Source organism: Saccopteryx bilineata, chromosome 1 (genome assembly GCF_036850765.1).
Source record: "Saccopteryx bilineata isolate mSacBil1 chromosome 1, mSacBil1_pri_phased_curated, whole genome shotgun sequence".
NCBI classification, from domain to species: Eukaryota; Metazoa; Chordata; class Mammalia; order Chiroptera; family Emballonuridae; genus Saccopteryx; species Saccopteryx bilineata.
The window spans coordinates 157,352,271-157,460,881 of NC_089490.1; the positions used below are offsets into that span (position 1 = coordinate 157,352,271).

The window sequence follows — 108,611 nt, forward strand, 5'->3', positions numbered from 1 at the left end:
AGCCTGGTAGCAACAAGAACTGACACCCTTTATGAATTTGTATACAACAAACTCCAGCATATGTTAGGCAGAGTGGAGGCAAAATGTAGACTGTGCCACAGACTGTGTGACAAGTGTGTGTGTGTGTGTGTGTGTGTGTGTAGGGCAGGGCATTGTCTCACAGAAATTGCCCTGGAAGGGCACTCAAGGAACTAGTCATCGGGGCCAGGGCACTGTGGGGGAGATTTTAATCTGGGTAAAGGCCTTGGCCAACGGCTCAGTGGATAGAGCATCACCTGGTGTATAGATGTCTAGGATTCAATTCCCGGTCAAGGCACACAGGAGAAGTGACCATCTGTTTCTCTCTCCTTCCCTCTCCCCCTTTTTTCTCTCTTCTCCTCCCACAACCAGTGGCTCAATTGATTCAAGAGTTGACCTGGGGCCTGACCTGTGGTGGCGCAGTGGATAAAGCGTCGACCTGGAAATGCTGAGGTCACTGGTTCGAAACCCTGGGCTTGCCTGGTCAAGGCACATATGGGAGTTGATGCTTCCAGCTCCTCCCCACCTTCTCTCTCTGTCTCTCTCCCTCTCTATCTTTCTCTCCCTTTCTCTCTCCTCTCTAAAATGAATAAATAAATTAATTAATTAAAAAAAAAAAAAAGAGTTGACCTGGGCACTGAGGATAGGTTGGTTGGACCAAGCATTGGCTTCAGGTACTAAAAATAGCTTGGTTAATTTGAGCATCAGCCCCGGATGAGGTTGCCAGATGGATCCTGGTTGGGGCACATGTGGGAAACTGTCTCACTATCTCCTCTTTAACTAAATAAATAAATCTGGATACAGATTTTATTGTGGTAAAACACGGGTAACATGTCTGACTAGGTGGTGGCGCAGTGGATAGAATGTCAAACTGGGATGCGAAGTCCCAAGATCACTGGCTTGAGCATGGGTTCACCTGGTTTGAGCAAAGCTCACCAGCTTGAGCCCAAGGTCACTGGCTTGAGCAAGGGGTTACTTGGTCTGCTGTAGCCCCACGGTCAAGGCACATACGAGAAAGCAATCAATGAACAACTAAGGTGCCGCAACGAAAAATTGATGCTTCTCATATCTCTCCCTACCTATCTGTCCCTATCTATCCTTCTGTCTGACTCTCTCTCTCTCTGTCTCTGTCAAAAAACAAAAAAACACCACAGGTAACATAAAATTTATCATCTTAACTATTGTTAGGTGCATGGTACAGTGGCATCAAGTACATTCATTGTTGTGCAACCATCATGACCATCCATTAAACACTAACTCCCTATCCCCTACCCCAACCCCTGGCTCCCACTACTTTCTGAGGACTTCCTATGAATGGAATCACACAGTATTTGTCCTTTTATGTCTGGCTTATGTCACTCATCATGTACATTCACATAGTAGATGTCAGAATGTCCCTCCTTTTGAAAGTTGAATAATATTTGTGTGCGGATGGATCGTGTTTCGTTTGTTCATTAATTTGTCCATGGACACAGCTGTTGATTCCATCTTTGGCTGTTGTGAATTCGGCTGCTTGTGGATAGTCACATATAGGTAGGTATATATGTGATGCCTGTTTTCAATTTTCTGGATTTGAAAGGAGTGGGGCTGCTGGATCAAATGGTGATTCTATGTTTAACGTTTTGAGCAACTGCCAGACTTTTACCCAGTGCTATTCCCCATGCTTCCAATCCACTGGCTGACATCATGTGACCCCTCTCCACCTTAGCCAATCAGGGCTTTCCATTTCTTGGTTACAACAATTGATTGAACAAGGACATGTGACAAAGTTTGGATCAATCAAAACCTTTCCTTAAACTTAAAAAAAAATTTTTTTTAACTGATTGATTTAAGTGAGAGAGGAAAGGGGAGAGAGAGAGCAAATGAGCAAAAGACAGGAACATCCACCTGTCCGGGGATCGAACCTGCAACCTCTGCACTTCAGGATGATGCTCTGACCAACCGAACTATCTGGCCAGGGCATCCTTGAACTTTTGCTGCCTTTCTTGGGGAAGAGGTGCTGACTTGCTGGGGTTGTTAAGTTGTCCTGGAGCTGCTGGCACTATCTTTGTCCCCACAAGAAGTGAGACTGTTGAGGTAAAAAGCCAAAAGAGAAGATGACAGAGACAAGAAATAGAGATAAATGGATCTTTGTGGCACTGTTTGAAAGTCCTGGATCCAGTCCAGCATGAAACTAGCTGGAGTATGTGTCTCAAACGGGGCAGTTCTACTCCTAAAGAACACTTACTGGGTGATGTCTGGGGACATTTGTGGTTGTCACGACTGGAGGTTTTCCTGGCATTGAGTGAGTGGGGGCCAGGGATGCTGCTCAACACAAAGAAATATCTGATCCCAAATGTCAGTTGTGCTGAGAGGGAAAACTCTGAGTTACATCTCTCACGGGACCTTTCAGTTCCAGGAGCAAAAACCTCCCATTGGAAAAAAAAGGCCTGACCTGTGGTAGTGCAGTGGATAAAGCATCAACCTTGAACACTGACAAGGCTGGTTTGAAGCCTTGGGTTTGCCTGGTCAAGACACATATGGGAGTTGATGCTTCCTGCTCCTCCCCCCTTCTCTCTCTCTGTCTCTCTCTCTTTCCTCTCTCTAAAATGAATAAGTAAAATCTAAAAAGAAAAAAAGTTAAAAAAAATAAAACTAGCCCTGGCCGGTTGGCTCAGCGGTAGAGCGTCGGCCTAGCGTGCGGAGGACCCGGGTTCGATTCCCGGCCAGGGCACATAGGAGAAGCGCCCATTTGCTTCTCCACCCCTCCGCCGCGCTTTCCTCTCTGTCTCTCTCTTCCCCTCCCGCAGCCAAGGCTCCATTGGAGCAAAGATGGCCCGGGCGCTGGGCATGGCTCTGTGGCCTCTGCCTCAGGCGCTAGAGTGGCTCTGGTCGCAATATGGCGACGCCCAGGATGGGCAGAGCATCGCCCCCTGGGGGGCAGAGCGTCGCCCCTGGTGGGCGTGCCGGGTGGATCCCGGTCGGGCGCATGCGGGAGTCTGTCTGACTGTCTCTCCCTGTTTCCAGCTTCAGAAAAAATGAAAAAATAAAAAAATAAAATAAAAAAATAAATAAATAAATAAATAAATAAATAAATAAAACTAGTTTCAGTTTCTGTAAGTTGCAACCAAGACTCTAACCAATTTGGGAGGTAAGACATACATGGGGTTAGGGAGACAGGAGCTGCAGATGGCTGGCCTTGGGGGGCTCCTCCTTCATGAAGCAGAGCACCCTGGATTGAATCAATAACAGGGTGGGAGGACATGGGTCAGGCCCTATACTTTATTATTTATTTATTTATTGACAGAGACAGAGTCAGAAAGAGGGACAGATAGGGACAGATGGGAAGGGAGAGAGATGAGAAGCATCAGTTCTTTGTTGCAGCTCCTTAGTTATTCGTTGACTGCCTGCTCACATGTGCCTTGACTGGGGGCTCCAGCAGAGCAAATTATCCCTTGTTCAAGCCAGTGACCTTGAGTTTAAACCAGCGACCTTGGGCTTCAAGCCAGCGACCCCGAGCTTAAGCTGGTAACTTCAGGGTTTCGAACCTGGGTCCTCCGCTTCCTAGTCCTATGCTCTATCCACTGCGCCACTGCCTGGTCAGGCTGAATTTGTCTTTTTAAACATTTTATCATAAAGTCCACACCACATCCCAAGCCCTGCTCCAAACACTGAACACATGCTGATCCTCAACAAATTCTCACAAAAACCCTCCAAGGGAGTTATTATGATTGTTCACATTTGGTAGATGGGAAAACGAGGCACAGGGAGATTAAGTAACTTGCTTGGGGTCACATCACTACTGGGTGGTAGAGCTGGGATTCGAACCCTGCAAGTCTTAATTTCTGGTGCTCTGCTGCTAAAGTTCCACTCTGCCAGTCACACCCAGCCTGGGGGGTGCTCTGTCAGGTGTCCCAGTGGCTATAGAAGAAGCCGGATTCCCCAGCCCCAGTTAGGGCATCCCCATCACAATCTGCAGAGGAAAGGCCAGAATCTGAGTCACCCAGCCTGGCTGTCCTGGAATTTCCCTGTGGGGCTGGGCAGATCCAAGGTGAAGGTTCAGGAAGTCCCAGTGCAGGTGACATCAGTGCTGGGGGAGGGGGCTCTATTCAACTTCTCAGACCCTCACCTGGTAGTCATGTTACAGAAACTAGCTAACACATCAATGGAAGGACCAGGAAGGACTAATACATCAATGCCCTGTCCTGTAGGGATATCCCACTCCCTTGTGGCCAGGGAACATCATGGGGTAGGCTCTGTTTTCTATTGTGTGCCTGGCGCCTGACCCCAAAAGGCACCCAGTAAATGCTTCTCAGATGGATGTGTGGCCTCCCTCACCCTTTGGCCCACCTCCTCTTGTGATCACCTGCACCCCCCCCCCCCCCCACACACACACACACCTTAGCTGCAGCTCTTCTGGGCTTCAAATCCCCCATAACTCCTCATCATACAGGGACAAGGCCAAGCTGAGTCCCTTTGGTGTGGTGTTGAGGAGTGAGGGTGCATACTGAGGGTACTCACCCCTCCCCAACCTGAACTCTTCTTTAGCTCCAGCCTGGCTCATCATGGGCCCTTAATAGAAAGAAATCAAAAGTCTGACTCCTTTTCTTGGTTTCAGGCAGCAGATTAACCTCCACAGTCTTGGTCTTGCCACCAGATGAGTTTCAGAGATGTGGCCCCTCAGCCCTACCTTGTCAAGACCATGTGGGCAGAGCCAGTGATCTCCAGACTCACCCTGATCATACCACTCCATTGCTCCATAACCTTCCTGGCTCCCTACTGCCCCCAGGATAAAGGCCTCACCCTATCTCTGGGAGCCCCATGACCCCACTTCCTTTGCAGCCTCACTACCCTGCTCCCTGATGCTCACCCCCCACACCCCAGGCCTTTGCCCTCTTCCTAACACTCCTTCCCCTTTGGGTTTGACTGGTAGACAGCTGATCTTCCTTCTCTTTCCTGCCTGCACCCCACCCTCAGGACCCAGCCCTCACCCAGCCTGGGGGGTGCTCTGTCAGGTGTCACATTTAACCTCCTGCAGCCAGAGTGGCCCAGCCTCAGCCAGAGGCAGGAGGGCCTGTCAGGGGCGGATCTCAAACCTGTCAGACGGGTTCGCTGTTCCCTGAAGTTGTCCTGGCTTAGAGGCAGCCTTGGCCAGGCCTGGCAGGATCGTGCTCGGGGCTCAGACAAGGCCAGGACAGCGCCAAGGGAGCAGCAACCCGCCAGCCAGAGCCACCTGCGGACACCTCAGGGCAAGTGGCAGGTGGGCCAGGATACGGGGAGGGCGTGGTGGCTCAACCAGGTGGGACAGGCTCAGCTAGGGAAGGGGAGAGAGGGTAGCCAGAGACAGAGATAGAGGTTGCACAAACTGACAAGAGATGGATAAAAAGACAGAGAGGGAGAGGGAAAGAAGGAAAGAGAGGGGTGAAGACAAGAGCCACAGAATGGCTTGTGTGACCTGGGCAGTCCCTGCTGTTCTTGCCTCAGTCTCCTCTTCTGCACCATGAGAAGGGTGTGACTGATGCTAGAGAGGAAGAGAAAAGAGGGGCATGGGAGAAGGGATGGGAAAGAAGAAGAGGAGGAGGAGCGGGAACGGGTGGGCAGGAATGGAGATGCTGGCCGGGGTAAGGGGGACAGCGAAGGGAAGTGGGTGTGGAAAGGAGAAGTGGTGAGGTACCCAGGCCCGGGAGCAGCCAGGAGGGAGGTGCTCCCACTGACCAGGAACGCCCGGGACTTTCCAGAATGTGGAGAAACAGGAAGTAGCTTTGTCCCTGCCCCCAGCTCAGGCCCCGCCTTACCTGCCCAAGTCTAATAGTCCCGACTCCCTGGGCCTGTGCTATGCTGCCTCTGTCTCCTTGACTTAAAGATGGGCATATCCCTGGAGTCCATCCCAGGAGGGAAACTGAGGCTGATAATAGGGGGAGCTACAGGGCAGCACTTCTCAGAAGGGAAACTGAGGCTGGGGAATCTAATCAGTGGCAGCTCCCAGATGGGGAAATTGAGGGAATCTTGTGGGTTCACAGGGAAGCCCCCAGAGAGCCAACCTTCAGGTCTGTCTGAAGTTTTCTGGTGTTTGAAGTAATTAAAACAGCTGACCTGCAACACGAGCCCACTATACATCCTCTCCTGTCTGTGTGTTGGCTCTTCTGATCATATCTGTTTAGCACCGGGGACACTGAGACTCAGAGAGAAGCAGCTGCTTCCCCAGGTCTCTCCTGGCCTGGCTCTGGGACCCCATTTCTGTCTCTGGTCTCCCCATGTTGGGTCTCCCAATTTCACCAATAAAAAACAGCACTCCTGGGTTGTTGTGAATTTCAGATGGATGGAGGCTATTTAAGTATGTCCCAAATATTATCTGGGATGTACTTACACTAAAAAATTACTCTTCGTGTACCCGCAGTTTAAATATAACTGAGAATCTTGTGTTTTATCTGGCAACCTTACTTCCATGAACCTGGTCACGGTGCCTGGGGGGAGCTCTGGCCTTCTGTGAGCATTGTCCCCACTGGCAGATGGAGCCTTGAGCACGTGTAACTGTTGAGTGTTCACGTAGGTGACCCTGTGGTCTAGAAGCATCATCCGCAGACATGCTAATGGCTAAATACTAGGCATGCTTACTTAGCTGTTTGAACATCTTTTTTTTTTTTCCTTTTTTTTTTTTTATTTATTCATTTTAGAGAGGAGAGGGAAAGATGAGAGAGAGAGAGAGAGAGAGAGAGAGAGAGAAGGGGGGAGGAGCTGGAAGCATCAACTCCCATATGTACCTTGACCAGGCAAGCCCAGGGTTTCGAACCGGCGACCTCAGCATTTCCAGGTCAACGCTTTATCCACTGCGCCACCACAGGTCAGGCTCCTTTTTTTTTGTGACAGAGAGAGAGAGACAGACAGACAGACAGAAAGACAGGAAGGGAAAGAGATGAGAAACATCAATTCTTTGTTGTGGCACCTTAGTTGTTCATTAATTGCTTTCTCACATGTGCCTTGACTGGGGGGCTACAGAAGACCGAGGGACCACTTGCTCAATCCAGCAACCTTGGGCTCAAGCTGGTGAGCCTTGCTCAAACCAGATAAGTCTGCGCTCAAGCCAGAGACCTTGGTGTTTCGAACCTGGGTCCTCCGCGTCCCAGTCTGATGCTCTATCCACTGCGCCACCACCTTGTCAGGCTGTTTGAACATCTTTAAAGGCAGCTATTATTATCATCACCATTCCCATTTTACAGGTGGAGAACAGGCCCAGAGACATAAAATAACTTTCTAGGGTTTCAGAGCATGCAAACCCACTGCACCAGAGCTAGGTCTGAAATTCCAGAACCATGTCCCTTCTGCTCTCCTAGGCTGCCTCTTGTGATTCCCTGGAAATTCCCGAATCTGACTAATTCCCTAGACATCCCCAGACTTGGCAGATTCTTCTATGCTGAGATGGCTGGACCCACCCTCTGCTGCCCCCACTTCAGGCAAAATTACCCATAAACACCTTGTGGTTTTCCAAGGTGGACATGGCAGAGGTCAAGTCCATGCCTGCTCACCACTCATGGTAACTTCAGTCCTGCGCCTTGGTCTCCTCACCAGCAAAATGCAGGTAACACCAGTCCCTGCCTCCAAAGGCCATGGTGGGAGCATGGCTGGTCTTGTGCATTGTGACTTGGGCTTTGCCCAGGCTCTGTGTTCAGGGTTCAGGAGCCCCTACTTGATTTAATCTCTGCTGTTGCCACCTTGAAATTCTGAACTCTTTTTGAACAAGGGACCCTGTTTTGTCCTTTTTCATTGGTCCCTGAAAATTATATGGCTGGTGGTGTGTGGGAGGAACTGGGAAAATGCAATCAGATGCCCTCCCTATTCCAAACTGGCTTGTTCATCCCTTTGATTCTTTAACGTCTGTTTCTCAATTTGATATTTTTTTAATTTTTAAATTTAAAATTTTTTATTATTTTTTTATAATTTAAAAATATTATTTATTTATTTATTACAGAGACAGAGAGTGAGTCAGAGCAAGGGATAGACAGGGACAGACAGACAGGAACGGAGAGAGATGAGAAGCATCAATCATTAGTTTTTCATTGCGCTTGCAACACCTTAGTTGTTCATTGATTGCTTTCTCATATGTGCCTTGACCGCGGGCCTTCAGCAGACCGAGTAACCCCTTGTTGGACCCAGCGACCTTGGGCTCAAGCTGGTAGACTTTTGCTCAAACCAGATGAGCCCACGCTCAAGCTGGCGACCTCGGGGTCTCGAACCTGGGTCCTCTGCATCCCAGTCCGACGCTCTATCCACTGCGCCACCGCCTGGTCAGGCTAATTAAAAAAATTTTTTTAATTCATTTTAGAAAGGGGAGAAAGAGAGAGAGAAGGGGGGAGGAGCAGAGGAGCAGGAAGAATCAACTCCCATATGCCCCTTGACTAAGCAAGCCCAGGATTTCAAACCAGCGACCTCAGCATTCCAGGTCGATGCTTTATCCACTGCACCACTACAGATCAGGCTAAAAAAATATTTATTTTTAATTTTGAAAAATATTTTTATTTTAGTGAGAGGAAGGGAGACAGAGACAGACTGCCACGTGCGCCCCGACTGGGATCTAACCAGCAAGCCCACTAATGGGTGATGCTCTGCCCATCTGGGACCCTTGTTCCATTGCAACTGGAGCCATTTTAGCACCTGAGGCGAAGGCCATGAAGCCATCCTCAGCACCTGGGGCCAATTTGCTCTAATTGAGCCTTGGCTACAGGAGGGGGAAGAGAGAGAGAGAGAAAGAAAGAGAGAGAGAGTGCCACCTGGTCAGGCACTAGCAGATAGATTTTTTTTTTAAAAGAAGCCGTTGGAATTTATTTGTTTGTTTGTTTGTTTGTTTATTTTTTGTATTGAGGTTGGAAACAGGGCTGCGGGAGGGGAAGAGAGAGACAGAGAGGAAGGAGAGGGGGAGGGGTGGGGAGGCAGATGGGCGCTTCTCCTGTGTGCCCTGGCCGAGAATCGAACCCGGGACTCCTGCATGCCAGGCCTATGCTCTGATACTGAGCCAACCGGCCAGGGCAGCAGATAGATTTTAAACATGCTCTTTTCCCTATCAGACCAGTCCTTTGAACAGCTTTTATACTTTGCCTAGACTACTATTCTTTCTCTTGTCTGTCTGGCAAACTCCTAAACTTCAAAGCCCCAGTGTCAGCATGCCCTCCTTCCTGTAGCCCTCCATGATACCTTAGGCAGAAACATCACCCTTCCCTGGGCCCCAGGCCTGACGAGGCCTGGTACTGGCTGTCTTTCCTAGACTGGGAGCTTTCTGAGGGCAGGGCTGAGAACTGAGTTCTCTCTGGGACCCCAGCTTTGCTCAGCTCAACGCTCAGGCACAGAGCAGCATCCATAAGAGTTCACTGAATGGCCTGACCAGGTGGTGGTGCAGTGGATAGTGGCCTGACCAGGTGGTGGACACAGAGGACCTAGGTTTGAAACCCGGAGGTCGCTGGCTTGAGCCCAAGGTCACTGGCATGAGCAAGGGGTCACTCACTCTGCGGTAGCCCCCACCCCATCAAGGCACATATGAGAAAGCAATCAATGAACAACTAAGGTGCCACAATGAAGAATTGATGCTTCTTATCTCTCTCCCTTTCTGTCTGTCCCTATGTTTCTGTCACACACACACACACACACACACACACTCACACACACTTCACTGAATGAATAAACAAGCACATGGAGAGGTAACTTGTAATATCAGGGTGTTGGACTGGACTGGCTGGTGGTGAGGTACCGGGTTCAGGGAAAGGGAGGCAGCACCTTCATTGCTGATAACCCAGTGGGGGAGGGAGTTGTGCCTCCTGCACTAGATCTGCCTGAACTGGTCAGCCCACCTCATGATGGGTCCAGTGGACTCAAGACAGGAAAACTGCATTCCGTGCCAGGGCCTGGCTCCACCTTCTTCCTGGCAGTGCCAAAAATCCTGTCTGTGTCAGGCTTCTGGAAGCCCTAATGGGAAGGGAGCCAACAGGGAGCCATTCAGGTCCCCGTGGCCCAGCACTCCACACAAGAGAAATCGGCTATCTGGGAAGGCCCCGCCCGGAGGGCCCCTGGGACTTTCTAGCCCCCACCCCACCCCACCCCTCCACCGCCCCTGTCCAGCAAGTGCCAGGCTCCATGTTGGGGGTCCAGGGTCCTAGAACGCCTATTCGGGTAGGAAGACAGATTAATGAGCCAATTACTATTGGTGGGGAGACAATCAAGTGAGGAAGCATGACTGTGTGGCCAGGGGATGCTTCAGAAGGTTGTAAGGAAGTCTCTGAGGAGTGGGCTTTAGAGGCAAGATCTGGGTTGTACAAGAACCCCAGTGGTTTAAGGTCGGGGTGAGAGTGCATCAGGGGAGGGCACAGCCCGTGCAAACGCCTGGAGGTCAGAGTGGTTGGTTTTATACTCAGGTTGTAGAGAAGGAAACTGAGGCTCCCAAAGGTAAGCTACGCGCCAGGGTCTCGTCAGTAGGTGGCGGGGTTAGAATTCAAATCCAGAGCCCAGGAAGTCCCAGCCCCTCACCCGGCTCAAGAGCCAAGGTCGGCACCACGCCCACGGTCCGCCCACCAGAGGCCCCGCCCCGCGGCATGGCCGGAAGTGCGCGAGGTCCCCAAGATGGCGCCTGAAACCCGGAAGTGAGTGCGGCCGCGGCGTTCTCAGAGAAACGGAGGCGGCCGGACCCGGGTACGAGGTGAGGCGCGGCCGGCCAGACCCCCGCCCTGACTCCGCCACCCTAGCTCGGTCGAAGCCTCGCTCCCTAGCCCGCGTGGGCCCGGGCATGCCGGGCCGGGTTTCCGGGATTCCAGGGCCGCGGGCGGGGGGAGCGCGGCTGCTTGTCTCCGCCCTTCCCGGCGACCCCCGACCATGCGCTGCTCTGTGACCCCTGTCCGACGCGCCTCCGTAGCGAGCCCCTACCCAGCTCATCGGTGATTCCCTGATCTCTTCCTTTTGGGTGACCCCCTACCCCGCACTTCTTGCTGACCCTGAACTTGACTTCTTTGGCGACCCTTGACTTTGCATTTATCGGCGAACATTGTGATACCCCACCTTCTGACCGCTCCTCCTTGATTCCGTGACCCCTTCCTCCTTGTGACCCTCAACCTCCGTGACCTAGCCCCTCTCTTTCTGGGGGGCCCTTGAGCTCTCCCATCTTGGTGACTACTGACCCCAGACTCCTTGGGGTTTCCTTCACGTTTTTCCTCAGTGTCCCTCTCCCGAGGACCCCTCCTTTTCTGGCTCCTGTCCCCAGCGCTCCAAGAAGGGCAGACAACCTTGGCTTTGGGATAGGGCCTTCTTTGCTAGTATCAGTTGACCTGGCAGAGCTTGATGAGGTGGGAGTGTCACCCAGAACTGGCAGTGAAACCTGGCAGCCAAGGAGAGACAGGGGTGGGTGGGTGGGTGGGGGTGCAGAGATGTCCCCCACCCCAGAGATGAGCAGAGGAGCAGTTTGTGTGGGTGGATGGGGAAAGTAAGGCTGCCAGGCAGGTCCTGCCTATCAGAGCTTCTTTCCAGCAGCCCAGAACTCCAGAACAGGAGGCTGGTGGGGCCTGCAGAGACTGGGCGTGGACAGCCAGGCAGCAGCCAGGGAAGCGGTGGGTGGGTGTCTCTCTGCATAACATTATTAAGCTTCTACAAAGGGAAAAAGAACTGAGTAGAGGTGTGTCTGGGGCAATCCCTGCTTCTGTTTCCTGGAATATGCCTTAAACCCACCTGCTCTGATGTCCTGCTGGTCCACACTGCCCACCCCCCGCTAGGTTTAGTGCCCTCTGTTTGCACTTAGTACAGGAGAGTGCTGGAAGCTGGCTGTGATAAAGCTTGCTGGCACTTTGGTAGGGGGGAATTTCAGGGTGTGAAAAGAGAGCTGGTGTTGGACTGAGTTTAGTTGGGAACCTGCCTACCTGCTGCAGGGCAGGGTGAGTCTGTCTTGTAGGTGCTTTGGAAAGGTTCAAGGAAAAAAGGGCTAGGGCCCTGGGGTCTTCAGACGCTGGAGGAAAGAAAGGCTGCCTAACATAGGCATTGAAACACCAGAGATGGGTCAGAGGCTGGCCTCAGTCAATAGATGTGAAGCTGGCCCTTCCTTCCAACCTGGGTAGTCCAGGGCTGAAACTGACCCTGCAGTGATTTTTCTCTGCCTTGAGCACTGAGTGTCTGGTTGCTGGGAGGCAGTATGTCCTGTGGACCCCCTGAGCAGAGGAATGGTGCTTTCTTTGAGCCTGAGACTGACCTGGGGCCCCATTGGCCAGCCCATGTGTGTCCTTTTTTCCAAGCACCCTGGATTTTCCCAGGGGAGGTCCCAGAAGTGGGTGATGGCTGCTCAGGGCTATCTGCTTGGGGCCACTGTCACCATAGTGTCATCTACCTCAAGTCCTTGTGGAGAACACTGAGTGTGAAATCTGGGCTGCTGGGTGGGTTGGCTGGGGAAGGGCAGGAGAGGGGAGGGGCCCAGAGTCCCCTACGGTGGGAGAGACACAGGCAGGTGGCCTAAGGAGCTCCCTGAGTGCAAGACACTGTCTGCAAGGACAAAGCAGTGCCAGGACCTAGGGGAAGGTGCTCTGGGGTTTCAGAAGGCATGAGGGCGCTTTTGTTTAGTTCTTGAATTTCTGGGGAGATATCTGTTCACACCTCCTAGTGTGTGTGTGTAGACATCTGTGCTCTGGCAGAGGGGTGGGGGAGCCCTGGGGTCAGATGAGTGTCTGGCTTTCCAGGGGAGGGCAATTGGTTTTGAAGTTGATGCTAGTGAGGCTGGCCACAGGTGGGCAGGGGGAGGTTGGGGCAGCCCAGGGTTATAGTTCTCCAGCTGTGTGACCTTGGGCCAGTCACTGGCCCCACCTGGAGGGAACTGCAACCAGACCCCTAAAGTCCACACTCTTGTCCCCCACCAGGGTGTGACCAATCTGGGCAGGCCCAGCTCAGTTCTAGCAAAGTCTCAGATGCCTATCCTGTCCGGCTGGCCGGAAACGCTGACCCAGCACAGGGCTCTGGCCATGTGAGTGAACTTGCTCAGGAATAAAGAGGCAACTGTGTCCAGTCCCCAGAGGCTGCCTCCCCCCCACGATGGCCTCTGCTTGATGAAATCTTTTCTGCTAGCATGGTGGGGGTCACAATTTCAGAGTGTAAACAAAGCACAAAGCTGACACTGCTAAATGCAGAGGCAGCTTCCTATGGTGCCAACACAGTCCCAGGGTCTGCATGTGTGTCTGTGCATAAGTGTACAAGTGAAGGTTTTGTTTGAAGATGTGTGTGGTACATGCATGTACACACGAGTACATGTGAACCTATGTGCATATTGTGTGTGAGCATGTGTGTTGTGTTCACGAGTGCATGTATGTCTACGACCATGTCTATTGTGTTATATATATGTAAGTGGGCTTTCATGTGTGTGAGTGCATGTGAATTACATGTGTACATTTGAGAGGGTACATGACCATGTATGTCATGTGTGAGTGCACATGCATGCATGTGTTGTATGTGTGTGCAGTTTGTAGTAGACAGGCTTGGCACATCTCCAGCCTCTTTTTTCTCGGCACAGAGTAGTGTGGTCAAACTGCAAGGAGACTGGGCATGGCAGGCCACTGGGTGTAGCCAGAGAACGTGGTCATCCAGACCTAGTCTAGGCCTGGCATGGGTACTGCTTGACCCCATCTTCCCCTTCTGCCCGTGCTCAGGTGTGACTTCAAGTGTTGGTGTCCCTGGGGCTCCTCTCTCCTGAGTGGAATCCCCAGTGCCTGTCCTTTGGAACTACCCTTTTCCTCCTGCCACTGGCAAGTCAATCCCACATGAGTGGCCTGAGAAGGGCTGAGACAGAAAGCAAACTTCTTTTATTGTCCTGCTGATGGTGACAACTGCCCTGAGGTTTCCTGCTTCTCTTGCTGGGAGGTTTGGCTGCCCTGCTGGCAGGCAGGTAACTCAGGTGAAGGCTTGAACTGTCCTTCCTTCCTTCCTTCCTTCCTTCATTTTAGTGAAGAAAAGGAAAAGAGAGAGAGACAGAGAAACATTGACTTGTTGTTTTACTTATTTATGTGTTCATTGGTTGATTATTTTTATTTTTTTTAGAGAGAGAGACAGACAGCGACAGACAGGCAGGAAGGAAGAGATGGGAAACATCGAATCTTCATTGTGGCCCCTTAGTTGTTCAGTGATTGTTTTCTCATATGTGCCTTGACTGAGGGGCTTCAGCTAAGCCAGTGACCCCTTGCTCAAGCCAGTGACCATGAGGTCATGTCTATGACCCCACACTCAAGCCATTGACCCTGCACTCAAGCCAGCAACCTCGAGGTTTTGAGCTTGGGTCCTGTGCATCCCAGACTGACGCTCTATCCACTGTGCCACCACCTGGTCAGGCCATTGGTTGATTTTTTTACGTGCCCTGACTGGGAATCAAACCACAACCTTGGTGTATCAGGATGACACTCTAACCATCTGAGATACCTGCCATCTGAGGTACCAACTGAGTTACCTGGCAAGGGGTTGAACTGTGGTTTTTGCTGCTGGGGCTCCATCATTTGTCCTGGGACTACCAGAACCACTGGGGTAGCAGAGGCAAGACCTTTTACTAATGTTCTAAAATCTGGATGAACTTTCGGAATGATGCTCAGTGAGAAGCCAGACACAAAAGATCATACAATGAGTGATCTCATTTAAGTGACTCTTCAGAGTAGGCAAATCCACATAGACAGGAAGTGGGTTCATGGTTGTCAGGGACTAGGAAAGGGATGGGGTAATTGTGGATGGGGATGAGGCTTCTTTTTTGGGGTGATGGAATGTTCTGAAACTAGATAGTGATGCTGGCCTGACCTGTGGTGGTGCAGTGGATAAGGTGTCAACCTGGAAGGCTGAGGTTGCCAGTTCAAGACCCTGGGCTTGCCCAGTCAAGGCACATACGAGAAGCAACTGCCAGTTGGTGCTTCCTGTTCCTTCCTCTTCTCTGCCTTTCTCTCTCTAAAATCAATAAATAAAATCTTTAAAAAACACATAAAAAAAGATAATGATGTTGGTTGTACAACCCTGTGAATGTACTAGAAACCACTGAGGTATGCACTGTAATGGGTGAAGTGATGTGAATTGTGTCACAATTCCCGCATGTGAATTGTGTCTTCTTTAAGGGATGTTTGTTTGTTTGTTTATTTATTTATTTATTTATTTATTTTTCAGGGACAGAGAGAGAGTCAGAGAGAGGGATAGATAGGGAGAGACAGACAGGAACGGAGAGAGATGAGAAGCATCAATCATCAGCTTTTGTTGCGACACCTTAGCTTTTCACTGATTGCTTTCTCATATGTGCCTTGACCACGGGCCTTCAGCAGACCGAATAACACCTTGCTCAAGCCAGCGACCTTGGGTCCAAGCTGGTGAGCTTTTTGCTCAAGCTGGCAACCTCGGGGTCTCGAACCTGGGTCCTTGGCATCCCAGTCCAACGCTCTATCCACTGCGCCACTGCTTGGTCAGGCAAATTTGTGTCTTCTTTAAACAAAGTGTTAAAAAATGAAAAACAGGGCCTGTTATCACCCCTCCAATGCCCACATGCTGTGGCCACGGGGTGAGTGGGCTCTAGGAGTGGTCTGAGTGACTCCTCACTGCCAGCTCATATGCGGGCACTGGGTGGTTTGTCAGGCATCTTCCCTCGGCCCCACGGAGAGAGCAGAAGAGGTGTCATCTCCCATTTTGTAGAATGTTAGGGTTAGGGTTAAGCCCCTGCTCTGCCCCTGACCAGTGCATCCTATAAGAGGTGCTCCTAGCCTGACCTGTGGTGGTACAGTGGGATAAAGCGTCGGCCTGGAACACTGAGGTTGCCGGTTTGAAACCTTGGGCTTGCCTGGTCAAGGCACATATGGGAGTTGATGCTTCCTGCTCCTCCCCCTTCTCTCTCTCTCTTTCTCTCTCCTCTCTCTCTAAAAATCAAAAAAAAAAAAAAAATTCTTTAAAAAAAAAAAAAAAAAGAGGTGCTCCTAGGGGATCTGGTCTCCTGGTGCAGGGTCGCCTTGGGTGGAACATGAGTGGATGGAGATCTAGGGGTAGGGGGTCCTGAGAGCAGCTCCTTTTTGAAGCTGACTTGGTGTGAAGCGGTGGGCTGGGGGCTGGCACTTCCCTGGCCTCCTGTAGGTTTTCCTGGTTGACTGGGACTTCCCCTCCCCACTGAGGTCAGGTGATGGCAGGGAGGATAGTAAACTCAGAGTCATGCTGAGTGCTCACCCAAATTCACCCATTTATATGTAACTCTTCCTGGGTTAGTTTGTGGGGGGTTCCCTCCTCCTGTGCTGACCACAGTGCATAAAGAGTGTTCCCAGGATAGATGACAGGAGACACAGCCCAGAGAAGCCAAGGAGGCTGTTAAGAAAAGGCCCACTTGCGGCCCTGGCCGGTTGGCTCAGCGGTAGAGCGTCGGCCTAGCGTGCGGAGGACCCGGGTTCGATTCCCGGCCAGGGCACACAGGAGAAGCGCCCATTTGCTTCTCCACCCCTCTGCCGCGCTTTCCTCTCTGTCTCTCTCTTCCCCTCCCGCAGCCAAGGCTCCATTGGAGCAAAGATGGCCCGGGCGCTGGGGATGGCTCTGTGGCCTCTGCCTCAGGCGCTGGAGTGGCTCTGGTCGCGACATGGCGACGCCCAGGATGGGCAGAGCACCGCCCCCTGGTGGGCAGAGCGTCGCCCCCGGTGGGCGTGCCGGGTGGATCCCGGTCGGGCGCATGCGGGAGTCTGTCTGACTGTCTCTCCCCGTTTCCAGCTTCAGAAAAATGAAAAAAAAAAAAAAAAAAAAAAAAAAAAAAAAGAAAAGGCCCACTTGCAAAAAAAATAAATAAGAAAAGGCCCACTTGCAATCTCTGATGTTTCTGAAGTCTCTTCTGAGCCTGTCACCTGCAGCAGGAACCTCTCCAGGCTATGTACTAGACATAGGGTTCCCTTGACTTCCAGAACATGCTCAGGCAATAACCTCCAGCCATGTTGCACCCTTCCCAATTGTCATGTAGAGCAGGCCCCCAGAGTCCCGCCATATTGGTCTCCATCCCCTTAGGGTAAATCTCAAATGAAACTGAAAGAGGCCTCGATTCTTTTGCTCCCAGGTTCTGGAAGCAATGCGTCCAAGCCTAGAAAGCTGTCACCCATTTCCTGGGAGTCCACTCCAAGGTTGAAAGGTCGCTGGTACAGGAAGTTGGGATAGCGGGAAGAAGGAGGGGTCCAGCTGGGGTCCCAAGGGGCAGTAAATTTTTATGGCCCTGACTCACCTGCAGTCTCTGCAGCAGAGATAGCCCACAGGCGGCAGGAGTGTCCTCTCTCACTCGTGACCTGCAGCCCATGGCTCTGGGTCTGGGATAGTAAGAAGACTCCTTCTTCTGCACATGAGGTAAACCAAGGAAAGGGTCACATCTGGGGAGTGGGACAGTACAGGTGTCAGGAGGGGAAGTTGCGCTCAGACCCCCTCATGCCCTTGGTTTTTTTCTGTGGCCAGGTCTGTATGGCTAGACCTCTCAGCAGGGCTTGCTGCAGGGTCCAGAGTGGTCTTAGTGGTTTGGGGTTATAGTTCTACCCTAGAAGCTATGAAGTGGAGGTATAAGGTCCATTCTCACCCCCAACTGGCCCAGGGTGGGTCTGAGCTTGGTGCTAGTGACTCAGGGCATGGGAACCTCTCTTGGTGTCACCAGTGAATACGTGAGCTGGCCTGGCCAGTGGCATTTTGGGAGGTTTTTCATCAGATTCTGGCCCTTGGGAACTTGGCCCACTGCTTTAGGGGGACTCAGGGTGAATGAGACCCTAGGTGTATGTGGGAGCTGTCAGGGACAGCTGGGGGGTGCTGAATGGTAACGAGCTGAGCAGCTTTGCTCTCAGCACCATGAGAATCTGGAGGAAGGTGCCCCAGAGAGAGGGTTGGGCTTTGCTACTCCAGAGATCTATGGGGAGCATGGCTTGCATCCCCATAGCCTGTCACTGACTGGGGCTGGGGGCCTTGCTGCCTAGTAGTCCATTCACCAGCTGTTACTATCTCAGTAACAGCCCCAGAGCCATCCCTGCCCTGGTTCCAGGACCTGTGGACATGTCACCTCATGTGGTAGAGGGGTTTTGCAGATGGGATTAAATTGAGAATCCTGAGATGGTAGTGATCATGGATTCCCAGGAGGCCTAGTGTCATCACAGGGTCCTTGTAAGAACTTTTTCTACTTGAGGCTGAAGGGAAGTGAGATACTAGAAGTTTGAGGAGACATGCATGTTACTGCTAGCTGTGAAGATAGGCAGAACATGACGGGAACACGGGCAGGCGGCCTCCAGAAGTCAAGATCCAGTCCTGCCAGCAGTTGTATGAGCTCAGAAATAGCTTCTCCTGGCTGCCCAGGTGGCGGCGCAGTGGATAGAGCGTCGGACTGGGACGCAGAGGACCTAGCTTCAGAACCCTGAGGTTGGCCCTGGCCGGTTGGCTCAGTGGTAGAGCGTCGGCCTGGCGTGTAGGAGTCCCGGGTTTGATTTCCGACCAGGGCACACAGGAGAAGCACCCATCTGCTTCTCCACCCCTCCCCTTCTCCTTCCTTTCTGTGTCTCTCTTCCCCTCCCGCAGCCCAACCGAGGTTCCATTGGAACAAAGTTGGCCCGGGCACTGGGGATAGCTCTGTGGCCTCTGACTCAGATGCTAGAATGGCTCTGGTTGCAGCAGAGCATCGCCCCCTGGTGGGCGTGCCGGGTGGATCCCGGTCGGGCGCATGCGGGAGTCTGTCTGACTGCCTCCCCGTTTTCAACTTCAGAAAAATACAAAAAAACAAACAAACAAAACCCTGAGGTCACTGGCTTGAGCAAGGGGTCACTCAGTCTGTTGTAGCTTCCTGGTCAAGGCACATATGAGAAAGCAATCAATGAACAACTAAGGTGCTCCAACAAAGAATTGATGCTTCTCACCTCTCTCCCTTCTGTCTGTCCCTATCTGTCCCTCTCTCTCTGTCTCTGTCACACATACACACACACACAAAATAAAAAAAGAAAAAGAAATAGCTTCTCCCCAGAGGGCGCAGTGTATGGGTGGTTTGGAAGCTCCAAGGCCAAGGTGGTGGGCTGGCCTGGATTTTCAGCCCACAGAACTGTGGGAGGGCCCACTATGCCGTTTTAAGCTGCCAAGTTTGTGGTCACTTGTCACAGCAGGAGAAATGAGTCTAGGTTCTGTTGGCAGGTCTTGGTGTTCTTGCTACTATTTGGAGGTCTGCTTATTTCCCAGAGTGGGCACAGGGTCTAGCCCAGCCCAAAGCAAGGAAGGGCCTTCCCTTCCTGCAGGACATTGATGCCCTTCAGGCTGGGGCAAAGGGCCTGCATGATGTTCTTGGCACCATGCTGGATAGAAGGAGCCTGAGGAGGATGCTGACTGCTTAGGCCACTGACCTAGGACTGTGTGACCTGGTTGTGGGCAGCACCAGCTGCTTTCCTGCTCGGGGCTCTCTGAGGGGTTGGTTTGGGAGATCTGCCACACGTCAAATAGGGAGAGTAACAAGTACCAGGAGGGGCGATCGAGCCCTCACATGGAAACCAGAGAGATTGCACAAGTTGGTGTCAAAAGATCAGGAAATTATGAGGATTTGGCTCAACATTCGCTCAGGGAAAGAAGACCTAGGAGTCAGAGAAAAACATAAGCTTAGTGTATCTAAAGCTTTTTAAAGACCACAAATAAGCACAAGACCTGAGCAGGCACTTTCCAGAAGAGGACTCCCACATAGAAGATGCTCGGCCTTCTGAAGGCTGTATAACTTTGCATGTTATTATATTTTTTAAGATTTCATTTATTGATTTTAGAGAGAGGAGAGAGAGAGAAAAGGAGGGGGTGAGCAGGAAGCATCAACTCATAGTTCCTTCTTGTATACGGCTTGACTGGACAAGCCCAGGATTTTGAACTGGCTACATCAGTGTTCCAGGTCGACACTTTAGCCGCTGTGCCACCACAGGTGAGGCAGATCTGCATTTGTGTGATTTGGGTTTGTTGTTTTTTTTTTTTAGTTTTTATTTATTCATTTTTAGAGAGAGAGAGAAGGGGGTGAGGAACAGGAAACATTTAATCTCATATGTGCCCTGACCAGGCAAGCCCAGGGTTTTTTGTTTGTTTGTTTGTTTTTGGTTGTTGTTTTCTTTACAGAGACAGAGAGAGAGTCAGAGAAAGTGACAGACAGGAATGGAGAGAGATGAGAAGCATCAGTCATCAGTTTTTCGTTGCCACACCTTAGTTGTTCATTGATTGCTTTCTCATATGTGCCTTGACCGTGGGCCTTCAGCAGACCGAGTAACCCCTTGCTCAAGCCAGATACCTTGGGTCCAAGCTGGTGAGCTTTTGCTTGAACCAGATGAGCCTGCATTCAAGCTGGCGACCTCAGGGTCTCGAACCTGGTTCCTCTGCATCCCAGTCCGACACTCTATCCACTGCGTACCGCCTGGTCAGGCAAGCCCAGGGGTTTTTTGGGTTTTTGTTTTTGTTTTTGTTTGTATTTTTCTGAAGTTGGAAACGGGGAGGCAGTCAGACAGACTCTCGCATGCTTCCGACCGGGATCCACCCAGCATGCCCACCAGGGGGCGATGCTCTGCCCATCTGGGGCGTCCCTCTGTTGCAACCAGAGCCATTCTAGTGCCTGAGGCAGAGGCCACAGAGCCATCCTCAGTGCCCGGGCCAACTTTGCTCCAGTGGAGCCTCGGCTGCGGGAGGGGAAGAGAGAGACAGAAAGGAAGGAGAGGGGGAGGGGTGGAGAAGCAGATGGGCACCTCTCCTGTGTGCCCTGGCCGGGAATCGAACCGGGACTCCTGCACGCCAGGCTGACGCTCTACCACTGAGCCAACTGACCAGTGCCTGTTTTTCCATTTATTTATACAGTCATTGGTTGATTCTTGTATGTGCCCTGACCAGGGATTGAACCTGGAACCGTGGCATATCAGGTCAACACTCTAACCAACTGACCTGTCTGGCCACGGCCTGCAGACCATCTTTTACCACACTGAGTGCATCTTTTACCACATTGAGTGCAGAACTGGAAGTTTGACCCTTGGCCACCTACACTCTCAGATGGGGCTTCCAAGTGGCCTACCCTGTCCTTGTCTCAGATGATTGAGCTCCCAATTCATGCCCCACATGGGGCCCTGCCATATTTGGCATCTCTGGGCTGCTGATTTCCAGATACTTCTTGGGGGCTTTGTAGAAATTTGAGGTTACATGTTTGGTGCCAGCCTGGCCCTGGTCTCCAGGCATCACAGGGATTCAGGCTGAGGGTCAGGGTGGCTCCAGCTGGGGTTTGCCTCCTGCTCCTGTCCAAGTATCTTGGCACAGCTGTACTGACTATACACTAGAAGCTGAAACTGAGAGATTTGTGTTCTCCCAGTTCTGGAAACCAGAAGTCCAAGATCAAGGTGAAGCAGGGTCAGGCTCACACTGAAGGCCATAGTAGAGGGCCTTTCCTGCCTCTTCCAGCTTCTGAGTGCTCTAGACGTCCCTTGGCTTGTGGCCACATCACTCCAGTCTTCACCTCTGTCTTCACATGGCTTTTCTCCCATTTGTATGTGTCCAGATCTGGGGAGGAGGACAAGATAACAGTTTGTATTAGGCCCACTCTGATTCAGCATGACCCCATTCTAACTAATTTCATCTACAAAGACCCAATTTCCTAATGAGGACCCATTCACAGGTTCCCAGTGGATGTAAAGTTTGGGGGTCACTGGTCACTTTAGCATACCTTCTCTGTTCTCCTATATTCCCCTGAACCACTTTTCTTCCCAAATTCCCAGTTCTCCATTGTCCTCAGCTGGCATCCATCCCCCTGTTGGCACTTGGGCCTGGGGATCTCACCCTGGCCCTGTGTTCCCCCTTTGCTGTCTTGTCCCCATGCATCCCACCTGAGTACCCCCTGGCCTCATTGGTCAGTAGGAGAGCAATAGGTTCCCAAGGCTTTTGGAAAGAAGAGAGCCAGAGCTGCCATGTCCCCCAGGACCCTGCCCTCACAACTTTCTTTTATCCTTGGATCTAGTTCCACCCATGGAGGTGGCTATCCAGGGGCAAGTGCCCCCTTGGGTGCCCTTCAAGAACTGAGCTGTGCCCCTAAGCCCAGGCAGGACCTTAGTGTAGAGCTGGTGCCCCCAAGATAGGCTACTGGGTCTTACCCATACTGAACTCTGTTGGCTTGACTTCTCTGCCCGCAGCTGCCCGTCTCGGCCCAGCATTTTGTTTTAGGAACAGAGCAACCTCTCCAGGATATACGTACTCCTTTCCCTTCCTAAGTCCCTCACTGGAGACTAACTCTAGACTGGCCCTGACCTGTGAGGTGAGGAAGGGCTGCCCATATCCAGCTCTGTGGACTTTTCAGACAGCCCTCCTTCCCAGACCATCTTGGTCAGCCAAGTCAGGCCCAGCTAAGCCTCATGTCAGGGCTTCTGCCCTAATAGCTGAGCCTCATGAAGCCCTAGCCAGCCCCGCTCCACCCCTGTCTGGACCCCAGGGCCCTTCACCTGGAGACTGAGAGAGAGATGGCTAGAATAGCTGCTGTCCTGTACCCTGTGGGAGGCCAGCAGATCCCTGCTGCCCACTGATGCCACGCCAAGGTGACAGCTTTGTTCTAGCTTTGAAGGATGTGAAGAGGTAATGAGCCCGCAGGGTCCAGATGGGGGTCCAGGCAGCCAGCTCAGAGTGTGTTTAGGGGCCAACCTAGCAGAGAGCTCAGTGTGGGGTGAGACCTGTGACCTGTCCTGGGGGTAAAGCTGTACCAAACCTTTCACCTCCAATGGTCCTGTCCAGGCCATTAATTCCTTGATCTTTGTCTTCTGTGATGACTTATTTGAAAACCTGATCTCAAAAGGAAGTCCTGTGAACATAAACCATAATGGTGACTGTAGGCCCCTATTTGCTAGGAGCACCCACTCTTCTTTCGTCATGAGACTCACTCTAAAAATACTCACTGGACCCACTGCACACCCATCTGACTCTGACCTTTGTGCCCAAGATCCTGCACTATGCCTCGGGTATACCCCATCTGGCACATGACATGTTCACACTCTGGAGCTCAGGGGCTGGGGCAGGGTCCAGAGCTTAGGACTGAGGGGCAGTCAGCAGAGGCCAGAATGTGAGGGGACGGTACAGGTTGTGTTTGGGGGACAGAGAGCAGGAAGCCTGAGGCTGTGGAGGCACCAGGGCACCTGGCTGTTAGAGGAAGGGGGCATCATAAGGGTGGCCTCTGCAGGAGTGAGGATGGTAGTGAGCATAGTGTCCCTCCCTTCTTCCCAGCCTTCTGTCCCACACACCCTGGCACCCACTAACCCACTTCCTGTCTCTGTGGGTCTCCCTGTTCTAGACATTTCGCATAAATGGAATCACAGACTGTGTAGCCTTTTGTGTCTGGCTTCTCACTGAGCATCATGTGTTTAAGGTTCATCCATGTTGTTGTGAATAACAGTGTTTTACTTCTTTTCATGGCTGAGTAATATTCTAGTACAGCAAATTTTTTCATCTCATGGCACACATAAAACTAATTACTAAAATTCTGTGGCATACCAAAAAATAAATTTTTGTCAATCTGACAAAATGGGTATACTTTTGATTCATTCACACTGGACGGTTAGTGTTGTGTTGGCTGTTGTCATTTTTTTATTTGACAGTTTAAGAAAAAAGAGATCAATACCTTTGAATAAATAGTCAGGTTTTGCATGTTTTAAAAATTCTTGGCCCTGGCCAGTTAGCTCAGTCATTTAAGAGCATCTTACTAAACAACAAGGTAGGTTGCAGGTTCAGTCCCTGGTCAGGACACACACAGGAAGCCCCGAATGAGTGCACAACTGAGTGGAGCAATGGATGAGTGCTTCTCTGCCTTCCTCTCTCTGTCTCTGAAAATTAAAAAGATATTAAACCCTGGCTGGATAGCTCAGTTGGAGCATCGTCCCAGAGCGTGGAAGTGGCTGGTTTGATTCCCTGGTCAAGGCACATGCAAGAGCAGCTCCATGTTCCCATCTCTCTTTCCTGTCTTTCTCAAAAATAAATAGATAAATAAATAAATAAATGAAATTCTTGCGGCATACTAGTGTGCCATGAAAATTGCTGTTCTAGCCTGACCTGCGGTGGTGCAGTGGATAAAGTGTTGACCTGGAAATGCTGAAGTTGACGGTTCAAAACCCTGGGCTTGCCTGGTCAAGGCACATATGGGAGTTGATGCTTCCTGCTCCTCCCTCCCCCTTCTCTCTCTCTGTCTCTCCTCTCTAAAAATTAATAAAAAAAAAAAAGAAGGAAAATTGCTGTTCTAATGCTGTCCTTCCCAGGAGCACACCCGTGCCTTTTTCCTTCTCAGGCATGCATCTCCTAAACTCAAAGGGTCCCCATGAGACTTGCAACCAGGGAAGCAGCGGGCAGTGGCAGCTTGTCCCAGGTTCACCCCGCGAACCTGTCTTCAAGGCCCTCTTTCCTCTGATTTTTTCAGTGAGCCAAAGCAGCCCTGCCTAGGCTCAATTTTTCCTATAACATTTCTAGAGAGCCAAAGTAACCCTGCCTGTTCTTTCTCCTGTTGCTTCATATATCGTAAGTCCCTCCTTGTTTCACTGTCCTCAGCTTTAATAAACATACTCCCAAAATAAAATAAAAAAAGGAGAAAGAAAAAAAAATTGCTTTTTTTAGTGTGTGGATGGGCATATTTGTTCATTCATTAGCTGGTGGACCCTTTAGTTTTTTCTGCTTTTCGGCTGTTTTAATTATGCTGCTGTGGACATCAGGTACAGGTTGTTGTTTTTTTTTTTTTTCTTTTTTTTCTTTTCATTTTTCTGAAGCTGGAAACAGGGAGAGACAGTCAGACAGACTCCCGCATGCGCCCGACCGGGATCCACCCGGCACGCCCACCAGGGGCGACGCTCTGCCCACCAGGGGACGATGCTCTGCCCATCCTGGGCGTCGCCATGTTGCGACCAGAGCCACTCTAGCGCCTGGGGCAGAGGCCACAGAGCCATCCCCAGTGCCCGGGCCATCTTTGCTCCAATGGAGCCTTGGCTGCAGGAGGGGAAGAGAGAGACAGAGAGGAAAGCGCGGCGGAGGGGTGGAGAAGCAAATGGGCGCTTCTCCTGTGTGCCCTGGCCGGGAATCGAACCCGGGTCCTCCGCACGCTAAGCCGACGCTCTACTGCTGAGCCAACCGGCCAGGGCCAGGTACAGGTTTTATGTGGACATGAGTCTTCCTTTTTCCTAGGTGAGCACCTAGGAGCAGAATTACTAGATCTGTAGCAACTGTATTTAATGATTTGGGAAACTGTTGATGTCCGAGCAGACATACTACTTCATACTCCCATCTACTGTGATCGTGGGCCCTAACCCTGGCTTCCAAGGCACAGCCTCTCCTCCTCCCGCATGTCTTCACAGAGAGGATGCACATGCTCCACAGTCTTAGCTTCCTTAACCTCGGCCCTCTGGGTTTTAGCTTCCAGAGGAATCTTCAGCCCTCCCCGGTAGTAGACAAACCACTTTCTCTGAAGGAATGTGATGGCTGGCCTGCAGGTAAAGACAAAATACCTAACTGGGACTTCTGGTGCTGCCACTCAGAACATGCTCCATAGGGGGTTTGTGGACACGGCCAGGCCAACTGTGGTTCCTGGGACAGGGGCTTCTGGGGCGGGCAGGAAGAGCTGTGCAGGCCAGAGGGACATGGACGAGGGTTGAGTGTGGGGATGGACCTGCTGGTGGGGGTACTCTGGGCACAGTGTACCCCAAGGATAGCTCAGGATTCTGCCCCATGCCTGTTCACAGGCTCTGGATGGTGCTTTCCAAAAAAGCAGCCAGGCTCTATAGCCTCAGATCCTAGAAGTACCCTGTGTGGGACAGGATCAGCTTGCTTATTTCTTTATTTATTTTGTGACAGAGAGAGGGAGAGATAGGGACAGACAGTAAGGGAGAGAGATGAGAAGCATCAATTCTCTATTGAGGCACCTTAGTTGTTCATTGATTGCTTTCTCATATGTGCCTTGACTGGGGAGGGGGGGACTACAGCAGACTGAGTGACCCTTTGCTCAAGCCAGCAACCTTGTGCTCAAGCTGGTGAGCCTTGCTCAAACCAGATGAGCTTGTGCTCAAGCCAGCAACCTTGGGGTTTTGAACCTGTGTCCTCTGCATCCCAGTTCGATGCTCTATCCACTGAGCCACTGCCTGGTCAGGCAAGGTCGGCTTTATTTAGGATGTAGCTGCCGCAAGGGGGAGTTGTGGTGGGGAGGGTCTCAGGCAGGGGAACACATTCTGTTCTGAGCATTTGCTACAGAGAAGGGATGAGAGTGAACCTGCAGTCAGCTCCATGAGCTTTCCTCATTGCGTAGAGGTGGTTTGCATCTGCCTTCTGTCCCAGGTGCTGGGAGTAGACCTTCCTCAAGGGGTGTCCCTGAATCGAGGCACTTCCTGGGACCTCAGTGAAGGCAGCAGTCTGCTAAAGGCTTGAGGAGCCTTGTCCACAAAGCCCTGACCAAACTCATTCTTCAGATAAACAAATGGAGGCTCCAGGAGCTAAGGTGCCATGAGCTGTTTAATTATCTAACCATTCAAATCTTTGACCTGTCTGCCTGATCCCAAAATTTTTATAAGGACCAGCGAAGACCACAGTAGCTTTGTGCTCATCGCGGTTGACCCCAGGGTCTCCACTTGCAGCTTCTAGGCCTTCTCATCAGGTCTGTCCTGCTGGAACCTATAGGGTGCATTTAGGAGGTGTCCAGCATTTCTAAGAGTCCAGGCCTTTGTGGGGGCGTGGGAAGGGTTGTCTCATCATCAGGCATAAGCTTGAAGGCCTGAGCAGACAGGCGGAGGCTGGAGCTGGGCCATAGGATGAGGGGTGCACGGCCAGCAGGGCTCAGAGTGAAGGCCCCCCCCCCCACTACCCCGCAGGATTGCACAAGCAGCTCTTGCGACTGTGATTACTGGAAGTCCTGAGGATTTCTTCACTCAGGGCTTGGCTGGGAGTGGTGGCTGCCTCCCCTTCCTGCCTCCCTGGGTGATTAAAGTTCTGGCGTGGCCTCCTCCCGGAGGAGCGTGCTGGCAAACCTGGGGTCCCTGTTTAGTGAGGATGGGGCCCAGGATGAGGGTGCTCAGTCACAGGGCACAGGGTAGATTAAAATCATGGGGGGTTGGAGTCACCCTGTGGCTTTTCCTGGCCGGTTACGCCAGTCCTGGAGAATGAGGACATTCTCAGTGGGAACGCTGTGTGTCCTTACCCCAAACCAAGTCTAGGGACTCTTCCTGGCTCAGATTGGCCCTGACTCCCCCAGATACCTCTCCTGGCTGCAGAGGGCCAGGGCTGGCCTGTGGCCTGGGTGGGCGCCCTCAACACAGAGGTGTTGGACAATTGAACTCTGCCTCCTAGCCAGATGTACCCGTCACAAAGCCAGGTGCCCAGGGGACGCTCCTCACACCGAGGATCCCATAGCTCATGGCTCCTTTGGGGCCACATTATTTGTTATTCAGTGGACCAGGTGGCCTGAGACACTGCTCTAACCAGCAGGGAGAGAATGAGGCGGGGTCGGCAGCCCTCCTGAAGATCCAGAACCAATGTCCCCAGGAAGGGGCCCAGGGCAGTAGGGGGGGCCTCCTGTGGATTTGGAGCATGGAGGCCAAGTGAGGGTTGTATCCCCAGAATAGCTGCTGGGGAAAGGGTGTTTGGGAGCTTCAGCTCACATTCCCTCCTCCCCCATTGAAGTGGGGCAGTCAGGGTGTGTGGCTGGTATGGTGAATGGACCATGGGGTCTTATTGCTGAGGCAGAGCCTGAGAGGGAACCTTGACCCACTCCCTCTGTGTTCACCTGGCCTACCTGTCCCTTGCCTACTGTCCTTTGTCCTCAGGGATCCGGGGGAAATTTTTGCCTATTGGGGTCAGAGGGTGACCAGTCTTGTCTCTCCCTAGGTCATGATGCCTCCACCTCGGAGCAAGAAGCCCAGATAGACGCCCCTGTGGCCCCAGTCAAGGTGCTGCCTGATGCTGTCAGTGGGGCCCGCCATGGATGGGGAGTTCCCACAGCATGAGGCCCCACCAGCTGGCAGTGTCCTGTACAGCCCACGCCCCCTGCCGAGCCCACTGTGCGGGTCCAGTGTCCAGGTAAGTCTTCTCGCACCCCCCACCCCTGGGTCAGCCTTGGAATGGGATGCTGCCCTTGAGGGAATCCTAGCTGCCACCAATTTTTTTAACCACGAGCCACTAGGTTTACTTTTTTACAAAGGTCATGACTGGCACTTGGGGAGCCACTTGGGGCCTGGCTGCTGCCTTCACCTGCAGGACTGGGACCCCTGCAGTGGGTTATGGCTGTTTATTTTTCTTCAATATTTTTTCTTTATTTTTTTTTTTTTTTTTTTTTTTTTTTTTTGTATTTTTCTGAAGCTGGAAACAGGGAGGCAGTCAGACAGACTCCCGCATGCACCCGACCGGTATCCACCCAGCATGCCCACCAGGGGGCGATGCTCTGCCCATCTTGGGGCGTCGCTCTGCTGCAATCAGAGCCATTCTAGCGCCTGAGGCAGAGGCCACAGAGCCATCCCCAGCGCCCAGGCCAACTTTGCTCCAGTGGAGCCTTGGCTGCGGGAGGGGAAGAGAGAGACAGAGAGGAAGGAGAGGGGGAGGGGTGGAGAAGCAGATGGGCGCTTCTCCTGTGTGCCCTGGCTGGGAATCGAACCCGGGACTCCTGGATGCCAGGCCGACGCTCTACCACTGAGCCAACTGGCCAGGGCTTTTCTTTGTAATTTAACAGACTTTTTTTTTTTTAGAGAGAGGGAAAGAGAGAGAGAGGGGAAGGAAGATGAGAAGCATCAACTTATAGTTGCAGCACTGTAGTTTGTTGATTACTTCTCATAGGTGCCCTGACTAGGGGGGAGGGGGCTCCAGCCGAACCAGTGACCCCAGGCTCAAGCCAGTTGTCTTTGGGCTCAAGCCAGCGACCATGGGGTCATGTTGATGATTCCATGCTCAAGCCGGCAACCCCAAGCTCAAGCTGGTCACCTCAGGGTTTTAAACATAGGTCCTCTGCGTCCCAGGCCGACACTCTATCCACTGTGCCACCGCCTGGTCAGGCAAGAGACTCATTTCTTTTTCTTTTTCTTTTTCTTTTTACAGAAACAGAGAGAGAGTTAGAGAGAGGGATAGGGACAGACAGACAGGAACAGAGAGAGATGAGATGCATCAATCATCAGTTTTTTGTTGCAGCTCCTTAGTTGTTCATTGATTGCTTTCTCATATGTGCCTTGACCGTGGACCTTCAGCAGACCAACTAACCCCTTGCTCAAGCCAGTGACCTTGGGTCCAAGCTGGTGAGCTTCTTTTCGCTCAAACCAGATGAGCTCTCACTCAAGCTGGCGACCTCAGGGTCTCAAACCTGGGTCTTCCGCATCCCAGTCTGATGCTCTATCTACTGTGCCACTGCCTAGTCAGGCTAGACTTATTTCTTAAGTGGTTTTAGATTTATAGGAAAATTATACAGAAAGTTCCCACATTCCCTGTTTCAGTGTTGGTTAATGAGTGATCTATGTTGTTACAACAGAGGAGCCAATACTGATTGATGCATTATTATTCCACAGTGGACATCAGAATTCTCTTTTGGTATTGAACACCAAATGTACAATGACATGTATCTACTGTTACAGTGTCTGCAGAGTAGTGTCACTGTCCTGAAACTCTCTGTGCTCTGCCTGTATGTCCCTCTCCTACCCTGGCACCTTTTCCTTGTCTCCACAGTTTTGCCTTTTTCAGAATGTCCTAGAGTTGGGATCATACAGTATGCAGGCTTTTCAGATTGACTTCCTTCACTCAGTAATATGCATTTAAGGTTCCCCCATGCTTTTTCATGACACTATAGCTAATTCTTTTTTTTTTCTTTGTTTTTTTTTAATTTTGACAGAGAGAGTCAGAGAGGGACAGACTGACAGGAAGGGAGAGAGATGAGAAACATCAATTCTTCGTGCGACACCTTAGTTCATTGATTGCTTTCTCATATGTGTCTTGACGGGGGGGGGGGGGGGGGGGGGGGAGGCTACAGCAGAATGACCTCTTGCTCAAACCAGCGACCTTGGGCTTCAAGCCAGTGACCTTTGGGCTCCAGCCAGAAACTATGGGTTCATGTCTATGATCCCATGCTCAAGCTGGTAACCTCTGAATTTCAAACCTGGGTCCTCTGTGTCCCAGTCTGACACTATCCACTGCGCCACCGCCTGGTCAGGCTCAGTAGCTAATTCTTTTTTTGCGTGTGACAGAAAGACAAGTAGGGACAGACAGGAAGGAAGATAGATGAGAAACATCAATTCTTCTTTGTGGCACCATAGTTGTTCATCGATTGCATTCTCATATGTGCCTTGACAGGGGGGTGGGGGGCTACAGCAGACCGAGTGAACCCTTGCTTGAGCCAGCAACCTTGAGCTCAAGCTGGCAAGCCTTGCTTAAACCAGATGATCCCGCTCTCAAGCTGGCGACCTCGGGGTTTCGAACCACTGGGTCTCCCGTGTCCCAGTCTGATGCTCTATCCACTGTGCCACGGCCTGGTCAGGCAGTAGCTAATTCTTTTTAGTGCAGAGTGACATCCTGTAGTCTGGATGGACCACAGTTTATCCATCACCTTCTAAGGGCATTTTGGTTGCTCCCAGGTTGTTTTTTTGTTTTGTTTTGTTTTTTATATTTAATTAAAAATTTACCCTGGCCGGTTGGCTCAGCGGTAGAGCGTCGGCCTAGCGTGCGGAGGACCCGGGTTCGATTCCCGGCCAGGGCACACAGGAGAAGCGCCCATTTGCTTCTCCACCCCTCCGCCGCGCTTTCCTCTCTGTCTCTCTCGTCCCCTCCCGCAGCCAAGGCTCCATTGGAGCAAAGATGGCCCGGGCGCTGGGGATGGCTCTGTGGCCTCTGCCCCAGGCGCTAGAGTGGCTCTGGTTGCAACATGGCGACGCCCAGGATGGGCAGAGCATCGCCCCCTGGTGGGCAGAGCGTCGCCCCTGGTGGGCGTGCCGGGTGGATCCCGGTCGGGCGCATGCGGGAGTCTGTCTGACTGTCTCTCCCTGTTTCCAGCTTCAGAAAAATGGAAAAAAAAAAAAAAATTATTTATTTATTTATTTATTTATTTTTGTGTTTTTCTTAAGTTGGAAACAGGGAGGCAGTCAGACAGACCCCTGCATGTGCCCAACCAGGATCCACCCAGCATGCCCACCAGGGGGTGATGCTCTGCCCATCTGGGGCGTTGCTCTGTTGCAACCAGAGCCATTCTAGCGCCTGAGGCAGAGGCCATAGAGCCATCCTCAGCACCCGGGGCCAACTTTGCTCCAATGGAGCCTTGGCTGCGGGAGGGGAAGAGTGAGACAGAGAGGAAGGAGAGGGGGAGGGCTGGAGAAGCAGATGGGCGCTTCTCCTGTGTGCCCTGGCTGGGAATCGAACCCGGGACTCCTGCACGCCAGGCCAATGCTCTACCACTGAGCCAACCAGCCAGGGCCTGCTCCCAGGTTTTGACAACTGAAATAAGTATCCTAAGTAACAAAACTACCACAAGTGTAGGCCGGACTCTAATGTCACAGAGCCACAAGCAGTCCCAGGAAGAGAAGGGTCCAGAATTCTCCAGTGGGTCAGACATAGTACCTCCTTTCCTAGGTGAAAGTGGAGCTCTTCTTCCATTGTAGGAAGAAAAACTATGGTGGGGAGACTGGAGCTTCTGGGGTCTGGGAGAAGAACAAGTGAGATGCTTGATGCTGAGAACAGGCTAGGAATCAGCAGGAATGGGTAAAAGGCTGGGTGCTCAGGATTAAGAAGAGCTAGGAAATGGGCTACAGGTCAGGCAGATCTCAGGTTCCTGGGAACCATCAGGAGGCACTAGGCTCATAACTGGAGCATCAGAAAGAGCTGGGAGGACTTGGAACCCAAATTCCCTCCACGCCCATCTATGCCCATATGGTGTCTTAACACGGCAGAACATGGAATGTGAACTTAGAATTGGTCTTGAACACTGGGCAGGCAGTGAGTCAGCACTGATTTGAGATACCACCTGTAGCTCAAGCCTGGCTGAGATCCAGCAGGGCCTTCAGCAGGGTCCAGGCTCCACCATGAGCTGGCCCAGCCTCCTCTCTCCTTTCTTTTTTTCTTTTTTTGTTTTTTTTTTTTCTTTTTCATTTTTCTGAAGCTGGAAACAGGGAGAGACAGTCAGACTGACTCCCGCATGCGCCGGACCGGGATCCACCCGGCACGCCCACCAGGGGGCGACGCTCTGCCCACCAGGGGGCGATGCTCTGCCCATCCTGGACGTCGCCATGTTGCGACCAGAGCCACTCTAGCGCCTGGGGCAGAGGCCACAGAGCCATCCCCAGCGCCCGGGCTATCTTTGCTCCAATGGAGCCTTGGCTGCGGGAGGGGAAGAGAGAGACAGAGAGGAAAGCCCGGTGGAGGGGTGGAGAAGCAAATGGGCGCTTCTCCTGTGTGCCCTGGCCGGGAATCGAACCCAGGTCCTCCGCACGCTAGGCTGACACTCTACCGCTGAGCCAACCGGCCAGGGCTCTCCTTTCTTTTGAAGCTCTCCGACTTCCACTCAAGTTGTCACAGCTGATAACCTTCCTGTTGCACCTCTGTCCCCTTCACTGTCCCTCTGTGCCATCCCGTGAGTGGCAACGTGTTTGTTCCTGGGGTTCCATTGTACCTGTTTCTCAAGCTCAAAGCACGAACTTGCCATTGTTATAACACAGGATTCTTCTTTCTCAGCATCTCATAATTTGCTTAAATATTTCTATAGTGTTGGGCCTTTGGGGTGGTTCCAATTTTCTGCTGCTATAAATAGCACTTCATGTTTACTTGCCCCTATGGATTCCCCTACTCACCCCCCACCCCTTTCTGGAATACAATTCCTAGGTCAGAATGTGCACTGAGTGGGTAGCCTAGGACAGAAATGTGTGTTCCTGCTACCTCCCCTTTATGGTGACCCAGGAAGCCAGTGGAAGGCCAGGATGTAAGCTGTACCTGAACAGCTTGTGAGGACCTGACAGGCTCAGAAACTAGGATGTTGGGCAGTGATAAGGATCTTGGTGCAAAGAAAGTTCTGGTTGAGCCGCGGCTTTGGCTCTAGGCACTTCTCTGGGCAGTCAGAGCCTGGCTGACCAAGGCTTGGCCGCCCTTCCCCAGGCTGTGCACTCAGGCTGTTCCCCTTGGGCCACTGATTGTGGGAGTTGCCTCTCAGGCCATAGCAGGTCTGACCAGGGGCTACCAGCAGACTCTTTAACCCCTGCAGCCTGTGCAGACTGTGGCTTTGTGCGGGTCGATGTGGGCGACATGCTCCTTATTTTTGCCTCCTAGGTGGGCAGAACCAAGTTCAGGAAGAGGAACCAGAGTGGACCAGGTCGGAGATGGAGCTGGCCTTAGGAGTTTCAGTGTCGCTAAAGTGGCCAGATTTAGCAAATGAAAACATAGCCATCCAGTGAAATTTTAAGTTTCACATAAACACATAATTTTTTGCTTTGTGTGTCCCATTCAATACCAACACTAAAGATTACTTGTTGCTTATTAGAAATTCCAATTTTCCTGACCAGGTGGTAGCACAGTGGTTAGAGTGTCAACCTTGGATGTAGAGGACCTAGGTTCAAAACTCCGAGGTCGCCAGCTTGAGCACGGGCTCATCAGCTTGAGCATTGGCTCACCAGCTTGAGTGCGGGGTTGCCAGCTTGAGCATGGGATCATAGACATGACCCCATGGTCACTGGCTTGAGACCAAAGTCACTGGCTTGAAGCCCAAGGTCGCTGACTTGAGCAAGGGGTCACTGGCTCAGTTGGAGGCCCCCGCCCGCCCATCAAGGCACATATGAGAAAGCAACCAATGAACAACTAAAGTGCCACAACTATGAGTTGATGTTTTTCATTTCTTTTTCTTCTTGTCTGTTTGTGTCTGTCTCTCTCTTGCTTAAAAAAACAAACAGCCCTGGCCGGTTGGCTCAGCAGTAGAGCGTCGGCCTAGCGTGCGGAGGACCCGGGTTCGATTCCTGGCCAGGGCACACAGGGGAAGCGCCCATTTGCTTCTCCACCCCTCCGCCGTGCTTTCCTCTCTGTCTTTCTCTTCCCCTCCCGCAGCCAGGGCTCCATTGGAGCAAAGATGGCCCGGGCGCTGGGGATGGCTCTGTGGCCTCTGCCTCAGGCGCTAGAGTGGCTCTGGTCGCAATATGGCAACGCCCAGGATGGGCAGAGCATCGCCCCCTGGTGGGCAGAGCGTCGCCCCATGGTGGGCGTGCCGGGTGGATCCCGGTCGGGCGCATGCGGGAGTCTGTCTGACTGTCTCTCCCTGTTTCCAGCTTCAGAAAAATGAAAAAAAACAACAACAAACAAACAAACAAAAAAACTGATTTCACTAGATGTCCGGTATTTTATCTGCCTTTCTAGAAGGCGTTCATCTTTCTAATCAGCTTATAGGTGGCCTGGGCAACTGGGGCTGATGATGACCCAGGTCCTGTCCCTCCCCAGGAAAGGGCTAGCCTTTGTCTCCATGTGGAGAATCCCCAGGCAGGCTGTGAATGGCTGGCTGGAGTCAGGTACCTATTTCTGGACCAATCACATCCCAAGGGTCGGCCCTCTGAAGGTGAAGCTACCGCTCCTAGCTGCACTGGAAAATCCCTAGGAAGGCTCTGAGTGGCTGACTTTGTAGTGCCACTTCTGTGGGGCAGGACTGTGGTGTTCTTTTTTTTTTTTTTTTTTTTTGACAGAGAGAGGAACGAACAGCTAGGGACAGACAGGAAGGGAGAGAGATGAGAAGCATCAGTTGTGGCGCCTTAATTGTTCATTGATTGCTTTCTCATATGTGCCTTGACCGGGGGTGGGGGGGTCTACAGCAGCGCGAGTGACACCTTGCTCAAGGCAGCGACCTTGGGGTCAAGCTAGTGACCCCATGCTCAAGCTGGTGAGCCTATTCAGGCCGGATGAGCCCGTGCTCAAGCTGGTGAACTCAGAGTTTCAAACCTGGGCTTTCCACATACCAGTCCGATGCTCTATCCACTGTACCACCGCCTGGTCAGGCTGGGGAGTTCTTGGCTATCAGCCTTACTAGACCTGGGTCCTGGGGGAGGAGGTTGGGGTTACTGAGTAGACTAAGCCAGGAATGTTCCCTACCATCCTGCCTCCCCAGCTGAAGCCTGAGATCCTCAAGGACCTATGGGTTTCCTGGCCTAGGAGCTCTACCAGGGCTCCCCCAGCTCTGATATAGGTGTAGGTGGAGAAGGTCAGGCAAGTGAACAACTTCCTTGGTCCTCCCCATTCCAGACACCCACAGCTTGCAGGCCAGCTGTGTCCCTTGTGGGCCCACAGTGTAGGCACCCACATCCTGGACTGGCCTCGTCCAGGCACTATCCATATGTCCCAAGACCATTTATGCTAATTCACCTAAGGAAGCTAAGCACAATCTGAAATGGAATGTTCCAAAAGTGTCTGTGACCTTGGGAAGTTCACGTCCTTCTGGAGCTGTATTTCTCTTCTCAAATAGGGGCCACAGAGGGCATGTGACTCTTGTAAGAGTGTTTGCGCCATTGGCCTTCATGCTGGGGAGAGGCCCTGTGCTGCTTTTTCACCCAATTCTGGTTTTGTTTTGCTTTTTAATGAAGAAAAATTTTTTTCCATTGATTTGAGAGAGAGAAAAACAGAGAGAGTAGCGTCAATTCATTGTTTTACTTAGTTTTGTTTTACTTAGTTGTTCCATTTAGTTTTGTACTTATTAATTGCTTCTTTTTTGTGCCCTGACCAGAGGTTGAACCTGTGACCTCTCGCGCACTGGGTTGATGCTTTATTCACCTGACCAGGGCCTTCTCCAATTCTTTATTTTGTAGCCTTTGCAAAATCTGAGAATGGGCAGGACTCCCGGGGTCTCTTTCAGGTGATAATGTTTCGAGGTGTTTCTCTCCCCTTCTTTGTGTCGATTCTCTGGGATCCTCTGGACACTGTTAGACCTCTTTAGAGGTCAGGGGTAGAGTACAGTGATGGGAATTCACGGCTGGCTTCTCCTCTTGGCATAGAGGGGCACAGGAAAATAGCACCATGGTGGTTTCAGCCATCTGGGCTGGTTCTAGGCCAAATCTGGGTTAGGGTCTCAGAGAAAGAAGACATGGCAGCCTGAGGAGGTACATACAGCTGCGTTACTGAGGACCAGGACCTGGGTGGGCCAGTGAGTGGGAGTCTGCTAGCTGCTGGGCTCCTGACTCAGACTTGCCATCCATCTGGGTCAGCTGAAAGAAGCAGAGATCATGACCCCAGCCAGTAGTCCTTTCCGCAGAGGACAACGTCCCTGATGGGGCCCTATGTAGGCTTTATTGCTAGTGGGGCTGTTGCTTGTTTTAGGGAAAAGGACTTCCTGCCAAATTGACCCATGTGTAAAGGTGGGACATGTCAGTCCCATTGTACAGAGGGACTGGAGTGTTCACGGTCCCATAACCCCAAGCTGGTCCTGTCAGATCCCAGTGCAAGGCCCCTTATGTCCCCCACTGACCTCAGGCTTACCCTTCCAGCTACCCACTGGTATTCCTGAAGCAAGTTCCTTGGGATCCCTTGCTGTGTTCTTGGGCTTGAGTTAGCTGATGCTGGTAGCCCCCTTGGCCCATGGGGGTTCTGAGAAGGGTGACCTTCCAACCTGCCTAGGAAGGGTTGAGCAATGAGGGCCCTGCCAATTCATGGTGCTGGTTGGAGCCCCTTGCCCTGGCCTTGGACCCTACCCCTCTGAGAAGTCCCCTCTCTCTGGGAAGTTCGCACATCTCCCTAATGGGGCCTAGCCCTATAGGGACTTGCACCGTCTTGCTTGGCGTCTGGTCTTATATTAGAGTCCTGCACTACCAGCTCATGGGTCCTTGTGAAATGCAGGTTTCTGGACCCCAAGTCTGGGTGTCAGAACCTGAGGTAGCGGGCAGTCTTGGCTCCTCAGGCCTCTGGGATTCTGGGACAATACCCACCCATCCCCACCTGGTCCAGCACATTTATTGATACTTTCCTCTTTACTGCAACTCTCAGTGGGTTTTCCCATGCATGTGGAGTAACTAAGGCACATAGCAGTTAAGTGACTCTCAAGTGGCCCAGTTAGGAGCCAGGGTTGGGGCTTGTTACCATGACCTCAGAGCGCTTGGCTCTAGGTCAGCCTCGTAAGTAGAGCAGGGTCCCTCTTCTCTTATCCTCTTTGGTCCCTTTCTGACGTGCTCGCTCTGTTGCAGAGTGCTGTGTTGCATTACCCGTGGTGGAACACCTTCCCGCCTGCGCCATATCCAGCCTTCAGTGAAAGCCAGTAAGTTCCACAGCCCGGATTCAAGACAGCCCCACCATGTCCTATGGCCACACTGCCCATGGGGGTTTCATCTGCCTTCCTATTCTACAGTCACAAATTAAAACTAGAACTCACAGCCAGGGGGCTTTAACCTCCTGCCAAGTGGTTTGTGGGCCTGGCCTTGACTGTTAAGAGACATTTGAGATCAACCAGCTATGATCTGTTTTAGTGAGAACCCACCAGGAAAAAGGACAGAGGTAGTAGTGACAAAAGTCAGGGAGAGCTCTACTCTGTGGGGGAATGACAACAGATGGAGGGGGTGGAAGGAACCAGGAGGGCATCTTCCTACAGAGGGCAATAGGAGCTGGGTTTTATAGGGTAAATAGGAGTTTACAGGGGAGCTTACCTGGAACCAGGCCAAACAATGGCCTGTGCACAGGGCATGGAAGCATGTGCAGCTGGACCCGCTTTTTCTAGGGCACTGTGTCCTGGGACATGGGTGCATGGGCCCTCCTCTGAGCTGAGTTTCTGAGAGGCCAGAATTTTTCCTCTTGGCAGGTGGCTTCATTCCTGTCCTGCACTCAAAGTAGGGAGGACAGTGCCCTCACCACACTGACAGCTCACCTTATTTCCTTTCTCTCTTCAGCCAGTTTGTGAACTCTGCTTCTTTCCTTGTGGGCCAACCCTGCATGGACACCAGCTATGGCCCCGCCGCCACCACCCCTAGCTTCCTGCCAAAGAGCGACTTTCCTCAGGTAGGTGACTCAAGTTCCCATTGGCCCATTACTTGCCTTTGGGAAGCCAGCTGCTTTCTTGGTCGGCGCCAACAAACTTCTGCTGAGCCACGTGCCTTGTGGAAATATGGCTTATTCTGGGGAATGGCAGTACCCCTCGGCACTGCTGGCCTACACCGCAGCCCAGCTGTTCCAATCTGTCAGAGACAATTTCACAGCAGTGCAAAGCTGGGTCAGAAGTTATGTAATGAAGGATAGGGCTGTCCTGGTCACCCCTTTGCTCACGCTCCATATATGGTTGGTGGGACAGCCTCTCAGAATGCCTGATTTGCTTTCCCCAAGCCTTGGTGCCATCCTCCCCCTCCCAGTGGAGGCCATGTGCTTACCTTAGTGTCTAGAGGAGGGGCCACCACGATCCCTATGCCCTCAGGCCAAGGATGCCCATCAAGTGCAAACACCATGGTGTCTGTGTCCCCAAACCTAGTGGCCGTTTGAAAATGTGACACACTAGTTGAACATGATGTTTGATTTATTCTGTGGGGACATGGGACAGCTCAGCCCCCACCAGGAATCAGGTGGACCCTGCCCTCATGGTCTCACCCTCAGGGTTTTTGCATGGTGCCCTGCCTCCTTATGGCAGCTCTGGAACACCGAGCTCCATGGAGATGATTCACAGGAAGAAGCCCACGTGTGATCTAATGCTGACACCGTTGCTCTCAATCACCCTGGGCTGCCAGAGCGAGGGTGCTGCTGTTTAACCTCAGAAACTTCAAATACTCGGCCTGAGTCTGTTCTCTACAGAGGGAACCTATTCTCTGCAGTGGGGGACCTGAACATACAGTTAGGAAAGTGCCCACATGTGACAGTGCCAAGGTCAATCAGGGAGTGAGGTGGTGGCAGGCACTTAGCTCCTGGCCTCGGTTTCCCTCTGGAAAGTGGGGACATGTGAGGCTCATGAGGAGACAGGCTGTGGAGGGATGCAGCACAAGCCACACTGTTCAAACCCACTAGACTCGTTTGGATCCATTTGGCTGCTTCATAACCACCAGAACACACTGTTCTCTGCACTTGGGCCTTCAAGTAAAACCAGGCAGAGAGCTGGACAGAGGGATATATGCAAATCCACATCTGCTTGGATTCTCAGAATGGGTCCATCTTTGGAACTAGCATCTTTTTTTTTTTTTTTTTTTTTTTTTTTTTACAGAAACAGAGAGAGAGTCAGAGAGAGGGATAGATAGGGACAGACTGACAGGAACGGAGAGAGATGAGAAGCATCAGTCATCAGTTTTTCGTTGCGACACCTTAATTGTTCATTGATTGCTTTCTCATATGTACCTTGACCGTGTGTTCATTGATTGCTTTCTCATATGTGCCTTGACCGTGGGCCTTCAGCAGACTGAGTCACCCCTTGCTCCAAGCTGGTGAGCTTTGCTCAAACCAGATGAGCCCGTACTCAAGCTGGCGACTTCGGAGTCTCGAACCTGGGTCCTTCGCATCCCAGTCCAATGCTCTGTCCACTGTGCCACCACGTGGTCAGGTTGGAACTAGTATCTTTGCAGGAGCAATTAGGTTAATGTGGAGATGGGAGTAGAACTAGGGTCTTTGTAGGAGTAATTAGCTAAGCATGGAGGTGAGAGGGCTCTTGTTATCTGGCTGGCTCTAAACCTGGCACTTCCTTAGACAGAAGAGGGAACACAGACACAGGACAAAGCACACATGATCATGGAGGCAGAGACTGTGCCATGTGTCCATAGTCAAGGACACCAGGAACTGAGAGAGGCAGGGGAACTCTGTTGGGATGTTTACCCTCCAAGCCCAGCTAGGAAATGGTAAAGTTGGGCCTTATGGAGTTGGGAGCACAGGGCTTACCTGCCCCTTGGTTATGCAGGAGAAATTTGGGCCCCTAGTCTCCAGAATAAAGGCAGCAATATGACAGATGAGAGGCCCTGTGGACATGGCCTGCCAGCCTTTCCAGGCACATTTATAGTTTTTTCCCTGAGCTTCAGCGCATGTGGACACCCTGAACCTCTGTTGTTTGGCAGGTGCTATTGCCCAGCTTTGGGAGGTGCCAGTGTCCAGAAAGGAAGGTCCAGTGGGGATCAGCCTCTCAGGGCACCCTGACTGTAGGCTCAAGACCCTTTCCCATCTGCTGCATCTCTGGCCATTGGCTTGTCCCACAGGGTTGGTGGTCTTCTCAGAGCTCTGATTAAGTTCCTCTCCCCCTATCTTGGACACAACTTCACATCCAGACTTGTTATCTCCTGACGCTATTTTCCCAGCTGTGGCATCACCTGATGTGTGAATAAGGAAACTTAGGCATGGGGTGGGTGGAGTCCAGGGCCCTTGGAAGCCTCCCAACCCCTGTGGCCACCTATCCGGCCTTACTCCCCCATCAGTCTCTCTCTAATGCATTTGGTTCCCGCTGTCTCCCGTGCTCTGCCAAGAATCGACGTGGTTTCTCAGCTGAGAACCCCTTGGGGCGCCACAGCCGCCTCTTAGCACTCAGAGTTCATGTATCCATCCCACAGATGTTTATTGAGCGTCTGCTGAATGCATAGTGGCACATCCACCCCCCCTCCAGCCACCTTGCTAGGGTACCTTGGACCCACATCTTTTTTTTTTAACTTTTTTTTTTCATTTTTAGAGAGAAAGGAGGTAGAGAGGTGTGGGGGAAGTTCAGGAAGCATTAACTCCCATATGTGCTTTGACTGGGCAAGCCCAGGGTTTTGAACCAACAACCTCAGTGTTCTAGGTCGATGCTTTATGCACTGAGCCACCACAGGTCAGGCCAAATCTTTCTTTTAAAGCAACAGAACCTTTTTCCAGCAAATTCTCACCCCCGTGCTGAGTATGGGATTAGACAGACATGAGATCAAAGTTTGCTTAAAGTGAGGGTTCCCAAGGCCCTATCAATTAGCATCCTGTATCTTTCCTATGATCCCTGGGTCTGCAGGCCAAGCTAGGAAGGAGTCTAGACTGAGCCTGGTATTTGAGGCCCTACCCCAGCTTACTGGGCCCACCACAGGTACCGTCTGCTCCTGATTAAGACTAAGTGACATCACCCTGGTACTCACTTAGAAACAGCTCCTAGGACCTGTGGACACATTGCCTCATGATGGCAGAGGGAGTTTGTAGATGAGATTAAGTCAAGGATCCAGAGATCTGGATGAGCCTGAATTACTCAGGCAGCCCAGGACCCTCCCCTCTGAGGCATTTGGGCCACTGTCTGAGACCCTGGAGGAGGCTTAGGGCTGGAAAGTTTCTCTGTGTCTGTCCCTTGGCCAAATCAAGTGCTCCCCAGACACTTCTGACACACCCAGCTCTTTTTTTTTTTTTTTTTTTTTTTTTTTTTTTTTTTTTTTACAGAGTCAGAGTCAGAGAGAGGGATAGATAGGGACAGACAGACAGGAACGGAGAGAGATGAGAGCATCAATCATCAGTTTTTCGTTGTGACACCTTAGTTGTTCATTGATTGTTTTTTCATATGTGCCTTGACCACGGGCCTTTAGCAGACCGAGTAACCCCTTGCTCAAGCCAACAACCTTGGGTCCAAGCTGGTGAGCCTTGCTCAAACCAGATGCCTTTCACATCCCAGTTCAATGCTCTATCCACTGCACCACTTCCTGGTCAGGCAACACCCAGCTTTTAAAAACCTGTCTATACAAGTCTGTTTTAGAGCCCAGATATGGGAGATGGGGGAGCCCAAATAAAAGAAAGAATGCATTTCACTGAATGGCTATGTTAGAACATATCCCCAAAGATGTCCCCATTCTGGTCCTGGGATCTGTGGGTATCACTTCACATGGTAAAGGGACTTTTTAGATGGGATTAAGTCAACGACCCTGAGATGGAGGCAACCCTGGATTCCCTGGGCAGGAGTAGGATGTCATCACAGGGTCCTCATAGAGGGAGGCAAGAGGGTTAGAGTCAGAGATGGAAGAGTCTGTGCTGCTGGCTGTGAAGATGGAGGAAGGGGCCACAAGCTAGGGATGCATGCCCCTGAAAGGTACAAAAGGCCAGAAACCATTCTCCCCAGAGCCTCTGGAAGGACCAGCCCTGCCCACATCTGGGTTTAGTTCTGTGAGACATATGTTAACTCTTGACCTCCGCAGCCACAAGTTAATAAATGTGTGTTGTTTTAAGCCAGGAGGTTCAGGGTAATTCATTACAGCAATGAAAGGAAACTGGTAGACCATGCAAAGCCCTCATGTAGCCCATGATACACTCTAGAAATGTCCACCACTCTTCCATAAATCAGGAGGATTGGAATAGAAAATCTAGAGCCAGGCTGGGGGTGGGGAGTAAATATAAACTCAGAGGCCTTAATATACCTCCTGGTAACTAAACTTGATCCTCGACTCCCCTGGCAACCAAAGCAAAAAGAGCAACAATATGGGCTGTGTGACTCCTGTTACCTGCAAGGGAAAAGCTCCCAGTTTCCCTTTGTGGCACAGAGCGATTCCCCTGGGGTCAGCATTCTGCCCCCACCTCCACAGGGAATGCATCTGGATCTGTGGTTCTCTAGCCCGTGGTTAGCCTTGGCCCTGGCTTTGCTGTCTGAGGTCTTTGCTCTTCTCTTGTCTCCTGGGATGGATTATGGAACCCCAAGGGTATTGGATTCCTCCCTTGATTCCGTACATGAGCCAACCCAGGCCCAGGAACATAGGGGCATGTGGGACATGCCCTTTGTAAGCCCCTACTAGATCCCAGGGGGCCTTTGGCCTAGGGGATTCTGCAGTCCGGATGCCTCTCTGAGTCAGCTGTACTAGGTGTGGCCTCTCTCATCACCCTGCCCTGACCAGGGCCTAACACCCAGGTTCCAACGTGGTAAGGGTTCATGCACCCAGGACTCTGAAAATTTAAACTGATGCCTTTTTCTGTATGTAAATGTTTTCACAACAAAATGAATTTAAAATTTACAGAAAAGATGCAAAAACAGTTCTGAGAGTTCTTGACCACCCTCATTCATCCATCCATCTTCTGTGCATATCATCATCCTACATAACTGCAGCCCACATGTCACAGGGCAGAGATGAGCCTGCTGCAGTGCCAATGACATACCCTATGCCAGGTGGGCACTGAGACCTCTGAAGAGTGTTGGTCAGTCATGAGTTTGCCTGGGGGCCTCTTGCTGAGACTGGGGCTCTAAGTTCATGGCAGGAGCCTCACAGATGAGACCTGTGTCCTCCTCAGTGCATTGTCTCTAAGGTGCTGGTATTGATGTGTCTCATTGCCAATGGGATTGAACTTGACCCTGGTTGGGGTGGCCTCCATTGAGTCCCTCCACTGCCCACTGTCAGGCCGATAATTGTCCCTGTTATCCTGGGAGAGGCACACAAGGCCATACAGATGTCCTGGCTCCTTGTGGTGGGGGAGGGGACGGCCTTATCATTTGTTGGTGGTTGTTGGTTACAGCAGTTGTGACCAAAGCATCAATCTCTCAGAGATTGTTGTCCTCACTGCTGCTGATCAGCTTGTGTTCTGTAGGAACAACTCCCTTCTCCCCTTAGCTATTTAGTCATTAATTAAATCAATGTAGGCTATGATCAGGTGCCATCAGGAATGTCTGCTCAGGATTTTCTATGTTCCTCTGTGTCCTCAATGGAGCACTTCCTCCCTTGTAGCCACTTGAGCCATCCCAGGCTCACACTTCCTTTCCTGTCTTGACCCTTGCATCACCCACCAGTCTGAGGAAGGGACTCCTCTCCTCTCCTTTTTTCTTTTTCTTTTTCTTTTTTTGGTGACAGAGAGAGGGACAGATAGAGACAGACAGGCAGGAAGGGAGAGGGATGAGAAGCATCAGTTCTTCGTTGCGGCTCCTTAGTTGTTCATTGATTGCTTTCTTATATGTGTCTTGACTGGGGGGCTACAGCAAAGTGAGTGACCCTTTGCTTAAGCCAGTGACCTTGGGCTCAAGCCAGTAACCATGGGGTCATGTCTGTGATCCCACGTTCAAGCTAGTGACCCTGTGCTCAAGCCAGACGAGCCCATGCTCAAGCTGGCGACCTTGGGGTTTCAAACCTAGGTTCTTTGTGTCCCAGTCCAATGCTCTATACACTGCACCACCACCTGGTCAGGCTGGACTCCTCTCCTTCTAACTCTGGTTGGCATAGAACCACTCAGGCCCCAAGTCCCTGTTTGGTGATCTGAACAGCTCAAGGGGACCCACATGAGTTTTCACACCAGGGTGTGCTGAGCACTAGGGGGTGTGGACATGCGTCTTTTCTTTTGTTGTTTATTTTTTTATTGATTGATTGATTTTAGAGAAGAATGTAGAGAAAGAGAGAGAAACATTGATATGTTGTTTCACTTATTTATGCATTCATTGGTTGATTTTTGTACGTGCCCTAACCTGGGATTGAAATCGCAACCTTGGTGTATCAGGACGATGCTCTAACCAACAGAGCTACCTGGCCAGGACCCATTACCTCTGCCTTCTATCAGAACATTTTATCACTTCAAAAAGAAACCACATCCCCATCAGCAATCACCCTGTATCCTAGTTCCCTTCCCCAGCACCTGAGAACCATGAATCTACTTCCTGTCTCTGGATTTCCCTGTCCTGGATATTTCACATAAATGGAATCATATACTATGGCCTTTTGTGTTTTGTGTTTGGCTTCTCTCACTGAGCTTCATGATTTCAGGGTTCATTCACGTTGTATTGACTATCAGTGCTTTCCTTTTTATAACTGAGTAATATTCCACTGTATGAATAGACCACATGGTGTTTGTCCACCTATTGGTGGACACCTGGGCTGTATCTGCCTATTGGCTGTTGTGAATCCTGCTGCTGTGAATATAGTGTACAGGTCTTTGTGTGGGCATGTGTTCCAGACATGGCTGAATCTAATTTGGGGGTATATTTGGGGACATGCTTGGTCAGGGTTGGGGGGTGAAGGACTCGGCATTCCATCCCATTGGCTGCCCCACATGCTCATTCCCTGGAGCAGGTACTGCCCTGGCACCTCCTCCCAAGGCTCCCTAGACCCCCAACATCTAGACCAGGCTCTGGGGACAGTTCTTTTCTAGGTACTGTATGAGGTACACCTCATACAGGCAACATGGTATCTCGGGTGGGCCCTCTGTCTACCTGGTGAGGACATTTTCCATTTACCAGCTCAGGACTTCTGGAAAGCCAGGGTGAGGTCATGGCTCAAAAAAGTGCTTTGCAAACTCTCAGCAGCTCCCTGCTGGGTGTGCGGCAGGTGGCATCAACCTCTAGGTAAGTAGATTTAACAGGGTCAGGGAGTCTTGGCTTGCCAGCAAGTTCTTAGCAGTTCCAATATTAGAAAAAGAGAGTGTGAGGTTTCTTCTCTGAGGAACCTATTGGTTCACACCCGACCATGGCCAGGTAGCCCTCCAAGGTCGGTGCTGAGGACCACAGCCAGGAATCCCCCTGTAGTCTTTGTCAAGTGCCAGGATCCTGTGGGAGCAGGAGTGTGGGTATCTCTGGAGGGTCCCTGTGTAGGAGTCAGGCACCCAGGCACCAGGGAAGAAGGTGAGGAAGGTTTAGGAGGTCAGAGGCTATCCCAAAGATTCTTAGAAGGGACCTTGTAGAAGCCCTTTGCCAGGGTCCAGCCACTCCTGATTGCAGTGCTGGAAAGCGGTCAGGGTGTTGTGCTGCTGAGCACCCTGCGTCCCCATGAGGCAGTTGGCCCCATGATGGGGTGATAGAGCAGAGCTTTCTGGGTGATTGTAGGAATGTCCTGGAGCTACCCCACCAAAGTACCACAAACTGGGCAGTTTGAAATCATGGCGATTTTTACCCTCTCTGTTCTGGAGACAGCTGTCTGAGATCAAGGTGTTGGAGGGCTGCCCTCCCTCTGGAAGCTTCAGGAAGAGGGTCCTTTCAGCTTCTGAGCACTCGAGGCATCCTGAGCTTGTGGCCATATCACTGTAGTGTCTGTCTGCCTCTGTCTTCATGTTGCCTCTCCCTGTCAGTGTCCAAATTTCCCTCTTCTTATAAAGACATCAGTCATTGCCTGACCAGGCGGTGGCGCAGTGGATAGAGCGTTGGACTGGAACGCAGAGGAGCCGAGTTCGAGACCCCGAGGTCACCAGCTTGAGCGCAGGCTCATCTGGTTTGAGCAAGGCTCACCAACTTGAACCCAAGGTTGCTGGCTCGAGCAAGGGGTCACTCAGTCTGCTGTAGCCCCCTGGTCAAGGCACATATGAGAAACCAATCAATGGACAACTAAGGAACCACAACAAAGAATTGATGGTTCTCATCTCTCTCCCTTTCTGTTTGTCTCTATCTGTCCCTCTCTCCGACTCTATCTCTGCCACAAAAAAATTAAATAAGTAATAAATAAAGACATCAGTCATTGCACTAGGCCCACCCTACTCCAGTGTGATCCCATCTTAGCTAATTATACCTGTAAAGACTATTTCCAAATAAGGACATTCATAGATTAGGACTCGAACCTGTCATTTTAGGGGATACAACTGAACCCTCTACTGGAACATCCTAGGAGGGAGGTATGCCTGAGGGGGACTTGCAGTGCTCTTCCCACTGTTCTGTTCAGTGAGTGCTGCCTACTTCCCAGCTTCAGTTTCACTCATTGCAACTGGACATACAGGCCACTTGTTGCCCAAGCCAGTGGTTACCTAAGCCCTCGAGTGTGTGTAAAGAAACTGGTGAGGCAGCTGGATAAGTTTAGGAGTTAGAGACTGAAGAACAGATTGTAAGGTTCTCAGGAATTCTGGGACAGCTGGCCATGCCCATTCCTCAATACTCCGCCACATGATGGAGGGTCAGCCTTGGGACCAGAGAGGATCCTGCCAGCTGGGCGGACCCATAGCCACATCAGCTGCGCTTATGAAGCTGTATTCATGGCCATCCATGGCCTTGGCTATGGCTTCCACCCACAGACTAGCACCCAGGTCAACCATTTCACCTCCACCAGGGTGTCTGCCCAGACCCAACTCTGCTCCCCGCCCCCATTCACACATCCAGTCCTATTGCAGACCCATATTCCATGGTTGCCAGGATGGCAGGCCCTGGCCGGTTGGCTCAGCGGTAGAGCGTCTGCCTGGCGTGTGGGGGACCTGGGTTCGATTCCCGGCCAGGGCACATAGGAGAGGTGCCCATTTGCTTCTCCACCCCCACCCCCTCCTTCCTCTCTGTCTCTCTCTTCCCCTCCCGTGGCCGAGGCTCCATTGGAGCGAGGATGGCCCGGGCGCTGGGGATGGCTCCTTGGCCTCTGCCCCAGGCGCTGGAGTGGCTCTGGTCGCGGCAGAGCGACGCCCCGGGGGGGGGGGGGCAGAGCATCGCCCCCTGGTGGGCGTGCCGGGTGGATCCCGGTCGGGTGCATGCGGGAGCCTGTCTGACTGTCTCTCCCCGTTTCCAGCTTCAGAAAAATACAAAAAAAATAAAAAATAAAAAGGATGGCAGGGCCATTGGCAGACCAGACTAGGAGTGGGTAAGGTGGCTAGGTGCCCAGTGGGTGATGACTTCTCCAAGTAGGGGCCCCTCCCTGTCCTGGGATACCCCCAACCACACCATGGGCTTCCCTGTTTCTTTAGGGTCACTTTTGCCAGTTGGCTAACCATCTGGTGATGAGGTACTAGGGACAGAGAGTCAAGAGTTTACAAATTTTTCTGGCAACCTGACAATTTTTTTTTTCAACCTGACAATTTTTTTTTTCAATCTGACAATTTTTTTAGTGAGAGAGAGACACAGAAAGACAGGGACAGACAGACAGACAGGAAGGGAGAGAGATGAGAAGCATCAGCTTGTTGCAGTGCCTTAGCTGTTCATTGATTGCTTTCTCATATGTGCCTTGACTGGGGGGGAGGCTGCAGCTGAGCCAGTGACCCTTTACTCAAGGCAGCGACCTTAGGCTCAAGCCAACAACCTTTGGGCTCAAGCTGCCAACTCCGCGTTCAAGCTGGTGAGCCTGCGCTCAAGCCAGATGAGCTCGTGCTCCAGCTGGTGACCTCGGGATTTCAAACCTGGGTCCTCAGCCTCCCAGGCCGACACTCTTTCCACTGTGCCACTGCCTGGTCAGGCAACTTGACAAATTTTATGCTCATTAAACAATAAAAAGTTTGCTTTTTAAAAAATTATTATTTTATTATGTTTTCCTTTCACTTTAGATTCCAACTAATTCTTTTTAAAATTGAGACAATTCACACACCTTAAAATGAACCCTTTAAAGTATACTCAGCCAGATCTGTGGTGGCACAGTGGATAAAGAGTCGACCTGGCCTGACCAGGCGGTGACACAGTGTATAGAGCATCGGACTGGGATGCAGAGGACCCAGGTTTGAGACCCCTGAGGTTACCAGCTTTGAGCGCGGGCTCATCTGGTTTGAGCAAAAGTTCACCAGCTTGGACCCAATGTCGCTGGCTCGAGCAAGGGGTTACTTGGTCTGCTGAAGGCCCACGGTCAAAGCAATCGATGAACAACTAAGGCAGGGGTCCCCAAACTATGGCCTGCACGCCGCATGTGGCCCCCTGAGGCCATTTATCCAGCCCCCACCGCACTTCCAGAAGGAGCACCTCTTTCATTGGTGGTTAGTGAGAGGAGCACATTGACCATTTCATTAGCCAAAAGCAGGCCCATAGTTCCCATTGAAATACTGGTCAGTTTGTTGATTTAAATTTACTTGTTCTTTATTTTAAATATTGTATTTGTTCCTGTTTTGTTTTTTTACTTTAAAATAAGATATGTGCAGTGTGCATAGGGATTTGTTCATAGTTCCTTTTTTTAATTAATTAATTTTATTTTTTTTACAGGTAAACAGAGAGAGTCAGAGAGAGGGATCGACAGACAGGAACGGAGAGAGATCAGAAGCATCAATCATCAGACTTTTTGTTGCGACACCTTAGTTGTTCACTGATTGCTTTCTCATATGTGCCTTGACTGTGGGGCTACAGCAGACCGAGTAACCCCATGCTCAAGCCAGCGACCTTGGGTCCAAGCTGGTGAGCTTTTTGCTCAACCTGGATGAGCCCACGCTCAAGCTGGTGACCTCGGGGTCTCGAACCTGGGTCCTTCTGCATCCCAGTCTGGTGTTCTATTCACTGTGCCACCACCTGGTCAGGCTGTTCATAGTTTTTTTTATAGACCAGCCTTCCAACAGTCTGAGGGACAGTGAACTGGCCCCCTGTGTAAAAAGTTTAGGGACCCCTGAACTAAGGTCTCGCAACGAAAAACTGATGATTAATGCTTCTCATCTCTCTCCGTTCCTGTCTGTCTGTCCCTGTCTACCCTGTCTATTCCTCTCTCTGACTCTTCCTCTGTCCCTGTAAAAATAAATAAGCAAACAAACAAAAAAAATAAATAAATAATAAGAGTCGACCTGGAATGCTAAAGCGCCCAGTTCGAAACCCCGGGCTTGCCTGGTCAAGGCACATATGGGAGTTGATGCTTTCTGGTCCTCTCCACCTTCTCTCTCTCTTTTTATCTCTCCTCTCTAAAATGAATAAGTAATTTATTTTTATTTTTTACAGAGACAGAGAGAGAGTCAGAGAGAGGGATAGATAGGGACAGACAGACGAAATGGAGAGAGATGAGAAGCATCAATCATCAGTTTTTCGTTGTGACACCTTAGTTGTTCATTGATTGCTTTCTCATATGTGCCTTGACCGTGGGCCTTCAGCAGACGGAGTAACCCCTTGCTCAAGCTGGTGAGCTTTTTGCTCAAACCAGATGAGCCCGTGCTCAAGCTGGCGACCTCGGGGTCTTGAACCTGGGTCCTCTGCATCCCAGTCCAATGCTCTATCCACTGCACCACCGCCTGGTCAGGCATGAATAAATAAAAATTTGAAGAATATTTGCAATGCTGTGTAATCATTACCTCTGTCTCGTTCTAGAACATTCTGACCCTGGCTGGTTGGCTTGGTGTGCGGACATCTGGGTTTTATCCCTGGTCAGGGCACACATGAGAAGCGACCATGTTTCATGTGTTCCCCTTCCTATCCTTCTCTCCCTCTTTCCTTCTGACAGCCAGTGGCTCAATTGGTTTGACCGTTGGCCTCAGACAGGGGTTGCCGGTTGGGTCCTGGTTGGAGCACATGTGGGAGTCCCCCTTAGAAGTCACCCCCAGCCCCTGACAACCACGAACCACTTCCTGTCCCTGTGGATATACCTGTTCTGGACATTTCACATAAATGGAATCACACATTGTGTGGTCTTTTATGTCTGGCTTCTCTCACTGAGAATCGTGTTTCCAAGGTCCATCCACATTGTAGCATTAGCGCTTCACTTCTTTTCATGGCTGAGTAGTTGGACCACATTCGTCTGTTGGTGGATATTTGGATTGTTTTTAACCTGTGGCTGTTGTGAATCCTGCTTCAGTGGACATGCATGTACTGGTTTATATGTGGGTGTGTTTGCATTTCTCTTGGGTGGACACCTAGCAGTGTCACTGCAGGGTCATGTGGTAACAGTGTGACCTTTGGAGGAACTGCTCAGTCTTTTACAGAGAGATGCCTGTTGCCCATTCTCACCTGTGTGCTGGAGATTCTGACTCTTCTGTGTCCTCACCAGTACTTATCACTGTCATCTGTCTGAGTCTGGCAGTCCTTCGGGTGTACTGTGTATCTCACTTGTGACTTGCCTTTCCCTGTTGCCTTGTGGTATCTAGTGTCTTTTCACGAACTTACTGCCATATATATACTTTTACTCCTGCTTATGGTGATCATGGCCTGGTGGGCTAGCCCACAGCAACTCACTTCATTGTTGGGGTGCATGTTGCCCCCAGGCTTTGTTGGGAGACAGGACAGGGGCTGCTACAGTAGCCTGTTGGACTGCACGATTGGATTCCGTGACTGCTCATTCTTCCTGACTCTGGGTAGCCCAGGGTCCTTCTCAGCCTGTGAGGGTTGCTCTAAAAAAGTCATTCCCACAGGATGGGTATTTATGCCTAGGGCTCAGAGCTCACAGGGCATGATGTTTTGCATACCCTGCCCACCAGCCCTTTCAAGCCCTACTCCCATGCTGGACTGAGGGAGGCAGGGGCAGATGGGTTGAAGTTGGTGAGCTTTGCTCAAACCAGATGAGCCCGTGCTCAAGCTGTCTACCTCGGGATCTCGAACCTGGGTCCTCCACATCCCAGTCCAATGCTCTATCCACTGCGCCACCGCCTGGTCAGGCAGGGGCACATGGAATGGGAAGAAACGGGGCTTCTAGGGAAGGCAAAACTGTTGACAAGGCTGGAGTATGAGTAGGTTGGGCCTAGGTGCCCAAGAGGAGGAGCTCCAGGTGGAGTTCCAGCATGGGCAAAGACCCTGGTGTGCCCAGGAGGTACTGGAGATAGCTCTAGGGTGGCAGGTGAAGGCCATGGACCTGGGTCCTGACTGAGAAGCTGGGGGCTGGTCCTGGGAGGGTGGCGGGACATGGAGGAGTAGGATGGACCTTAGTTTCCTCCCTGCACCTTGGGGGCCTATGCCTCTTGGAATCACTGCTGTGAGCATCTCAGGAGCAGCAGAGGGACCCTGCTAGGCCCAATCAGCAACGGGAGGAGCCAGGTAGAACAGAACCCAGTGTGTCAACAGTCTGGGGAAACTGAGGTAGGGCTGGGAGGAGCTGCTTGCACATCCAGCTGTGACCCCCCAGTGTCCCATCTGAACCCTGAGGGCCTATAGAGGAGCACCCAGGGATGGTAGGATGCGACCTGGCGGGGTGGTGTGTTGTTGACAGCATCTGTGGCTAGATTCCGCCCTGTACAGTAATTGTCCCTGCTCTGCCAGTAATCGCCCTGACTTACCAGGCAGGCATCATTTCCTGAAAGTCAGCGGCCTTAGGGGAAGTAGGCGCTGGTGGTGACTAAACCAACATGCAAATGCAGCCCTGCTGAGGGCTGAGAGCAGAGCCAGCAGCCGGCCCAGCACCCAAGGTCATGAGGAGGGAGCGCTCCTTTCAAGGGACCCACTGGCGGCCACGCCATGTCCCAGCTGCAGTTCTGGCTGCAGTTTGCAGCACTCAACAAGGTAACCCTCCCGCTTGGCTTCAGGGGGCAGTCTGGCCCCTCCCACCTGGTAGGCAGGTGGGGTAGGGGCACCTGTGGACTTTGAGTACTGCTTGGACCCACCAGACCTCGGGGCGCCTCACCCTGAGGCCCCACCCCTCTTCCTGGATCTTGTTGGCTTTTTTGGCAGCAACAGTGAATCTAGAAGTTTTCTGAGAACCGGTGGGGACGTGGGGAGGGCCAGGGAGGCACAGCAAAAACGAAAGTGCTTGGGACCAGTGAGAGGTGGGAGGGGCTGTGTCTGTGCCTGCAGTCCCTGCTTGGACTGGGTGGCTCTAGTGCTGGACCTCAAGTCTTGCGGGCTCTGAGGTGCCCTGGGGCAGCCATCAGAAACTCTGCCAGCAGCGGTGGACACGGTTTGCAATTGACTCTGACTGAACAGGTAAGAATGGGTACCCTGCCCCTCCTCCACTCCCCATGGACCCAGGCAAGCGTTTAGTCCCTGCCCAGGGCAGTGAGAGAACCCATCTGAGGGTCATTTCTGGGGTCAGCTGTGTCCACGAGCAGGTGCTGAGCAGTGATAGCCTTTCTGGGAGAGACTCGGAGCCAGAGGTGGGAAGCTATCCTTTCTTATTCAGCTGGACTATGATGGGGGAGAGGGGTAACATGTGGGGAGCTCCAACGTGTCCTGCCAGCTCCTCACTTGGTCTAGGGGTCCCCAAAATGCTGCAGATATGGTAACAAAATTCTAAAGATATGGAAACAGGTGACCCCATGCTCTCCTGGTTCCTAGAACTGTCAGGGTAACCTGCCAACTCCCTCCCCTCAGGGGCTGCAACAGAAAGAGCAACATGCGGTGGGAGGGCAGTTCTGAGTTTGAGTGGTCTTGGGGGCCTGCTGGTGGCTGCTGGGAATCAGTTCCCCACACAGGCTGGTGGGCTTGGAAGGGGTCCCTTCTTAACCCCATCCAGCTGCCCAGCCTGCACAGCGGGTGGTGCTGGCGGGCTCCTAAGGATCTCACCTCCCCCTGACTCCTGGTGACCCATGTGAGGTCCCTCCTCTCCTCCCATGAGAATCAAGGGAGGGGGTCTCTATGTTGCTGGTCTGGGCATCTAGATGCGGTGTCCATGGAGTGGGGCAAGAGCACCCACTTTCTTTTTTTCTTTTTTAAAATTGATTTTGGGGCAGGGGGAAGCAAAACATTGATTTGTTCCACTTATTCATTAATTGGTTGTATTTTGTATATGTCCTGACTGGGGATCAAACCCATAACCTTAGTGTATCAGGACAACGCTCTAACCAACTGAGCTACTGGGCCAGGGCCCATTCCACTTACTTTTTTTTTTTTTTTTAGATTTTATTTATTGATTTTTGGATAGAAGAGGGAGAGGGAGAGAGAAAGAGCGGGAGAGTGAGCAAGATGGGGGAGAAGCAGGAAGCATCTACAAGTAATAGTTGCTTCCTGTATGTGCCTTGACCAGGCAAGCCCAGGGATTTGAACCAGCGACCTCAGTGTTCCATGTTAACGCTTTATCCTCTGAGCTACCACAGGTCAGCCCATTCCACTTTCTTAACAGATGATATATTTCAGAACAGTTTTAGATGCACAGTATTATTGTGGATGGTGTATATCCTCATATCCCCCTTCCTACTCCCCCTGTTTATACCTGCTGTCACTGCAGTACCTTGTCACAGCTGATGAGTCAGGACTGAGATGTCATTAATAATCAGAGTCCAGGCCCTGGCCGGTTGGCTCGGTGGTAGAGCATCGGCCTGGCGTGCAGAAGTCCCGGGTTCCCGGCCAGGGCACACAGGAGAAGCGCCCATCTGCTTCTCCACCCCTCCCCCTCTCATTCCTCTCTGTCTCTCTCTTCCCCTCCCGCAGCCGAGGCTCCATTGGAGCAAAAGATGGCCCGGGCGCTGGGGATGGCTCCTTGGCCTCTGGCCCGGGCACTAGAGTGGCTCTGGTCATGATAGAGCGACCCCCCAGATGGGCAGAGCACCGCCCCCTGGTGGGCGTGCCAGGTGGATCCCAGTGGGGCGCATGCAGGAGTCTGTCTGACTGCCTCCCCGTTTCCAGCTTCAGAAAAATAAATAAATAAATAAAAATTAAAAAATAAGTCCATATTTACTCAATTTCCGCAGTTTTCCCCAATGGCCTCTCTCTACCCTAGGACCCTATCACGATCACACGTGACAATCTTCATGTTCTCTTAGGCTCCTTCAACTGAGTTAGTTTCTCTTCTTTCCTATGTGGATATCTTGAGCTATTGCATACTACAGGTTGTCCCCAGTCAGGGTTTTCTGGTATCTTTCTCATGATTGTGTTAAGGGATATGCCTTGCTGTCCTATGGCTCTTCATGGCTGACATTGACCCTCATCTCCTGGCCAGGGTACTAGTTAGGCTTCCCCACTGTCCTCTCAGAAAGGGGTACCTCTACACACCCACCTTTTGCCAGGACCACTCTTCCTCCTCTGCCCCACAGGCCTACACACCACTCAGGGACCATTTGGCCTACAGGAAGCAGGGCCACCATCCAGGACCCCAGGAGCTAGCGTCACTTTGACCAGACTCAGGCAGCCCCCACCAGGACTATACTCCAATGTGGGCCCAGAGAGATTTCAGCAAAGACATGTGGCTAACTCCATCTGCTCCCAGACTTCCTTATACCCAGCCTTCTGGGGTCTCTTTCCCTGTCACTTCACAGGGACCAAGTAGCAAGACTTACAGTCTGGCCTTTGGCATCGTCTACCAGACTTGGATTGGGTCACCTCTGACCCCAGCTGTCCTGGATGGTGCAAAGCCCAGGGGAGGTTCAGCCTCGGGGTTGGCGGGGCAAGACTTGCCAACAATTTGCCATGAGTTTCTCCTGAGATAGCTGTGCTAGCCTGTTGAGTTGCCAGGCTCTCATGTGAGTGGGCTGGGTACCCCAGGAGTATACCTCTGGCTCTTGCCTCTATCCTGGAACTCAGTGCTTTTATAAACCTACCTAGGCCACTGTCTGTGTCTGGTGCTTGAGCTGGTCCTGCCTTCCCTGGATAGCCAAAGGCCCTACCTTCTCCCCTGGTTCCTGCCTACTGGAGGTGGTGGGGGAGGCTGGATCTGGCCCTCGTGTGGGTCCAGGCTGCTTGCGGCTAGGGGCAGGGCTGAGGACAGGCTTGGTGGTCCAAGCTCTCTCCTTGCATACCATGGGAGTGTATAGCTGGCCCTTGTGGCTCCCTGTGTGCACAGATGGCCAGGGCTTTGGGAAGGGGGAGTTGCAGGAGGCTTAGTCAAGGCCCCCAGCCTCATACCAACTGACTTGGCTAAGGTGGAATTTCCTGCATGTCCCCTGACCCCTGGCTGGTACCAGGACTGACCTCGTCCAGCAGATGGACAAGACTGAGGCCATTGGATAGACCCTAGTCCTATCTCTTCCCCATCCATTTCCTTGGAGCCTGCGTCTTTCTGGGGCTGTATGTATACTGGGGTCAAGAATCAGAGCTTTGAGGAAGCTGATGAGGTCACCTGCAGATTCGCCTCTGAGGAATAGGGATCTGATTCCAACTTGGATTGCTAGCAGGAGAGCTCCAGAACCACAGGCTTCACAGGGGCATGGGACAGGCCTGGGCACTGGCTGAGACGTTGGCCCGTTAGATGTGACATTGTAGACACATCAGGGTAGGTCCCAGGGTTTTGTTCCTCCCCAGAGTCCACTGAACTTAGCCCTCAGGGCCCTGAGACACCCACTAGTCAGCCCATTCTCCTTGTCTTCCCATACTGGTTGGCTGGACTTGCATCCCCTGTCCCAGCCATGGTTCTACAATGCCTCCAACATGTAAGTGCTGCATGAGGTCTGTAGCTCCAGAAGGGCAGCCCTGCCTGTCCCCTCTGTGTGGCCTCTGCCAAGCCTACTGGCCCCGCCTGTCGGGAAATGCTCTCACAGACTGACTGAAATGCCTAGGGCTTGATGTCAGTGTGACTGGCTCTCTGTGGCCTTGGCTGGGCAGGCTGAAGGGGAAGTGCTCATCTGGGAGGGTTTGTGGGGCTTTCTCCCAGTGGCTTTAGATGAGGGCCGCTCCCTTGCAGCTTCCCCAGCTCCTGGGCATTCAGGGTACCTGTCTGCAAAACGGACAACCACTGTCCTAACTAGGTGGTGGATGCTACAGAGGAGTCTGGTTAGGGGTTCGTTCCCCACCAGTCCAGGACCCTGGAGGTGCTGGTCCCCATCTGTCCCAATGTCCAGTATAGGCCAGGCATGTGAAGGTACTAGGTACCTCTGACAGGGATAGAGGGGTAAGGGCAGCACGAATGCCTCTGGCACTGTACTTGATTTTCTTTAAATTTAGGTTTATAAACTATGTGCAACCTCTGTGCAGCAGGCTTCTCCCAAAGGTCTGGGGCCACTGAATCCTGATAAATCCCTACACTGGTGTCACCTCTTCCACAGGAATGGGCCAGGGAAGGCATGGAGCTGGTAACACCTTCCTCTGGTGCCACTCAGTGGAGTCAGTACACAGCTCATGGGGTCTGGCTTCTCTCATGAGTATCATATTTCCAGTGTTTGTCCAAGTGGTGGCCAGTGTCAGAATTTCATTCCTCTTCTGGCTGAGCAGCATCTGACCCATGGCTGGACCCTCATGCACCTATTGTAGGGCTGGTCCGGCCACACTCTCACCTGGCCTGTCTTCCAGGAATCCTCGTACCTTGATGACCTCTCCAATGCCTCCATTTTCTCCTCATCTGTGGACTCCCTCTCAGACATCGCAGACACCCCTGACTTCCTGCCCGCCGACAGCCTCAGCCAGGTGCCCACCATCTGGGACGTGAGCACCGGCCCCTCCACCCATGACAAGGTCAGTACACCTTCAGACCTCTGTGTCAGTAAGTGGGTTGAAGCTGATCAGACACCGATGAGACTTTTGGTCCAGTGTCCTCACGTTGTCTATACAGCCCAGAAAATACAAGGGTTTGGTTTTGCGGGGGAAACTTCTGTGTTGGGCACCTTGCCTCTCCTTCTGTGTAAGTGCCCAGTGGCTCATTCTCCATGCCCTACTCTTTTTTTTTTTTTTTGCATTTTTCTGAAGCTGGAAACAGGGAGAGACAGTCAGACTCCCGCATGCGCCAGACTGGGATCCACCCGGCACGCCCACCAGGGGCGACACTCTGCCCACCAGGGGGCGATGCTCTGCCCCTCTGGGGCGTCGCCATGTTGCGACCAGAGCCACTCTAGCGCCTGAGGCAGAGGCCCGGGCCATCTTTGCTCCAATGGAGCCTTGGCTACGGGAGGGGAAGAGAGAGACAGAGAGGAAGGCGCGGCGGAGGGGTGGAGAAGCAAATGGGCGCTTCTCCTGTGTGCCCTGGCCAGAATCGAACCCGGGTCCTCCGCACGCTAGGCCGACACTCTACCGCTGAGCCAACCGGCCAGGGCATGCCCTACTCTTTGCTGGGCCTGCCGAGAAGACAGAGGTCCCTAGGAAATGAGTGCAGAATGTCACTTCTCGTGGTTCTCACCTAGGGTAGTCCTGCCCCGAAGGGACACTGGGCCATGTCTGGGACATCTATGGTTGTCACAACTGGAGCATGTAGGGGCCAGGAATGGTGCTCAACCCTCCACAGTGCCCAGGATGTACCCCCATAGAGAATGACCCAGCCCCAATTTCTGCTCTGCTGAGGTGGAAGGACCTTGGGCTAGCTAAACAAAGTCATCCCCTGTGGAGGCCACTCTGGGGCTGAGGGCTGGAGGAGGAATTATTGACCAGGCTGGGTGGCAGAGATACCTCATGCAAAGACATCGTGACATGAACTAGCCTGATGAGCCCCAAGGTCAATGATGGGCCCTGTGCCTGGCCAGGTAAGCCAGGAGGTGAAGCCAGCCCATAGGGCTCACAGGTGAACAGAATCACCAAGTATGCCAGGTCTAGACTCCCATAGATGCCCAGGAGCAGGCAGTAGGGGCACCCAGCATGGGGGTGGTAAGGAGACAGAGAGTGCCCAGGGCAGTGCAGTGAGGTCCCTGTCCTTGGCAGCTTGGTAGATGATCTAGGCTCATCCCAGTGTCTGGGCAAAGGGGCCCAGCAGGACAGTGGCATCACTCATACCTCTCAGGGCTCTCAGGTGGTACCTAGCTTCTAGGAGGAGGGCATGAGGGCAGCTGAAACACTCGCACCATGCATCAAACCAGCCCACCTACTAGGAACCCTGACTCAGCCTTCAGGGAACCTGGCTGAGACTGTTTGTTTTTGTTAATTAAAAAAAAAAAATGGAGAGGGACTTGATCATAGGTTTCTGTCTGACTTCCTTGTACCTCAACTTCCATTTTATTTTCTTTAAAAACAAAAACAGTGCCTGACCAGGCAGTGGCGCAGTGGATAGAGTGTTGGACTGAGATGTGGAGGACCCAGGTTTGAGACCCCGAGGTCGCTAGCTTGAGCGCGGGCTCATCTGGTTTGAGCAAAAGCTCATCAGCTTGAACCCAAGGTCGCTGGCTCAAGCAAGGGGTTACTTGGTCTGCTGAAGGCCCACAGTCAAGGCACATATGAGAAAGCAGTCAATGAACAACTAAGGTGTCGCAACGAAAAACTAATGATTTATTGCTTCTCATCTCTCCGTTCCTGTCTGTCTGTCCCTGTCTATCCCTCTCTCTGACTCTGTCTCTTAAAAAAAAAAAAAAAACACCCTTTGGCCTTGTTCTTAGCCTTTGGACACAGCCTAGTCATAAAATCCACTTGCTTATCACATTACTGAATCCCTGGATGACCCTTGTCCCTCTAGACCATAAGGGACACTTGTGGTCCGGGGCACCCAGCAGTCAGTCATGGTCTTGGGACAATGAGGCTGAATGAGAATGGCCACATATGTTATTTTCATGAAACATGGTTTGGGATCAGAGTAGGTCTTGACTATCAGACCCCCAGAAGGCCTGTCCTTGGCCTGGACCTCAAGGGGAGGGGGGTCTGTCTTTTACCAGAACCAGATGGCAGGCAGAAGGAAGGAGGCAGACGACTGGCCGTGGGCAGAAAGAAGGGCATGAGGATGGCATGGAAAGCCCAGGTCTAGGCCAGTGGTCCTATTGAGGTGCTTCCTTAGCACATCAACCTGCAGGCTCATGTACATTCCCCCTCATCTCTCCTGCAGTTGTTCTTGCCCAGTGGGCCGTTTACGAGCCTCGAGGACCCTGTGTCCTCCCTCCCCAGCACCCCACTTCTCGTCAGCTACCAGGTGAGCTGGGTCCCTTCTCTAGCCCTGCCCACCTCTCCTGGGACTAAGGAAGGCCATTCACACTTAGGCACCTACTGTGTGTCAGACCCTGGGCTGGCTTAGAAGAAGGGTCAGCCTATTTTACAGGTGGGGAAACTGAGGTCCTAGGAAATACCATGTTGTGGGGAAGAAATGTGGGCTCTTTCCCTAGCCATCAGAGGCTGGCTGGTGGGCCAGGTCTCCAGCCCTTGGGGGAGGCTGGCTGTGCTGGGCAACAGAACTGTCCCCGACATGTTGACACCATCCTTCAGTCTCAGAGTCAGCCAGAGGAGGAGGAGGAAGCAGAGGAAGATGAGGCGGAGGAGCTGGGCCACACGGAAATCTACGCAGACTACGTCCCATCCAAGTGTGAGTGCACAGCCTCCCCAGGCCCCTGGCATGTGGGAGGAGACCCCCGGGGGACACTCTCAGCAGGCAAATCCAGTTCTGCACAGCCCTACCACACCTCACGACTCCTGCAGGAGGGTGCCCAGTTTCAGGGTCCCTGAAGCAGTGAAGGTGGGACTGGTAGGGGTGGAAGGAGGGGTGCTTGTGTAATTGTAGTGGTAATCCACACCTTGCCCAGAACCAAGGAAGCTAGAGAGTGAGATGCAAAGTAAGCCCACCTCCCTGCCCAGCAAGGATTTTATAGGTCTGCCCCTTTCTCCTTTATGTAAAGTATTGATGGGCATCCTCCCCCAACCCTGCTCTGCGGGCCCTCATCCTGGTCCAGCCCAGCTGAGACCCTGACCATGCCCCTGACAATGCCTCTCCAGCCAAGGTCGGGAAGCAGCACCCAGACCGTGTTGTGGAGACCAGCACACTGTCCAGTGTCCCCCCACCGGACATCACCTACACCCTTGCCCTGCCCACCTCCAACAGTGAGGTCCTATCTGCCTTGCAGCTGGAAGCCATCACCTATGCCTGCCAGGTGACTCCAGAGTCTCCCACCTGGTCCCATCCTGTGTTGGGGGGGTGTCAATGCCCATGGGGGTGTTTGGTGCCCTCCTACTCATCCTGTGTGGGAGGGGTCTTGATAGCCACCAGACCCAGACCAAGTACTGTGTGTGTGTGGGGGGGGTCTTGGTGCCCATCTGACCCCATCTAGCATTGGGTGGGCCTCAGTGCCCACCCCAGCTCCATACCCTAGGGGAGGTTTTCAGTGCCCACCTGACCCATCCCACATGGGGTGGTCTCTGTGCCTACCCAACCCACTGCTCCTTGTGGGTTATCTCAGTGCCTATCCAACTGGATACTATGGGGGGAGTCTCGGTGCCCACCTGGCCCTGTCCTGCATGGGGGGTTCTGATCACTGCCCCACATCCACAGCAACACGAGGTCCTGCTCCCCAGCGGGCAGCGCGCAGGCTTCCTTATTGGTGACGGTGCCGGAGTGGGCAAAGGACGCACAGTGGCGGGCATCATCCTTGAGAACTACCTGCGGGGCCGCAAGAAGTCCTTATGGTGAGTGTGCCCTCTGCACGTGGAGTAGGCAGAGCCAGTGGGAGTGGGGGATAGCTGACACCCATCAGCCCGTATCCCCCAGGTTCAGCGTCTCCAATGATCTCAAGTATGACGCAGAGCGCGACCTGCGCGACATTGATGCTCCTGACATCGCGGTGCACGCGCTGAGCAAGGTGGAGGGGTGGCCCCGTCGCATGGTGGGGGGGTCCTGGTGACCCTGCAAGAATGCCCACGCCTACCCCCACCCCTTTCCCTAGATCAAGTATGGTGACAACACTACCTCAGAGGGCGTCCTGTTCGCCACTTACTCCGCCCTGATTGGGGAGAGCCAGGCTGGCGGACAGCACCGTACACGCATCAGGCAGATACTCGAGTGGTGCGGGGTGGCCTTCGATGGCGTAGTATCCTGGCCTGAGCCGAGGAGCAGGAAGGGACGAGGGGGCGGGGTAGGCATGGAGGGTGGGAGAGGGTTGGAGCGTACAGGCGCGTCAGAGGGGTAGAAGTGGGTACCGATTGTGGGACAGGGCTGGAAGGGGCAGGGCCGAGGAGTAGGAGGAGGGATGGGGGTGGGACCGATGGGTGGGAGGGGCCAACAGGGGGTGGGGCTAGGGGGGAAGGACCGTGAGTGGGAGGGGTCTGCGTCAAGGGAGGGGTTAGAGGGGCTCAGAGCTAAGGAGGCCATGGATGTCACTCTGGTGCAGGAGAAATTTCTGTCAGGACTGCTTGTGAGGCTCGCCCTCAGGGGAGGCTCACTCTCAGTGACTGCTTCTGTCTGCCCCTCGCAGTCTAGCTTGACCTCCTGGTTCCAGTCTGCGGGACTGTGACCACGTCACTCTGCGTGGTGCTTGGTGGTGAGAAGATAGGGTGCGGAGCCCTTCCATCTCTTCCTCTCCCCCCTCCCCTCTCCCCCTCCCCCCACATCCTCCTCTCCACGTCCCAAGATTTGGGGGTTTCTACCTTTCTCTCCATCTCTCTCACACTTAGGATACTTGGATAGCTTTGTGTTCTGCTCCTACCAGACTAGAAAAGCAAAGAATTAGGAAGGTGGCAGCAAGAGTACAGTTTATTTAAAATGTTTATTTTGTTGATTTTAGAGAGGAGATGGGAGAAAGCAGGACAGCAACAGGAACATCTGTTTCTATATGTACCCTGACCAGGGATCAAACCAGCAATCTTTGTGCTTTGGGATGATACTCTAACCAGCTGAGCTATCCAGCCAAGACAAGAGTGCAGCCAGTTTAAAACATCTTTGTTAATTTCTGCAATCCCCAGTCTCCCTGGCTCAACCTCGAAGCAGGGTATGAGGTAGGAGACTCTCAGCTCCCAGGGATTTGTGCCAGGAGGTCCCCACTTTATACTCACAGTATCTTCCTCTGGCATGGAGGCAGCTTACAATGTCTCTGCTGTGCAGCTCTGGAGTTGGCCTGGTGTGGTGGGCATCCTGTGGGTACTCAGCTTTCTGTTCGCCACCTCCCCAGGTTGTTCCCTGAGTGAGATCTCATGATCTCATGTTATTGTTCTCCCTGGAGCAGGTTTGCTTGTCACTGCGCATCATGCTACTCTGTTCTGTCCTTATTCAGTCATTTCCCCATCACAGGGACATTCTGGGGGCTTCTAGCTTCTGTGTTATACACAGTCTTGTGTGATTCCCAACTCTCTCTCTCTATGTCCTTGGGACCATTCCAGAAATGGGGCGACCAGCTCTGGCAGACCTGGCCCCAGACAGAGATAAGAAGAGGGATGTAGGCTCTTCTTACATCCCTCTTGTGTGTCCTTTCTGGTCACGTGGGCAAATGGGTGGCTTTACTGGTTAGATAACGCAGAATAGCTCCTGTGTGCCCAAAAAAGAAACAAGGTTATTGGTGCACTCTAGGCACCCAGACGACACTTCACACAGCCAGAGGAAGAGGATAGTGTAAAAAAATACATTTGTGTTTCATTTGGACTCATTTTTTCATTTGGATTTTGCAAATTCTGTCAACCTTTTATCCACATACCACATGTACGTGTGCATATATATGTGTAAACACACATCTTGTTTTTGTTTTTTATATGTCCCTGGTATGAAACAGTTCTGGCCATCAACACAGACATCAAACTAGAATGAATTAAGGATTGTACATCCACTTTGCTCCTGACTGATACAAGAGCACCACCAATCAGGTGTCTTCTTGCCCATTGCCAAAGGATCACACACCTTGTTTTTAAACTAGGCTCATGATTGCCTGACCTGTGCTGGTGCAATGAATAAAAGTGTTGACCTAGAATGCTGAGGTTGCTGGTTTAAAACCCTGGGCTTGCCCAGCCAAGGCATATACGAGAAACAGTCAATGAACAACTAAAGTGAGGCAACTACAAAAATTGATGCTTCTCTCTTTTTCTCTCTCTCTTTCTAAAAATCAATAAATAAAGCCTTGCCTGACCGGGCGGTGGCACAGTGGATAGAGCATCAGACTGGGAGGAGGACCCGGGTTCGAGACCTCGAGGTCACCAGTTTGAGAGCGGGCTCATCTGGCTTGAGCATAAAGCTCACCAGCTTGGACCCAGAGTTGCTGGCTCGAGCAAGGGGTTACTTGGTCTGCTGAAGGCCCACGGTCAAGACACATATGAGAAAGCAATTAATGAACAACTAAGATGTCACAACGAAAAACTGATGATTGATGCTTCTCATCTCTCTCTGTTCCTGTCTGTCTGTCCCTCTCTCTGACTCTCTCTCTGTCCCTATAAAAATAAATAAAGCCTAAAAAAAAACCTCAATAGGCATATTTACCTGTAACCTTTTTCCCTTTAAAATATTGTGTGCTTTCTATATCTTAAAATTTGTTTCTTCAGTATCTTTTTTAAAAAGTGGGATCAGGCCCTGGCCAGTTGGCTCAGTGGTAGAGCGTCGGCCTCGCATGCGGGAATCCCAGGTTCGATCCCCGGCCAGGGCACACAGGAGAAGCGCCCATCTGCTTCTCCACCCCTCCCTCTCTCCTTCCTCTCTGTCTCTCTCTTCCCCTCTCGCAGCCAAGGCTCCATTGGAGCAAAGTTGGCCCGGGCGCTAAGGATGGCTCTGTGGCCTCTGCCTCAGGTGCTAGAATGGCTCTGGTTGCAACAGAGCGATGCCCCAGATGGGCAGAGCATCGCCCCCTGGTGGGCGTGCCAGGTGGATCCTGGTCAGGCGCATGCAGGAGTCTGTCTGACTGCCTCCCCGTTTCCAACTTTAGAAAAATACAAAAAAAAAGGTGGGATCAGCCCTGGCCGGTTGGCTCAGTGGTAGAGCGTCGGCCTGGTGTGCAGGAGTCCCGGGTTCAATTCCCGGCCAGGGCACACAGGAGAAGCGCCCATCTGCTTCTCCACTCCTCCCCCTCTCCTTCCTCTCTGTCTCTCTCTTCCCCTCCCGCAGCCAAGGCTCCATTGGAGCAAAGTTGGTCCGGGCACTAGGGATGGCTCTGTGGCCTCTGCCTCAGGCGCTAGAATGGTTCTGGTTACAACAGAGCGACGCCCCCTGGTGGGCATGCCAGGTGGATCCCTGTCGGGCGCATGCAGGAGTCTGTCTGACTGCCTTTCCGTTTCCAACTTCGGAAAAATACCAAAAAAAAAAAAAAAAAGTGGGATCAGTGTAGATTTATGAGAAGTCGTAGACAGAGACCCAGCTCTCCATGGGAAGTCACAGCCCACCTCTCTATTCAGAGGCTCTTTTTTCTTCATGGTCATTGGTGTACATCTTTGTCAGTGTCATCTATAGGGTCTTTACAGGCACATTTCCATCAGTAGTTTTCTAGTGGCCTAGGGGCTGGTTCCCACTAGCCCTGGTGATCTCACATACACCAAGGCCCCCCAACCATGATTGGACACTCCACCCTGGGCACTTTGTTGAGCTCCCCCAACTAGGAACAGGTAGGTTGTGATAGTCACCTTCAGAACAGTCCTTAACCCACGCCTGCCAACGATCGTGTTTGATGAGTGCCACAAGGCCAAGAATGCTAGTTCCACCAAGATGGGCAAGGCCGTGCTGGACCTGCAGAACAAACTGCCCCTGGCCAGGGTGGTCTACGCCAGTGCCACAGGTGAGAGGACAGCTACCAGGGACAGGGAAAAAGCCTGTTCATACACGCAGTCATCAATTAGCAGTGTCTGGCGTGGTGCATCCATGAGGGTGGGGGGTATCACAAGTGCCATTAATTCATTGACCTCATAGCTTGACCCAAAGGTAGAGCTCACTCTTCCCCAGGCCATTGGGAACTTCCACAGCTTCATGGATGCCAGCCTCTATTAGGGGCTCCCTTCTGCTAATTGGCTCCAGCTCGTTGTCTGTGGACACTTTCCTGGTACCTTCAGGTTCCTGTACCTGGTCCTTCAGGTCATTTCTGTTGCCATGTCCATGATTCCATCCCCAGCCTCGCTGGGTTGGCGGGGCTCACAGTGACTAATACCGCCACCTCCACAGGTGCCTCTGAGCCCCGAAACATGATCTACATGAGCCGCCTGGGCATCTGGGGTGAGGGCACACCCTTCCGGACCTTCGAGGAGTTTCTGCACACCATCGAAAAGAGGTGAGCACCCCTCCCTGCCTATGACAGGGACAGCTGAGGAGCCCACCAGGGCTCTGCTTGCAATATGCAGAGACCTGGTGTCTGTGTGCCCGGTGCACAGTCTGGTACACACTCCTCCAGCAACCAGAGGGATGTTCAAACACAAATCCTTCCTTTTCTCTGTCCAGCACTTTCTGTCGCCCTAGACGAAAGTGCTTCTCTCTGCTTTTCCTGCTTTCCCCCCACCCCCAGCCCCTCCTCAGCCCAGAAAGACTAGGCAGATGGGAGCAAAGAGTCTTTGCACCTACTGTCTGCATTCCCTTTGTGCACCAGGTCCTTTCTTGCCCTCCAGGGCTCAGCTCCAGCTGTCATGCCCTCCATGGAGAGGCTCCATCACTCAGTGGGACTCAGCATGTGGTCAGGTTGGTCCCTGCCAGTGCTCAGACAGCTTTGTCTCCTTCCACAGGGGTGTGGGTGCCATGGAGATCGTGGCCATGGACATGAAAGTTAGTGGCATGTACATTGCACGCCAGCTCAGCTTTAGTGGTGTCACCTTCCGAATTGAGGAGATCCCATTGGACCCGACCTTTGAGTACATCTACAACCGTGCAGCCCTGCTGGTGAGTGGAGTGGCCAGGGGTCTCTGACTGCATGGATATACTGTGTGTTTCCCTTTGGGATTATGCCCCTGTCAACTTCAGCATCTGTCTTTAAAGATGCTACAGGGATTTGTCAAGTTACAGAAAGGAGAAAGCCAGCCTTCCTGCTGTGGTCTTTGGCTGGAGCCCAGTCACTCAATTCTTTTCAAAGCGGGGATTCTTGTATTGACTGTAGTGATGTGGGCACACAGCTGGGCCCCGCTGTCCTCCCCACTATGTCACGAGCACTTTGCTCCTAGGCTGTTTTCAGTGTCCACGTCTCTGTTCACTATGGCATGACCCTCATCTTCACCATCTCCTCTGTCATGTGTCAGGTTCCTGTGTCCCCACTGTCAGATCACACTCACATGAGACATGCCTTGAGCATTGGATCTGTCTGTTTTGTGTCCTTACCTCAAACTAGGAGAGTGGGTTCTGCACACACTGGGATGTGCTGAGTAGCGTCTCTGACTCCCTGCCCCCCTTGATGCCAGGAACACCCTTAGTCATGACAACTGCAGTTGTGGTAGGGGACATGACCTAGTGTCTCCTGGAAGCAGGAACACTCTGGGTAAGAGCCCCTAAAGTGTGAAGAGTTGCCTGACCAGGCGGTGGCACAGTGGATAGAGCGTCAAACTGGGATGCGGAGAACCCAGGTTCAAGATCCCGAGGTCACCAGTTTGAGCGCGGGCTCATCTGGTTTGAGCAAAGCTCACCAGCTTGGTCCCAAGGTCAATGGCTCGAGCAAGGGGTTACTCGGTCTGCTGAAGGCCCACAGTCAAGGCACATATGAGAAAGCAATCAATGAACAACTAAGGTGTCGCAACGAAAAACTGATGATTGATGCTTCTCATCTCTCTCTGTTCCTGTCTGTCCCTATCTATCCCTCTCTCTGACTCTCTCGCTGCTCTGTAAAAAAATAAATAAGTGTGAAGAGTTGAGTGACTGCTGGCAGGAGTCACTGTAGTTCCCCCTTCTTTCTGAAATCTTAGCCCACATATGGCATCACATGTTTTGTTTTCAATGTTTCTGATTGTTCAGGTATTGGCAGAGCCTTTGTGTTGCTCTGTGTATACCCTTCCTACCCCAGGTACCACATCCCAGCAGAATGGGGGTTAGGAGTAAAGCTGGGCAGTAGCCAGTTCAGCTGCATGTGGTATGTCATTGCAGTGGGCTGAGGCCCTTAGCGTGTTCCAGCAGGCAGCTGACTTGATCGGCCTGGAATCCCGCAAGTCCCTGTGGGGTCAGTTCTGGTCGGCCCACCAGCGCTTCTTCAAGTACCTGTGTGTTGCCGCCAAGGTGCGCCGGCTGGTGGAGCTGGCCCGGGAGGAGCTGGCCCAGGACAAGGTGAGCTGGCGGCAGTTGTAAATGGAACCCCAGTATTTGTGTATGAGGAGTTGAGTGGATGGAACTGGCACCAGTGTCCATCTCACAATCGCAAACAAGCCTAAGTATGGCTGGGCTGAGTCCAGGAGGACAGAGGTGGTGAGAGTGAACTTAAGTCTGGAAGGTTCTGGTCTCACCTGAACCCAGCTTCCTGCAGCAGGTGGCAGGCACAGCCTTGCCCTGAGTTCTTCATGTCCAGGGCTGGCAGGTCCCTAGAAGAAACAGGACACAGAATAATGAGGGGGTCTGTAGAGCTGGGGCCAGGTGTCAGCTGCTGTTTTTCTCTGATGGGTCTGGGTGTGGGGCCTGGCAGCCAGCTGGACCCAAAAGGAAGCAGGAGGGAGAAGCTGAGGCAGATTGGGTTTCTGGCTGCAGGGGCTTCCTTGTGTGCCCCTTTGGAGCTGTGGGTGGGATTTCCAAATGGGCTCACTCCCGCCTCACTCCCCACAGTGTGTGGTCATCGGGCTGCAGTCTACAGGCGAAGCACGGACACGGGAAGTGCTGGATGAGAAGGATGGGCAGCTTGACTGCTTTGTCTCAGCTGCCGAGTAAGTGATACATGTAGGGGGGTGGCCACACCAAGAACCCCCTCACTCTATGGCTCACTGGGTCTCCCTGGCAGTGACCTGTGGCCTGGCCATGCCCCATGACTTCACCCATGGGAGCCTGAGCACTTTTGCTGAGCCCCATCCTCACAGACCTTACCCCAGCTTTTTTTTTTTTTTTTTAATTTAAGTGAGAGGAGAGATAGACTCCCACATGTACCCCGACTAGAATTCACCCAGCAACCCTAACTAGGGCTGATGCTCTGCCCATCTTCAGCCATAATCACAACCAGGCTATTTTTAGTTCCTGAAGCAGAGGCTCCACGAAGCCATCCTCAGTGCCTAGGGCCCAGGGCTGATGTGCTTGAATCAATCGAGCTATAACTGCAGGAGAGGAAATGAGAGAGGAGAGAGAAGGGGGAGGGGAAAGGGAGGAGAAGCAGATGGTTGCTTTTTCTGTGTACCCTGACAAGGAATCAAACCTGGGATTTCCACGTGCCAGGTCAACGCTCTACTACTAAACCAATTGGACAGGGCCCCAGCTTAGTTTTAAAGCTGCAAAGGTTAACTGGCTACTTGGGAATCAGAGAGTCAGTGGAGGGAGTCTCCAGATTTCAGAATGAGACTTCCAGAAGTGTATCCCCCATGTGAGAATGGTGCTGTGTTTTTTTGTTTGTTTGTTTCTGTTTTTTATTGATTTTAAAGAGAGGAAGGGGGGGAGACACATTAATTTCTTGTTCTGCCTATTTATGTATTCATTGGTTAATTTTTTTTTTTTTTTTTTACAGAGATAGAGTCAGACAAAGAGATAGACAGGGACAAACAGGAACGGAGAGATGAGAAGCATCAATTGTTAGTTTTTCATTGCACATTGTGACACCTTAGTTGTTCATTGATTGCTTTCTCACATGTGCCTTGACTGCGGGCCTTCAGCAGACCGAGTAACCCCTTGCTCAAGCCAACGACCTTTGGTCCAAGACTGGTGAGCTTTTGCTCAAACCAGATGAGCCTGTGCTCAAGCTGGCGACCTCGGGGTCTCGAACCTGGGTCCTCCGCATCCCAGTCCAACGCTCTATCCATTGCGCCACCGCCTGGTCAGGCTCATTGGTTGATTCTTGTCTGTTCCCTGACTGGTGGTCAAACCTGCAACCTTGGTGGTGTACTGGGACAACGCTCTAACCAACTGAGCTACCTGGCCAGGGCAGGATGGTGCTCTTTTAAGGAGGACTCCTGAAAATTTAGGGACTGACCACCTTCTTTTTTTTTTTAAGTGACAGAAGGGGAGATAGAGAGACAGACCACATTCACCCCGACCAGGATTCACCCAGCAACTCCCATCCAGGGCCGATGCTCAAATCAACCGAGCTCTCCTCGGTGCCCAGGGCCAATGTTTGAACCAGTCGAGCCACCAGCTACAAGAAGGGAAGAGAGAGAAGGGAGAGAGGGAGGGCAGAGAAGCAGATGGTTGCTTCTCATATGTGCCCTGACCAGGATTGAACCTGGGATGTCTGCATGTCAGGCCAATGCTTTGCCCACTGAGCCAGCCAGCCAGGGCCAGACTTGCCTTCAAGGTCCCCAAAATCCTAAGCCTCTCTTCCCAGCCCCTAGTAAGCAAGGGTTCTAACATGCCCCATGCCACCCGCTCATTCAGGCTCATCCCCCAGGGCCCAGCATTGCCTCCCTTCTTTAGGAAGCCCCTCAACCCTACCCACCCACCCCACCTGCCCTGATTTTGGTAGTCACCACATGTGTCCACCTCTTTGTCCCTCAGAGTTGGTCAGCTCCACATAGACACCCCCCCACACACACACACACACACAGTTCATTACAGCAAAACTGCCCTCTTGAGACTCCACCCCACTGAAATTCAGACCTAATTGCACACACAGCTTTACGTCCCGCCAGGTCTCCAAGCGGACAGCATGCTTATCCTCATAGTAAGCATAAATTCTGCTTCTCACTTTCAGGGGCGTATTTCTGTCACTAATTCAGAAACACTTTCCTTCAACCAAAAGAAAGCGAGACAGAGGAGCAGGCAGTAAGAGAAAACGTAAGCATCCACCCTGCCTGCATCTTTGGCTTGTGGCCCTCCTGGGCCTCCCTTCTATCCTCTCTCCTGCTGCCTCTCTTCAGCCCCTCCTTTCTGAGAATCCCAGGTTAGCCCGTCACTTTTGCTGCTCCCTCTGCTGCAGGGGTACCCCTTTCCCTATGTCACCTACAAAGGAGGGCTAGAGAAGAGTGAAACAGCCTACAGGGAGGGCATCCAGAGGGCAACAGGCACAGAGTGCCCTGACCACGGGTTCCCAGAAGAGAACTGGTAGGGGCAGCCTCCAGTCTCACTGCCCACTTGTGAGCTGCTATGAGCTGGGCCCCGAGCCAGACCCCCACAGGATGGAGAAGCAGGGCTGTGCTGAAGTGACCCCTGGCTCCTCAACTTCAGGGCGGCCTAGGGGCCGAGGCACCAAGGCATCCAGGCCAGCATACGACGTGGCAGGCGTGATTCGAATCAGTGATGACAGCAGCACTGAGTCAGATGTCGGCCTGGACAGTGACTTCCACTCCTCCCCCGAATCCCTGGTGGATGATGATGTGGTCATTGTGGATACCCTGGGGCTCCCTGCTGACGACCGCGGTGAGGCCTGTGACCCAGCACTTCCCCTCTTTACAGATGGGGAATAGGCTCAGCGAGGGGAGGTCAGCACCCCATGGCCAGTCGGCAGCAGAGCTGAGTTCACACAGGCAGTCTGGGATTAGAGAGAATGTCTGCCCCCCACACCTCCCCTGTACCTGGCTGTTCCCCAGGATGGTGGGACCCCCTTATTCTCAAGGACCCAAGGCTGAGTCCTACTGTGAGTGGGGTTGTGGACAGGTCACCTGGCCAGTCCCCCCTAACAGTGTGGCCCCACAGGCCCCCTGTGCTCCTCACAGCGGGACCTCCATGGCCCTGGCATCCTGGAGCGGGTGGAGCGGTTGAAGCAGGACCTGCTGGCCAAGGTGCGGGTGCTGGGCCCGGAGCTGCCAGTCAACACCCTGGATGAGCTCATCGACCAGCTGGGGGGCCCTGAACAGGTAGCTGAGGTAAGGAAACTCCAGAGGGGACCCCATCAGAGCCTGGACTTAGCTCTGGTGGCCACTACAAGTCTCTGCCAGCACTGCAAGATGGGGGTGGGGGTCCAGCATCCAGTGCTGGGGAAGGGAGGGGAAATGCTCACTCACCTCCATGACACCCCATGTGCCCATGGCCCTGTAGGTTCTGAGTGCTTTCTCAGGCCCCAGACTGAACACTCATCCCCAGTTTTCCCTGTTGGGATGTCCTGCTGCTGCCATCTCAGATCCTTTCTGGCTCCAGGTGGCTGGTCCCCGGACAAAGGCCATGTTCCGGCCCAGGGTCCATAGCTCCTGCCCTCATACACACACACACAGGGCTGGCTAGGATTTGGGGGATGGGGAAGACAAAGAAACTGAGGTACACAGAGACCACCAGTTGCTGCGCAGCCACACAGGCTAACAGTTGTCTTTTGTCCCGCCCTGTCACAGATGACTGGTAGGAAGGGTCGTGTGGTGTCCCGGTCCGATGGGACTGTAGCTTTTGAGTCTCGGGCAGAACAGGGCCTCTCCATTGACCATGTGAACCTCAGGGAGAAGGAGCGCTTCATGAGAGGGGAAAAGGTAGGATGGCATAGGAGTGGGGCACCCCTGTGTGCAGGTGCACATGGGTGGGGAGGAGGAGCTTATGAGGGACTACCAGAGAGGGGAGGCACAGGGATTCTGAGTCCTAAGGGGCTAGCTTTGGACCACTGACCACCCCAGCCCTGCTGTGGCTGTGCATACCTGAGTGGGGGGACACAGGCCTCCCTATCTGCCCCACCTTTAGTCCTGATAGAAGCTACTCAAGGAAACATTGGTAGGGCATCCTGGGTGACCTGAGGATGATCCACATTCCATTCTAAGCCCACTTGGGCCCCACCCCCAAGGAAGGCACCTCAGCTTGCTGTGTGGGTCACTGTAAATGCATCAGGATGACCCCAGGGCATAGGGGGTATGTGGGCAAGGAAGAGCATACCTTGCCAACCCAACCTGTCCGCATCCTCCCAGCTTGTGGCCATCATCTCAGAGGCTTCCAGCTCTGGAGTCTCTCTCCAAGCTGACCGTCGGGTCCAGAACCAGCGGCGCCGGGTCCACATGACACTTGAGCTGCCCTGGAGTGCCGACCGTGCTATTCAGCAGTTTGGTGAGCCCTGCCCCTTTCCAAGACACCCTACCCCAAGATGCCCAGCCTTGCCCCTGTCTCACCCAGGCTCTGCCCTCTCCTTGGGGTGGCCCCTGAAAGCTCCCCCTGTCTCCAGGCCGGACCCATCGGTCCAACCAGGTCTCTGCACCCGAATACATCTTCCTCATCTCAGAGCTGGCTGGAGAGCGCAGGTTTGCCTCCATTGTAGCCAAGCGACTGGAGAGCCTGGTGAGTGGTCAGGCTGGGCCATGGTAAGCTGAGTGGGGGCTGGTCAGGGGGCTTTTGGGGGACTCCCTGAGAAGGGTAGTGGGAAAGTGTGTGCAGTGTGTGATGGCTCCCTACCCATGGCAGGGGGCTCTGACGCATGGGGACCGCCGCGCCACTGAGTCTCGAGACCTGAGCAAGTACAACTTTGAGAACAAGGTACCAGGGAGGTTGGGGCCTGGAGAAAAGGGGTCCCAGGTGCCTAAGCCCAGCCTCTGACCTGGCCTCCTCTGCTCAGTACGGCGCCCGTGCCCTCAGCTGCATTCTCACCACCATCCTGAACCAGATAGAGAACAAGGTGCCCTTGCCTCAGGGCTACCCAGGAGGGGACACCGCCTTCTTCCGGGGTGAGTTGGAGGTGTGGCACAGGGTAGTTTAACGTGCCAGGCTTGGTAGACTGGATCTGTGTCCAAAGATCCCTCCAACACACCCCAAAGGAACACTGGTGGCAGAGGGATGCCGAGTGGGCCGGGACAAAGGGCATGTGTGAAAGTCCTCTTTTCCTGTAGACATGAAGCAGGGCCTACTGTCTGTTGGCATCAGTGGGCGGGAGTCCAGGTCCGGCTGCCTGGACGTGGAAAAAGGTGAGTCCCCCTTACCCTCCAGGTTTCCCAGGTAGGGAGCTGTGGGGTGGATGTGGGCTGACATAGCATGAGGCTCTCCTGTGCCCACAGACTGCTCCATCACCAAGTTCCTCAACCGCATCCTGGGGCTGGAGGTACACAAGCAGAATGCACTGTTCCAGTACTTCTCTGACACTTTTGACCACCTTATTGAAGTGGACAAGAAGGAGGGCAAATATGACATGGGCATCCTGGGTGAGTGCCACCAAGGGAGAAGGAGAGGCCTAAAGAAGTAACAGCCAGTGCCCCACATACCAGGCCCTCACCAAGAATACCAAGGGCCAAGGGGCCTCATACCAATAAAATTTCATTTGTAAAATCTGCAGAGGGCGTAGACTCCTTAACTATCCCCAAGCTAGTTGTGCAGAGAGGGGCCCGAGGGGCATGTTTTCTGTGGTCATAACCTGGTGTGAGTAGCCTGCAGGGGATGTTTAGGACCCCAGGCCACCAGACTGGAGGGGCCACTTGCCATCCGGGGTACTGGGCAGGGTTGTGGCCAGCCTCTACTGTGGGAACCTCCCCCTCTACAGCATACCTGATAACTTGGATTGACACCCCCACCCAAAGCCCAGAACCCGGAGCCACCTGAGTAACACTAGGCCTTGGGCTAGTGAGAAGCTACATGGCCTCCAGGTGAGACCATGCTCATGCTTGTGTCCTCTCCCCAGACCTGGCTCCAGGCATTGAAGAGATCTATGAGGAGAGCCAGCAGGTATTCCTGGCCCCCGGACACCCGCAGGATGGGCAGGTGGTGTTCTACAAGGTAAGTGGACACCAGCCTACCCTGACCCTTGTCCCCCCACCCCTACCCCACCCCTAATGCCCAAGTGCTGTCTGTGGCAGATCACCGTGGACCGTGGCCTGAAGTGGGAGGAGGCATACACCAGGTCGCTGGAGCTGACAGGCCCCCATGATGGTTTCTATCTCTCCTACAAGGTGGGTAGCACCAGGTTCAGGGAGCGGAGAACAGTACTGGGAGGCCAGAAGAATGGAGGGCAGAGGTCCAACTTCTAGCCCCACACCCTCCCCAACATGCCCACCCTGGGGACCCCCACCCAGGATGTGCTGCTTCCTGCCCCAGCTTATGAGACTCTCTGCCCAGGCTCGTGGCAACAAGCCAAGCTGCCTCCTGGCTGAGCAGAACCGCAGCAAGCTCTTCACCGTGTACAAGCCCAACATCGGTCGGCAGAGCCAGCTGGAGACCTTTGACAGCCTGTGCAGGAAGTTCCACCGGGTAGGGGCAGGGGCAGAGGAGGCAACAGGCAGGGAGGTCCCAGGATGTTGGTGTCTCTGGGTTTACATATCCCTTAAGTTGCCTCTTCTATGGCCTCCCTGGTGGGGTTTCTGCAGCTGCCAGACCTGCCCTCTGTGCCTAGTGCAGCTGGCCACCAGGCAGGGGCTGCCAGGTGTGATATGAGCCAGACTGGGAAACTCTGGGACTGTTTCCCCAGTTGTGCACTGGAAGTGTGGACAGGTCTCTCATTCAAGGTCTCACATGACTGTGTATCCCTAGGTGACAGCGGAGGACGCCAGGGAGTCCTGGGAAAATAACTATACTTTGTCGCTGAAGCACTGCAGCCACACCTCATGGTGAGGACTGGGGTTAGACTGGATAGTTGAAGGGCACACTGCATTGGACAGTACTGTTTTCTCTGGGCAGCTCTACTAGGGATGGTCCCTACACACCACACAGGTCCCTTTGGGCATCTGAGGCATCCACAGGATGTGGCAGTTAAAGAGATGAATTGAGCTAGAATGGGGGAGGAGCCTGTGGGTTGTAGGGGGTGTGTGGAGGCACTGCGTGTCTGAGCTGCCCTGCCTACCACGCAGGAACCGGCAGTGCCGTCTGGTGCAGGAGGGCAAGGACTGTGTGCAGGGCCTGAGGTTGCGGCACCACTACATGCTGTGCGGAGCACTGTTGCGCGTGTGGGGTCGCATTGCTGCCATCATGGCAGACATCACCAGCAGCAGCTACCTACAGATTGTTCGCCTCAAGACCAAGGACAAGAAGAAGCAAGTTGGTGAGTGGGCAGGTGCGCCAGTGGGAAGTGTGGGGGTTGATGGGCACTGCATCAAAAACCCTAACCCACCTGCGTGCCCTGCAGGCATCAAGATCCCCGAGGGCTGTGTGCCCCGTGTACTACAGGAGCTGCATCTCATGGACGCAGATGTGAAGCGCAAGAATGTGCATGCCCAAGGCTTCTCTGTGCCGCCTGCCCTGCGCCCACTCACACTGCCCTGTGCCCCCGGCGAGGTCCTGGACCTCACGTACAGCCCACCAGCCCAGGTCCTCCCACCACCCTCGCCCTTTGCTTTCTCCCTGCTCTCTGATCCTGCACCTGCCCCCAGCAGCCTGCTGCTTGGTGCCCCTGATGCCCCAGCTGACCCTGCAGCCCTTGTACACCAGGGCTGTGACATCAACTTCAAGGAGGTGCTAGAGGATATGCTGCGATCCCTCAACTCTGTGCCACCCCCAGAGCCATCTGGACCGCTGGGCAGTGGTTCAGGGATGGTGGGTGTGCCAGGGGGTGGGGGGGGCCCTGAGCGGCAGAGTGTCATCCAGTTCAGCCCCCCCTTCCCCAATTCCTAGGCCAGGGCTGTAGCCTGCGCCAGGTGTTCTTCCTGGATGAAATTTATTTATCTGTAATACACCACGCCTACACAGACACGGTCTGTACCAAAGTGAGTGGTAAGCAGGGCTCAGGTTCCCCTGCCAACTACTGAGAGGAACAGGGGCTGGGGTGTCCCTCATCCAGCCAACCAAGGCCTCCACTGTAGTGCCTTCCAGGCCAGTGCCTGGGCAGACCTCTCAAGATGCTGCCGCCTTGCCCAGTGGGGCAGCAGGTGTGTATGTCCCACTCAGGGGCTCAGGCAAGGCCTGGGCATGGAGTTCCCATCTCTGTGCCTCTCTTCCCCTCCCCAGCTTATCCCTTTCAGGCCTGGAAAGGCCAGAACCCCTGTAATACACAAAACTGGGTGGTCCAAGAGCCGGAAACTCAGGAAATCCCCGGTTCTCAGGGCCTTCGTCTCTGGGAGTCTATTTGGGGCAGACCCCCCCCCAATTAATATATGCAATCCCCCCCCACCTGCTCTTTGCTCCCTAAATTATTACCCAGCTGCCTCTTCCAGGCCCCGGAATCTGCCTGTGGAGCTGGAGGAGTGGCTGGCCCCTAGTTTCTACATGTATTTATAATTCTAGTGTATATATGTAAAAAGATCTTTTTTAAATATATGTCTTTTCACTACTTCCCAGGCTCTTGGCTCCTCTAGCCTACGGGGGCAGCAAGGGAGGGTGGAGGTACCACTGAATGTCCCCTCCACAAGGGGCATTTATGGGGTGTCTGGCCTCACTTTGGGGAATGAGGTTGGGGTGGCTACCACTTGCAGAGGATAGGTGTATGAAACCAGCCCACTGTTTGCCCAGACACCCTTCCCTAGGCCATTGCTTTAGGTCACAAGGGCTCATATAGCAGTCAGCTGCCTCTGGATTGGCTGAACCAGGCTCACGGTGTCTTGAGCCAGACACTCTGCCTCCTGCTCACTGGAGACACAAAGCCTACCTACCAGCCTACCTACCTGGGACCCTCATGATGGTGAGACCAGTTCCTCAGACACTCCCCACCCCTACCCTGTGCAGGACTTCCTCAGGGGATATTGGTTCTGGCAGGCAGGGCAGCCTAGGGATGGGAGGGCCCAAGAGCAGGGTCTGGTCTGGAAAACAGTAGACACACCAGGCTCCTTCTGGGGCCTGAGGAAGCAAACCAGGCCTCTGGCCCAGAGACTGGGAACTGCCCCCAGCCAGGAAGCTGACAAGTGGGCAGGAGCTACCTCCCTCACCAGGTCCCCATCCCCTGCTGCTGGCTTTCCCTGAGGATGCTACTTCCTACCCACTGGCTTCAAGTTATTCCCCACCCTCCTAGGAAAGACTGGGCAACTAACCCCTGCTTATACCAAATGAGAATTTTGAGCAGGCTTGAGTGCCCTGGCTCAGCCTCCATACAAGGTCAGACTTGAGCAGCCTGTTCCCAGCAAGGCTCAAACAAGAGCAGCTTGGGGAATGATCATCTCCCGGTTCCTGGCTCCCCTCACCTTCCCACCTTGATCTACTGGGAAAGACTGCTGCTGTGAGCTGTCTCCAGTCAGATTAAGTCCCTGGGCCAGGAATAGCACCAGTAAGGAGGAATTAGCATCTCCAGGATCAGCTCTGCCAATGCTCAAGGGGTGGGGCTGCCAAGATTAGAAGCGGGGCTACAGGATGGGTGCAGTCCTCTTAACTCCCAGGGAACTCCACCTTCTATAATCCCCCAGGAAGGCAGAGACATCCAGCAGACTAATTTGTATGTTTTATTCCCACAAGGCAGCCAGGACAGGGGGTACTGAGCTGTGAGCCAGGCCAGGCCAAGCCAAGGGGCCTTCCTCCGGCAGGGGTGCACGCCAGGTTCTCAGGTCTGCCCCACCAGAGGGCTGGTTTTTAGACAGACTGTCATGGGTGCCGGGTGGAAGACTCCGAGGGGCACAGGCAGTGGGCTCAGGTGGGGGATGCACACTTGTGGAGTTAGAAGTAACAGGGCAGGTCCTTCTCTATGACCTGTGAGGGGAAACCAGGTCAGAACACCTCTTCCTGTGGCTCCACCCCTAGCGGGCTCCCTGAAAAGGCACCTACCAGGGGCTCTTCCATGGGACCGTACCGCTTCACCACGCAACCATTCTTGTCAATGAGGAACTGCCAGGATAAGTAATGTTAGCACAAGGAGGCCACCATGGGGCCCCTGCAAGGCAGCTGGGTGCAAGCAAGCAGCCCCTACCTGCTTCCCCATTAGGGTCAGGCCTAGGGCCTCTGGGTAGGGACACTGAACTGGCCTTGGACACAGTCCTGGCCTGGCCTGCTCCTCAAAGCCCTTACCTTGGTGAAATTCCATTTGATGGCACTACAAAAGAAGCAAGAAATCATGAGGAACTCCAAAGCAATTGCAGCCATCCTGCCCTGCCCTCCCGTTGCCCCACTCACTTTCCCAGAATGCCCCTCCCCTTCGGCTGGACTTTCATCCACTTCCATAGCGGGTGGGCGTCATCCCCATTCACACAGATCTTGCTATACATGTCGAATTTGACATTATAGTTGGCGGCGAACTCTTTGATCTCGGCATTAGTCCCTGGTTCCTATGACAAGCAAGGGTTCTGGGCTGAGTGGGGAGGAATGTGTACCCCATTTTGGTCCCCACTTCCACAGACCTGGATCCTCTCCCCATGCTCGTACATAAGACACACAAGGATACATGGGCCACGCACCTGCCTCCCAAACTGGTTGCAAGGGAAAGCCAGGATCCGTAAACCACACTCAGCATATCGGGCGTGCAGGTCGACGAGCTGAGTGTAGTTTACGTCTGTTTTGCCTCATTGCGAGGCCACGTTGGTGACGATGCACACGAAGCCCCTAGAAGTAGGATGGAGTAGTCAGAATCGCTGACCTTACCTCTGCTTCCCCCCTCAGGCAGTTAGATACCTACCGGTACTTGTCCAGGTTAACCATGCGCCCGTCGATGTCCTTGGCTGAAAAGTCATGCATGGACTGAGCACAGCGCCAGTCGTCGCGGGACGCGCACTGCAAGGCAAGGGCGCGCTGACTGGAAGGCGAACCCAGAGACCTCAGCCCACTAGTCCAGCCCGCGGTCCCCATGGGAGTAGATCCCAGGCAGATCCTTGCCAAGACAGACAGGGCCCTGGGGCAAGGAAAAAGTGAGGGCTCCATCTCCTCAAAGATGTACGCATCCTGCGGAGCGGGGCACATTTAACCTCAAACACCGAAGCCCGGGGAGAGTTGGGATCCCACTAGGTGCCCCAAAGGGCAAGAGGCGCAGCTGGCGGGTGTGGGGGCCCCACACGCACCGAATCGTTACACTCCAGACAACAGCCATTCTCACAGGCCGCGGACTGTGCCTGTCGCAGGCTCTCGGGACAGGGCTCCCTTTGCCGGCGGCGCACCCTCTTGCGTCCGTACGCCGGAGCCTTCCGCCGCCCAGGGGCTCGGCGGCGCCGCCTCCTGCCTGGCAACCGGCGTCGCTGCCTGCAGCGACCCGGAGAGCCGGCAGCACGGCCCATGCCAACCCTTCCCCGGACGCGCTTCTGCTCACCCAGTGCCACACCAGTGGGACAAAAGGCCGGTAACCAGGGCTTCCGGCCGCCCATCTGTGACGCCACCGCGCAGTGTCCCGAGGCGTATAGGGCGGGGGAGGGGCTGTGATGCCCCGAGGCGCGTGACCTCAGGTTAACCAGCCCAAGGGGCGCCCCCACTCTCTGGGCCCCATCCTGGGCGGCAGTGGCCGAGGGCACACTAGGATGTCCCGACGCAGCAGCCCGAGGGTTACGACCGCTGAGCCTTGTACGGCCAGCCACGACCCCGCCCGTACACCGGCCCGCGCGCTAGCCTCGGTCCAGACGGCGCCCCCCACCCAAGGTCGATGTGGCGCCACGCGCCAGTCCCAACGGCCCGCCGGCGCTGCTGCCGGCGCCGCGCTCACCATGGTGCTAACCAGACCGGGCGCGGCCAAAGTCCCGCACAGAAGCGCAGGCTTCAGCAAGCGGCACAGGCGGCTAAAGCTCATCGCGTCGGCGGGGGTGCCCGGGAGGCAGCAGCGGCTCCTCCCCTCGCCTAGCCGACCAATGGACGCGCGCCGGCGCGCCTCTCCTCCCGGCCCTAGGCCACGCCCACAAGCGCCCTCATTGGTCGGATTCTCGGGTGCTGTGACGCCTGGCAAAAACAGCCATTGGGAGACCGGGGTGAGGGGCGTGCAGGGGTGGGGCCGGGGCGGGGCTGCGGTTTTGTTATGGTTTGTGACTGCGCATGCTCGTTGCGGAGTGGGCGGCTGTGTCCCCCGAGGCTGCTGTTTAGTGGCGCGGGGAGAGTTATTTCACAACGCCGCTGGATGCCCAACACCTTGAGAAACTACTGGAATCCCAAGGGGAGGGGGCTTGAACTCGCAGAAAAATTGCCTCAGCTCATTGAAAACGGGGTTTAGGGTTTGTTTTTTTAATGTTAATGAAACCAAACTGGGGGCTAGACTCCCACTCTCTCGGGACGGCTGTCGGTGCCCAAGCCCCATGTGTGGGCATCCAGTGAGAGCCTGAGGGGTCACCTAACAGCGTATGCCCCGGCTGAAGTCGTCCACTGCTGCAGTGTCCGCCATAGCGCACAGTGGCCGGGGCATCACCATCCTTGGTTCTTGGGGACTGACTCTTTAGCGGCTTACATAAGTCACACCTGAGCCCTGGGCTGGATCATTAAAACAGTCTCCCTGGGATCCTGTCCCTCAGGGAGAACAAGAGGGGACGCCCAGGTGTGTGCTTACAAGGATAAACAACCTCAGAGCGACGCCTCCACTTCTAACATTACAGGCAGCTGCACTCGCAGCACGGAAGGGGCCCCACATCTGGGCTTATAAGTCTTGATTGTTACCCAAGTCTCAGGCACTTTGACACAGTGATCTGAGAAATGACCTACCCCATTCTTGTGACCTGAGTCATGGAATTCCACAGCAGTTTTGTTTTTTTGTTTTTTTTTTTGCTCTGTCAACCTTATCCCTTTCTTAGACCCTCCCATGAATATTTCTGCGGGGATGGGGTGTACACAGGACTCGGAGCTGGGTTCATTTGAGGGAGCTGTTGAGCCCCCTCCCTCTGCCCCTGACCCACACCAACTGTTAGGGCAGAGCAGGGGGCTTAGCTGAATTGGGTGGTAAAGGAAGTGGAGTGAGAATTTTCCCCTGGCGGGGTTAATAGATTCCCCTTCTTGCACAAGGCTTTCACTATGGCTTCCTTCCCTGCAGCGTAGCCACTATTGGCTGAGTTCTCAAGTTCTAGGAGTGACCCCCGCGGTGGGGGTATGGGCGTTGTTTCAGCTGGGCTTTCTCACTTCTCAGGAAATATTGTACTCCCTTATTTCCTTTTCTTGGCAGCACTGTGTGTCCTGGCCAGTCTGGCCCTTAGGAAGACCCAGCTCTTGTTTAAGATATGATCTGTTGTCATTTGCTATTACTCATTTCAAGAGTTGCCAGAAAAACAGCACAGGGCAAGGCTACTATAGAGCACACCAAGGGTGAGAGATGGAACATGGGGGTTTCACCCCATTCCTAACTTCCTGCCAGCTACATAGGAGATAAGAGCAGGGGAAAAGACAAGCCTGGGGGGGGCCCAGCTACCCGTGGGGGAAGTGCACTCCAGGTTCTGGGGTTTGTCTTTAGGGTTTTATATGTTTGGGTTTTTTTTTCATCTTTCTGAAGCTGGAAACAGGGAGAGACAGTCAGACAGACTCCCGCATGCGCCCGACCGGGATCCACCCGGCACGCCCACCATGGGGCGACGCTCTGCCCACCAGGGGGCGATGCTCTGCCTATCCTGGGCGTCGCCATGTTGCGACCAGAGCCACTCTAGCGCCTGAGGCAGAGGCCACAGAGCTATCCCCAGCGCCCGGGCCAACTTTGCTCCAATGGAGCCTCGGCTGCGGGAGGGGAAGAGAGAGACAGAGAGGAAAGCGCAGCGGAGGGGTGGAGAAGCAAATGGGCGCTTCTCCTGTGTGCCCTGGTCAGGAATCGAACCCGGGTCCTAAGCACGCTAGGCCGACGCTCTACCGCTGAGCCAACCGGCCAGGGCTAGGGTTTTATGTTTTGCCAGAGGGACCCCATTTGACTGATGGATTAGATTAATGGCATCTTGTAGCAGTCTCAAGACTCCTGTGAGGCACCCCAGTGGTGGCTAAAGTCCCTTAGCAAGGAAGGTAAGTTGCCCAATGGTTAGAGGCCTTTACATAATGGTAACCTGCCCCAGGGAGACTGTGGTGGTGTAATGGCTAAAGCAGTGTTTCCCAACCTTTTTTGTGCCATGCCCCACCTTAACTTTTCTAAAATTTTTATGTCCCCCCCCTATGTAACATACATAATTTTTAACATTAAAAAATTGATTTGTTCACTTAATAAACATAAATGATAGGTTCTAGGAAGAAATCACTATGAAATTGTTAACAAAACACAGTAAGTAAAATTTCAAAAGATATAATGAAAAACAGAAATTTAAATTCCAAATAATTTTAATACAGATTTTTCTATATTAATTTATTATTTTAATTTAGTGTGATCCTTGTGCTTGATGCTTGCTGCACAGAGATTTTATATTAGGTTCCAATTTGGTTAGCTTTAGTCTCAAGTCTCCACGTTGTGTTATATCCAGCTGATTTCTTTTATTTTATTTATTTATTTATTTTCATTTTAGAGAGGAGAGAGAGAGAGGAGAGAGAGACAGGGGGGAGGAGCTGGAAGCATCAACTCCCATATGTGCCTTGACCAGGTAAGCCCAGGGTTTCGAACCGGCGACCTCAGCATTTCCAGGTCAACGCTTTATCCACTGCGCCACCACAAGTCAGGCTCTGATTTCTTTTTTTTTTTTTTTACCAGTAAATCATTTATAGCACTAAATCCACATTCAGCTAAAAATGAAGATGGAAACGGTAGCAATAGTGTTCTTGCACATTTGGTTGAATTTAGGTATTTGATTTGTTTCCTCACAAAGCCATGCCATCGCTCCTTTGATTTTTTTTTTTTTTTTTTTTTTTTTTTTTGTATTTTTCTGAAGCTGGAAACGGGGAGAGACAGACAGACTCCCGCATGCGCCCGACCGGGATCCACCCGGCACGCCCACCAGGGGCGATGCTCTGCCCACCAGGGGGCGATGCTCTGCCCCTCCGGGGCGTCGCTCTGCCAAGACCAGAGCCACTCCAGCGCCTGGGGCAGAGGCCAAGGAGCCATCCCCAGTACCCGGGCCATCTTTGCTCCAATGGAGCCCTGGTTGCGGGAGGGGAAGAGAGAGAGAGGAAGGGGGGGGTGGAGAAGCAAATGGGCGCTTCTCCTATGTGCCCTGACCGGGAATCGAACCCGGGTCCCCTGCACGCCAGGCCGACGCTCTACCGCTGAGCCAACTGGCCAGGGCGCTTCTTTGATATTAAATAAAGCTTTAACTGACTCATCATTTTGCAATTCTGCGAGTTCTTGATACTGCATATTTGATATATCAGACAAATCCACTAACATTGGCTGCACCATCCATGTTGGGAAATCAATTTGTTTTAAATCAGAAAATCTTTCTTTTAAATCAGCCGATAGAATATTCAAATGATTGACAATAACAAGTAAAGCGGTATCAGTTACTTCACATTTTTGGAGCCAATGAAACTGTTTAAAGTTTTTGTTGTTAATATGTTTCTGACATAACTCAATATTGGTAATGAAACCAAATATCTTTGCTTTTGCATCAACAAGAGTTTTATTTGTTCCTTGAAGTTGCTTATTTAATATATTTAGTTTTTCAAAGATATTGGCTAAATAACTCACAAATGCTTTACCATCTATTGTTAACAGATACTTCATTTCAGGTTTGTCGCTTAAAAAATCACTAAGAGTATCAAACAGTTCCATAAATCTTTTCAAACAGTTTCCTTTAGATAGCCATCTTACGTCAGTATGAAGTAAAAGTCTCACATGGTCTTCATTTTGTTCTTCACAAAATAGCTTGAAAAGCCTGACCTGGTGGTGGCGCAGTGGATAGAGCGTCGGACTGGGATGCGGAAGGACCCAGGTTCGAGACCCCGAGGTCGCCAGCTTGAGTGCAGGCTCATCTGGTTTGAGCAAGGCTCACCAGCTTGGACCCAAGGTCGCTGGCTCCAGCAAGGGGTTGCTCAGCCTGCTGAAGGCCCGCGGTCAAGGCACATACGAGAAAGCAATCAATGAACAACTAAGGTGTTGCAACGCGCAATGAAAAACTAATGATTGATGCTTCTCATCTCTCTCTGTTACTGTCTGTCTGTCCCTGTCTATCCCTCTCTCTGACTCACTCTCTGTCTCTGTAAAAAATAAATAAAAAAATAGCTTGAAAAGATGCTCACATTTGGCACTAGCTTTAATAGCATTAACACACTTTATTACTGTATGTAATACTTCATTCAGAACAGGCGAGCCCTGGCCGGTTGGCTCAGTGGTAGAGCATTGGTCTAACGTGCAGAGGACCCGGGTTCAATTCCCGGCCAGGGCACACAGGAGAAGCGCCCATTTGCTTCTCCACCCCTCCGCCGCGCTTTCCTCTCTGTCTTTCTCTTCCCCTCCCGCAGCCAAGGCTCCATTGGAGCAAAGATGGCCCGGGCGCTGGGGATGGCTCTGTGGCCTCTGCCTCAGGTGCTAGAGTGGCTCTGGTCGCAACATGGCGACACCCAGGATGGGCAGAGCATCGCCCCCTGGTGGGCAGAGCGTCGCCCCTGGTGGGCGTGCTGGGTGGATCCCAGTCGGGCGCATGTGGGAGTCTGTCTGACTGTCTCTCCCTGTTTCCAGCTTCAGAAAAATGAAAAGAAAAAAAAAAAAGAACAGCCCTGGCCGGTTGGCTCAGCGGTAGAGCGTCGGCCTAGCGTGCGGAGGACCCGGGTTTGATTCCCGGCCAGGGCACACAGGAGAAGCGCCCATTTGCTTCTCCACCCCTCCACCGCGCTTTCCTCTCTGTCTCTCTCTTCCCTTCCCGCAGCCAAGGCTCCATTGGAGCAGAGATGGCCCGGGCGCTGGGGATGGCTCTGTGGCCTCTGCCTCAGGCGCTAGAGTGGCTCTGGTCGCAATATGGCGACGCCCAGGATGGGCAGAGCATCGCCCCCTGGTAGGCAGAGCGTCGCCCCTGGTGGGCGTGCCAGGTGGATCCCGGTCGGGCGCATGCAGGAGTCTGTCTGACTGTCTCTCCCTGTTTCCAGCTTCAGAAAAATGAAAAAATGAAAAAACAAAACAAAAAAAAAAGAACAGGCGAGATGTTTTTAGCTACCAAGTTTTCCCTATGAATAACACAATGCACAAGAATCATTTCTGGATTCACATCTTTCATCAATTTTAAGCAGCCATTTTTCTTGCCCATCATATTGGGAGCACTATCTGCAGCACAAGATGTTATGTTTTTCATTGGTATATCATTGACATCTAAGTAGTTTTTTAGCTTATTATATATATCTTTGGAGGTAGTGGTGCTTTCTAATATTTTACAGAACAATATTTCTTCAGCAAAATGTCCTTTATCAATATATCTTACGTAAGTTATCAATATTGCCTCACTGTCTCTCAAAGTTGATTCATCCATTTGCAAGGAGAATTTTCTTGTTTTCAGCTTTTCAATAAGTTGTTTTTCAATATCCTCACTCATTTCGTCTATTCTTCTGCTAACAGTATTGCACTGAGTGGCATAGCTTTTACATCTTTGTCATCTTTTTCAAGAACCGTTTTAAGAAATGCTGATATTGACGGTTTTATTAAATTCTCTCCTATAGTGTGGTTTTCTCCAGTTTTAGCGATGAATAAAGAAATTTGATAACTAGCCTCAAGAACACGATTATTAGTTGAAGTATGAGCAGTAAATAGAGACTTTAATGTTTTTTTTCAAAATTTTTCTTTAAAGTTTTAAAGTAATTCAAATCTGAATTAATATGAGCACTATGTTTCGCCTTCAAATGCGCCTCAAGATGACCTCGTTTCATTGATTCATTGGTCAAGCATGCTGGCATAAAAGACAAAAAGGAATCCCGCTCATCATGAACAGCGGGTATGAACCCAAATTTTAAATATTCCTCCGAATATTGACGAGTTTTTTTTCTTGCTTGCACCACTCATTTTACTATGGGCTATAAGAAATAAAAATAAGATCAATTAAAAACTAATATTAAAATATGTGTTAAAATATATTCAATGTGACATAGAGTAAACGTATACTAAAAATTCATATTTATTTAAATGTATATAACACATTTACTACACTACCACCGCAAATCAAAAGGTATCTATATTTTTTCCACTTGACAAAATTTTCTGGAAAGTTATGCTTCTAAAATTAAAATTGTCATGCATGCACTATTATAGCCCCAGTAATATTTATAAAATATTAGTGCTTTCTAGCCCCGATGCAAGAAGTACTTAATAAAGAGTTTAATATTGATAAAAATAAAATCAAATACTTACCAATTATACCTATACAATATATATATGTATATTTATTAAATCAACGAGCTTTTACAACAGTTTTGACTGACACTTATTTCAAATTAACACCAACTAAATGATGTGAAATACTACAGAAGTTGCGATGGGCCAATTAGGTGAGAATAACTGCGTTGTTTAGCGAGTTTTTAAAACGTCCGGAGTTCCCCGTGGCAGATGGCATGCTCCGTGGTGAACCCAGAACAAAGTTTACTTGACGACGCCAATCACCCAGTTGATATTTTGGTCTTGTCAAACGAAATTATACTTAAAATTATTTACTGCAATTATTTAAGAATTGCATTTTTTGTTAAATTTGGCACCGATATCTAGCATTGCATTTAAATGGCCCGGGGCGAAAGAGTTAAAGTCGTGTTGAGTCCATTTTCAAATTGCTCCCCTTAACTATCAAATTGCCCCCCTGTGAGGCGTGGGTCCCACGTTGGGAAACACCGGGCTAAAGCATCGACCTGGAACACTGAGGTTGCTGGTTCAAAACTCTGGGCTTGCCTGGTCAAGGCACATACGGGATTTTTCTTTTTCCAGAGACAGAGAGAGAGTCAGAGAGAGGGATAGATAGGGACAGACAGACAGGAACAGAGAGAGATGAGGAGCATCATCCGTTTTTTGTTGCGACACCTTAGTTGTTCATTGATTGCTTTCTCATATGTGCCTTGACCGCGGGCCTTCAGCAGACCGAGTAACCCCTTGCTCAAGCCAGCGACCTTGGGTCCAAGCTGGTGAGCTTTGCTCAAACCAGATGAGCCCGTGCTCAAGCTGGCGACCTTGGGGTCTCGAACCTGGGTCCTCCACATCCCAGTCCGATGCTGTATCCACTGTACCTCCATCTGGTCAGGTGGCACATATGGGATTTGATGCTTCCTACTCCTTCCCCCTTCTCTCTCTCTCCTCTCACTCTAAAAAATGAATAAATAAAAATCCAGGAAAACAATGGAGATGAAATTCACTTAATATAAAATTTACCATTTTAACCACTTTAAAGTCTACAATTGGTCCTGGCTGGTTGGCTCAGTGTATAGAGCATCGGCCTGGCATATGGACATCCCAGGTTCAATTCCCAGTCAGGGCTCACAAGAGAAGCAACCATCTACTTTTTGTTGGAATCCATGGGAGTCCGAAAGACCAGAGTAACAGGCTTTTTTAAAAGGAAGAAAGGAACCCTGCATGACACTTCTCCTGGAGAGAAGAGTGCTTGACCGTGGGGCTACAGCAAAGCGAGCAAACCCTTGCTCGAGCCAGCGACCCTGGGTCCAAGCTGGTGAGCTTTGCTCAAACCAGATGAGCCCACGCTCAAGCTAGATACCTTGGGGTCTTGAAACTGGGTCCTCCACATCCCAGTCCTGGGTTACAGACTAGGAGTGAGTTAAATAGTGTTTGGGAGAGCCTGAGGAGGGGATACTGAGGCAAAAGTTCTGGTATGTCCGGAATGCTCCTCCTTGGGCGGCTTCGAGCATGTGGGTGTTGAATCAAAAGTGCTGATATTGCTTGACCTGTGGTGGCGCAGTGGATAAAGCGTCGACCTGGAATGCTGAGGTTGCCAGTTCAAAACCCTGGGCCTGCCTGGTCAAGGCATTTATGGGAGTTGATGCTTCCTGCTCCTCTCCCCCTTCTCTCTCTCTCTTTCTTCTCTAAAATGAATAAATAAAAATTAAAAAAAAAAAAGTGCTGGTATGTCTGGAGCCCCTCCTTGGGGGGCTTGTCAGCTTTTTGGAATTCCTCTGTCTCAGGGGCGATAGTCCAGTAAGGGTGAGGTCTGACAGATAAGCGTAACATCAAGAGGGCAGTTTGGAATACACATATCTATCACTTTTCTCCTCTCTCTCCCCCTTCTCTCCCTCTTCCTTTCCTGCAGCCAGTGGCTTGATTGGTTTGAGCCCCAGATAGGGGTTGCTGGGTGGATCCCAGTCCAGGCACATGTGGGAGTCTATCACACTAACTCCCCAACTCTCACTTAAAAAATAAATAGCCTGGCCTGGCCAAGCGGTGGCACAGTGGATGGAGCGTCGGACTGGGATGCGGAGGACCCAGGTTCAAGACCCCAAGGTCTCTAGCTTGAGCGTGGGCTCATCTGGTTTGAGCAAAGCTCACCAGCTTGGACCCAGGGTTGCTGGCTCGAGCAGGGGTTTGCTCGCTCTGCTGTAGCCCCACGGTCAAAGCACATATGAGAAAGCAATCGATGAACAACTAAGGTGTCACAACGAAAAACTGATGATTGATGCTTCTCATCTCTCTCCGTTCCTGTCTATCTCTATCTATCCCTCTCTGTGACTCTCTCTCTGTCTCTGTAAAAAAATAAAACAAAATTTAAAAATAAATAAATAAATAAATAAATAAATAAATAAATAGCCTACCTGACCAGGCAGTGGCACAGTGGATAAGAGCATTGGACTAGGACATGGAGGACTCAGGTTTGAAACCCTGAGGTTGCTGGCTTGAGTGTGGGCTAGAGCACGGGCTTACCAGCTTGAGCGAGGGGTCGCTGGCTTGAGCATGGGATTGTAGACATGACCACATGGTCATGGCTTGAGCCTAAAGATTGCTAGCTTGAAGCCCAAGGTTGCCACGGACCAGCACGACTAGTAATTGTCCAGGTCATGAGTGAGAATGGTGTGGAATGAAGAAATAAACTCAGAGAAAAGAAGTATGGAATAAGGAGGTCTCTGCAAGCTGATAGCAAGCCAGAGCAGAGCAAAACCCCTGGTCTGCTTTATTATATAGTGCAGAGCTGTATGCAAAATAAGGAAGTCTCTGATACAAAGTCACACATCTGAGGCATAACAGGAATTCTCTTAAGGCATAAACAGGAATCCTTTTAAGACATAAGCAGGAATCCCCCCACCATGCAAAACTGAAATCAACTAACATCAGAACAAAGGGTGAGAGGAAGGGCATGTAAATTGTCTCTAGCAATTTAAACAATCAGAGGTTGTAGAGAAGAGCTTAGCCTTTAGCAACTTAAGCAAGTGAGGTGGGGGGATGGGAGGAGTAGAAACACTCAGCTTCACAGCTAACATGGAGGTATGGGGGAAGAGGTTAGCCTTTAGCTTAAGCCTTAAACTGCAAGGACTTTGTCAGCTTGCAAGTTTCCCACACAAGGGTTGCTGTCTTGAACAAGGGGTTACTGGCTCAGCTGGTGCCTCCCAGTCAAGGCACATCAATGAACAACTAAAGTGCCACAATTATGAGTTGATGCTTTTCATCTCTCTCCTGTACTGTTTGTCTGTCTTTTCTTTTTTTCTTTTTTTGATGACAGAGACAGAGAGAGAGAGTGAGGAACAGACAGGAAGGGAGAGAGAAGAATCAGTTCTTCGTTGCAGCACCTTAGTTATTTATTGACTGCTTTCCCATATGTGCCTTGACCAGGAGGCTACCGCAGAGCGACTGAACTCTTGCTCAAGCCAGCAACCTTGGGCTCAAGCCAGCGACCTTGGGCTTCAAGCCAGTGACCTTTGGGCTCAAGCCAGCGACTATGGGGTCATGTCTATGATCCCACGCTCAAGCGAGTGACCCCACCGCTCAAGCTGTTAAACTCATGCTCAAGCTGGATGAGGCTCATTTAAGCTGGTGACCTTGGGGTTTCAAACCTGAGTCTTCTGCATCCCAGTCTGACGTTCTATCTGTAAGGTATTTTTCCCGCCAAGAAGGAAGGAATGGCTGGAACCACAAAGTGTGGAATAACAAAAGGCTTTATTGAGTACAGCGCATCCTGCCTAGCAAGGTTCCTTGGCCTCGAGGTAAGATGGAGGCCAGGGAAGTTGCACGGATTAAACCGCGCGGGAGATATTTAAAGGGGTCCCTCTAGGGAAGTAGGGAAGTCGAGCTAACATGACGTGGTGAAATCTCACTGGCTGGCAGACGGTCGCTTTTTTCCAAACGGTTCCTGCGAAGCCTCCTTTGACGCGCTTGGTTGTGGGTGGTCCTAGCCAAAGTTTGCGGGTCTGAGTTCCCCATGTGACCATTCCCCATTATCCACCAACCTTACACTATCCACTGTGCCACTGCCTGGTCAGGCTCTCTTTCTCTTTCTTCCTAAAATAAATAAAGTATACAATTAAAGTGGGTTTTTTTGTGGTTTTTTTTGTATTTTTCCAAAGCTAGAAACAGGAGGCAGTCATGCCGGCATGCCCACCCGGCATGCCCACCAGGGGGCGATGCTCTGCCCATCTGGGGCATTGCTCTGTTGCGACCAGAGCCATTCTAGCGCCTGAGGCAGAGGCCACAGAGCCATCCTCAGCACCCGGGCCAACTTTGCTCCAGTGGAGCCTTGGCTGCAGAAGGGAAAGAGAAAGACAGAGAGGAAGGAGAGGGGGAGGGGTGGAGAAGCAGATGGGCCCTTCTCCTGTGTGCCCTGGCCGGGAATCGAACCCGGGACTCCTGCACGCCAGGCCGACGCTCTACCACTGAGCCAACTGGCCAGGGCCTTTTATTCTTTTTTGTTACAATTAAAGTGTTTTTAAGGAATGGGCAGGGGGGCCTGATGTGGTGTGTAGAGGGTGTTATATTCAGGGGGACACTTGAAACCATGTCAACACAATAAATTAAAAATTGAAATTAGCCTGACCTGTGGTGGTGCAGTGGATAAAGCCTCGACCTGAAACACTAAGGTCACCAGTTCGAAACCCTGGGCTTGCCTGGTCAAGGCATATATGGGAGTTGATGCTTCCTGCTTCTACTCCCCTTCTCTCTTTCTCTCTCTGTCTCCTCTCTCTCTAAAAATGAATAATTTTTTCTTCTGAAGTTGGAAACGGAAAGGCAGTCAGATAGACTCCCGCATGCACCCGGCCGGGATCCATCTGGCATGCCCACCAGGGGGCGATGCTCTGCCCATCTTGGGCATTGCTCTGTTGCAACCAGAGCCATTCTAGCACCTGAGGCAGAGGCCACAGAGCCGTCCTCAGCGCCCGGGCCAACTTTGCTCCAATGGAGCCTTGGCTGCGGGAGGGGAAGAGAGCAATAGAGAGGAAGGCGAGGGGGAGGGGTAGAGAAGCAGATGGGCACTTCTCCTGTTTGCCCTGGCCGGGAATCGAACCCAGGACTCCTGCACGCCAGGCCGACGCTCTACCACTGAGCCAACCAGCCAGGGCTGAATAAATATTTTAAGGATATTTACAACATTGACCATCATCACTATCTAATTTCAGAATGTTCTATCACCTCAAAAGAAATTCTGTCCCCATTAGCAGTCATGCTCGATTTCCCCCAACCCTGACAACCATTAACACACTTCCTATCTCTGGATTTGCCCATTCTGGACATTTTACATAAATGGAATCACATACTCTGTGCCCTTTTGTGTCTGGCTTCTCTCATGTTTTCAAGGTTCATGTTGTAGTGATTGTCAGTGCTTAACTCCTTTTCATGGCCAAGTAATATTCCAGTCTGTGGATGGACCATTTTTTCCATTCATTCCTTGATGTACATTTGAGTTGTTTTCACCTTTTGGCTTTGTAATGCTGCTATACAAGTTTTTGTGTGGGCATATGTTTTCATGTTTCTTTATGCACCTACGGGTGGAATTGCTGAATCACATGGTAACACTGTTTAACTGTTTGAAGAGCTACCAAACTGTTTTCCACAGAAGCTGCCCCATGTTACAAGTTCACCCATGGGTCTGTGGGTGGGGGCCTGATCTCTGGACCTCAGACTCTGCCAGGTGGCACAGAATGGTGGGAGGTATGAAGGAGCTGATTGCCACTCTGTGTCCTGGTGTTGAGGCCACATGGTCACATGGCAGGACTCTGAATCATCAGCATTGTGGTTGGGCCCTGCCAGCCTCTCTGGGGTCCTAAGGCCCAGGTCTACCTGCTCTTGTAAGCTCTTTCTCCTGTCACAACCCACCCCAACCTCACACTCCCTAACTTTATCCCCTTTGCTCCTCTTTGCATTTAGTCACATGTTCAATTTCTTTCCTCCTACAAACCTACCCCACCCAGGCATTCAGCCCTTCCTTGGATCCGTCCTCCTCATGGTCAGAAACAATGTCCACTTAGCCAAACCTTTGCCCAACCTTAGGGTTGCTCAGACTACTTGGTAGTCTTGATGGCTGCTCCCCCTTCCTTCTCTAGACACTTTCTTCACCTGCTTCTAGGACACCTGGCAACATCCCGCTGCCCTTTATTCTCCCATCCAAGTACTAACCAGGCCCGACCCTGCTTAGCTTCCAAGATCAGGTGCGTTCAGGGTGGTATGGCCGTAGACCCGCTGCCCTTTATTCTATGTAAAAACACATATAATGCTAGTTTCAGGTTGTCCCAGTTTAGAGCCCAAGCTCTATGTCGATCAGGCTCCCTGATTCTACTTCCCTGTGCAGTGGGACACTCCTGCTTGTCAGCAGGGCTGGCAGCCTCTTCGAGACTACTCTTGAGGCGGCTATGAGGATGCTACTGATAAGTGCTGACACTAACTGCCAACCGGAGGAAAAGCACGAGTCCGACACAGACAGAGTTAGTTGCAATAATCACACAGGCAGTTTATTACTCACAAATCCTTTTGGCATGCTTGGGTACAGCTTAAGGGGTCCCCGTTGGTGTGTTCCTCTCAGCTGTCTTTGGTCAGAGCTCAGAGCTGTGTGGAGACAGTCCACATCAACATTGGAGTCTGGGCGACTACTGAAGCAGGGGGCCCCTCAGCTTTAGTACCTTTTCTGGCCAATGCCTTCTAACAGGTGTCAATCTACAGGATTATCACCTCAAACCACTTTTTTGGGAGTTCCTTGCAGGGAAACCCCTCTGTCAATCTACTAAAATGTTTATATCAAACCACTTTTTAAGATGTTTTTATTTACATTAACTTAGTTACGTTAACTTACAAAGTTAATGTAAATAACACCAAGCCCACTTCTTATCTAGGTATAACTTCACACACATACTAACTGGGTCCTGCTTGTAAGTCACAGTCTGTTTATCACATTACAGAGTATGGCACCACACCACTATATTAATTCCTATCCAAATGGCATAACTTTATGTAATTTTAATAGTTATTTCAAATATTATTTTAATTACTTTTATTTATCTTCCATATTTTTTATATTTCTACATATTTAATTACTATAACCTTATATTACTATAACATAGGTGCTCAGTCTTTTTTTTTTAAAGATTTTATTTATTCAATTTTCAGAGAGGAGAGAGAGAGAGAGAGAGAAAGAGAAAGGGGAGGAGCAGGAAGCATCAACTCCCATATGTGCCTTGACCAGGCAAGCCCAGGGTATTGAACAGGGGACCTCAGCGTTCCGGGTCAACACTTTAACCCACTGCACCACCACAGGTCAGGCTCAGGTGCTCAGTCTTTAGCCTGGTCACCCTAGTAAGTGGGTGCTTGTTATTCTTGGCAGGGAGAAGAGAGACAATGAAGTACAGAGAGGTTAAGTAATGTGCCTCAAGTCACATAGCCAAGATTGGAGCAGAGGTAGTTATTTCTGGGTTTGTGCATAGCTTTATGCCTTCAACTGCTCCCTTCCCTCCTCCTGGCCTCTGGTCTATATCTGCTCAGTGACCTCATTCAGGCTTTTAGATCCAAGCTCCACCATGTGCCCATGGAGCCCATCTGTCTCCCCTTGCACTTCACCTTGAATTCTAGACTCCTATCCTCCCATTTCATCAATGTCTCCCCTTGGGGGGGTCTCACCAGAACCCCCCCACCCCAGCTCTGTACATCAAAGAGCCCTTCCCCATCTGTCCCCTGGGTCTTCTCACCCCAGCCAAGGCAGCTTTTTTTAATTTTTTTTATTTTTTTATTATTTATTCATTTTACAGAGGAGAGAGAAAGGGAGAGAGGGAAGGGGAGGAGCAGGAGGCATCAACTCCCACATGTGCCTTGACCAGGCAAACCCAGGGTTTTGAACCAGCATCCTCGGAATTCCAGGTCAACACTTTATCCACTACACCACCACTGGTCAGGCAAGGCAGCTTTGTTCTTTATCTTCATGTCCTGTCCTGCAAATCCTGTGGGTGCTTCCTTAGGATACCTGAACCCAGACCACTGCTCCCTATTCTCTGGGTAGGACATCCTCCTCAGCTGCCTCCCTGGTTTCCCTGAATGTGGCTGAAAAGAAAACTCAAACTTTTCAACCCAATAAACAAGGCCTCCTAGATCTGCCCCATCCCAGTGCCCTTTGACCTCTTCTCTTACTCTGCTCCCACAGGTCTCCTTCTGCCAACTTGGCAAGGTGCATCCTTAGAGCCTTGGCATGAACAGTGCTCTCTGCTCGATATACCTTCCTCAGTCAGCCCCACCTTTCTCCCTCCCTCTCCTTTGGGCTTTTGCTGAAACCTCTCCTCACCTTTCCTGATGTCCTATCTAACACTGCACAACTCCCATTTCCCATAGATGGCCTAGCTCTTTCTTAAATATTTTATTGAATGTATTGGGGTAACTGTTAGGTTGCTAAAGGAGGGAGCACAGCTCTGATGAATTTTATAGGAAGTTTATTTTTGCATCTGCGAACAGATGGGCTGAGACCCTAGTAGAATTAGTGGAGAGCTGCAGGCAGGAGTATCTGATATAGAAACTACCACAGGCATCAGCCAACCTGGGGGTTGGTTTATCTGGACATGCTCAGATTAGCATATCCTGAGGCCTTGGTCACAAACTGTCTTGCTTTTTCCAACCCAAGGCCCCTCCCAAAGGCCTTGTCCCAAGGACACTTTCCAGATCCTCCTAGGGTGAGGGGGATTGCTTAAGGAGAGGAGGAGGTCAGGTGAGGGAGATGGTTAATGAGGAACTTGCCCCAGTGGAAGGCTGGGTGAGGGGAGTTTGAGGGTTTTTTTTTTTTTTTTTTGATTTTTCTGAAGTTGGAAACGGGGAGGCAGTCAGACAGACTCCCACATGTGCCCGACCGGGATCCACTCGGCAAGCCCACCAGGGGGCGATGCTCTGCCCATCGGGGTGTCGCTCTGTTGCATCCAGAGCCACTCTAGCGCCTGGGGCAGAGGCCATGGAGCCATCCCCAGCGCCTGGGCCATCTTTTGCTCCAATGGAGCCTTGGCTGCAGGAGGGGAAGAGAGAGACAGAGAGGAAGGAGAAGGGGAGGGGTGGAGAAGCAGATGGGCGCCTCTCCTGTGTGCCCTGGCCGGGAATCGAACCCAGGACTTCCGCACGCCAGGCCGATGCTCTACCACTGAGGCAACCGGCCAGGGCAGGAGTTTGAGTTTAAAGCAGCTCTGGCCTAACCTGTGGTGGCGCAGTGGATAAAGTGTCAACCTGGACTGCTGAGGTCGCCGGTTCGAAACCCTGGGCTTGCCTGGTCAAGGCACATACAGGAGTTGATGCTTCCTGCTCCTCCCCCCTTCTCTCTTTCTCTCTTCTCTAAAATGAATAAATAAATAAAAATAATTAAAGCAGCCTGACCTGTGGTGGCGCAGTGGATAATGCGTCGACCTGGAAATGCTGAGGTCGCCAGTTCGAAACCCTGGGCTTGCCTGGTCAAGGCACATATGGGAGTTGATGCTTCCAGCTCCTCCCCCACTTCTCTCTCTCTGTCTCTCCTCTCTTTCTCTGTCTCTCCCTCTCCTCTCTAAAATGAATAAATAAATAAAATTTAAAAAAAGATAAAGTTATTCTTATAATACATCATCTATATATTGTATTATGTATTCACCACCTCAAGTCATGTCTTCTTCCATCACCATCGACCTAGCTCTTTGTGGGATGGTCAGCAATGGAGGACAGTCACGTGAGGAACCCAGACCCAGGAACTTGGTTAGAACTGCCCACATCCAGGCACGCCAAAAGAAACTTCCTAGGAGCACTTTGGAAAAAAGCAACTGTCCGTCAGCCAGTAAGATTTCACCACGTCATATTAGCTCGACCACCCTAGAGACCCTTTAAATATCCCACACGCGGGTCACCCTATGCGACTTCCCTGACATCTGTCCTCAGGACCAGGGAACCTCGTCAGGCAAGATGCGCTATACTCAATAAAGCCTTTTATTTCACAGTTCGTGGCTCCAGCCCCTTCCTTCTTCCTTGGTAGGGAAAAATACCTTACACTCTTCGTACAAAGCAGTCACCTTTCCAAAGGCAGATTTCACGGCGGGTGCAATGGGCGCACGCCATAGGCCCCAACTTCTGAAGGGGCCTGCAAAACTCCAACTTTACACTTTTTTCTGATGACACCAAATTTGGTTTCATATGTGCAATTTTTTTTTTTTTTTTACATGGACAGAGAGAGAGTCAGAGAGAGGGATAGACAGGGACAGACAGACAGGAACAGAGAGATGAGAAGCATCAATCATCAGTTTTTTGCTGTGACACAGTTGTTCATTGATTGCTTTCTCATATGTGCCTTGACCGTGGGGCTACAGCAGACCAAGTAACCCCTTGCTTGAGCCAGCAACCTTGGGTCTAAGCTGGTGAGCTTTGTTCAAACCAGATGAAACCATGCTCAAGCTGGCGACCTTGGGGTCTCGAACCTGGGTCCTCCGCATCCCAGTCCGACGCTCTATCCATTGCGCCACCGCCTGGTCAGGTGGGTCATTTAGTTTTAAATCTAAAATAAAGGTTAATGGAGAAAGTTCTCTTTGAATAGGAGGCAGAATTTACTCCCCCTTCCTGGAATCTTTTTTTTTTAATTAATTTTTTAAAATTCATTTTATTTATTTATTATTTTTTTTACAGGGACAGAGAGTCAGATAGAGGGATAGATAGGGACAGACAGACAGGAACGGAGAGAGATGAGAAGCATCAATCATCAGTTTTTCGTTGCAACACCGTAGTTGTTCATTGATTGCTTTCTCATATGTGCCATGACCACAGGCCTTCAGCAGACTGAGTAACCCTCCCCCACTCGAGCCAGTGACTTTGGGTCCATGCTAGTGAGCTTTTTGCTCAAGCCAGATGAGCCCGTGCTCAAGCTGGCAACCCCTGGGTCTCAAACCTGGGTCCTTCCACATCCTAGTCTGACGCTCTATCCACTGCGCCACCACCTGGTCAGGCTAAAATTCATTTTAGAGAGGAGAGGGAGAGACAGAGAGAGAGAAGGGGGGAAGGAGCTGGAAGCATCAACTCCCATAAGTGCCTTGACCAGGCAAGCCCAGGTTTACAAACCTGCGACCTCAGCATTTCTAGGTCGATGCTTTATCCACTGCGCTACCACAGGTCAGGCCCTTCCTGGAATCTTGAGAGTAAAATACCCCTAGGCTAATAAGGGAAGATGAACTCTAAAAGATTTGTAAACATCTTTGATTGTGTTACCTTGAAAGTCTCGGGATAGACAGGAACGGAGAGAGATAAGCATCAATCATCAGTTTTTCGTTGTGGCACCTTAGTTGTTCATTGATTGCTTTCTCATAGGTGTCTTTTTTTTTCTTTTTCTTTACAGAGACAGAGAGAGAGTCAGAGAGAGGGATAGACAGGGACAGACAGACAGGAACGGAGAGATGAGAAGCATCAATCATTAGTTTTTTGTTGAGCATTGCAACACCTTAGTTGTTCATTGATTGCTTTTTCATATGTGCCTTGACCACAGGCCTTCAGCAGCCAGCAAGCTTGGGTCCAAGCTAGTGAGCTTTTGCTCAAACCAGATGAGCCGGCGCTCAAACTGTCGACCTTGGGGTCTCGAACCTGAGTCCTCTGCATCCCAGTCCTACACTCTATCCACTGCGCCGCTGCCTGGTCAGACATCTTGAAAGTCTTAATGTTTCTGTGTATCCCCTAAACAAATGTCGTCAGTTTGTGCCGTAATGTTATGCTCTCCCCCACCAGTGTGTGATCAAGGGTATATAAGCAGCCCCTGAACTATTTTGGAGGGACTGCACGATTTGAGTCTGATGCCCCGTGTCAGCCACATGCGGCCGGCATATTTAATAAATCTCCTCCGTTAATAAAACTCTTCAGGCCCTGGCCGGTTGGCTCAGCGGTAGAGCGTCGGCCTGGCGTGCAGGGGACCCGGGTTCGATTCCCAGCCAGGAGAAGCGCCCATTTGCTTCTCCCCCCTCTCCCCTTCCTCTCCGTCTCTCTCTTCCCCTCCCGCAGCCAAGGCTCCATTGGAGCAAAGATGGCCGGCACTGGGGATGGCTCCTTGGCCTCTGCCCCAGGCGCTAGAGTGGCTCTGGTCGCGGCAGAGCGATGCCCCGGAGGGGCAGAGCATCGCCCCCTGGTGGGCAGAGTGTCGCCCCTGGTGGGCGTGCCGGGTGGATCCTGGTCGGGCGCATGCGGGAGTCTGTCGGACTGTCTCTCCCCATTTCCAGCTTCAGAAAAATACAAAATAAATAAATAAATAAATAAATAAAACTCTTCAAAACTCATCTGGACTGGGTGTCTCTACATGAACTCAATGAAATGAGGTACAGTGCCTTTTAGAATCTGGGGTGCGGTACTTTATAACACCAGAAGCTATGCCAACCACCTCCGAAGCATGGTCTTCCCCTCAGATTCTCAGCTAACCCCCTTAAATAGAGAGACTATTATTTCCATTGTACAGAAGGGAAAACTGAGGCTGGGGCCATCCGGTTGCACGTAGCCCAGAGCCAAATGAAAGAACCTCGCTACAGCTGGATGCACATATATTTATGGAGCCATTCCTAGGCAGTCCCACCGTTCCTGAGAGGAGAGCAGACCGCAGGCCCAGTGTGGGCCTCAGTACACCCGCCCTCAGTTTTCCCGGCTCTGCGGGTTGGGATACTAAACTACCGCCCCCCGGCGGGTGTTGAGGGGAACGTCTAACTCCTGAGAGGCTATGTGGCCAAAGTCACGCGAGAATTTCGAGGCGCGTATGTATGGTGCTGTTCCCACGCTTGTGGAGAAATCGCCGCTCTCGAAAGGCTTGGGCTGTCCTTGGCCTTGCCTGTCCGGAAGGTCGTTGCATTCAGGCGTTCGCTGGCGACAGACCTAAACTGAGGGGGCCTGACCGCGGTTTGGTGCGCGCGCAGTCAGCGCGGGTCCTGCTGGGCACGGGACCTGTGAGTGAGGTCGTGGTAGGCATGGACGACGAGGAAGAGACATATCGGCTGTGGAAGATCCGCAAGACCATTATGCAGGTGAGGACGAGTTTCAGTGGCCCAGTCATGAGTAATAGAGGGGCAGGGAGGGGAGAGAGGCAGGAGTCTGATTCTTTCTGCCCAGAATTCGTTCGCTGTCTTTTCATGTTAGGGTCTTGCTAGATAAAGAACATCCAAACTTGTATAGAACTTTTTAATTTTTGTTTTGTTTTTTTGTACAGAGACAGAGTGAGAGTCAGAGAGGGATAGACAGGGACAGACAGACAGGAACGGAGAGATGAGAAGCATCAATCATTAGTTTTTCGTTGCGCATTGCGACACCTTAGTTGTTCATTGATTGCTTTCTCATATGTGCCTTGACTGCGGGCCTTCAGCAGACTGAGTAACGTCTTACTCGAGCCAGCGACCTTGGGTCCAAGTTGGTGAGTTTTTGCTCAAATTAGATGAGCCTGCGCTCAAGCTGGCGACCTCAGGGTCTCGAACCTGGGTACTCGGCGTCCCAGTCTGACGCTCTATCCACTGCGCCACCGCCTGGTTAGGCTTAAATTTTTTTTTTATTAAAAATATTTTGATTGCCTGACCTGTGGTGGTGCAGTGGATAAAGCCTTGACCTGGAACGCTGAGGTCGCTGGTTTGAAACCCTGGGCTTGCCTGGTCAAAGCACATATGGGAATTGATGCTTCCTGCTCCTCCCTACCTTCACTCTCTCTCTATCTTCTCTGAAATGAATAAATAAAATAAAAATAATTAGCCTGACCAGGCGGTGGCGCAGTGGATAGAGCGTCGGACTGGGATGCGTAGGACCCAGATTCGAGACCCCGAGGTCACCAGCCTGAGCGCAGGTTCATCTGGTTTGAGCAAAACTCACCAGCTTGGACCCAAGGTCACTGGTTCGAGCAAGGGGTTACTTGGTCTGCTGAAGGTCCACGGTCAAGACACATAAGAGAAAGCAATCAATGAACAACTAAGGGGTTGCAACGAAAAACTGATGATAGATGCTTCTCATCTCTCTCCCTTCCTGTCTGTCTATCCCTATCTATCCCTCTCTCTGACTCTCTCTCTGTCTCTGTAAAAGAAAAAAAAAGAAAAAAAATATATATATAATAATTTTAAAAAATTTGTTTTGATTGATTTTAGAAAAGGAGGGGGAGAGACGGGAACATTGGTCTGTTTTTGAATGTGCCCTGACTGGAGATGGAACTCATAACCTGTGCATAGCGGGGTGATGATCTAACCAACTGAGCTATCTGGCCAGGGTTGTAAGTAACTTTTATAGAGTTTGAAACAAAATTAATGACATGCTGGGAGGATCTCAAATACTTAAGAGAATGATAGTTTTGCAGTTTCTTTTATGCATTTGGAATTAAGGAGGGAATGTAAGAAAGGTTACACGAAGGTAGGAGAAAGCAATGCAGAGATTTGATTACAGATAGTTAACAAAATGTGCTCTCTTGAGTGTGGTCACTTGTATTTCAAAATTGTGTGTGTTAACCTGGATGCATAAGAATAATTGACAGCCGGGTTCGATTCCCGGCCAGGGCACACAGGAGAAGCGCCCATTTGCTTCTCCACCCCTCCGCTGCACCTTCCTCTCTGTCTCTCTCTTCCCCTCCCGCAGCCAAGGCTCCATTGGAGCAAAGATGGCCCGGGCGCTGGGGATGGCTCTGTGGCCTCTGCCTCAGGTGCTAGAGTGGCTCTGGTCGCAACATGGCGACGCCCAGGATGGGCAGAGCATCGCCCCCTGGTGGGCAGAGCATCGCCCCATGGTGGGCGTGCCCGGTGGATCCCGGTCAGGCGCATGCGGGAGTCTGTCTGACTGTCTCTCCCTGTTTCCAGCTTCAGAAAAAAAAAAAAAAATAATAATAATAATAGACAGGGGTTGCTTAAGGCAAAGATAAATCTTTGAGTACTTGACAAGGCGGAGCAGTGGATAGAGTGTTGACGGGACTCTGAGGACCCAGGCTCCAAACCCCAAGGTCACTGGTTTGAACCCAAAGGTCCCTGGCTTGAGCAAGGGGCCACAGGCTCAGCTAGACACCCCCCCACTCCATGAAGGCACGTATAAGAAAGCAACCAATGAACAATTAAAGTGCCACAACTACGAGTTGATGCTTCTCATCTCTTTCCCTTCCTGTCTGTCCCTGTTTCTCTCAGCTAAAAAAAAACCTTTTATGCCTGACCAGGTGGTGGTGCAGTGGATAGAGCGTCGAACTGGGATGCTGAAGGACCCAGGTTCGAGACCCCGAGGTCGCCAGCTTGAGCAAGGAAGGGCTCATCTGGTTTGAGCAAAAGCTCACCAGCTTGGTCCCAAGGTCACTGGCTCAAGCAAGGGATTACTCGGTCTGCTGAAGGCCCGTGGTCAAGGCACATAAGAGAAAGCAATCAATGAACAACTAAGGTGTCGCAACAAAAAACTGATGATTGATGCTTCTCAATCTGTCCCTGTCTATCCCTCTCTCTGACTCTCTCTCTGTCTCTGTAAAAAATAATAATAATAGCCTGACCAGGCCGTGGCGCAGTGGATAGAGCCTCGGACTGGGATGCAGAGGACTCAGGTTCGAGACACCGAGGTTGCCAGCTTGAGTGCGGGCTCATCTGGTTTGAGCAAAGCTCACCAGCTTGGACCCAAGGTCGCTGGCTCAAGCAAGGGGTTACTCGGTCTGCTGAAGGCCCCTGGTCAAGGCACATATGAGAAAGCAATCAATGAACAACTAAGGTGTTGCAATGTGCAATGAAAAACTAATGATTGGCCCTGGCCGGTTGGCTCAGCGGTAGAGCGTCGGCCTAGCGTGTGGAGGACCCGGGTTCGATTCCCGGCCAGGGCACACAGGAGAAGCGCCCATTTGCTTCTCCACCCCTCCACCGCGCTTTCCTCTCTGTCTCTCTCTTCCCCTCCCGCAGCCAAGGCTCCATTGGAGCAAAGATGGCCCGGGCGCTGGGGATGGCTCTGTGGCCTCTGCCTCAGGCGCTAGAGTGGCTCTGGTCGCAACATGGCGACGCCCAGGATGGGCAGAGCATCGCCCCCTGGTGGGCAGAGCCTCGCCCCTGGTGGGCGTGCCGGGTGGATCCCGGTCGGGCGCATGCGGGAGTCTGTCTGACTGTCTCTCCCTGTTTCCAGCTTCAGAAAAATGAAAAAAAAAAAACAAAAACAAAACTAATGATTGATGCTTCTCATCTCTCTCCGTTCCTGTCTGTCTATCCCTGTCTATCCCTCTCTCTGACTCTCTCTGTCTCTGTAAAAAAATAAAATAAAATAAATAAATAAATAAATAAAAATTTGAAAAAAAAACTTTTAGTAAGAAAGTTATAGGTCTGGGACTTGACTACCTATCATTACCTGCCAAGTTAGGTATTTATGATTAGATCACTCTGTGAGGTTACTTTCCATAGAACCCCTTTGTTGCCTGACTAGAGGGTGGTGCAATGGATAGAACATTGGACCGGGACGCATAGGACCCAGGTTCAAAACCCCCGAGGTCACTGGATTGAGTGCGGTTTCATCCAGCTTGAGCATGCGATCATAGACATGACCTCATGGTTGCTGGCTTGAGCCCAAAGGTTACTGGCTTGAGCCCAAGTTCACTGGCTTGAGCAAGGGGTCACTTACTCTGCTGTAGGCCCCCCCTTTGCAAGGCACATATGAGAAAGCAATCAATGAACAAGTAAGGAACCACAATGAAGAATTGATACTTCTCATCTGTCTCTCTGTCTCTGTCACACACACAAAAAACCAAAATACCCCCTTTTTTTTTCTTTACAGGGACAGAGAGAGAGAGAGAGAGGGACAGACAGATAGGAATGGAGAGAGATGAGAAGCATCAGTTCTTTGTTGCAACACCTTAGTTGTTCATTGATTGCTTTCTCATATGTTTCTTGACTGCAGGCCTTCAGCAGACTGAGTAACCCCTTGCTTGAGCCAGCGACCTTGGGTCTAAGCTGGTGAGCATTTTTTATTTTGCTCAAACCAGATGAGCCCGCGCTCAAGCTGAGGACCTCGGAGGCTTGAACCTGGGTCCTCGGCATTCCAGTCTAACACTTTATCCACTGCACCACCACCTGGTCAGGCCAAAATACCCTTTATTATCCACAGTCTCTTGTTTACTTCCTGGAAGGCTCCAGCACTACCCAAAGTGCATAAGAGAGAAACCCAGGATTGTGGGGCTGGAAAAAACCTGGGTCAGGGTCTGACCTGCTGTCATCCAGTGCAACATCTCTCTTTGACCTCTCAGGCAGTCACTACATGTCACGTGCTTGAAGCTACCCCATGGAGGTGGCCATTGTGATCCCCAGAAGCCCACAGAGGTGTGTGGTCTTTTTTCTTTTTTTTTTTTCATAGAAGGTAAAACCAAATTTATTTATTTATTTGTTTATTTATTTATTATTTTTACAGAGACAGTGAGTCAGAGAGAAGGATAAATAGGGACAGACAGACAGGAACGGAGAGAGATGAGAAGCATCAATCATTAGTTTTTCGTTGTGCGTTGCAACACCTTAGTTGTTCACTGGTTGCTTTCTCATATGTGCCTTGACTGAGGGCCTTCAGCAGACTGAGTAACCCCTTGCTGGAGGCAGTGACCTTGGGTTCAGGCTGGTGGGCTTTTGCTCAAACCAGATGAGCCCACGCTCAAGCTGGCGACCTCGGGGTCTCGAACCTGGGTCCTCTGCATCCCAGTCCGACGCTCTATCCACTGCGCCACCGCCTGGTCAGGCCCAAATTTATTTATGTTTAAAGATTTTATTTATTCATTTTAGAGAGGGGAGAGAGAGGAGGGAAGAGCAGGAAGCATCAACTCCCATATATGCCTTGACCAGGCAAGCCCAGGGTTTTGAACTAGCATCCTCAGTGTTCCAGGTTGATGCTTTATCCACTGCACCACCACAGGTCAGGAAAGATGTGGGTGTGGGTTTTTTTGTTGTTTTTGTGTGTGTGTGTGTGTGTGTGTGTGTGTGTTTTACTTTTTAAAGACAGAGAAGAGACAGAGAGAGGGACAGATAGGCAGGAAGGGAGAGAGATGTGAAGCATCAATTCTTTCTTGCATCACCTTAGTTGTTCATTGATTGCTTTCTCATATGTACCTTGATGGGGGTGGGGCCACAGCCACAGCAGAGTGAGTGACCCCTTGCTCTAGCCAGCAACCTTGGACTTCAAACCAGCGACCATAAGCTGATGTCTATTATCCCACGCTCATGCCAGTGACACTGCGCTCAAGCTGGTGAGCCTGTGCTCAAGCCATATGAGCCCACACTCAAGGTGATGACCTCCGGGTTTTTTTGTTGTTGTTTTTAATTTATTTATTTTTTACAGAGACAGAGAGTGAGTCAGAGAGAGGGATAGACAGACAGGAACGGAGAGAGATGAGAAGCATCAATCATTAGTTTTTCATTGCGCGTTGCAACACATTAGTTGTTCATTGATTGCTTTCTCATATGTGCCTTGACCGCGGGCCTTCAGCAGACCAAGTAACCCCTTGCTAGAGCCAGCGATCTTGGGTTCAAGCTGGTGAGCTTTGCTCAAACCAGATGAGCCCGCGCTCAAGCTGGCGACCTTGGAGTCTCGAACCCAGGTTCTCTGCATCCCAGTCCGACGCTCTATCCACTGCACCACCACCTGGTCAGGCAGGTGTGGGGTCTTGACCAAGACTTCTCCCTTTACACTTGCTTCATAGGAATCCTACCTGAACTGAGCCCTGGCAGCCAAACCCAGTCTCTTCACTGCTTTGCAAAGCTACCCCAAATACAGGAGCTGAAACAACTATACTTTAGGCTGACAGTTTTGGGATCCTGAAAGAATCAGACTGTAGAGACTTCACAGAGGAAAGGCTGTGGAGAGGACCAGGCTGAGTAGCAGCTCTAACGTCCTTTTTCTCTATTTTGGTTTTCTTCTAGTTAGCCCACTCAGAGAACCCCAATTTCCAAGATGAGACCTAGAACTGTTGGCCCTCATGCTGTGGCCTGGTTCCCAACCAGTGCCTGCCAAGCTGGCCTAGCAGCACCCCTCCCACCCAGTTGTCCTCATTGGCCCCAAACCCCTGGGCCCCAACTAGGCTCAAATGACTCCCACCCCAAGTCCCAGGCCTACTTCCCAATCATAGCCTCTTTCTAAGGTTCAGGATAAAATGACCACACACAGCAGCTGGTTAACTGGATTCACGCAAGGGCTGTCTTGGGGTATGTCCCGTCTTCGTCTCCATTTGCCCCATCCCTCTTCTCTGGCCTCTGCATACACATACCACACTGAGCCCCAAACTCCCTGTGTTGTCCTCACAGCAGTTTCATTTAATTCAATTTTTTTTTTTGCAATGCCTCCTCCCCCTTGGGGTCACCTGGCTCTTTCTGTTCACAGCTATGCCATGACCGAGGCTACTTGGTGACTCAGGATGAGTTAGACCAGACTCTGGAGGAGTTCAAGGCCCAATTTGGGGACAAGCCAAGTGAAGGGCGACCACGGCGTACAGACCTCACAGTGTTGGTGGCCCACAATGATGACCCCACCGACCAGATGTTTGTCTTTTTCCCGGGTGAGTGTCTTGCCAGTGCCTGAGGGTCATGGTTCTGGTGGAGCCGTCTGAGGGACTGCTCAGAATCCAGCTTGTGACAGCCCTCTGCTGTGTGACCCAGAGGAGAGAGCTCCCTTCATCCTTTGTGCTGTGGGTGGCGCCATGCCATTGATCTCTGACCCTTCTAAGTACCTTTTCCAATTTATTTCTTGGTCCCCCTCTGTATTCTCTTTCTCAGCTATTTTTCTCCAACCAGGATTATCATAAGCTTTCCAGCCAAGCCCCCAGCTCCGCTTAACCTCAGACCCATTATGTTCTTCTGTCACCCCCTTTTCCTCCCCCTCTTTCCCCTGCCAGCAACCTAGCTTTTACCTTCAGCGCCTGCATTCCCTGGGGCTCCTTCCTGCACTGTTGCAGAGTTCTTGCCTCTTCCTTGCCGATCCCCCTGCCTCACCATACCCTTTTCTCCTCACTCTCATCCAGTTATTGCCCCTGGAGACTGAGCTCATGAGCCGCCTCTTCTAGGATCCCTACTGAGCCCCAGGTTGAGCAGAGAGCCTACTGAGGGGTGCTTGAACCCCTGTGTTCCTTTATCATAGTACCTACCCCACTGAGGCAGCCTGGTTCTCAGGCCTGTAGAAGTTGGGGGGCCAGGCTGTGTTTAGCATCTTGGGGCCAACTACATGCCTAGAATGAAGGGGTTGGGCAGAAAACATTTGCAGAGCAGAACCTGGTAGAACGTTTTATTGTACTGCTCACACAAATTAGGGGATATTTCAAAATGAATGTTTAGTGATAAAATATCCCCTAATTTTTGTGAGAAGTGTATTTTATTTTTATTTATTGACCTTAGAGGATGGGAGAAACACATTGATTTGTTGTTTTACTTGTTTGTTTATTTATTTATTTATTTATTTATTTTGGGTATTTTTCTGAAGTTGGAAACAGGGAGGCAGTCAGACAGACCCCCGCATGTGCCCAACCGGGATCCACCCGGCATGCCCACCAGGGGGCGATGCTCTGTTGCAACCAGAGCCATTTTAGCGCCTGAGGCAGAGGCCACAGAGCCATCCTCAGTGCCTGGGCCAACTTTGCTCCAATGGAGCCTCGGCTGCGGGAGGGGAAGAGAGAGACAGAGAGGAAGGAGAGGGGGAGGGGTGGAGAAGCAGATGGGCGCTTCTCCTGTGTGCCCTGGTCAGGAATCGAACCCGGGACTCCTGCACGCCAGGCCGACGCTCTACCACTGAGCCAACCGGCCAGGGCAATTTCACTTATTTATATATTCATTGGTATACTTTGGCATACCAGGCTAATGCTCTGCCAGGGGTCCCCAAACTTTTTACACAGGGGACCTGTTCACTGTCCCTCAGACCATTGGAGGGCCGCCACATACAGTGCTCCTCTCACTGACCACCAATGAAAGAGGTGCCCCTTCTGGAAGTGTGGTGGGGGGCCGGATAAATGGCCTCAGGGGGCCACATGTGCCTAACCAGTTAGGTTACCAGGCTAGGGCTGGTGGCACTTTTTAAGAAAATGTCCTTGTATATGAGACATTGTTTGAGACCTTGATGCCTAATCACAGGGCTCCCAAGGAGCCATCTCCAGACCTGCCAGCATCAGCCCCTTCCTGGAGTAATAGGTCTTGCTATGTTTCCTAGTCGTTGGTGACATTGGGAGCGTCACTGCTCTTGTGGGACATGTTGTAGGACAGGGCTGAAGTTTCTGCCTATATTGGTTTGCTGGGGCTGCCATAACAAAACACTGCAGATGGGGACTTAAACAACATATATTTGTTGTCCCCAGCCCTGGAGACTGGAAGTCCAAAATCAGGGTGTCAGGTGAGTTGATTTCCTCTGAGGCCTCTCTGTCCTTAGTATGTAAATGGCAGCTGTCTCCTCCCTGAGTCCTCACAGGGTCCCTAATGTCTGTGTCTTAAATCTTTTAGAAGGACGTCAGATTGGATCAGGGCTCACACATGACCTCATGTTACCTTGTCTCTCTGAAGGCCCCATCCCCAAATAGTTACCTCCTGAGATCCTTGGGGTTAAGACTCCCAACAGGGGGGTTGGGGGGGCACAACTCAGCCCAAGACACTGCCTGTCAGTAGAGTGATATGCAGAGAGATAGAGGTGCAGCTGGGAGTCTCACATGAATCCTGGTGGCTGGAGCCCAGCTGCTGATCTGGTAGGCTTGTAGGCTGCAGTGACAAAGCCCTAGGCCCCCAGTACTGCGGAGAATGGAAGGACTCTGACCCATGGGGGTGGATAGTCTGTCTCCATGGCAGATCACCCAACCTCATCTCACCTCCGAACATCCAGCTGTGCAACTCATGAACTCCCAGACTGAACAGGCCACAAACTTGGAAACAGTGAGACATCCAACTAAACCCAGACTCCCTGACTCTCAGACTCCAATTCCAGATAGGTGTGTTCCATGGGCACAGGCGCCTTTCAGCTATTAGGTGACCTGGAGGCAGACAGACCCCTGTTCTGCAAACAGAAACAGGCCCCAGAGAGGGGTGCTACTTGTGCCTGAGATGGGGTGGGTGATGGTTGTGGCAGTGTGGACCAACATGCACTTTGTCTGCAGAGGAGCCCAAGGTGGGGATCAAGACCATCAAGGTGTACTGCCAGCGCATGCAGGAAGAAAACATCACCCGAGCCCTCATTGTGGTACAACAGGGCATGACACCCTCTGCCAAGCAGGTCGGTGCCCCCACAGCAATGAGCATGACCGCTTCTCTTCCCTTTCTGTCCCAACCCTCACTTGCTCTTCCTACAGCACCTCCTGCAAGGCCCTACTGCTGTTTTTACCCAGGGCACCTGCTATATATATACTTGGCAACACTCGCCTATGGCCTCTTGGCACAGGAGCCCCACATCCTGATGCAGGATCTCAGAGTCTGAGAAGGATCTGCTGTCCTGTTTTAGTGGTGTCCCCAGAATAGGCCCAATGTCACCTGTCTGGTTGGACAAGCCTGAGTGGAGGCTGGTGGTTGGGATGGAGGAGCAGCAAGCACTCTCTTCTGTGTGCCTGTAGGGGCTGAAGAGTCCTTGCCATCTCGGTCTTCTTCTGGGGAGGGACTGCCATACCAGCTCAGAGACAACCCCTGGATTCATTTGACTGATGGAAACTCATTTCCTGACACCAGGCTGAGGCCGGGAGATGTGCCGAGGATGGGGGCAGCGGGGAGAAACCCACATGGGATGGCAGTTCCCTGCCTTGGTTTCTGGGGGAGAAACAAGACCAAGTTCAGTTGTCTCTAGTCACACAGGGTGGGGAGATATGGTTCAGGGTAGGAGGTGTGGCCAATCCAGAGAATATCTCTCTTCCAGTCCCTGGTGGACATGGCCCCCAAGTACATCCTGGAACAGTTTCTGCAGCAGGAGCTGCTCATCAACATCACGGAACACGAGGTGAGGCCCAAGGAAGGTGG

At 51.8% G+C, this 108,611-nt stretch overlaps 3 protein-coding genes and 3 non-coding genes across 15 annotated transcripts in view; 4 read left to right on the forward strand and 2 right to left on the reverse strand.

Annotated features, from left to right (window-relative positions):
• The first annotated feature begins 5,097 nt into the window (after window positions 1-5,097).
• On the forward strand, window positions 5,098-75,924 carry SBNO2 (strawberry notch homolog 2). Of its 6 annotated transcripts, none has more exons than XM_066277739.1 (32): window positions 5,098-5,257; window positions 27,820-28,011; window positions 37,089-37,159; window positions 37,785-37,893; window positions 56,468-56,629; window positions 58,911-58,994; window positions 59,285-59,381; window positions 59,789-59,943; window positions 60,342-60,475; window positions 60,558-60,648; window positions 60,733-60,876; window positions 64,410-64,527; window positions 64,908-65,013; window positions 65,459-65,612; window positions 66,801-66,977; window positions 67,467-67,564; window positions 69,529-69,611; window positions 70,002-70,193; window positions 70,470-70,639; window positions 71,099-71,230; window positions 71,657-71,792; window positions 71,908-72,020; window positions 72,144-72,215; window positions 72,295-72,403; window positions 72,566-72,640; window positions 72,731-72,874; window positions 73,348-73,442; window positions 73,523-73,615; window positions 73,782-73,913; window positions 74,193-74,269; window positions 74,510-74,700; window positions 74,785-75,924. In XM_066277739.1, the coding sequence occupies exons 2-32, from the start codon at window positions 27,892-27,894 to the stop codon at window positions 75,267-75,269; spliced, it is 4,119 nt and encodes a 1,372-aa protein (XP_066133836.1). In that variant the 5' UTR covers window positions 5,098-5,257; window positions 27,820-27,891; the 3' UTR covers window positions 75,270-75,924. The 6 variants fall into 6 exon arrangements, with proteins under 6 accessions (XP_066133836.1, XP_066133847.1, XP_066133853.1 ...); XM_066277750.1 differs by having other exon boundaries at window positions 5,098-5,246; XM_066277756.1 differs by lacking the exon at window positions 5,098-5,257 and adding an exon at window positions 10,461-10,668.
• LOC136321298 (small nucleolar RNA SNORA48) lies at window positions 62,524-62,664 on the reverse strand. The gene has a single exon (XR_010728565.1). It is a non-coding gene; the product is annotated as a small nucleolar RNA SNORA48 (small nucleolar RNA).
• TRNAA-CGC (transfer RNA alanine (anticodon CGC)) lies at window positions 63,333-63,408 on the forward strand. The gene has a single exon. It is a non-coding gene; the product is annotated as a tRNA-Ala (tRNA).
• A 1,086-nt stretch (window positions 75,925-77,010) lies between the features above and the next one.
• GPX4 (glutathione peroxidase 4) lies at window positions 77,011-79,356 on the reverse strand. 2 transcript variants are annotated; one of them, XM_066277813.1, is made up of 7 exons: window positions 79,198-79,356; window positions 78,187-78,281; window positions 77,969-78,113; window positions 77,688-77,839; window positions 77,583-77,607; window positions 77,343-77,402; window positions 77,011-77,267 (listed from the first exon to the last, which is right to left on the reverse strand). In XM_066277813.1, the coding sequence occupies exons 1-7, from the start codon at window positions 79,279-79,281 to the stop codon at window positions 77,235-77,237; spliced, it is 594 nt and encodes a 197-aa protein (XP_066133910.1). In that variant the 5' UTR covers window positions 79,282-79,356; the 3' UTR covers window positions 77,011-77,234. The 2 variants fall into 2 exon arrangements, with proteins under 2 accessions (XP_066133910.1, XP_066133904.1); XM_066277807.1 differs by lacking the exon at window positions 79,198-79,356 and adding an exon at window positions 78,566-78,825.
• Window positions 79,357-83,676: 4,320 nt separating this feature from the next.
• Window positions 83,677-83,752, forward strand: TRNAV-AAC (transfer RNA valine (anticodon AAC)). Its single transcript has one exon. It is a non-coding gene; the product is annotated as a tRNA-Val (tRNA).
• Window positions 83,753-98,561: 14,809 nt separating this feature from the next.
• POLR2E (RNA polymerase II, I and III subunit E) overlaps window positions 98,562-108,611 on the forward strand; it is a 12,218-nt gene continuing 2,168 nt past the window's right edge. For 2 of the 4 annotated variants that reach the window (XM_066277837.1, XM_066277828.1), the window contains exons 1-4: window positions 103,431-103,560; window positions 105,022-105,196; window positions 107,765-107,880; window positions 108,511-108,591. In XM_066277837.1, coding sequence (XP_066133934.1) covers window positions 105,178-105,196; window positions 107,765-107,880; window positions 108,511-108,591 — 216 coding nt within the window. In that variant the 5' untranslated portion in view covers window positions 103,431-103,560; window positions 105,022-105,177. Of the gene's footprint in view, window positions 98,718-99,815; window positions 99,938-103,430; window positions 103,561-105,021; window positions 105,197-107,764; window positions 107,881-108,510; window positions 108,592-108,611 lie in introns of those variants that run through there. The other 2 variants (XM_066277856.1, XM_066277848.1) reach the window with 2 other exon arrangements.

Excerpts from the sequence above, each read along its gene's own strand:
- SBNO2 (XM_066277739.1), top strand. The coding sequence starts at position 27,892 with ATGCTGTCAGTGGGGCCCGCCATGGATGGGGAGTTCCCACAGCATGAG. Across the intron at positions 58,995-59,284 it reads CACTTCTCGTCAGCTACCAG|TCTCAGAGTCAGCCAGAGGA; the intron begins GTGAGCTGGGTC and ends ACCATCCTTCAG. Across the intron at positions 72,641-72,730 it reads CTGCCTGGACGTGGAAAAAG|ACTGCTCCATCACCAAGTTC; the intron begins GTGAGTCCCCCT and ends CTGTGCCCACAG.